The following is a 135,161-nucleotide window of genomic DNA, read 5'->3' as shown; positions in this document are numbered from 1 at the left end:
CGAACAACTTTACGGCAGTGTCTCGAGCAAACAGTACTTCACCTCCATTGATTGCAAAGAGAAGAGCTCGCCATTGCAAATTTATTGTCTTTGAACAAATGCCAACATATTTTACATATTTTGATAATCCTTAGGATACTGAAACTAATTAATGGAGCTCTCAAGTCTCAAATCATGCCTCGTGTAGTTGTCTGTAATTAAAGAAATCGTAGATATCTGAAGAGATCCTTCTTTTTTTCATTTTGGAAAAGATTGGAGGGAGGCACGGAGCATTAGCACTTCGTGCAGGTTGTCCAACAGCCATTGTCTTTGCCTACTAGTCAAATAGTGCAGTGAAAGTGTTATCACCAAAGTTCAAAGAATCTTAGGCGAAAGCATGCCGTTCACATAATCACATATTTACAGTTTGGCAACTGATATTGCTAATGCCAAATTACTTGTTGAATTCCTTGATTTGATGGAGTTCAGGGACTCGGCTTTTCATGATTTGAATTCAACAAACGATGTAATGGAAGGTATGGAGACTTGGAGAGTGACTCGAGTCCTGCGGTCTTGCATGACCTAGGTGTCTAGAGCCTACAAGGCCACCGTTGAGCTCTGGATGTTGCAGAGGGCACCGCGGGCTGTGAGAGGCCGTCGGTGCAAGCAGGCGGGCGGCGCGTGCGGCCGGCCGAGCGGACGGGCGAAGCGGGCCGGCGGCGGTGAGTGTGGGCGGTAGCGCGTGCTGCCGGCGGGGCGAGCTGGTGGCGGTTTCACGCAGGCATTTGGAAGCGTGGGACGTGCGGCCGGAGGGCGGCGCCACCGTACGAGCCGCGCGCGGCATCGAAACCAGAGGCGCCGAACACCGACCTGCCATTGGGGATCCGGAAACCCTGTGCTCCGCGCAAGCTGGGGCTGCTCCGAGATAGGAGGGGGAAGAAGAGGTGCTCCAAGGGAGCCTCTTCGGCGCGTGGCGGCGCTCCGGCGAGTCGCGGCGGAGAGCTGGATGGCGGTCGGGAATTTTTGGAAAGACCGATCGCGACTATTGATCGCGATTCGATTATTTGCAAACTGACCCCTTAATATTTTTATATAGCTCCCTAATTTGGATTGCGACTATTAATCGCGATCCGATTATTTTCAAAATACCCCCTATCATTTTCACATAGCCCCCTGGGTTCAGATCGGGTCCTCCTCCCTCGCGTCCGGCGCCGCCTGCAGCCGCAGCCGCCGTCCTCCGCCCAAGCTGGAAGTGCACAGCCCTACCTATATGACCTACGAATCCCCCCGATCAAAGAGATCCGCACCCATGTGCTCCCGCATGCCGCAGCGATATCTGAACGCGCGCACGCCAGAGGTGGGCGCCATTCCCCGCGCGACCGAGCTCGATCGTTCCGGCTGGGCACGCATGGCGGGCTCCAGCAGTGGCAGAACTGAGAGGTTCACACCCGATTGGCCTCCGACGGGGGTGCCTCCGAGAACCACGGAGGATGCCGCCGCATGCGGAAGCTGCTCGGTGAAATGCTGCGCCGGCACCGGCAGCAAGAAATCGAGGCCAAAGTCCAAGCCCAGATGCTGAATGGACGAATCCAGCTACGAATCAACCTGATTGATCACTTTCTGGGCACTGATTGCAAGAGAAGAGCTCACCAAAATTCACGCAGGCATTTGGAAGTGAGGAACGTGCGGCCGGAGGGCGGCGCCGCCCCGGCCAGCCGCGCGCGGCATCAAAGCCAGAGGCGGCGTTTTCCGTCGGCCCGAACACTCCTGGGGGCTGGGGCCTCCGTTGAAGACGGCGAACTTGTGGCTCGGCTTGTGCCGGACCCGGCCGACATCGGACTGCCACCGCTCCGGCCGGAACTCGTGGCAGTCGCTGCCCCATATCTCCTCCATCCCGCCCATGGCGTAGAAGCAGAAGATGATCCTGGTGCCCTTGGCCACCTTCGTGCCGTCCGGCAGCACGTCATCCCCGACCGCCGCCTTCTCCTCGAACGGCGCCGGCGGGAACAGACGCAGCGTCTCGAGGACCGCGGCGTGGAGGTAGGACGCGGGTTGGAGCGCGTCGGCGTCGAACACGGCGTGCTCGCCGCGGACGGTGGTGGTGCGGCGCTGGGACTTGAACTCGTCGAGGATCCTGGCCTCGACGTGCGGGTGCGTGCAGAGGATGTAGAAGAGCCAGGTGAGCGCGGCGAAGATGAGGTCCTTGGCCGCGAACATGTACCCGACGGCGGAGTCCCGGGGAGAAATGGTCCCGCTGCTGGTCGGTCACGCAGGGGTCCCTTGGCCACGCCAATCGCCATGTACAGGGACAGGAGGTCGGCGTAGAACGCGGAGGCGTAGGACACGTCGAGCGCGTAGCGCATGAATACGTCCTCGATCTGTCGACGCCGCCCGGCGAGGCGGCGGCGTGGTCGAGGAACGGCACCAGCAGGCGCGCCGTCTGCCGCGCCATGGTGGGTAGCACGAAGGACCGGAACGCGGGGTTGCCGAAGACGGCGGCGGCGACGTGCCTCTGGCGCGCCCACGACGCGGAGTCCGCGATCAGCAGACCGTCACCGACGACGTCGAACATCTTCGCGAAGTCCCGGCCCTTGTCGTAGCCGCCCGCCGTGGTTGGACGCCAACCGGCCACTGGGGATCCGGAAACCCTTTGCGCCGTGCAAGCTGGGGCTGCTGCGAGATAGGCAGGGGGAAGACGAGGTGCTCCAAGGGAGGTCCCGGCGTGAGGCGGCGCTCCGGCGAGTCGCGGTGGAGGGCCGGGTCGCGACCGGAAACTTTGCAAAAGCCCTCTGGATCACGATCCGATTATTTGCAAGATGCCCCCCGTTTATTTTCATATAGACCCCTAATTTGGATCGTAACTATTAATCGCGATCCGATTATTTTCAAAATGCCCCTATCATTTTTCACATAGCTCCCTGGGTTCAGATCGGGTCCTTCTCCCTCGCATCCGGCGCTGCCTGCAGTAGCCGCCGCCGTCCTCCGACCAAGCTGGAAGTGCACAGACCCACGCACCTGACCTACACATCCCCCTGCTAAAAAAGATCCGCACCCATCTGCTCCAGCCGGCCGCAGTGCTATATGCTAGAGGCGGCCGCCATTCGCCGCGCGACTGAGCTCGATCGCACCGGCTAGGCATGCATGGCGATGTTCACAGCCGATTGGCCACGGAGAACCGCGGAGGATGCCTCCGCCTGCGAAAGCTGCTCGGTGAAATGCTGAGCCGGCACAGGGATCCTGCGAGGCTGCAACAGCACCGGCAGAAGACTTCCTGGGGCTTAAGATCCACTGATTGCAAGAGAAGAGCTTGCCATTGTAAATTCATCGTCTCATCCCCATCAGTTTAGGCGGAGGAAGAGTTAATTGAACTAATTGAAGTTCATGTCCTTCCGCTCTCATTATTCTTTTTAGTCGTAAAAATATATATACTTCTTCCAACATATTTCGAATTTGATAATGGGAATTAGGATACAGAAACTAATTGATGGAGATCTCAAATGTCTCTGTGTAATTAAAATTGGCATAGACATCATTTTGGATTTTGGAAACCATTGGATGGAGAGTGAGCACTTCATGCATGTTGTCCAACGTGGCTAGTAGTCCTTGCCTGCTAGCTAGTCAAACTGATGCAACGAAAGGTTAACGACAAAGTTCGAAAATCTTAGGCAGGTTTTGAAAGCATGGCATTTTCACATATTTCCAGTTTGGCAACTGACATTGCTAATGTCAAATTACTTGTTGGATTCTTTGATTTGTTGGAGTTCAGGGTGCGATTTGGCAACTAATGAAAAGTGGCATGGGAATTAATGGTGGGAGTTAGAGGAGGGAATTTACTTGTGAATATTTTTAGTGAGATTCCCTTATTTGTCTTTCAGAGAGAATTAAGTGTGGGAATTTAAGTGAGACTTCATATCCCTTGTTTGGTATAAGGGTTTAGAGGGAGAAAATTATATCTTAAGTCATGATTAACGGTGTAGATGCTTCCATCTTGCACTTAAAATAAACTCCCATCCAATTCCCACCCCTCCCTTGGAAAGTGATTAGTGGGAGTTGCTCCTCTAAACTCTCGTTCCTCGTTCCATTAAAATTTCCATACCCATCAAAAATTTTAATGTCGCATACTAAACTCCCTTACCCTCCCATCAATTACCTCCAACAAAACGAGGCCCTTCGCCCCTTCTTGAGTAGAATTTCTAGAGATATTCTTCCAGAAAACTCATCTTGATTACTACTTCGCCCAAAGAGGTGACTGACCGACTCATGAACAAGCAATAAAATACCGTATGAATCCCAAGGAATAAAGGCAGAACAAGTGCATCTCTACACCTGCAGGCTGCAGGATCTGTGATCATCAGGTGCGGTCCTCAATTTTTTTTCTTTCTTTTCTCATTCAATTACTTCCTCAAATAAATGTCTGCAGCTATCCCTTAGAATTCAGCAAAGATTTTCTTTTTAGCTCAAGAGCTCTGGATTACAGGGCAGTCAGCTCAGCTCTGCTGCTCTTCCTTCCTCTTTTCAGCTTCCACCGGGTACTGTCGTCTCTTCTTGATATATATCAACATCCTCCTCTGATGCTGATCCATCCTATTCCCATGGAGGTAGGGCTGCGAGGCGTCCATCCTCCTGGACAACGGCCAGCGCAACCTTCTACCCAACGTGGGGCTCCAGCAGGAGGACAACGACGTCTTCAAGCTCCCGCCGCCCATCGCCACCGTCGACGAGCTCCTCTCCGCCTTCAACGCCTCCCGGCGCGCTCACCGTCGGCAAGGCGCCCTGCAGCGCCTTCGGCGCCATCAATGGCCCCGCCAACGACGACATCACGAGCCACGAGGTGCATCACCAAGACGTGCTCGGCGGTCGGCAGCAGCGAGCTGGGGTTGCTGCGAGATAGACAGTGGAAAGAAGAGGTGCTCCAACTCCAAGGGAGGCCCCAGCATGAGGCGGCGCTCCGGCGAATCGCGGCGGAGGGCCGAATCGCGATCGGGAACTTTGCTAAAACCCCCCTGGATTGGATCGCAACTATTGATCGCGATCCGATTATTTTCAAAATGCCCCCTATCATTTTCATATAGCCCCCTGGGTTCAGATCGGGTCCTTCTCCCTCGCGTCCGGCGCCGCCTGCAGCCGCCGCCGCCGCCGCCGCCGTCCTCCTCCGCCCAAGCCGGAAGTGCACAGCCCCACCCATCTGACCTACGAATGCCTCCTGGTCAAAAAGATCCGCACCCATGTGCTCCGCGCTCCGGGAGGCCGCAGTGATATACGCCAGAGGCGGCCGCCATTCCCATTAGCCGCGCGACCGAGCTCGATCGCACCGGATGGGCACGCACGGCAACATTCACAGCCGATTGGCCTCAGACCCATGTGCTCCACGCTGCCTCGGAGAACCGCGGATGATGCCGCCGCCTGAGGAAGCTAAATGCTGCGCCCGCACAGGAATCCTGCGGCGGCACCGGCAGCAAGAAATCGAGTGGTAAAGACCAAGTCCAGATGCTGGATGGACGAATGTAGCAACGAATCGACCTGATCGACCACTTCCTGGGGGCTACGATCCACTGATTGCAACTTGCAAGAGATGAGCTCCCTATTGCAAATTCATCGTCTCCGATTATCTCCCCATCAGTTTAGGCCAAACTCGTGCTTTCCAAAGTCCAAACTACCAACATATCCAGATCGAGCGCATACCTGTGGCCACAAGCAGGAAGTGTGTATCCTAGTAGTTGACAATCCCATTAGCTGAACTAATTGAAGTTCATGTCCTTCCGTTCTCCTTGTTCTTTCGAGTCCTAAAGAAATGTATTTCATATTTGATATTCGAATTAGGATACAGGAACTAATTGATGGAGATCTCAAATCGTGTCTCCGTGTGTAATTAAAATTGGCATAGACATCATCAGCAGAGAATCTCTTTCTTTCATTCATTTTGGAAACCATTAATGGATGGAGCATGAGGACTTGATGCATGTTGTCCAGCGTCGCTAGTAGCCCTTGCCTGCTTAGCTAGTCAAACTGATGCAACGAAAGTGTTAACAACAAAGTTCGAAAATCTTGGGCAGGTTTTGAAAGCATGGCAATTTCACATATTTCCAGTTTCTCAACTGACATTGCTATTTGCTAATGTCAATACTCAAATTACTTGTAGAATTCTTTGAATTGTTGGAGTTCAGGGACTTGGCCCTTCATGAGCTTTTCAGTCTTTCAGATATATTCCTACCTGCACATCAGCCCAGCCCGCTTCCGCTTCCGTCTCAGTCTCTCAGAGGCTCTCAGCTCGTGGAAGGCGAGAAAAGGAACGGGACGACCGAACCTTGCCGCCGACGAATCGGAGCGGTTAAGCCTAGCATCTGCGTGTGCATCACGCGATTTTCGTCATTGTGGTAGGCGATCAATGCAACGACAATTCTGTTGATGTATCATGCATGCGAGGCGTTGGAATTGTCTAGAGCTAGAATTTGTTGTCGAGTTTGGCTGTCGTTTCAGACTGTCTGCGGCCTGCGGTGGTAAGCTTTTTTGAACCTACTTCTGCTGTAAAACTGGTAATGACCCAACGTCATTCGTCCTTTTGTTCCAAATTACAAAATGATATTTCTAAGAAATATATTATACCGAGAGATAAATCAATGAATCAAGAAATCCCAAAATAATTTATAATTTGTTATGCTTTCTAATAAAGCGGGGCTAAGCCTTTGGTGGGGAAAAAATTCAATGCAGCCAGCTGCGACTGCAATTGCGCATCGCAAAAAAAAAAAAAAAAACCCTACCGGTACGGTGGCGACACCAACGTCTACTACACAATGCACCATGGTACCAAACAAAACTATTCTACAAACACCTTTGCTTTAAGTTCAAAGACATTCCAAGGGTTTTAAATTCAGGGGTTAAAACACGTCCAAATCTTTCACCCCTGTACAAAGGCTACAAATATAGTAGGAGACGCATGTGCGTCTTCTCCACCACCACAGCACAAGAGCGCAACCACCACCGACCACGCCGGAGCCGTGCATTGCGCCGACCCCTCCTCCCTCCCTTGGCCTTCCCCCCTCATGCGCGCCACCACCACCGCCCGCATTTATTAGCCACCTCCTCCTCTCCTCCCCCACTCTCGCTTTCTCTCTCTTTCTCTCATCCATCGACGCCACCCGCTCCCGCGCCGCGCGTCGCATACGGTACGGACCGCCACCTCCCTCTCTGCCTCCCCCCCTTCTCCGATCGACGCCGGCAGGCTGAGTCGCCTGAGGTGAGCCGCGTGGCCTTCTCCGCCTCGTGGTTGCGGGAGCCTCGCCGCCCAGCCTCCTGCATTGCGATTGCGTGCTGGGTGTTCGCTTGTTTGTCCGGCCCAGATCGGTTCTGACTGAAGGCGAGAATGGCAGAAAATGGTGCCATCGCCTCTCTTCCGGATCACAGCTTCCGCTGTCCTTTGTTTCGGTTTCCATGCATTGTTGCCTCCCTCGGTTCTAGATTGGGTGGGAACCGAAGAATTTCAACTTGTGATCTAATTTGCGTGGCAAGAGATTTAGTAGCTGAATCGAGCTTGCTCTGAGAAAAATTGGCCTGTTGACTCCCTGATGTGCCAAGGAAAAACATATCATACTCAACAGATCAAATTCTGACCCTCTGCTTGCGGAAGGACAGTGTCCTCTGCAAGTGAGATCTAGGTGCACGTTTTGCTGATTTCCATGTTTTGTCTGTATTGTGTTAGGGGATTTCATAAGTGCAAATCTTATCCCATTTTTTATGCAGAAATGTGCTACCTAGTCCTGTTTTGGCTTTGGATGATTAAGATTTATAGTGGCAACAGATTAGTTAGTGGTACATTCAACTTTATGCAGCGTTCCTTCTCTGTAAATTGCAAGGAAGTGCTTGGAATATACTGCTGCTATGCTGATCTGAGTTTTCAGTTTTATTTTTACACATAGGGTGGCATTTTTCAACAGAATTCCAGTTTTTGTGCTTTAATTGGTTAACATGATATATTTTTTCATGCATATATGTACATATAAATTATTTATGGATGGGCAACAATTGCACACACTGGGACACTGAATTATTGTCATGTTGCTTATGAAAATCGAACTTTCGTGTTCCTGATTACATTGTTTATTTCTTCTTCTCTCTCTGTTTTTTTTTTTTTTTGCAATCCTAATTCAACATCTTGTGTATAGAGTTTTTTTATGTGATCTGGAGTTAATTTGTGTTCTCCAATTTTTGAACGCAAAATCAGCCATGGTAAATATTATATTTCAATGCAATTCGTGTAATGTTCCCCCTATTTGAATGCTATGACAATTAAGAAATCATTGTGAACTGTGAGAATTAATTTAGCTTCTCCTGTTTGAATGCAATTTGTATCTGCAGCTTCGTTTGATTTATCATCATGTTATCAATTCTGATCCTATTTAGTTACTTTGTTATTACGCAGGATTTCAAAAGTAATCATACAGGGGATATGGCTACGGCATATAAACCTAAGAACATTCTTATTACGGGAGCTGCTGGCTTTATCGCCTCCCATGTCGCAATCCGTATTACCAAGAAGTACCCCGATTACAAGATCGTCGTCCTTGACAAGCTTGACTACTGCTCTAATCTGAAGAACCTGCTCCCTGTGAGCTCTTCACCAAACTTCAAGTTTGTCAAGGGCGACATTGCAAGCGCTGATCTTGTCAACTTCCTTCTTGTCACGGAGAACATTGATACCATAATGCACTTTGCAGCCCAGACTCATGTCGACAATTCATTTGGGAATTCCTTCGAATTTACCAAGAACAACATTTATGGTACCCATGTTCTTCTTGAGGCCTGCAAGATCACCGGACAGATCAAGAGGTTCATCCATGTCAGCACTGATGAGGTCTACGGGGAGACAGATGAGGATGCAGTTGTTGGCAACAAGGAGGCATCACAGCTGCTCCCCACTAACCCATATGCAGCCACCAAAGCTGGAGCAGAGATGCTTGTAATGGCATACGGGAGATCCTATGGCCTGCCGGTTATAACTACTCGAGGAAATAATGTCTATGGCCCTAATCAGTTTCCTGAGAAGCTTATCCCAAAGTTCATTCTCTTGGCCATGAGAGGGGAGCCCCTCCCAATCCATGGTGATGGAACCAATGTCCGTAGCTACCTCTATTGTGAGGATGTTGCAGAGGCATTTGAGGTAATTCTTCATCATGGAGAAGTTGGGCATGTTTATAATATTGGAACAAAGAGAGAGAGGACGGTCATTGATGTGGCAAAAGATGTTTGCAAGCTTTTCAATTTGGAAGCTGACAAAGTCATCATGTTTGTCGAGAACAGACCTTTCAACGATCAAAGGTATTTCTTGGATGATGAGAAGCTCAAGAGCCTTGGATGGGCTGAGCGCACCCCATGGGAGGAAGGCTTGAAGAAGACAATGGAATGGTATGTAGCAAATTCTGATTATTGGGGAGATGTTTCTGGTGCATTGCTGCCTCATCCGAGGACGCTAATGATGCCTGGGTATGAGGGCTCTGAGGAGATTAAAGGAATACTCAGTCAGTTCAATAACATTCAGACAAAGGTGGCTTCAACATCAGATAGTGCTCCAGAAACGCATGCCTTCAAGTTCTTGATATATGGTAGGACAGGATGGATCGGTGGACTTCTTGGAAAAATATGTGAGAAGCAAGGAATTCCATATGAATATGGAAAAGGTCGCTTGCAAGAGCGTTCTTCGCTCATCCTGGATATCCAAACTATTAAACCAACACATGTCTTCAATGCTGCTGGTGTTACTGGCAGACCCAATGTTGATTGGTGTGAATCACACAAGCCGGACACCATTCGTACCAATGTTGTGGGCACCCTGACTCTAGCTGATGTGTGTAGGGAGCATGGCTTATTGATGATAAATTATGCCACTGGGTGCATATTTGAATATGATGCACGTCATCCAGAAGGGTCAGGTATCGGCTTCAAAGAGGAGGATACACCAAATTTTACTGGTTCGTTCTACTCGAAGACTAAGGCAATGGTAAGTTGGTAAATGCTTGCTACACTTGTAATGGTTGGTTTTGCTATCTCCAATATTTGTAACATTGTTTTTGCCTTAACTCATAAGTTGGCATTTTGATGTTTCAAATAGTTAATAAGCATGTGGTTGTTCTCTCTGGAAAATGCAGGTTGAGGAGTTATTGAAGGAGTACGAGAATGTCTGCACCCTACGAGTCCGGATGCCAATATCTTCTGACCTCAGCAACCCTCGAAACTTTGTGACAAAGATCAGCCGTTACAACAAGGTGGTGAACATCCCTAACAGCATGACAATATTGGACGAGCTCTTGCCTATCTCAGTGGAGATGGCGAAGAGGAACCTGCGGGGCATTTATAATTTCACCAACCCCGGCGTCGTCAGCCACAACGAGATCCTGGAGATGTACAAGCAGTACATCGACCCCAGCTTCAAGTGGACAAACTTCAACCTTGAGGAGCAGGCCAAGGTTATCATCGCACCCCGGAGCAACAATGAAATGGATGCAAGCAAGCTGAAGAAGGAGTTCCCCGAGCTGCTGTCGATCAAGGACTCATTGATCAAGTATGTCTTCGAGCCTAATCGGAAGCTGCCCATAAACTGAAGAGACAGCGCAGTCGATACTATAGAAAATACAGCAACCATTATAAGCAAGCATGTAGGAGCCATTCATTGCAAACAATTCGTTAGAATGTTTATTCATCATACTTAGCAGCATATCTCCACTATAGGTTGATCCACAGCTGAATAGAGGATATATATACATGGCAGTCTGTTGATGGCAGCATGGTGAGTGCCCAATTTGTTGTAGAGGCCTATCACTTGAGGAGTTGAAATGTTTGGTCCAGTGTGTACCACCACTTTTGTTCTGTCAGGAATGATTCTCCACTCTTTAATCTGCTGGCTCCTATCAATTTAAAGCTCCTTCCAGTTGTTTATCTGAAGAATTCATCCTTAGTAAAAGGGGAAAACCCCAAGATTTTAATGTGTAACTTGTACACTGAGAGCACTTGGCTGTCCCTTCCCTTCTGTTCCCTTTATTTTATTCTCCCACCCAGCAGCTTATGTAAAATGATTATGCTGCCACTTCCTGTGCTGTGTTGCCTAATGACATGATGACAGAGTCCACAGATTCTGCCGATCCATGTTCATGTTTCAGAAGAGAAGGTTGCTAAAGGCGCAGAAGATACTTGGAGTGCAGGCAACAACTTGTTCTGTTCGATCTAGGCCTGTGCCGGTTACTGATAGCAACCCTCATGTGGAGACGGCCTGCATGTCGACAGATCTTGCAAGACACTCAATCTCTTGAATATGTTATCTCGGGGGCTCCAGATGTATGTATGATAAAGTAGGATATAGCGTGATTGCACGAGCACTTGTTGGTTGTACAAGTTGAAAGTTGGGAAGGTGATTGCTGGCTCCTTTGATGTTAAGTAATATAAGGCGGTCACCAGTGTTTTTTCTTTCACTCGTGAAACCGAGCTATATGCAGATAAACTGTGGTGGCTGCAAAATGGAGCCTTTCATCTACCCTGATCTCACAAGCGCCAACCTGATCGATTTTTCGGACAGATCAAATGCATTCACTTCAGAAAAAGGACAGTACGGACAAAGTTTGTACGTTCTTCGCATGTAATAGATAACACATACAAGTGCCTGAACGTTACACATCCAAGTGCCCTGAACACCAAACATCTTTGGACATAAATGCTGGTTCAAAAATCAAGATTATGGCAGTCTTCACATCATTCCATTCTATACCCGTCTCTTGAGTCATTTTCTTCCAAATACTAGCCTTTCTTCAATTTCGAAAATTATCATGCAGATTACAGTTCTGAATTTATGCCCAGATACTAATGCAGACAAAGAAGTCAGACAAGGAACACTTAAACCGGATACTACCCTGACTTAGAAGAACAACTTACTCTCATACATTTAAGTTTTTCTTGGGTACAAAATACAATATATGATTACGAGAACCAATCGAACTGTTCATCACATCATAATAACAAATCAAACATTAGATGGTACAACATATTTTACCTTCTGTTCCCTCATTCTGCATCTCCACTCTAGACACAGACCCGAGTACCAGAGTGGTAGGATGCCAGCTCTTACAAAGACCGGTGCTTGTCTCCATCCCAGTAAAAATTGAAGCAAAATGCTTCACTAAAGACATGGGCCAAAATGAAATATAACAGTTCTTTCTACAAGTAAAACAACGTTCTGCATCCTAGACTAAAATTATGGAGATTAACTCTTTGGCCTTAGAAGAATAATGTGGATATTCCCATAGCCAAGCACCCGAATGATACCCAAGGGCTCAATCGCTCACCTGATAAAGACAAACATGAGAAATGCTTAATTCTGATTTCTTAACAAATAAATGGACTGCACAATTCTGTGAATGAGTACCCTGAAATCATTCCACAAAAAGAATAAACATCAACCATGTGTAGTTGTGCAACCAGAAAGCAACATTTTGTGCTATAAAAAAGGTACTAACTACTGTCCTTTCCTTTCTGTATTGGTGTGGACTGTGGATGATCTTAAGTACATACCTTTGCTCATTATTTTTATTTAAAAAACATATTGGAAAAAAGACAAGTGCGCTAAGAAAATTATGGTTACAAACTTTAAAAGATACTTCACAGGATAAATCCAAAATACTTTACATGTGTCTAATTTGGTTTCAGTCAAGTCAGTAAACAGCAATAGATATTCTTAAACTAAGCCAAGACCTATCTTAATGAAATGACACGCAGCTCTCCTGCGTTGTTCGAGAGAAAAAAATAAACTAAGCCAAGACAATAAAAAAGATGCCTGGAATTTCTAGGAAAAAATGAAACAATTCAAACATATGGGTTTAGTCCAAAATAATAATAAAATTGCTCAGTAAATACTTTCAATGTGCCAGCACCATCAGCCTGACACTAGCATTTCAAACTTTGATATATTGACAAATTATCAAAGAATTGAGCGCCGGCATCATCAACAAGCTGGCAATATGTGAACATGTCAGCAACATCAGTCAAAATAGGCAACAGGCATCACATGCCAGGACAGTGATCATGCCAATGCCACACCTAAAATAAATGGCAATGCTACAGACTAATAATCATTGGTAATGCTGGGCTCAAGACATTATTCCTATGTGCTCAGAGACTCCCATCCACTGTCAGGAGGAAGACTTGGTTATTATCGACAGTATGCTACAGTGCAAGATGAAGAATATTCAATGCCTTGCTCATCTCAGGTTCCTGCAGACTGATAAAGAAGCCTTCTGAAGGGAAGATGCAGCAGTTTGCCAAAAAAGTGGCTGATCACCTGTCCAGTTGAAAGGCATCCTTGTTATCCCATCCATGGACATTCATCAGTTGGTGCTTAAGGCCATTGATAAACTAATAATGGGTTTCCTTTGGAAGGGACAGTACCAAGCCAAGGATGGTAAGTTGGTAACCATCTTGTTTATTGGACAAGGGTTTATCGGCTGATTGAGTATGGAGGGTTTGGCATCCATGATCTGCTGACCCATGGTTGGCTCTCCAATTAAAATGGTTACGGCTAAAAAAAACAGAACTATCTAGGCCTTGGGCTGGACTACAAGTGCATCAGAATGCCAAGGCATTGTTTGCTATGGCTACGGTGAATGCTGGTCACTAACAGTCTTCACAGACAGACTATATGAAATGGCACCACAGCTAGATGCATTGGTGCCTTGCTGATCTATTTAGCTGCGTACTGTGGGACAAGCGCTGACTGACAGCCACTGGGTGATGGACATCATGAGCACTTCATCAGTCGGGGCTTTGGTTGCATATCTCCATGTTCAGTATCTGATGGGACAGTCCTACAGAAAGGTGTACCTGATCAGCATGATTGGAAACTTTCAAGTTCAGGAGTTTACTCTAGCAAGTCAGCCTACAGTGCCTTCTTCATTTAATCGATCAAGTCTGTGCTGTGGATGTGAATTTGGAAATCTGGGGTACCCGTATGGTGCAGAGTTTCTGTGTGGTTCGCTACAGTGCCTTCCTCACCCAGCTTGCTGTCTTCTATGTAATGAAGCCAAGGAAACCATCCAGCACCTGTTAGTATTTTCTAAAGGTGGTGGCACCATTCGCTCAAGAGTGTTCACATAGAGCATAGAAATGATTTGGAATCGCTCTCCTCCTGCAGCTGATGTGGTGCGACACGCCTGCTACCAAGGGCCCCTGAACTGATTGGATACGAGGCTACAAACTGCTACTAGGTACCAAATCTAGCAGCAAAGCACCAAATATACGCTACTAGGGTCTAGGGGTTATGTACTTTTGTGGCAGGAAATGGTCATAAGAACAATGAAAAGAAGCTTGTATATTTTACTTTTGAGCCAGAAGCAGGGCAAGATGCATACCTATCCTGGCAGCTTTCCAAAAGAAACCACGGAATCTGTCATTAGAGATTATGTGGGTAAGTATGAATATAAGAAAATCCGATAACTATGATTAACAATGTAGACATGGTTATCCCTTCTAGGTCCTATGTTTGCTCTAAATTTGTGGGATCCAGGCCTTTCAAATCTAAGAAAAAAAATGAGAGCTAATTGTTTAAATGTACAATGGGCACTAATGGTTTCATGAAACAGGACAACAACTGGCAATATTTGATAAAATTTATGAAGGTCAAGTTCATCATCTTTGACAAAAATGAGGCTTGCTTTATTCACATGTACATATCAACTGAAGTTGGTTAAATCCTTGTGCAGAAATTGGCCTTACAAAAAATTGGGGGAAATTGTCAAAACGAAACATTTGCACAGATTTACAACATCCAACTCCTTTTGAGTCACCAAAGGTATAGTGCAAAATAGTAGAATAAATTTTAGATCCTGTGCAGTCTGCAACTGCAAATAGCCAAATACCTTAGGAGTACTATAAACATCAGACCTCTACACCTGGGTAAAAAAAAAAAAGCTTCGCAGTTCTCTCATGGTAAGGCTCAGCCTTATGAGAGGTTTCAACTAACTTGAATCAGCTCATGGTTGGGCATCTGACGGCGTTTGCAGTTTAAAACTAGAATGCATAGACCCAACCTACAGCAACCATGCGGCTATATCCTTCACACTGATTTTGACTGTCCAATTATTTACCTTAAAAAAACTACAGGTGGGCGAGCGCACAAGATGGAACCCCCCCCCCCCCCCCCCCCCCCCCCCCCCAAATTCTTTGCGATTCGGTAAGCTAGCCACGGAAGAAAGAAATTTACCCGGTGCGGTCGTTGAGGATGGCCGGGAACTGCATCTTGATGTAGGTACAGGTGCAGATCACCAGCAACACCACGGTCAGGAAGGAGTTGAAGTTGAACAGCGCCGACTTGCAAAATCAGACAAGGGAACGTGAGCTGGATTGCGGGAGACTCATGGGAAGGGACGCAGAGCTCGGGATGGATCTTTACCATGGTGCTCGCCTCCCTCTTTCCCAGTCGCTGGGGTTCTACCACCGGCGAAGCGAGACGAGGTGGCGGGGGAAGCAGAAATCTGGATCTACGGGCGTGAGGAGGAACTGTGGGAAGCGGAAACGAACGCCAGCATTGGACCGTGTCTGCCCCCAATTTTTTTTCAATAGAATAAAAATAGGTAAATATTCTAAATTAAAATATAAAAAACCTACCCATTCCAAACTATAGATCGTTTTGGCTTTTCCATATTTATAAGTTTTGTTATTCACCTAAATATATATTATGTCTAGATACATATTAAAAACTATGCATCCAGAAAATCCAAAACGATCTGCAATTTAAAACGGAGGCTATCAATCTTTTTTAACAAGTCCATTTTTTACTCTGTTCTAACCTGAACTCAATCAAAAATTGAAAAGTTTCATGTTAAACTATTAAAATGGATAACTTTAAATAGTTTCTATCTTAATTTAATGCTGAGAGCACGAGACTGATAGTGGTAAATTTATAGATAATTTGATATGCTAACTACTAGGGTTTTATACCTTTCCTACTTTTCTCTTCCTCTCCTTTGAAGGTCATGATCTATGACCCTCTGCCCTATAATCCATAGTGACCATTGTAGTTGAGAGTATTTAAATATTTAATGTAAAATCTAACATGAGTTCATGGCACGATTCATAGCTTGTGGAGACTGCCATCCTAGAGATCATCGTCGATGGACGATGTGTGATCCTAGAGACCAAAGAGCGAAACCTTATAGAGGTGTTTTGGTGAATCATCGTATAGATGGAGACGCTCCCATAATCGTGCACACACTCACCCCTATAAATATAGGGATGCAGCTCTACCTCTATGAGCACTTATGAGATACTAGCTTGACAGATCTTGAGATTGATGAAGTCACCATAAACACCTTGCTACCACGTCACCTACAATTGAATAGCGTTGTTAATTCCTTGAATAAATGAATAATGTGATTACTCGTGCTGTCAAAAATTCAAATCTGGTGGCCCAGTTTCTCCCTAAGGAAGCTTACCAATGTTTGCTAAAGACTACAGAGCTAAATCTCATAGTAGCATATTCGAAAAACCGTCACCAAAGCTTTATCTTGGGTGCCAGCTAACCACGGCTCAGACATGAAAACTTATATAGTTATGCTGCTTGAAATATTTCACATTACGTTTCATACTCAACAAATAGATTTATAATCTACTTAATATGGATGGAGTTTAGTGAAGACTTCTCAGAAATAAGTACTTAAGCGTAGATCTCTAAACAAGTTATTGGAAAACCAAGCGATTCTCATGTGAAGGTCAAAAATGATTTTTTATAGTTGGACTTTTTCAGGTTAATGATGGAGTCGAAACCTTCTTCTAGAAAGATACTTGTTTAGGGACCACACCACTACAATCACAATTTCGCTATCTTTTCTCATGTGGTGAGACGAAAAATGCAACTAGAGCAATAGAGCTAATCAAAGTTACGAGTACAACTCTTCTAAATATGTCATTCCATAGACCAATCCTTGAGGAAAAATTAAATGCATGGAACCATTTAGTAGCAAAATTGGTTCATGCACATTTGGCCAGTGAACGTGACTTCATTATTTAAATGGAAGATTATCTCCCAATTCAACGTACAAGCAAACAATATATAAAGCCATTTCGTTCCCCTAGACGTTGGGGTGGATGGTTTCACCATGAAGTGAATCTAGAAAAAGGTGTCCTCCTCACTCCACAAGCCTCCAAGCAAGTCTTGGACCTCATTATTGAGGTGGGCGGTGATGAGCCTATCATTACATGTTTGAGTCCATTAATAGGTGAGGAGCTGAGTTTGTCCATTGAGTCCATTACAACGGACAAACTATAAGTTGCTACCCCAAACATGATGAGGTTCTTCACGTTGGATACATGCACGGTTTGCAACAAACATTATTTCTTGGCTTCCTTGTTGCTTATTTCCAAATCTGCTGAACATCGAGACCTGTAAATCCAGCTGGTCGGTCATCTTCCTCATGGCGGTTTAAGCACTTCTTTGCCTGACCATGTCGTGTACATATTTCATTAAGAGGGGAAGAATTAGAGTAATGCAACTTCGAGAAAGTCCGTGAAGAACAAAGTTACAAGCCAACCGTATAAACGGTGGCGTACGATCTAGCACAACAACAACAATAAAGCAACCCACAACGCACCACCACCCAACTAAACGACTAGAGACAACTGATAGATAGTGGATACAAAGAGATACACCATGGCTACCCACTAAGAATACCAAAATGATCGAACAACAACTGGTCAACCGAGGTAGATTTCAAAGGACAAAGCAAGACGATGCCTCTAAGGAGGGAATGATACCAAGTATCCAATCATCATCCATCCGTCCACGGAGTGTATCGAGTTTTCACCGACAAAGCCAAAGCAATGGGGTGACCTCGGCAATGCCCCCAAGCAGGGTAAACTATGCCTATATATGGGAGCATCAGCACGTTCAAATGGCGAGCAAAACTTTCACTCACAATACCCGAGCCAACTTGAGAAAACGTCCCACGAGGACCAAGCAGGAGACATGCAGAAGATGGTTACCATAAGTAGTTCTCATGGATGCTTATTTGTCTAATTGTAAGAAAGGAAGAAAGTTATTTGATGGAAAATGGAGGGTGAAAGAAACTAATGGGAGAACATGCTAGACCCTGGTTGGAATGTAATAATTTCATATGATAACAACAGTGAAGCCACTCGATGCAGTTATGTGCAATTACTAACTCGTAAATCCTTAAAACATAAGGCAGGATAGTACAATGAGCTGCAGTTTATACCACCAATATCAAGACCCACATGGAAACACATATGTCGATCATAATCAATGCTCTAACAAGTTATCATAGCAAGATTATGATGTTTATTGCTAAGCATCCGAGGATTTTTCAGGTAAATGGAAAAGAAAATAGTTTGTCCAAAGATCAGCCATGTGAACATACTTCAAAATATGTCTATTATTTATTTGTTGCCCAACATGTTGCTGCACTTGCTTGCTCCGCTTACTTCTTTTCTGGATTAAAAAGATGATGGATTTTCTGCTTCAGCTGCAATAGAAGCCAACTTACGCATGAGACAATATGAGAAACTTTAGTGCCAGGAGAACATGATGTGGTTTTTGTAAGTTCTAATGATCCACAAAGTTGTAAGGAAGTACACGGCATGATGATATGGAAGGCAAATAAAAATCACTCCAACCTAGTCAAGTTTAAGCTGTTTAAAACTATACTTACTATCTATTTAAAACTAAAATTTGTTTAAATGAAACAAGTACCCAAAACTGAAAAAAATTAAATGAAACAAGTACCCGAAACTGTGATATAGACAGTGACCACTAAATGAAGTAAGATTTCAAATGAAAACAATGACTAACTATTGAAGATTTTCAGCTATCCTAACTAATGTTCTACTTTTTGCACTATAATTGTTGTCACTATTGTTGACCTGTTCTTTCTATTGTTACTCACTTGTTTGGGTGTGAAGGGGCCTGCAGCCTAGTGGTTGCAGAGACCTTAGTAGCACCCCAGGTCCTGGGTTCGAATCCCCGTGGCAGCGAATTTTAGGTTGGGTAAATAAAATAGTCACTCGGGTGAACCGATATGTGGTGGACGGGTCCTCATGTAAGGGGGTGGTCATGTGGGTTGGGCCTTAAAGCATGGGTCAAGGCTCGAACCACAGGGGGTGGCATCATTTCCGAGCACCTCATATTACTTCTAGGGCATACGATAGTTTGATTATCTGTGGATGATTTCTTTCTCGTTCAATGCCCTTTTTCAATGGTCTCGAAGATAGAAATTTTGCATTTTTATCTATGGGGTCACAACCAAGGTCGTGGTAAATCCACGAATTTCATTCAATTTATTTTTCTTACACTATAGAAATAAAGAAATAAACATTTGAATTTAGCATTATTCCATGATTCCTATTTCAAAGCCTCTCTTTTAAGAGAACAATAACCCCTCTTTTCTCATTCGCTCTCTATTGCATGGGTGGAAGAACAAAAATAGGATTCTCCTATGTATGAGGGGACCAACTTTCGTGACTTTTCTCAGCCGAACTCCGAATGAGCTCTTCTTAATGTAACACTACGGGGGCGATCTTTCCCCTACCGGTCGAGTTTTTACTCACTTGTTTGGGCTAGTGTCAAATATAGGGTTCAGAAAAAAGTAAGGGGAAACAACTAGCCGTTGCCTTATGATCCTCGTCCAAGTTTCTGATGGCAAAACTGCAATTTTACACTTATGCTAATATCTCAATTCTTCAAACCATTTTTTTAAAAGAAGACTAATGAGTATTTAGGCTCTAAAAATGCTACATGGTTCGAAACTGTATTAGGAAGTACCTCAACCATTTCTTTCAACTTGGCACATGTATCACTGAATTCAGTTCTCACAACAGTCAACGCCATGTTGCACCTGATGATGAAAAAATACTTCAGTATTTTGTTTAAAATGACTACCATTGGATACCCATGGTAAAAAAACTTGAGGCAACACACTTCACAAAATCTCATGGGCAATAATATGTCTTTGTGACAGTAATAACTTGAGGCAACACACTTCACAAGTTCTTCAGATTTCAAACTATATATTCTTCAATAAAGGTAAAATGGGACAGTAATTAAATCAATTTTCACTTATGTTTGAAAAGGAACATGGAAATGTAATGGTACAAAGTGAAGGCTTATTGTCCCCTTAAAATTTAAAAACACCAGCAACATGACCTGGGCATTTTTTTTAATCATCCTAGGTATATATGATGCCATAGAACAGTAAATTACGCTAACAATTGTATTGAATATTAGAATATGTGACCAGATACTAACCCTTCTCTATCCCTCTTTTCCGAAAAGTGACCGAGCTGCTTGGCACTATTATTTACTCTACAAGCACACATGCTACAACGAAGAAAACAAGATAATTATGAGATTGCCAGCATAACACTTTGAGGGAAAGAACATGACAGGTACCAAATCCTTGTTTTATATGTCATGTATGGTAACACACTAAGACTATTAAAACTTTTTCATCCAAAGATGAATTAGATGTTGATCAACAACACTTTGATACGGAAGTGGAGTTATGGGTGCATGACTCCACTTACAAATTAAGATTAAAATCCTAGTGCACACATTTAAAGTTTAAATGGTTTTGTGCATCCTAAATTAGTGCAAATATAGGGCATTACTCCATTATCTAAAAAATATTTAGGAAACTCTATCATTTGTAATTGAAGAACCTCTCTATAAGGCAGACATAGACATGAATGTGTAAGGGTAGCAAGCTTTGCCATTTTATCAACAAACTATGTTTATGTAATATTGTGCATTTAGGTTTAAATAAGAAGTATGCATTGGTTTAATCAAATGAAATTATGTACATTAGATTGTGAATTTCAAAGTCAGGAAAAAACTATTTCAGATTCCTTTCATATAACATGAGTAGAACCTAAAAATGCACTTTTGAATAAGTAAGCTGGATATTCGTTTATAGTGTGAAGGGGGGGAGCTTGTAGTAGTCTTCTAGTTTTGGCCCATATGGGTGGACTTAGAGCAGTGGAATTAATCGACTTTGTAGTTTAAGTATGTCACACTTCAGGATTTCTATTTTGAGTTGTGAATAGATAACATTAAATAAAGTAAATGGTTTTATTAATTTATCTAAAATTTTCCAACCTGGACGGCTAACTTTTCCTAATATGACCATATGGAAAAAAATACAAGTAAGACTAAATAAAGACTCGGCCGAGGACTGAAAGAATTTGACCACTGACAAACCAGATCGAGCTAAACTAAGATTTGATCGTATTTTTCAAAACAATTTTAGCTCTCACTTTTCAGTCAAAGACACCTATAGAAAATTGAATTTAACACTTTTATAAAATATTATTTTATTTTAATTGAACTGTTACTTATTAACTAAAGGTTGGAAATTTTGAGAAAAATGATAAGTTATTTATTTTATTTAATGTTAGATATTCACAACCCAAAATAATAATTTTGGGGTATGGCAATTCATTATAGCTTATAAATCTTTGTGATACAAAGGCAACACCTTTGAGTTAACCATTTGATATGAAGCATGGATGAAAGTTTAAGATAAATGCTATTTATAAATAGGATTTCTATATGTGGGAACTAGGTGAAAAACAGTAGACCAATAAGACAGTTGTCAATAGGTTGGGGCTATGATTGGAGAAAAAGTACTTGATAGTCATCACTCCGATACCATATAAAATACACAATTTATTCTAAGATCAAAAGAGTCAAGGGCTAGATATACATATGCACGTCTTTGTTTAAATACACATAGCAAATATATATCTAAGCCCTAAACCCTACAAATACCTAAGGTACTTGTAAGAACAAAAGAAATATTATCGACAATTGTTATGCAAGTATAGAAAAGGAAACACGATATACCTTGCACTACTCCCAGTGAGTTTATATATACATTTTTCTATCTTCTCCCAATCTATAGTTAGCTGCTTACTACAGAATAAAACATAACAATTAAATCTTACCATACAAAATAATACAAAATGTAGGGATGCACGTGATCAAACATACTTACAACAAGGTTATGAGCTCAGAAATAACTATATCACTAGTTTCACATAAGGCATTAATAAGCTCAGCGATAAAGTTTGGTGCCGTGTTGTCCTAATACTTCTCTACTTCCTTGAAATAATCATCCAAGAAACCCTAGATTGCTAGCAAACAATCAAATCTCACACAAAACATTGAATTCTAGCCCATTAGCCTATGTGACATACTAAATTTGTTTAATTGGAAAGGCATATCAAGTTGGTAGAAAGAGATATGACCGTACCTTCGAGAATAGTCCACGCCTTAGGCTATCCCATTGACTCATAAGCATGCGTGCCATGTTTGAACCTGAAAGTAGAAGGATTAGAAAATATGTAAGAGAAGAGGGAGGTGAGGGATAGAGTCAGAATACTAATCTTGAAAAGATTCTAAAATGAAGGATGAAAATGTGTACTTGCCTTTTTTTTATTCTCTACATATAAATTGGGAAATGTAATCATCAACTACTATTTTCTAGATCAACAATACAACAACATATTGTTCATTATTAAGGTTGTTAATTTTAGATGTATCCCTGTCCTCTAACCATAGGTAAATAATTTGTATTAGTCATGGATATGCAAGTGGTGGGGCTGAGCTCATTCTTCCACTCCCTCCCCTTTCTTGTCTCTCCATTGATGCATCAAGTGTAGGGGAGCGAGAGACATTCCACCTTCTCCTTCCCAAACCCGTCCCCTAGATCCGTCCCTGGTTTATATCAATCTTTTGGTTGAAATAAAACAAAACTAGACCCCCTCGTACGAAACAAGAACTTTCTTCTTCAAAGTTTCCCCTTATACATCTATTGAGCTAGAGTAAGACACTACATATATGTATAGAAAAAATGTAACAAATAAGTAAATGGATGGTTATCTATAGATATACAACAATTACGAGCAAATAAACACATAAAGTAGCTAGATCTACAATGAACAAACACTAATATACCTTAACACAACATTTATGCTACAAAAGAGTTTTATTTCATACCGTTGTTAAGGAGAAGAAAACCAAAGATGGAAATAGAAGGAAGAAGTTGGGATCCCCTACGTTGATGTTGTTACCCTATCCTACTCCAAAAGACAAACATCAGATCTATTGTTCCAAAAACTTATTTTGCAATGAAGGGATGGATGAAGCGGATGTACCTAGTGGTAAATCGTTGCCAATAAGTTGCTTGATGATGATCGATTGAAAAGGGTGACCACCAATGAAAATTCACATAGCCATCTCTTCACTCTAAGTATTCAGGACTAGGAAAGAAAGGGGAAGGGAAAAAAGAATAGCACAATGAGTCACTTGCATCCTACTAGTTTGGTATTTGTAGAGTTAGTAGGTTTGTATCCCTCTTTTCTTCCTTGGGTCAATTTCGTTGACCCAATCAAAAGTCAATATAGTTCTTTCCATCTTTAGTCAGTTGCATCTACCAGCTACACACATTGATGAGACAACACTGGGGCCATCCTTTACGCGTATCCCTTCCTTTGCATTTATTGCAAAAGGTATTTAAATATGCTTAGCCTACCCAACTTGCTTGGGACTGAAAGGCTATGTTGTTGTTGTATTTAAATATGCTTTGGTCAAAGCTTCATCAATTGAAGTAGTGATCCAGAGAGTGTGCCATGAATCATATAAGCAACCATCAGAGCATTTAATAAAAAGGAAGCGGACACAACTGCACCAATGATAAAAAATAGAAATATTGTTAAATTAACAAAAGGACTCCACTAATAAAAAAACTTACTTCTTATCATCTTGGAGGTGAAAAGTTGAAACATAGTTTCTATTTGAATATATTTATAAATTATAATAAATTTATGAGATTATAAAAGGAACCTTCATGACAAATCTTTCACTGCATCGAAAGTAGTTAGAAAAGAAGATAATGAACGAATGGCTAAAAATGAATGCAATGATAGCGTACCTCTTGGATGATGCAACGGTTGTGGCCAATGACCATGGCAACACTAGGCTGACCTCTCGAAAGATGCAATGGTCATGATCGAGGCAAGGCAACATTACTCCACCAAGATGCGGCAAGGCACATCGTTTTTTATTCCTCTTATGCACAAAAATTGAATATGTAGTCTAGTACTAACATCTAACAATCAAGTAAGCAAGATTCAAGTTGCAAGAACATATGTAATCTAGTCTAGTACTAACAATCAGTATGAATGTATTAGATCTATCCGCGAGAGAGAACTCATATAGAGTAAAGTATAAATATGCATATATATGTTGCAGTTCTGTAGCAAGAAAACAAGCAAAACATGATTCTCATTCAAATCATATTTGAATCTTCACCTATGATCTGTCCCTCGAGTATTGACTGTCATGCTAGGCCCCATATCCAATCATGATCCTATAGTTTTGCGTGAGAGCTTCCAAGACCATAACCACAAAGAGCTCTCTAAGGAAGACATCAAAGCACAAGTCTAGCTATCGTGATAAACCCGTTATGTAGTTCTAGTCACCATGATTAGAAAAGGCACACTAATAATCTACATCGATAATATGTTGGAATAAGCATGATTATGATAATATAAAATATAGAACAGGGCATATAGATCGATATTGAATCATTATACAAAGTTACATTGATATGACCAATATTCTTCACAAAATCACCACTGACGAGATATCGACTCCTAGCTAGCTCTAGAACTTAGCATGAATCTTCATGATAGGGTAACCACAGTGACTAAAATCTAGCCTAAGCTAACCTCCGAACAATCACACGGCCCTCGACTCTGTGGATTCCATTTGGGGTCGAGGATGGACCTATTTATATTTTATACCTTGGGGATGCCATGTCACAAATGGAAGGTACACCCCTGCTTGAAATGCACTGGCTCAACCCGGTCCAAGGTGGTGAGCCAACTGGCAAACCTTCCTTTGGGGCACTGTACTATATGACATGCACTAATATAGTCAAAAAGTTCAGCACTTAGTTGTTTGCATTTGATTCTGCACCTTATGCCATGGTGGCACAGAACGAGAACCTTTAAACAGCAGAGGATCTGAAAATTGTTTTGCAACATAAATCTTTAATTTCTGAACTTGTCATAGATAAGATCATTTGGAAAAAAAATAATAGTCATGCTTGATTGATGCGTGAAAATGGATATGCAGCATTGAGATTTTATAACAGTTGTAATGCTGATCAATATGCGAGAGATATTTAGAAAAAACTGAGTATCAACTAAGTAAAAACTTACATATGCCATTAGATGCTAAATATGGTAAAAATTACTACCTCCGCCCCAAATTATAGGTCGCTTTGGACTTTCTATATTCATAGATATTATTATGCATCTAGACATAGGGTATATCTAAGTGCATGATAAAATCTATGAATCTAAAAAAGCTAAAACGATCATTAATTTAGAACGGAGGAAGTAATTGTTACCATCATCTTGATATAGAACCATTATTTTTATCCACGAAGAAAATATATTCAAGGACTAGCAAGATGTATAGAGTGACATGGAGGGCGAATTGAGCGTAGCTTAGCTGGTAAGATTCCTTTTGGTGAAACTTGCCCTACGTTTGTATTGTGCGATTCGCAAAAAATAGAGTGGCATGGAGGGTATTTAGGTGGAAATTCCAGAAACATGTCACAGCTCACAATAATTTGAGAGCATATAATATATAATTCAGAGATGTTGTAATTCGTTAAGTACAAATATTATCTAATATCTAGTATACAACCGTTTCAGGTTACCGATGTCAAAATCACATGGGTGAAAAAAGGTTTGTGAGCTCGAGTGGCCGAAGCACTAGCTACTAATTACAAGAGGACAGGCTCTGAGCTCGCCAACTACGCCTCCCCGTACGCACTTGCTCGCCTCTCCTCGTCTCCTGCGGCGCCAAAACTTCTTCCAGCCTCACTCTCGCTAACCTCTCCATTGCCACAGCCGCCGCGGCGCCTGACCCGGCCGATGGAGTTCGACTTCGACTCCCCCGACGGCGGCGACGCCTGGCTGCTCGACGCCATGGCCACGTCGCTCCACTTCTCGGCCGCGTCCCCGCCGCTGCCGCCGCCGTGGCCCTGCGGCGACCCGCACCACCCCTCCGTGCCGCTGGACACGGCCGCCCTGCAGGACGACGCCCCGGGCGCGCGCGCCGGTGAGGTTTCTCTCCGCCATTGATTTCGCCGCCGTCCCTTTCTTCTTCACTGCGCCGTGCGGACGGTACGGGGCGATCCGGCCGATGGCGCCCTGTGTGATCGCCACCGCGATTCGATTGCTCGTACGATACGCCGGCGATTAGCGCAAGAATCTCGCGACAGCGACGGCATCTTGTATTGTTTCGGCTTTGATTACCAATTCGCGCTCGCTGGTTGGTGCCAAGAAGGCAGCTTTTGTCATTGACTTTTGGCGTGGTGCGGTGTGCTCTGGTTGGCGTTCGGAGTTTTCTATGCGCTTGTGGTCAAAATGGTTGGTTGCTAACTGGATTCCACTACGAGGCGCCTGGGTCCAGCACTTGTTTTAGAATGCCTTCTTGGCCATTAGCTGTTGGTAGATTTGCATGGTGGGTTCTGACGGCTTGTCCTTGTCTGCACTAGAATCGGCCTATCTGGGGCAGTCATCAACCCGGCATCGCCTGGGCGCATGAACTTGATTGTCTTTCATGGTAGGGTCCAGTGCTAGATTTTCAGTATATTGAACATGAAAGCAATTTGATGAACTTGTGCTGCTAAAGAAAAATTGTGATGATATTTCCATTGCATGGTTGTGTTTGCTTGACTTAGTAATAATTGGTAAAATGGTATTTGAAGTCATTTGCATCTTACTATTACTAATTGGAGGCTCCTTTTGAAACCTCAAGGTGAAGCCACCTAGGCTTTCTAGGTGGACACTCTAAAAAAAGAGAGAAATTCTAGAAATTCTTAAAAAAAAGCAAAACATCGACCATCAAACGATAGATTCAAATCATCATAGTCATGGGATCTATTATATTTTCTAAAAAATTACCCACTTGTACCATTATAAAAATAGCCTAAAGTAACCCCTGAATCTATATATAAATTACCCACCTCTGCCATTATATAAAATAAACTAAAGTAACCCCTCATCTTCATCAAAATTACCCACTTATGCCATTATAAACAATATTTAAAATAACCCCTTAATTTGCAACTGAATTGCGCACCACTATTACTTAAAAAACTTAAAGTAACCTGTTAAATTTGCATCTATGTTACCCACACGTGCCATTATTAAAAATAACATGATAACCCTACGTTTGAATCAAATAACCTTAATTAAAAATATACAACAATATATAATTCTAAATCGTCTATATCTTGCACTATTGGTATACGATATAATAATTAAGGTCTATACGCATGATGTGTATCACCATTTATAAAGATATAAAGGAAGTGATGAGAATATAGATTTTCATGTTAAAATTATATCTCAAACTTAGGGTTCATTAAACAAATTCAAGCGCATACCTGCAATTCAAAGTGAAAAGTTAAAGATTATAAATGTGGATGAAAATATTGTAGAGTAATTACTAACTAAAATCTATCACAATTGGATGAAGATAATAAGTATATATCTATGTAAGTATTGTATTCGAATATTTAACAAACGAGAGGTAGCTTATGGTAATAGTTTTGTAGCAATGTAGTCTCATTTTTTTCTATTGGAGACTCCGCATTAGTTCCCATGAGACAAGCTAGGAAAAAGAGATAAATTCTCATAAAAATCAAAAACATCAAAAACCAATCCGGTAAACTCTAATAATCATAGCCATAGATCTATTATATTTTCTAAAAAGTTACCTACAACTATTATTGTGAAAATATTCAAAAATGAGCTCTAAACCTATATCTGAGCTCAGCTATTATAAAAAATAATCTAAAGTAACCTCATAATAGTCATCCAATTTACTAATACATATCATTATAAAGTATAACTTAAAATATTATGCTAAAATTTAATTTATGTTACCCACGTATGTTGTTATTAAAAATAACCTAAAGTAAACACCTAAATCTTAATCTAATTATCTTCATGTGCATCATATAGAAATATCAAAAAGTAAACTAATATATGATTGTAAATTACCTATTTATGTCATTATTAATATAAAAATACTAAGTTAAAGTATATACACATAATGAGTGTCACCATTTATACTATTTATACATGTATGTGAGGAATCGATGAAAAATATTAATTTGTATGCTAAACATAATGTATGGAGGATTGGAGGTGCGATACAAAATGGAAAAAGTATGAATATGGATGAAAAAGTGCATAAAGTAATTATTAATTAAAAATCAATCACAACTGGACAAAGATAGGTACATATTTATATAAGTATTATGTTGAAGTATTGAAAAAATAAGAGAGTAGTAGATAATCAATTTTGATTATTAGCTTGGAGTTTAATTTCTAAATAATTTTCAAATACAATAGCTTCTAAAAACATTAGCCCATGCAGGAGCACGGGTTGATGGACTAGTTTATGTAACTGGGAGCAGCTATTGCTCTTGCACAATTTTTATTATTTAATATTGACAATATTTAATTGTCTTCTTACATGTAGGGAAATCTGAAATAACCAAGAAAGGCGAACCTATCAATGGTAAATGCCAGGTCCATCTTTCCATGGTTGATGATTATTCTCATAGCTCTTATTTCTTGAAGGAAAAGCTCACATTAGCTCTGAGGTACTTCAAGGACTCTACCAATCAGCATTTGTTGGTTCAGGTTTGGGTGCCTATCAGGAAAGGGGATCGCTACATGCTAAGTACTTCAGGGCAGCCCTTTGTGCTTGATCAACGGAGTATCGGACTTCTTCAGTATAGGGCTGTGTCCATTATGTATATGTTCTCTGTGGATGGGAACAGTGTCAAAGACTTGGGACTACCTGGGCGCGTATACAAGCAGGGAGTACCTGAATGGACACCCAATGTGCAGTACTACAGCATTACCGAATATGCACGGCTTAACCATGCAATAAGTTACAATGTTCATGGTACTGTTGCCTTACCTGTGTTTGATCCTTCCACGAAGTCATGCATTGCTGTTGTTGAACTTATAATGACATCAAAGAAAGTAAACTATGCAAATGAGGTTGGTAAAGTCTGCAAAGCTCTTGAGGTTAGCTCACTTTTCCTTCTACGACTACAAACTTTCAGCTTGTAAGCATTCAGATAAAATCGATATTGCTGAAATATGCTGCATCTGAGTAATAAATTTCCCATTATCTGCAGGCCGTGAGTCTTAAAAGCACTGAAGTTGTGGAACATCCATATGTTCAGGTAATAATAGTTCAACAACTCCAATTTAACTAATCATTTTTCTTGTTGTATTTTGAATGCTAAACTTCTATCTTTTCTTCTACTCAGATATGTAATGAAGGTCATCATGCTGCTCTTGTAGAGATGTTGGAAGTCCTGACAGTAATTGGTGAAGAGCTCAAACTGCCCTTAGCTCAGACTTGGGTGCCTTGCAAATACCAAAATTCACTGGTACCTTGTGGTGGTGTGAAGAAGAGTTGCTTCAATATTCATGGAAGTTGTGCCCAAGAATTATGCATATCAACTAGTGATGTTGCGTTTCAGGTTATTGATGCTCATATGTGGGGATTCCGAGATGCATGTGTAGAGCACCACCTGCAGAAAGGACAAGGAGTTTCCGGAAAGGCATTCATCCTACGTAGGCCTTGCTTTTGCAAAGACGTGACTAGATTCTCTAAAATGGAATATCCCCTTGTGCATTATGCTCGTATGTTTGGATTAGCTGGGTGTTTTTCAGTATGCCTGCAAAGTGCTTATACTGGAAATGATGATTATGTACTAGAGTTTTTCCTGCCACCTGATTGCAGAAAAGATGATGAGCAAAAGGTTCTTTTGGAGTCCATCTTAGCTCTGCTGACACAGCATCTTCATAGTTTACATTTAGCCACTGATGAAGGCTCTAGTGAAGAACTTCAAGTCAGTGCTATCACTCTAATCAATAACGATGTACAACATCTGAACTTTGAAGGTGGCATTCATGCATCGCATGAGAGCAAAACGAATGGAATCCTTGGGCCTGACAGCCAGAAAAGAATAGTTTCAACAGAATATGAAATGTGGCTATCACCTGAAAATGACACCAAATGCAATGGCAAATTATTTGTTGGACCAAAAGGTGGCTGTACCTCAGATTCTTTGTTGCCTGACAACAATAGCAAACATCAAGTAAGGAGACGAGGAAAAGCAGAAAAAACATTCAGTTTGGAAGTTATTCAACATTATTTTACTGGAAGCTTGAAGAATGCAGCAAAAAGCCTTGGAGGTATGTATAGTTTGAAGTTTTGTAATCTTTCGAGAGATATTGACTGCCACATTCACTACATGCCTGCATGGAAAATTATAATTTTACATATTGTTTATACACTCTGCAGCTCATTCATTGAAATTGTGAAATCTCCATATTTTTGTTCACGTGTAAGTCTTTGGGGAGGTTTTAGCGTAGTTTGCATGCAAGTACAGTAGATGCAGACGTGCTTTTAATTATGACAACGAAATAGAGAGCTGGTATATATTGTATATTCTCTTTTGCTCATGATTATAAACTAGTCTGTGTCTATTTTGTGTAAACCTTATCTTCCATCACTTATTCTTTCATCTATCCGATGTTAGTTCCTCTGCATGCCATGATAACAAACAACAATGTAAACTCTTAAACATTGTTATTTGTTTATTTTCTTTTTGACAGTATGTCCTACAACTATGAAGCGCATCTGCAGGCAACATGGTATTTCTCGCTGGCCATCTCGGCAAATCAGCAAGGTTAACCGTTCTATTTCAAAATTAAAGAAGGTGATTGAATCTGTTGAAGGATCGGAGAGTGGATTTACTCTCACATCTATCACGGGTCCTCTTCCAGTTCCTTTCAGTCCATCCAATCCTATCAATATAAAGAACGGACAGCAAACCGAGGTTATTGACCTTTCCATCCCTTCTGTTCAAGAAAACAGAGGTTCGTCCTTGCAAAGTAAGTTATTAGAGAATGATGATCGCCTAGGCATGGCCATTCCTCAGCAAAGCTTTCTGGCTAATCTCAGCAGACAGATTGAACGGGAGAAAGCTTCAAACTTGAGAAGTTCTTCTGGAGAACCTAGCACGCATTCAGGGACGTCAGAAGAATCCTGCCTTGGTAGCCCTGCAAACAAGACGTTTGTTTCAACAATCATGGAACCACAACAAAACATGTGCAAACCAGATAGCTTCACACAAGAGTTATTTCAAACACAGGACCTGCTGCTTCCAGGACTGTTTGTTAACGGTTCACGAAGCTCTGAAAATTGCAAGAACCACATCACAGATGCAGTTAACGAACCTTCTGTAGTCCCTCTTGGCAGTCTTATGTCTGCAGATAATTCAGGGATAGTAACAGCAAAGGCACGCTACAAGGAAGACCTTTTAAGGTTTCGGTTCCCATGTTCTGCAAGTATTATTGATTTGAAAGATGAGGTGGCCAAACGGATACAGGCAGATGTTGGTGTCTTTGATATCAAGTATCTTGATGATGATCATGAATGGGTGAAGCTGACATGTGATGCTGACTTAGAAGAGTGCATGGAGATCTCCCGGCTATCTGGTAGCAACGTTTTGAGGCTGTTGGTCACTGACATTGCTCCGATCCTTGGTAGTTCTTGTGGGAGCACTGGATGATTTTTGAAGGTTTATGAATTAGCATAATATAATGCAGTGGCCTAATTCAGTTATATTTAGGCTAGCTGCTTCAGTTCTTGGATAAATCACTATTTTCCCTCCTTTTGCAGGTATTTCTCATTTTGTGTAGGGAAATCAAGGATATAAATCATTTGAGGTAGTATGTACAAAGATAAGGTTGATGTAGCATATATCTAATTGATGTTTAGACCTTTCCTGGGTGCTTATATGGTATACGGTTGGTACCAAACAAAATCATGAAAATATTATTGCTGGAATGTTTAAATAACATTGAAATAGTTGTGTTGCATCTTGAAAGACTTATTTTTGTACTCATTAAGTTTGTTTTAGATTGTAACTAGCTCATTGTTCAGCTTTTAAGTCGTTCTGTTCACCTTGGAACTGGAAGGAATGGCAAATACTATAGAAGTTTCGCTTTGGAGTGCTACAAGAGATGCATAGACGCCTCCTTCAGTGACGAGGGAGAAACCTTTTCGGGGTTACGTTTGTTTGCCCAAAAGAAAACCAGTAGCTCGTTAGTCCCTTTCGTTCCAACAGCCTAGACACAACTGCAGAAGAAATCACAGGAGAATTCGTTTGTATCACCACCAATGCCAACAAAACTGCAGGTCCTAAACATTTTCTCACGTTGCCCAACTGTCATGGTACCAAGACGTTGACATGGGAGCGAGGTAGTATCTGCAGCATGGGCAGCACAAGGCACAAGTTAAGGCAAAGTCGCTTACCGGCAAAACCTGCTCCCCAGATCGTAGGTTTCCTGCTCTTTTCCTGCCTTCCACGCAGCTGAACCACCAGAACTACTGGAAGCAACCGGTGCAGCTATTTAACGTCGCCACACAAAACTTCGTGGGGGTTCCCCTTATTAGCAGTAACTGTCAGTCACTACTCTGGTAAACACCAGGTAGCATACTCGGAGAAGGGCTGCGAGATGGTGAAGCTGCACCGGCTCATCTCCATCGTGCTCCGGCTAGCCGCAGCGGGAGCCGCGGCGGCGGCGGCGATAATCATGGTGATCAGCCATGAGACCGCCACCTTCTTCGGCATAGAGATGGAAGCCAAGTACTCCTACACTCCATCATTTGTGTAAGTAATCGAGCTCTTCTTGCTCTGGACTTGATGACTGAACATCTCTTGGCAGTTAGTTTCTAGTGCTGTTGAAGTGATTGAGTTAATGTTCATGATAGCGTGTTTGATCACATTCAGCTTCTTCGTGGTGGCATTCGCTGTGGCTTCCGCCTACAGCCTGCTCGTCCTCCTCGTGCGGCCAGGGAGCACCGTCTCCAGACTAGTGCTCCTGACCGACGTGGTAAGCAGTTACAATTTACAAACCATGTAGTGTAGTCTTGATGTGGCTCCGGTGGTTGTCCATGAACTGAATGCATGGAACGCATGGTGCAGATCGTGGGGATGCTTCTCACCGGCGCGGTGGCGGCCACCGGGGCGATATCGGACGTGGGGAAGAACGGCAACGCGCACGCCGGGTGGCTGCCCATCTGCGCGCAGGTGCAGGCCTACTGCGGCCACGTGGCGGGGGCGCTCATCTCCGGCTTCGTCTCGCTCGTCGTCTACTTCCTCATCATCATGTACTCCCTCCACGCCGTGGCGGAGCCCATGTGCTCCTGCCATTAGAAGAGCCACCCCATCCTTGGTGGTGCCCAAGATATACGTTGTCCGTTTATAAGCCCTAGTAATTTTGTTTAGGCATTGTTTTGAGATATGTTTAATTTCGTCATCTTCATTTCGTATGTGATCGCTCGTTCCCCGTTTCAGAGTATTCAGGCATTCAGCTAGCTGTGCCAAAGTTCTTCTCTTTTGTCATGTGTTTCATTGGAAATTTGAAGAGAAAATGTTCTAAGATGTTTCAGGGGACTTATCTGATCCGCTGTCGCTGTGATGCTTTCACCGTTGGGATTTTGAAAAAGTTAGCATTTTGTCTGTGGTTGTTTGATGGTTGCCGACATGCCGTGTTAGTGTTGAGTCAAGGATTTGGTAATCAGTATCTGCTAACTCAAAGTACGTGTTCAGTGGAGTCAGGGATTGTTTGGTACTACAAGTCTACAACACACTGAGGCAGTTTGGTGAGCTAATTCATATCTACTTTCACCTAAAAATATCTCTTAATATACTTTGGGTTAAACTTTTGCTCGGAAATATTTTTTTTCATGATCAACTAGTAATGATTGCTTACTCATACGTCACCAGCTGAAGCGGAATGTAGTTCATCAGAGTCCAGTCAAAAGTCTGCATTCTACAAGACTACAATGACCATGCCTGGAGTAATTTTCGAGTTTTGATAACACCATCTAACCAAATACTCACTCCGCTTAAAATAGTATAAGGTGTATTTTGTTTCACTAAGAGCTCGCTTGTCCTCATCTCGTCTTGGGGTCGGGAAGATGGCCCTGTCCGTAACTTGCTTGACGCTGGCCTTGCTCACTCGTTCGGCAATCGGCATAGGTCTTGTTCACTCGTTCGGCGCCGCCGGTCTTGGTGGCGGAGCTCGATCAGCGATTTAGCGGCCGCCGGTGGCAGTGGATCCACCCGCCATGGCCGGAGCAGGACTGCAGGAGACGCGTGGCGTGACCGTAGAGAAGGAGAGGCTTCTGCTCCGGAGCCCGGAGCGCGTGGCCGCCGCGCTCCGCTGCCGTGGCGCAGGCCCGACGACGCCCGGCGCGCGCGTTCATCCGACGCGTCCGTGCGACGGTGCTGTCCCCGATCAAGGACGGGTCGATCAAGTACCGGCCCCCGCGACTTCCTGCTGTCCCCGAAGGGCTGCACGGGCCCCGCGTTCTACGCCGTCGTCATCCCCGCCGCCAGCCGCCGCTCTCAGCAGCAGCGCAACAACGACTCCGGCGGCGTGAAGGCGATCACGACCACCGTGCCCATGAAGCACTCGTTCTTCGCGGGCGTCAAGAGCGTCGACTACCTCCCGAACGCGCTGGCGGCGGTGGAGGCGGAGGAGCGGGGCGCGCACGCGTCGGTGTGGGTGGACGAGGACGGGTGCGTCGCGGAGGGGCCCACGATGAACGTCGCGTTCGTCACGGCGGCCGGGGACCTGCTGGTGCCGGCGTTCGACAAGGTGCTCGGCGGGTGCTCGCGCTGGCGCCGAGGCTGGTCGAGGCAGGGCTTATCAGGAGCGCCGGGGAGCGCGAGGATTCCCGCCGGCGAGGCCAGGCGGTGCGCCGAGATGATGCTCGTCGGGAGCGGCCTGCCGGTGCTGCCGGTCGTCGAGTGGGATGGGCAGCCGGTTGGGGATGGTAACTTTGCAGCTTAGAATTACAGTACTATCTGCTGGAATGAAATTTCTTACAGTTTGACGTTGGTAGATTAATGGTGCGTTAGAGATCCAATCCACTGATCGATGGTTTCATGGTGCAGGTCGAGTTGGGAGAGTAAGCCTTGCCCTGTCTCAAATGCTCCGGGAGGACATGAAGTCTGGTCCAGATAGGATTCCCGTTCCCTAAAGTTAAGGAGAGACAATGATTGCTCTGGATCAAAGAAGAATGAGCATCAGGGATTTGGTCCCTGATTTCTTGAAGGACAAAATGCACTTTGTATGTTTTTTTTTCATTTTGTAACTGAGTAATAAGGTTAAGCACTTGAGCAGAGTAGTGTTGTTTTATCGCTCCCTGCCTCTGATTTACAGTACTGCCTGCCCAATTTCTGACATTTAGCCAAACTTGTTCTGCAAAACAGCAGTTTAGACACAAGTGGCTCGCTGTTTCTTGTTCCTGATCACACAAACTACACTGGAGATTGATATGTCCAAGGGGATCGATGAGAGTTGCGCTGCGTAGGACAAGTAGGGGCGCCTCGAGGACGCTGGCACTGCTACCTTGGCGCTGAAGCAACACACTGATAGAGTACGAGCTGGTTAATGCGGCCGAGCAATTGGTCACCGATTCGCTTGCTTCCTGAAGATATCCAAATTTCAGAGGATTCGTAGATGCCTTTTTTGTTTTATCTGCGTGCGTTTGGTGGCTGCAGCTAGCACACCTGCGCACTGTAGCCACGGATGGTAATTTGGCGGGGAACATGCATTTTCCGAGGCTGGCATGCATTAGCATTACTCAAGCTGCTCCTGCTGGTGTGTCATCCCTTGCACGCTACGGTCTGTACATCTCAGTAACCAAGGAACGTCTTCGACTGTGCGAATCTTACATTTTTTTGTATTCAATTATTCTTTCACCCATGTTACTTAGAACCTGCTGCAAATTATACCAGGGTTTGTTGCTCATGCTGGGCCCACCTGTAATCGCAGGCACACTTTGCCATCCCACTCCGGACAAAGCTTCGGTCTCGGGGGCCTGTACAGGTACAGCGGCCGCTCTCGTGAGAGATGATTGCCGCACTCCTTGGCCGACGCGGACACGGGCGCGCGGCTGGAGCTGTCCTGGACCACCACCACCATTCCATTTCCGCAACCGCGGGCGCCATGGCACGCGAGCCCCCGCCCGCCCGGCGCCTCTTCCTTCCTTTCACCCAATCACGGGCGCGCCGCGCCAGGTAAAAGGTGGCTGGAAGCATCCAAGCGCGTGGCCTCTGCCGGACGCTACGGCCAAGCGCTCGTTGCCATGGTCGCCAGCATGCCGTCCGTCCTGACTCGATAGTCGTCGCATGTACATCTGCTCGCTCGGATACACAGTATATAGGCCCGCTAGTCTGTAAAGGTCGCAGGAGCCTTGGTCATGATCCGGGTGTCGTTTGCCGCGGCAAAATTCTTTCAATCTTCAGAGAAATCGGAGAAATGTTCTTGCATTATTGGCAGGTCGGGAAATTAGAGGGGCTGCTTCACCATCGCATTGCAGATGAAATTTTGATACAAGTAGGAAATTCAGAACCGACTCGGATCCATCCATTGCAGTCACCTGGCTGTAGTGGATCAGACCGATCAGTCCACCGGCAGCGCAAGCATGGTCGCGTGTCGACTGAACGAAGCGCCGGTCGCCGTCCGACAACGACACCCTCCACCGACGCACTAATCTTCAGGCATCATCGCTGCAGCTCACTGCTCGGCTCATTCTTATAAGCGCGCGACGCCGGGAAGCTGCAGAGCACCACGGAGTCGAGCCATTCCTCCCCGTGCGTCGCGTTGTTGCATGCCCTGCCCGCCCGGCAGCCTAGCGGCTAGGAGGAGCCTAGGACAAAATAAAGGCCAATGGGTTGCCGCGGCGGCACTAGGCTGCCGCTCGTGAGGCGGCTCTGCTTCGTCGTCGTCCTCCTGTGCGCCTCGTGCCTCTGCTCCATCCTCCCATATGCCAATGCCAAGAGGACGCCGCCGCCGCCGCCCTCGGTGAAGCCAAAGGCACCGCCGTCGCCGTCGCCGTCGCAGGTCGTCCCGGCCCCGGTCCCGCCGTACCCTGCGCTCCCCGTGCGGGCGGTGTGCCTCGGCGGGTGGCTCGTCACCGAGGGCTGGATCCTGCCGCCCCTCTTCGACGGCATCCCCAACAAGGACCTCCTGGTACGTGAGTGCGCGCGCGGGTTCAACTGATCGATGCGCTACTGTGCTCTGCTTCGTCACTTGTTCCAACCAACCACTGCGTGCAGGACGGGACGCAGGTGCAGTTCAAGTCGGCGCTGCGCAAGACGTACATCACCGCCGACCAGGGCGGCGGCGGCGCCGTGCTGGCCAACCGGACGCAGGCCTCCGACTGGGAGACGTTCAAGGTCAGTCGTCGATTGAATTTTGTTGCTGGTTGTGCCATCACCGATTAACTTGACGCACGAATGAAAATGAATGCTGCAGCTGTGGAGGATCAACGAGACGACGTTCAACTTCCGTACGTCCGGCGGCCAGTTCGTGGGCATCGGCGCCAGCGACGGCATCATCGTCGCCACCGCCACCGCGCCGGCGCTGCCGGAGACCTTCCAGATCGTGCGCTGCCCCTTCGACAAGAACAGGGTCCGGATTAAGGCCGCGAACGGATACTTCGTCCAGGTAACAAACCAAACTCATGTCACATATGGAGTATGTCACACACACAGAAAAAGAAAGAGATGCTGTAAGGGTGAACGCACTGCCGTAGTGCCTTCCATTTACGCAGGTAGTGGTAGTGGTCGCATGCCGATTACCCAATACGTAGCACACTAGTGGCAAATCTAGTGAACACGTAGTAAAGAAGAAGAGAAGTGATGAAGGGCACTACTGTATTTTGGTTTGTCATCGCAGGGGATAGCAACCGGCGAGGTGATAGCGGACTACGGCGAGCCGACGCGGTGGTCCGACTGGGACGCGTCGGTGTTCCTCATGACCAAGGTCGGGCAGCAGCTGCAAGGGGAGTACCAGCTCTGCAACGGCTACGGCACCGACAAGGCCGCACCCGTGCTCAGGGTAAGCTGCATAGGTACAGTGTATGTACATCTTGCTTCCCTTTTTTTTCATGCCCCACCTGTCAGGACGAGCTCTGGCTGGCAGGTGGGGCCCACTCGCCGTTATGCTTATAATGAACAACCTTGCACTACCGATTGAAAAGTTCCGTGTCTTTGGGACGAGCGAGCGTGCATCGATCTCTTGTTTCGTTCCATCTCGTGTCTGTGAGTCTGTTGTCTCAATCGGGAGATGGAACAGAAAGATTTCGGCAAGTGTGTCGCACTGAATAGTCAGTTTGGCTTTGGGGTTTGTAAGCAAGCGACGTCCAACATGTGACCCTGTGTGAGGCACTGAGGCCAGCGATCACATGTGACCCTGTGTTTGGAGTAGCTCTCTGCCTTTGGGTGCATCGTTAGGCGTTGTAGACCGTAAAGCAGCAGAGGAAGAAACAGGACAGTTGGCTATCTCGTAAATTTTCCATCTCTGACATGTTTAAGAACTTTTTTTAAAAAAAGAGAGACAAATATAGGTAAGTTATATAGCTGTGACTACTGACTAGTTCCTTAAAATTTCACTATTGGATCTCATGGCTTGGAAAGCTGCGGATGATCCTAATGGTACTTGTGGTTCAGATTTTGAATCTAGATGTGTTTGGCAGGACCATTGGAGCACCTACATAGTTGAGGACGATTTCAAGTTCATCGCATCAAGCGGGCTGACAGCAGTGAGGATTCCGGTAGGGTGGTGGATCGCTAGTGACCCGAACCCTCCGGCTCCGTATGTTGGAGGTTCCCTGCAAGCCCTGGACAACGCCTTCAAATGGGCAGAGTAAGCAGCCTTCAGAAACCACCATGGAGAGTTCAGCTTGTGATATGCTGTTTATCCAACTGAAAAAAGAATGTTCAGTTCATGAGTTCTTCCTCTCTGCTTGCACAGGAAGTACAAGCTGGGCGTCATCATCGACCTTCACGCGGCTCCAGGATCACAGAACCCCTGGGAGCACAGCTCCTCCAGAGACGGCACGCAGGAGTGGGGAACAACGGACGCCAACATCGCTCAAACTGTGCAAGTGATCGACTTCCTCGCATCCAGGTCTCACAACACAAATTCAGTTCTTCCTTTCTGATCAATTTCACTGAACAACAAAGCCCCATCGCAACGAAACTGAAATTCTTTATTTTCCGCTGTAATTTGATCTGCAGGTACGCGACGAGCCCCAGCCTGTTCGCAGTGGAGCTGATGAACGAGCCGCTGGCGCCCCGGGCGACGCTGGACAGCCTGACCAGGTACTACCGCGACGGCTACAACGCCGTCAGGAAGCACTCGCCGACGGCGTACGTGGTCATGTCGAACCGGCTGGGGATCTCGTCGGCGAACTCGACGGAGCTCCTCCCGTTCGCCGGCGGGTTCCAGGGGGCGGTCATCGACGTGCACTACTACACCATGTTCAACAAGATGTTCGACAACTTCACCGTGCAGCAGAACATCGACTTCGTCAGGACCAACTTCTCCGGCGAGCTCGCCGCCGTCACCACCCAGAATGGGCCGCTCACCTTTGTAGGTAAGACAAGAGACAGCACCTTCAGATTCTTCTACTCTATCTGCTCTTGTTTTCCTTCTTCGTCTTCTTCTTCTTCTTTGAAACAAACTGGTAGGGGATCGAGCTGCTTTCCTATGAAATTCACTTGTTTTGTTTCGTAATAAAGGAGAGTGGGTTGCAGAGTGGAAGGTGCCAAACGCGACGAAGGAAGATTACCAGAAGTACGCGACGGCGCAGATGAACGCGTACGGTCAGGCCACGTTCGGATGGTCGTATTGGACTGTCAAGAATGCCAATAACCACTGGGATCTGGAGTGGATGATTAAGAATGGATACATAAATTTGAAAGGCTAGGACTGATGATCTAGCCTGCGTGATGACCTATAAGTAAGTGTGAAGGCGAATTAGTTGGCGTTAGATTATTGGAGTCTCTGATGACATCAGAATAGGCATCAGGGGCGTCGGAGATATTGTATGGCAAAGTTCAGTGCACATGGCTTTGTAAAATTCATCCTATATGATAAGGATCTGTCGATAATTGTGTACCCAAGCCCTCGCGGCGACATTTAACCGTCCAACACATGTCATATCAGCATGTTACGGCGCATCTTATGTTACCTCTTATTTTGATGCGTCAACTACTGAAATGGATGTTTCCAAGGAGCAAAAACATAAAAGGGTCTTAAGCCATGATGGAAACAAAAGGAACAAACAGCCTGATGATATATTTGAAGCAAGAGATCATATGGTTGCTAGAGAATCAGAGGGACAATCCACCGTTCTGAAATTGAATGGCTACAATGACCTGCTCTGTTTCGGTGAGAAAGCTACAAAGCATGGCTTCCCTCTTCACCTCAGCTTGACATCCATACCTAGTCAGTAGTCACCTATTCTTGTCGCAGCTGGATTTCCTGGTGCATCTCACTCCCGTGGCGAGCATTTAGCACACTCTGGATATATATTATGTCTAGATACATAGCAAAAATTATGTATCTCGAAAATCTAAAATGAATAGTAATTTTCACACAATCTAAAATAAAATCACCAGCCGTTCTTTTGCCTAAACTTCCATTGCCACCACTTCAACAGCTTGACAAGCAATCTGAATATCGTTCTTTCCGCCTCCTTTTGTGATAGCTTCCAAATCCGAACCAATATATTCCCCGTATCTTTTTGTGAAAAATAAAATCAAGAGTACACATGCTATTACGTAGCCTTTTTCATTCCTTTTTATTATTTGACATCTTAATTATATTTGAAAATTATTTCTGTTATGTGATTTTTACTTTTCTCTATCTACTACATGTTCATTCTATTTCCATCGACTGCAAAACATCCGTTCTCACTTCCTCGCAGGCTTAATGCGCTCTTTCGGCCCACTGAGAGGATCGTGCCTCGCGCGGGCCGGCACGGCACGGCACTATCGGGCTATCGTGCCTAAGTGGGCCATGCCGTGCAGCCCATTTTGGCCAGGTCTGCACACGCCCCAAGTCCAAACAATACCTACCGCTCGGACGGACACTCCCTCGCCGACGCTGCCTCCGCTGCCTCCACCCCGCAGCGGCAGGCGGCACCGGCCCCCAATGGCGGCGGACTGGTTGTCGGCGCGCCGGGCGTGGGAGAAGTGGGCCACGAAGCACGTCGGCCCCTCCGGTCTTCCCTCGTGCCTCTCCGCTTTGCGCTTCTTCAAGCTCCCTGTATCGCCCGATTTGATTTGTAACCGACCGCCGTGCTCTCGCAGGGAAGCAGGTCCAGGCCGCGCTGCTGCTCAACTACGACCCGTCCGGGCCGTCTAGGCTCCTTCCGGTCATGTGAGTCCTTTACCATTCCCCAGGTTATTTTTACTTTACAGTTTTCGTGGTATACCTACCAATGGTCCAGTCCAATACCTTACTGTCGTCATTTTTACCTCTGTCAGTATGTTGTTTCCAGTAAGGATTTGTTGGACATGTATAATCTATGATACTGGTGGTTAAATTAGTGGATTGGGATGTGTATTTCAGTTCTTGGATAGTTAGGTATCACTAGGTTGAACTGAATGCTTTTTAAATCTCACTAGGAGAAGTTATGGGGTATAAGAAATAGTTAGTTATCGCTAGCAATTGCACATTTTTATGGTTGTAGATACGTAATGGCCATATCTTCACATGGAAGATTTGACATAGAATTTGGATAAAATCCCCTGTAACTGAAGGCATATTTTTGTTGGACGTTGAGTTTTGCAACGAATGAATCAGATATTTGAAGGATACCTCTATGCCATGTCCTCGCTGAAAGGAAATATCCTTTTTGTTATGACCCATGAAAGATAAGTTGATGTTGTTGCTGAAAACTTCAGGCACTCTTTTTTTCTCTGTGCAGAGCAGAGCAAGAGGGAACACAACTTACAGCTATTGATATGCAACCATTCCTTGACTTTGTTAAGAGGGGTAATCTGCAGACTGAATTCTTCTCTATTAGGCCAAACCAATGTGAGTATCCACACGGCGAATTTTCGCTGCTTTTAGTGAACTTTTTAAACTTATGATGTCTTCGTTGTGGCCAGTAATTTGTGATTGATAGTTATGTTTTGTAGATTTGGTCACCTCAATCCATGATAACTGGTATTGCGCCCGTTGCGTTAACAGCACAAAGTCAGGAGGCGAAGGAGTTATAGTTATGCAGGTTGGAGCTTACTTATTAATCTGTATGTATGTACCTTCTTTCCAACTTTCGATTCGTTGAAACCGGCTGACATATTGTCTAACATATATTTGATATTAATCAGCGTTCTGCCAAAAAAAACTATGTAATTCACACTGGTATCTTAATGTATAGGTATGATGGTTCTCTTGCTTCAGCTTCACAAGCAATGGTGGCTGCTGATCAGTTTGCAATGCAGTTTAACCGGAGAACTCACTAATTTCCTCTTAGTATAGTTTGATGAGTGATGTTGGCCTGCGATTTGGTATTATTATGGATCATAGTGCTAAAATGCATTAAATGACCTTATGCAATTCCTAATGTTACCATTTCCTTGGGTCAGTAGGTACGCTAATGTAATAGTCAAAACTGGCTGTGATACTGATGTTTCTAGTGCGAAGTTGAAGAAGCCCATGTTAATAGGGGCATGTGTGGTGCAGCCTATTTCTATCTGAGCTCGTGTAAAATCATAGAAGATTTCAAATCTTGGAGGTTCATAAAACATGGGGGCTCTATGAAGATGACCCATGTGCCACACACAGACATAAAACATGAAGTTAGCCTTGGACTTGTTTTTCTTGTTGCAGTAGCTCTATGAAGATCATGCATTTATGTTCCAGGTTCTCCTTGACTGAGCCAATAAGCTGTAGCTTGTAGGCTATCTTTCACTGAGTACCATCGGGCGTTCACTTTACATTATGACTCATTATCTGGAGTCATGCGGCAGTGCAGCATCATTCGAGCCATGTTTGTTGACAACAAATCCATCTATAAAGGTTAGGCTATTAGGGGAAGTATCCAACTTGATTTCAAATGAAAATGGTTGAACAAAGCAACAGGCCCAAATTAATTTTTGCTGAAGGGGTACAGGAGTAATGCGGCAAATTGAGTAGTCAAAGGGGGTTGGTCCTTCTTCCTGCTGACCTTTGTGCAATTTAATTGTCAACTCAAAACTTCGTCTATGCTTTCTGTTAAAATTTGGCAACCTTCAACTAAGAAAAACAATGAGCACATTAGCCAAGAAAAAAAAATCAAGGTAACTGTAGAGGGACTCGTCCCACTGACATGTGGGCCCCACTGTGACATGGCCCACACGTCAATGAGAGAGAGTCCCCATGGTCTTGCACGCCGTGCGTCTTATTGCTGTTTCAGACGTTCGAGGTTACGATTAGAACTTTGGACAATCTTAGTCTTCCATGGGAATATATATTCTAGGTGTTATTGCTTAGGAACCACTTGGTTCAACTTGCAGTACGCTGAAAGAGCCAAACAGGGTTGATGGGTCTGTCCGGGGCCATGAAACTGGCAGCATCTTATCGCTGAGGAATACTAGTTTTCCCAATTGTGACAGCCATTTTCGAAGTCGTGGTGTCATGTCGAGCATGCTTCTTGCACCAGCAAATCCATCTAAAACGTTTACTAGTCTGCTAGGGAAACTATCCAACTTGATTATATTTCAGTAAGATCTAACAAAGCAACATGAGCGAATCAGTTGGTGAAGGGGCACACGAGCACTAGTGCGGCAAATCATTGACCTACGGGGAATTTTCTGTCATAGGATACACATGAATGGAAGTTTGTTACCTTTGCACTTTTTGGCATCTCTTTTTGTGCACAAAGTTATAAACCAAATAAACTAGAAAGTGGCAACATGTCAATTTGTCAGTCTGGGTCAACGCGACCATGCCTTCTCGTGCAGATATCAGTCATGTGCCTGTAGAATTTGCCTTCTGTTCCCTTTTTTTTCCCTCTATAACATCCTAACAAGCCACGCATGCGTAGCATAATACTAGAACGCAAATTTTAAGCTGCGCTTGTACATTGTTTCATGAAAATTACAACAGCAAGAACAAACCAATATTACCAAATGAACTTGACGGTGTCAACTGTCAACGGCGGATGGTTCAGTTTCAGCGAAATGCACTTGGATCCTACATCCTGGTCTGATGGTCACACCTCCAATTTCATATTATCAACTGTATGAATTTGTTATGTTATATGTTTCTCAATTATGACCATCATTCTCGAACTTCGGAGACGACCAAGCCCATCATGTTTTATTATTGCAACAAAAGAACCGTCTAAAAATATCAGGCTATTATGAGTAGTATCAAGTATCAACCCTTCTTGCATTTCAATAATAAGGTTTGACACAACAACACGGTGCAAATCAGTTCATGAAGGGGCACTGACGAAGCAGTAGTAGTGCGGCAAATCGAGCGGTGAGCAAATTTTATGCCTTGTCCCCACTGATAATTCTGCATATACATATAGTTTCATCGCAAGTAGAACAATAACAACATTCCAATGTACATTAAGAAACAACTTCATGGATGATGATGATGATGATGCGATGACTGAATTGGCGCTAGCGCAATCGCACATTTGTCTCCAACAATTAAATAATTAGCACATGATCAATCCAAGGACGTCTGACTTCATTGCTGCAACTGTTGCAACATGAACACAACAAAGTCAAACCCAGCAGCCCCAACTCTTAGTCTGTCTCATTGGCCGGATAGTCTAATATATGGTTCCTGTTGCTTGTTCAGTGACAAATCTCTCTCAATCTCCTGAATAGATTATGGCTTCGCTTCTTCCAGCACACTACGTACCTTATAAATGTTGCTTCCATTGTTGCACGAGTACAATCACTGTTTAATTTGCATCATCAACAACAGCAACACTTGGGAGGTGATCTGAAGAAGCTGACTAGCTAGAATGTTCTTCTCCGGGTTCTCGTACCAGCACCACCACCAGCCAGGCTCAGGCAGTCCTCCCGGGGACGCCGCCGCGGATCCGTACGACGACGGCGACCACAACCTCACGGTGCTCCTCACCTTCAGCATCTTCTTATCCTTCATCCTCCTCTACCTGGTCGCCGGCATCGTCTGGGCCTCCGCCGTCACGGCCTGCGCCGTCGCGCTCTCCATCTGCTACCTCAAGGTTCAGCGGCGGCGGCGCGCCGTGCTGAGGCGTGAGGCGGCACTGCGCGCAGCTGCCGGCGGCGGGCCCGGGGGTGTCGCGGCGGTCGCCGTGTCGGCGGCGATCCCGGCGTTTGCGTACAAGCGGGAGGGTGCCGGCGGCGGTGGCGGGGACGCGACGGGGTGGGCGCAGTGCGTGATATGCCTGGGGCTGGTGCAGGTCGGCGAGGTGGTCCGGCGGCTGCCGGCGTGCAAGCATCTGTTCCACGTGGAGTGCATCGACATGTGGCTGCGCTCGCACTCGACTTGCCCCATCTGCCGTGCCGCCGTCGAGCCCGCCGATGGCCAGCCGGAGCCGCCGGTTTGATCGATTAACCGTGGTCTGGGTGAGATAGCTAGCTAGCTAGCTCTGCACATATTACTTTTTATTAGGTTCTAAATTATATAGTTTGTGATCACAGTGTTTTGAGACGAAGCTTGAGATTGCATTACATGTCTGTTGTCCCGTAAATTTGCTGGGTCCTGTGTTTTCTACTTTTCTTTTATCTACTACTCCTTCTGTCCCAAAATACTATTAGTTTTGGTTTTCTAGATACATAATGTTTGTTATGTATCTGGACATAATATCAATCTAGATACATATCAAAAGCTATGCACCTACAAAAATCAAAACAAATAGTAATTTAGGACGGATGCCATATGCGTGAATGCATCTCTAGGTTGTCGTCTTTCCTTGTTTTGCAGAAAAATGTGTGCTTTGTTCTTGATGCTACTAGATCTAAAATCAAAAGAAGTAACGATCGCATGAGAAATAAGATAACGCTACTATTCTACAATCTTCATTTGACAACAAATTTAGACCAAAAAACGGTATGATAAATATGGCTTTGCTTGAACCTGACCCAAGAAATTCTATGGCCCAATTTTTTTGGGTCATAATTACAAGTAAAAAGAAAAGAAATATTTAGGCGCATAGCTACTACAGTTGACATTTATATATCTTACAGATAATACTTGTTACCATGCGTTCTTTTATTTGATAACGTTTCATCTGTGGAGCAGGTATACTACTGAAGTATACTAAAGATGATAACATCTTTTATTGGTTATATAAAGTTGCCCTCAACTACTTCACACTTAGTAGTAATATAATCCTATGTAGACGCCAGAGCGTTACCTGACTCACATGGATTGATCTGAAAACACTGATTTCTTTTTTGTGGGATATTGACTGTTCCTGCAAATAGTTGACAGCTGGCTGGTGAACCTTGAACACAATCCAAAATGATAGTAACATATTACTACAGTAATCTCTTAGAGCAAGATATTTCTATTTGGCCTATGATAGTGGCTTGTACGGACAAAATGATAGTAACATATTACTACAGTAATCTCTTAGAGCAAGATATTTCTATTTGGCCTATGATAGTGGCTTGTCCGTACAAGGTGTGACTTCTTCATAGTTTAGGATTGTCCTTGGAATCCAGATTATATGGGATTTCGTAACGATATATTCTGCAATTCCTCATTCAATTTTAATGATCTTTACACTTGCGCATACTCTAAATTAGAAACCAATGTTGTTTTATGGCCATGCTTGTGTTTTTTCCTTCCTCGATTATTTGTTTTTCATCTCAACCTTCAAAGAAAAAGAGGTCGGGTCTAAATCAAACATTACGTGAATATGTGTACAGATATCAGACGTATTCACTATATGAAAATGGTATATACTATCTTCCATACAATAAACAAAAACATTATCGGATGCAAACAAAGCTTCAGTAACCTATCGCAAGACATACCGTCATTTACTAGTTTCCTGCCGGCAGGCCTAATTCATCTCGTAGTATAAACATGTGGGTAGTGAACAACGTATTACGATGTTTAGTAGCATTGTAGTAAACATAGCTACAGGATTGAAGGCTGTTGTACCGATCTGAAAAAGACTTCAAAATTCTCTAATGGCGTATTCAGTCTGTTTGATTGGAGACCTTGTCTGCTCCTCGGGCAAGAGACCTCCGTGAGGCTATCAATGCAGCAGCGGTAGCTCGTCTGTCTGCTGGACTCATTGAGCTGAACAGTTGACGCGGGAGATCGCGCTGGCCACCAGATGGCTCCGAATTGAATATCAGTTTAGCTACGGGGCTACTGCCAATGCGTAAGTACCCAACATAGGCCTACAATTCGCCCAGGTCTCGATTCATCATTCAAAGTTGCTAATCGTAGATGTTCTCATGCAACAAGTGTAATTAAGCAACCACACAATAAACAATCATAGTTTGATGCCATGAACTTTTTTATTATAGGGTGGAAAGGATAATAATTCGTTTGTTCAAAAGCAATTGTTGCTCTGAGTTTAAATGTTATTACTCTTTATTTGTTGAACTCCATGATTACTGTGGTACACACATTACTCAGAAAATAGGGAGGGGCCATCTAACGCCAAAACAATCTTAACATAAGAGGTCGGTGTTTGGTTGCCTATGATCGATACATGAGACGCCATAAGTGAACATTGGCCTGACATTGAAGACAACACACTGGTTTCTACAAAAGAGATGCAAGAAGGAAAGGAAGAAACTCATGTGACGTGACATAACTCCTGCGCACCAAGATTGCTAAACTTGCCGTGTACTATGAAGTGGATATACACTCAAGACAGCTAACTGGTTGTGGTTGGTGAATCACTAAATCAGGAGTCTGGGATGATCGATCCGCGCACATGTAAACGTGGCTATAACCTTCAATAAAAATGGAGTGCCTTCTGGTTTTGCAGGAGATCCAAGCAACCACAGAACCAAAAACCTAAAGCTTACATTGCTTTCGTATAGACATGCGAGGCAGCAAGTAGAACTGCCGAGGGAGGGTGATGAGCGCGATACAGCAAGCGTATAGCAATGATTCCATGATTGGTTGTTACAGGAAAGATCATGCTGGGGATGAGATGTGTCTGGAATGAAGAAAGCTCAAGATGTATTATGAAATCGTGTTGCACAGTGAAGAATTGTCGAGGTCCGCAACTACAACAGTTTCGTTGGATGAAAAAGACAAGGGGATCCTATTCTTTTGGCAGCCAGGCTGACGACTCGTTTCAAGCAAGGTTTAACAATCACTTTTAATGACAACAAATATTCTATCACTACCAGGAACACCGTACCTTGATTACAGATAAAAGTAAGTAGGCAGGAACTAATTATATTTCTCACTAGTATATTACTCTCAAAAACTTATTTTTATATTTACTGATGTGAACCACATCTTAGGCTGTCTAACTACATATATGACCTCGTGCCATAACTGAACATCTAAAGTTCATGTCTATATGTCCAACCATGATTTCACAATCCTATACGCCACATGCGCTGCCTAGTAACTGTTTCACCTAGATTTGACTCGTTGCAATTGCAACTAATCAGAACAAAGATACCTTAACAGAAACAGGTTATATCAGAACATGAATGGTAACATTGTTCTCACTGAATCTTGCTTGCACCGGTAATGGACTGTCCATAGTACAGAAAAATCTCCTTGGAATAAAAAAAAACTGATGCACTAATTCTTAAGGTTACACGAAGGGAAAACAGAGCAAGGGTAAACGGAAAGGAAAATGGCATGCCTCTGAGCATTGTTCAAATTTGCAATCACAACCAGGCTCTGTGTACCTCAACAACAAACTGGTAAAAGAATCAAATGTGCTAAAAGATAGCAAGATTTTTCCGTCTTGCAAGTTCCGTCCATTCATTCACCGAGAGAATACAGGTCCATCTAAACTGACCACATTCACATCGGCCAACACCTTATGCGCTCTTTATTTGCTGCATTTAATTCAACAATAATATAAAAGCATGATTAACTTGCAGTAGCGTATGAAACATCCAAGATGCATAATAACAGTTCGAACAGGTATAAACCCATAAGCAGTTTGATACGGTTTTGTTCTACCAACAATTTGATTAGGATCTAGTAACTTTTGCATATTGTTACTAAATTGAAATGTTTCCACCAGTTATATTTTTCTGCCTTAGATTGGACACAAAATTATGAAATAGATAAGACCAAAGTAAATGGATATCTTAGTGACAATCCAAAGAAGGGTGATGAGATAATCACACATAAGGAAAAAGGCTTGGTGAAGTTCACCCATATCAATTGAGACTATATATGTACATTTTGTCTCACTAGCTGATGAGCAACAAAAATGATGATTGAGCTGAGCCAGCCAGTGGGGTTCAATATATTAAGGCTTGGACATAGCGACTGCACAAGTACATAAATACTGAGCTTCTCCTGTGTTGCAGAACTTGAAAAAAAAACACACACACGACACAGGTTTCAGCATAAAGGAACTATTGTTATCCAGGTTTTATCCACCCTTCGCCTAAAAGGATTTAGGTTGTTAGGCCCTAAATAGGTTTAACAAAATATATTTTTGAAAAAAAACTATAGATCAAAATAACCCCTAAGAGAGAAGAAAGGTCTATTTTGGAGAAAATTTTCCAATCTGTTAGTCAATGGAACACCTAGTAGTAAATTATAACAAACATACCCTTTTCTCTTCCTCTATCTTAGCCTTCATAAATGAGTAGAGGGCAACACCAGCAATAGCGATGGAAGTGCCAATTCCAGTTTGTGTGGTGATCCTGTTGCCTGCTCAACATTAAGCTCACCGAGTGTTATGTGAAAACACTAGTTGCACAATGGCATAACAATTATGAGGATGTAGGTATTGAACAATCAATCATGAGGAAACATTAAAATTAATTTAATTACCAAAAACGATGATGGAAAAGCCAATGACGAAGACACGTTTCAACACATTGCCAATGGCGTGTGAGAGAGGGGCCACCCGCTCCAATGTGTTTGTAGCAACCTGGATGGGCATGTTTTTTTAGTCAACATAGGATAGATGAATGAAAGGATGCAAAATTATCGTAAAAAATAACACAAGTACACAGAATATTCGGAAATACATGATCTGCTTCCATAGTCTTAAAAAACTACCCCAGCAGGACAGGCCATGCATGCATACAGATTGGTTTGCACTTTCTCCCTTGCTTTTTCCTCAAGAACGATTAATTTATTGTTGTTACGCTTTCCTTTTGCAACAGACAATACATGGAAGCATAGTCATTTGCATTTCAGATATCGAATTAACCCATCACCAATACTACTAAATTTGCGTAACATTGTCCAACACCACTTGGCCAATATTATTCACAGTCCTTGATATTTTATAACCATTGTCCATGTGCTCATGCGTTGCAATGGATCTCCAATAAAACAAAATTTAAGTATGAGTTGATAGAGCCACCGCCTACAAATTTTCATTTTTTTAACTAATCATTAAGATTTATAGAAAACATAGGAGTACAACTGTCTGCAGAGGATATACTCCATTCAGTGCATAGAAATTCCCCCAGGTGTAGGACTAACCGCCATCACCACCAACACACTCTTTAAAATGGTACGGCAATGTTGATATTATATTTTAACACTTCTACATTTTTTAAAGAGTCATTGTACATGTTAATACTGCAAGAGGATAAATACAATTCATATGACATGAAGTTATATACCTGGTTATAAAGGTGATAGAACAAGCCCACCACGAAAAAGTTAGAAATCAACTTTGTTAATCCAACTTTGGCAATTGCATCTTTAAATCCATGCTGCATTAATTGAGGTCCTTCAATCTGCAAGTTGTGAATATAAGAAACAAACATGAAATGTTTAGTTTTCTTGCACAAGAGATTTTAAAAGTAGCTAATGAACTGGAAGATTGTATGCAAGAATCTCACAAACAATGACTGCCTGGACGCCTGCTAACTAACAAATAGCCTGTCGCTATGTGCAAACACATACCAAAATTAATTTGTTACACTAGTAGCCAGTGTTGTAAACCATACTAATGAAATGAATATTCATCTCTAAGGAACAACCCTGATACTGCAAATAATTTGGGTGGTGAGGATCAGAGGATGCCAGTTGTTCAAATTAGGACAATTCAACGAATGTTCTTGTTCCCTCATCATTTTCTCAACTGTTCTTATTCATGTTTTGTTTTCTCTTTCCTTGTATTTTCCTGATTAAATGTGCTACTACAACATTGTCAAAATTAATTGAAGGTCTCATGCTGTGCTTGTGACTAAATAAAAGTTTAATAACTGAAAATTAGGCATTCTAAGGAATAACAAGTATTGTAGAAAAAAATATAAGAGACAAACTGCAGAGATATATAATTTAAAATCTAATGTACTAAAAGTAGACTTACAATAATTGCAGGGGGGATGCAGACAAAGAGAGCAATTATTGATATGTACGCATACAAGTTTGTGCTATCCATGTCAGTCTGAAAAAGGATAACAATAGGAAAGAAGTTAGCGAATAGGACCTGCTAAGCATGTTGAGGGACAAATGAGTGTAAAATGCTATGCCCAAGAGATAAACCATAGCCTTCTTAGAGTAGATGCTCCGGTAGGTGAAGGAAATATTTGAGATCATGGCATTAATGAAGCCAGTCCAATTGAATGAGAGTTCGGTGAGGGATGCTACCGAGACACCTGATAATTTTAAAACAGAATTACAGAAAATAAGTACAAGAGCATAGGAGCTATGAGATATCTTAACTAAACAGATCAGTTCAAAATAGTTATATCTTCTAATCCAAATCTTATAACTACTGGAATCATGAGTCTTCAGGTATGATCCTAATTCCTATTATTTATGATGTGTCCCCAATCGTGTCAAGACAGCATTGTAGAACAATAGAAGCATCCTAACTTGTATACAACTCCATCAAAATAAATAACACTCCAGCTGGTGTCTTAAAACCTACGACCAGAACTCTTACACCCCCTAAAAAGAACTCAACAGCACTGGCACATCAACTGTGCAAAATCTACATCGCAGCCCCTTGAACCAGAGGGCTACCAAAAAAAATGCCAAGCTGAACCTTGTCTTGAATACTACAAGAAGTGAGGGTTTAATAGCAGTAAAATGGAGCTGGATGTCCAAGGACAAACTGAGATGAGACTTACCAGTAAAATGGAACTGGTTGTCCAAGGACAAATTGAGTTGCAACATATTACAAGTGCGGGTTTATACAGCTAGCACAAGAAGTGATAAAAGCTGGGATGAGACTTACCGACAACGACTGGAACAAGGGACAGCCAGAGCGTCAATGGAACTGGTTGTCCAAGGACAAACTGAGAAGCAGCCGCACTGAAGAATGGCTCCAGAGCTGTGTTCCAATTTGCAAAACTGAAAATATATTAGAACAAAAAACAGGTGGTAGGGAGGATAATAGCAGTAAAATCAGCATATCATAGACGCACCTTTAATAGTGTGGGCAAATGATACAGCTACAGCAGCAAAGGACACAGTGCTAGTTACATGGCCGATGGCATGGCAAACAGCAACTGGAACAAGCTGCTTCAGAAGCGTTGAGTTGACCGGCTGTAGAAGTACAATTTATATTGGTTTATCAGTTCCTTTCAGAAAAAGATGCCACTGACATAAAAGAATAGCTATGGATATGAAACAATTGGTGATTAATAGACACAGAACATTTTGAAAACACTTGATAATATACGGTCTGGATAATTTATCTTAAGTTAATAATTCTTAAGACATTCACATCAGAGCTACTTAATAACTGACAGGCACAACATCAGATTCAAGCACATCATGTATAAGAACAGGTTCACTGATCCAAATATAATGCATCTGATAGTTCCCTGTGTCATATGTTTGAGTCAATTGACCTGTCTAGGGTTCAGTATAAACGTCAAATCAGAAGGATCATATATGCACCTGACAATAAGTAATATGATCCAACATTAAATAAAAGAAGTTATGTTTATATGCACGCCCTGCTCAAAAATGTCATTGAAAACCGTGAACTGTGAATGCGCACCGTGCTTGTAAATGTCATTGAAAATACTAAACAGCGAGCTAGAGAGGTAGTTATCTAATAAGAAAAAGAAAAAAGGCAGGAAGATGGGGACAGTACCGCACGCTTTGGGAAACCGAAGCTCCAGCCAATAAGGCAGTATAGGACTCCAATAAAAAGATGGCTCACCGACACAAAGCTACAACAATAGGTATAAGTTTTATGCATTATTATGGCAACTGCTGCCAGCAGGAAAGACACAATGTGCCCTTATACGTACTATGGATAGGGGAAGTAATCAAAGATCTTCTTGTTGAGGATGTTAAATATTACATTCAGGAAATACCTGCAAAGTTTGACCACAAAGTGACAATTAAAACTACTACTGAAAGTAACTTTTTCATGATGTTTCAAGTAGTGAGATTGGCGATTCAGGTAAGTGAACATACCACAAGAAGAAGAAGAAACCTGTGACAAGAGTTGGGTATCTCTCTGCAAATCCCTGGGGCTTTGCTTCTCTGTAATAGAAAATTCCTATTACTAACAACAATAACATGATTTTTCTTAACCGCACTGCTGCGCGCTCCAGGTATCAACAAAGGTTGAAACTTCACAACAAAAATATAGATCATTCATTCTTTTTACATGGGATCTTAATATTGGCTCAGAAGTCCTGCCTATAGTGCATACACGCTACAGATAACATGCAAGTTAAACATTTTTCCTCAGTGAAACTTCTACCATTAGGAAACTTCCACATTATCAGTATTTTTATTGTTGGAACATGAGGAAGTAGTTTACATTTTGTAAGCATTTCTATTTTTAGGGAACTATACATTAGAGAATAGAGATGTAGTGCAATAAACAATCATGAGTACTACTTAATCTATGTGATTGCCCAAATTTTGAGACCTGCTTTGAATACTCAAAGGGCTTCCTTGTAATCACACAAAACTTTGGAGGTGCAATGGCTGAATGGCACACCCTTGCCCCCAGTGTAGCTCCTCCCTCCACCACTGAAATAAATAGTACGCAGCACTGCAGCCATTTCCAAGCGAACTGCACTCGATGGGTTCTTACAAAATTTCTGCATTTTAGGCTCATCCTCTGCTTTAATACAAGCCTACAAGATTTAAAGTGGGCTACCGCATAATAATGGTCAATGGAGCAATATGCACTGTACAAATATTACAGCTCCGTCAGCTACTGAAGGCGCTAAGTGGTCAGGAGCTAACACTCAACTTCTGGAAGCTTCCACGAACACAGATCAACCAAAACTCTGCAGCAAACCCCACAGAGTGCTGCTTGGACAAATCACAAATGCAAGGTACGGCGCGCGGACACAGCTGGCAGGCCACTCACCCGGCGGAACCCGAGGAGGCGGCAGGCGGCGCCGCGCGGAGGAACTGCCGCCTCGCTGGACCGGAGAGGGTTACGGAGGAAGAGGTGAGCACCGGAGCCGGACGGAGCTGCCTTCCGCAGGCGAGGCGAGCGCCATCGGGGGCGTAGGCGGCCGCGAGAGAAGAGAAAACGCCGCGGCGCCGGCGCTGGGGCACAGAAGCGGCGGCGCCGCCGCCGGGGAGCGTTCCGAGCGCCGCCATTTGGGTTTGCGGGGAAGTGCGGCGCGGCGGAGGGGGAGACGACGAGGGAGGGAGGGAGGGTTCGGGGCAGTGCGGGATGCGAGCGCGCGGGGGACAATAAGAGTGAGAGTGGGGGCCCAAGAAGCTGCCGGCCTACAAACAAGAGACAGACCGTCGCTTTCCGAGTTGGGCCAGGTGCGCGTACCTACAAACACAAAGTGGGCCATCGATGTTTGTCAGCTTTTTGACATAGGGTACATTGGTTTGGACTGGACTTTTGAAAAGAAAGTGGCCGGTGGACATTTTGTTCGTATTCGGTTGGACAGGGCGTAGCATCGGCTGCCTTCTGCTCTACCGCCGGCGCCCCTGCTGACCCAAGGAAGCTCACCGGCATGCCGCGTCCACCGTCCCCAAGCCACCTCCTCAGTCCTCCCCCGCTGATCCTCTCTACACACATGGCACACCCATCCTCTTCTTCCCCGCAGCTCCCTCTCCTCCGAAGTCCGAACCCAACCATGGCTGAACCTCGCCTGCATCCATGGCCGCCCGTAGTCCTCCCCCTTCCATGCCCTAATCCTCGTTGAGAACTCTCAAAACGGATTCCCCATCGTCTCCTCACTCTCCCAGTGCTCCTCCTGTCCCGGTTGGTGGCCGGAATCCTCGCGCCGGTGAAGCTCCAGCGGCGCCGGCGGCGCCCCTGCTTTGCCCAGAAGTTGACGCTGAGGATAAGGCAAAGGGCAAAACGGGCTTGGAAAACGAAAAAAAAAAAGGAAAGTGACAAAGGGGGAGGAAATCATCTGAATCAAAAGAGGTTATGAACAGTGAGGCGTGCGAATTTAATGTCAAATATCGAAATTCCTTGCTAATTGGTGTGCTTGTTTTCTTTTGCTGTTGTTCGACGTCTCGTGGCAGTGAAATCTGATCACTGCACTGTCCTTTTCTAATATTTTATTGCTCGTAATAAAAAGGAACGTGAACAAATAATATTCAAATAATGCCAAAATATAATAGGTTACATTTTCAATATCCTTTTAGCACTAATTTGATTTTTTTATTTGAAATGAAATAGTTACGAATTTTAATTAATCATAAAAAATTAATTTTGTAAAAAATGCAAAACCGCTCTTGAAACCACCCAAAGAGTTAAAATTGTCCGGTTTTAACAATTGGATGGTCCTTACCGCGCTGCTATAGTTGGAAGGTGAAAATAGAATTTTTTCTTTTTCCTTTTGCATAACAGGACTCCGGATGTAATGTTGGCTTAATTTTTCTAATAACATACTCCCCTCCCAAATTACATGCTATGTATATGATTTTTCTTAGATACGTTACGTTTAAATATATTATAAAAATTTTATATTTATAAAAATTAAAATAACTTACAATTTAAATGGGGGAGTATCTTTTGACATTGGCTTAATTTTTCTAATGCTGGGAACCGGTTAAGGCCAAATTACACTGGGAGTGCAATATTATTTCCAGAAAAAAAAAAGCAGCCCAACAAGCACTGGAGAGAAAGTAGATCCAGTTGCGGGAGTCGCCATCCTCCCGAAACATCCTGCAAATCATTCATCGTCGCCCCGAGCGCCTCCTCGCTCGACTTTTTTTTCCTTCTCCCGTTGACCTCCCGTGCCCTTCCTATCTCGTGGCCTTTCTTTCCTGCCGACGACGACTCGCCGACGCCGAGCGGCGCAGCCCTTCGCCAGATCTTCATCCAGCCCTTCTCGCCCGCGACGAGCATCCAACAGGTACGCTCGCCCCTTCCCTTCCCTTGCCTTCTTGCTGTGCAAAACCGAGCACCCCAAATGTAAGCTATCTGTATTCGGATCTGATCCATTTACAAAGTGCATACATGTATTGTACCAACTAGGTTCGTTATTTTGCAAAGAGAATGGCCCCCTGTTACCCTGAGCATGACTGCACGAGCGACTAGTCTGGAATTCCTGGTTGGATTTTTCACATTTGTAGTTAGCAACTTCGCTTCTTAGTTCGAGACTTCGAGTTTAGGCATCTATTGCTGTCATTTTACTGATTTTTTTCCGTAGCTAGGGACAAGTTGACCAAACTATAACAGAACTAGGATTTAAGGGCTCTATCAAAGAATTAATGTGGAAGAGAATCGTGCATGTCAGACACTCAGACCTCTAAAAAAACGTGTAGTTTCTCATAGATTGCTAGCCAAAATCTATATTTTTTTTATATAAGGCACCTTATATACGTAGTTCTGCAATAGTTTGATTTATCCATCTGAAGTCTGCTTGAGATGTACTATGGCTAATTCAGTCCATATCTAGTCTTTCTTTATGGAATGAGCACCAGAATTGAACTATCCAGTCCATTCCAATGTGGTCCCAAACCTAAATTCAAATGGATTCATGTGCCGCAGTTCACACTGCCGTAGCCATGATGTAAGATGTCGAAACATTTATTGTGTTCAAACTTCCATTAGTTCAGAAATAAACAAAGTTCTTGAGGGAGTGAGCATATTGCTTGTTCAACCTTTAATTGGATTGAATCCAATTGGCCCCAAATCTGCCCAAGAGGGATGGAGGAGAGTCCCACCTGTTGCTTGGAATTTTTGTGGTCCAGTATACTTTCTTTTAAGTTGTTTTATTTACTCTGTTTCATCATACGGTAGATGGAATCACGCTCTGTAGGATTTAAACCTATGCCATTGGGTTTTGGAGACCCTCATTCTATCTGAACTGAGAGCTTTTTCAAAACAAAAGTAGAATGCTTTTCTACTCCTAATGTGTCCCGTGTACATATAGTATCCACAAATTCAAGTTATACCCACATTATCATTTGTGTTGTAGGTGGTTGATAACCTGCATTCCTTGTGGCAAGGAAAAGGAATTGGAAATGCATTCTTTCAGCATTACTTTTGTTTTCAAATTGTTGGGTTAGCCAACCAATGCAGGAATTGTTATGGTTGTCTTGTTCCTTTTACCTGACTAATAGCACTTTTGAGCAGGCAATGCTCTGATGAAGACAGAGATCGAGGAGGTAAGCATTGGAGGGTTCTGGAGTGAGGAAGACAAAGCCCTCTGTGCTTCTGTTCTGGGCTCGGATGCCTACACGTATCTTACAAAATGTGGTGGTGCCATATCTGAAGGTCTTGTAGCAGCATCTGTGTTGGCAGATCTGCAAAATAAACTTCAGAACCTGGTTGAGGCTGATGGTCAGAGCCTTCATTGGAACTATGCCATCTTCTGGCAACTTGCACGCACAAAGTCTGGTGCCGTTGTTCTTGGCTGGGGTGATGGATCCTGCCGTGAACCCCATGATGGTGAGATTGGTTTTGCTACTTCTGTTGGTGCTGGTGATGCATCTTCAGTGACTAGACAGAAGATACGGAAGCGGGTGCTGCAGAGGCTGCACACAGCATTTGCTGGGGCTGATGAGGAGGATTATGCTCCTGGAATTGACCAGGTCACTGACACAGAGATATTCTTTCTAGCATCTATGTATTTTTCATTTCCACGTCATGTTGGTGGTCCTGGGAAAGTGTTTGCTGCAGGCAGACCCCTTTGGATTCCAAACAATGAGCTCAAGGTTTCCCCAGCAAATTATTGTTACCGGGGTTTCCTTGCAAATGCAGCAGGGCTTAAGACTATTGTGCTTGTGCCATTCAAAGCCGGTGTACTCGAGGTAGGCTCAACCCAGAATGTACCTGAGAGTGCTGAAGCTCTGCAAACTATAAGGTCCTTGTTTCTTGGGACGTACAGTACCAGGGCAGCCATTGAGAAGCATGAGGAGAATACTTCTGTCCAAATGTCACCAGGTTCAACAAAGATTTTTGGGAAGGATTTGAATATCAGCCAACCTTCAGCCACCGAAGGAGCTGACCCATCAAAGGTGGATGGAGGCTCAAGGGATGAACAGAAGAGCAGTGGTGGTGACAACATGTTGCTACCCAATCTCCGGAAAGGTCTGCAGAATTTCACATGGAGTCAGGCTCGAGGCCTAAATTCTCATCAGCAGAAGTTTGGCAATGGTATCTTAGTTGTGACAAGTGAGGCTGCACATCGCAGCAATGGATCTACTCCTGTCACTGGAGTGAGCCCATTTCAGCTTCAGAAGCCAGAGCAGATCTTGACCCAACCACCACCTCAGCCCCGGGGACCAATGCAAATAGATTTTCGTGTAGGGTCCAGTTCCAAGTTTGGTGTTTTGATTTCACAAAAAGCAATGTTGGATGGGGAAAATGGTGGTATTGACGGCCTTTTTAAGGAGGAAAGAGAGGACCGACAGCCAAGGAAAAGGGAAAGGAAGCCAACGAACAGGAGGGAGGAGCAACCACTTAGCCATGTTGAGGCTGAGCGCCAAAGGAGGGAAAAGCTCAACAAGCGGTTCTGTGCACTGAGAGCCATTGTGCCCAACATCTCAAAAATGGACAAAGCATCCATTCTGGAAGATGCTGTAACACATATAACTGATCTCAAGAAGAAGCTGGAGAAGATGGAAGCAGAGCGTGAGAAGCTCTTGGAGTGTGGCAAGGTAGATGCCAGTGAGCAAACAACTAGGCCTGAAGTAGACATCCAGGTGGTGCATGGTGAGATTCTTGTTCAAGTAGTGTCACCGATTGATAACCATCCAATAAAGAAGGTCCTTCAAGCATTTGAAGAGGCAGAAGTCAAAGTAGGTGAATCAAAGGTCACAGCCAACAATGGTACAGTTGTGCATTCCTTTGTTATCAAGTCCCCTGGCTCTGAACAGCATACACGAAACAAATTGGTGGCCTCTATTTCTAATGTAACTAGATCCGTGTAGAATTAAATGACAACTTGATATTTTAGACAGATCATTTTTGCTGGCTGTGAATTGGTAACTACTATGACACCTATTGGTATCTGATGATCGGTATAGGTGGTATATCAACATATAGAGCTCAGATCCTTACATATAAAGACAAATCTGTAAGTACAACTCACCATTGTAAAATGTGTAACTGTTTGTTCACGTGATTCATCAATTGTTTGTCTTATGGGAGACTGATCGGAGTGCTGTTGAAATGGGGAAGAATGCTCTTACTTTTGAAAGAGAAAACATTTTGACAGTACTGACATATGTATCATTCAATTCGACCAACTTGATCATATTATTATATGATGTTTGGATGGAGACCTTTGTTGTCAACACTATCGTATGCCATATTTTGATGTGCTTTGTGTTGGCACCTATTTTTGTGTAACGAAACCACTGTCTTTGAATCCTTTCTCATCAGTCACCAGGAAGCTTTTGATACTACTATGGCTCACTAGTCCTTGCTGTTAATGAACTCTGCATCATGCTTCAACAAGCTCACTCCGACAACACGTATCACCGTTCAAACAGACCAACCATCAACCCAATTCTTGTTTTTGTTGTTTGTGGTAAGGCTGATCATTACTCAAGTGAACTATACTAGAAATATCATGAATGCATATTTCTGGACCGAGTCTTCTATTCTTTTCCGGAAGAAGGTTACTCATTCCATTAAATACCAGATTAAAGCTGTCTTCTCGGTCCGAGAATTCGACGCTCCCTCAAACCATTTAGGCCATCCTTTGCTCATTATCCAACGAGACATGCCCCAGTTTATGTCACGAAGACAAGTGACCGTGAACCATTAGCTGCTGCACAGCCAGGCAGTGACCAGGAGCGGCACAAGCACAACACCGGGACGGGTAGGAGCAAAGGCTCAGCACGAGAGAGGACACAACGCCAAAGGGTCATGTGGCCAGCCATGGAGAACCACAAGCAAAAGCCAAATGCAAAAGACATGGCGATTGGAATCGGCAGGAGGAATAGAGCAGCTTGACACAGACATATTTGATGAGCCGGACGTGGGTAATGTCGGTGACGAATATACTTTCCTATATCGAGTAAAAGCAACATAAACGGTTGGCCAATAAGTTCGAATATTTTAATAATTTATTTTGTTTTATTTAGGTTTTGAAATTTTAAAATCTTTTGAATTTCCTAAAAATATCTTATTAAAGTTATTTTTCCCTTTGTACCTTTTGGATTTTATTAGAATATTTTAAGAGAATTTTTATAATGGTTGTAAAAAAAATTTGACATTGAAAAAGTTTTCACGCCTTATTGCCTTATATGCCATCCCAGACCCATATGGAGGTATGAAATCATTTATTGATCATATTTAAGATTTTTAACTTTTACCGTTCAATTGCTACTCGAATACCAAATGAAAACGAACTGAGCTTAGCTTAACCAGTAATATTTCTTTGTAGTAGATTATGTCCATTCGAATTCAGCCCTCGATTTAGCATGGATACTTGTATTTTTTTTTTAACCACGCTATTTTTTCAATGTTAGGTGATGTATTTATCAATAGAAAGAGGCTTATGGTAATTTCGTCCATGTCGGGATTTGCCGATTGCCCGACTCAGACCCTTTAAGATGATCGTAGGAATAGAATTGCATACATATATTCATAAGAATGAGCGTGTGCATACGTATGTGTGAGCTTCCGTGTCTATATTTTGAAAAAAAAAATACCAAACAAAATAAGGTAACATTTTCAACCTTGCAAGCTAGCAGCGGGAGGGAGGGAGAGAAAAAAAAATGCTACTGCCGAAACGACGTGGTGTCCTCAGTGCTAGAGCGGTAGAGCCTAGAGGTATCCCGTACCCTCTTCCTCTCCTTTCCCCAAACTATCCCTGCCTTTCTCTCTCTCAGTATTGCGCTTTTTCTCTCTCGATCCGATCCATAGTGGCTAAGTCTCAGTTCATCGCCGGCGACTGCGGCGCTCGGCGAGCGGCGGCGACTTCATCTGCGCTTCGCCGGCGAAGATCACCCACTAGGTACGCCTTCCCTTCCCTTGCTGCTGTGCTGAACCGAGCATCCTAATTCGGATCTGACCCAGTTATTAGTATATACACATGTATCATACCCACTAACTTCGATTTTTGGCAAAAAATTATTGGGCGTACACGACCGTGCCCTGTGCTGGGCCAGCCAGGGCTTTATTTTTTCGTCTTTGCCGTTGTTGTTTAAAGTTATCGTGTTGATTTGAGCAATACATCGTTTCTGCGGCTCAATGTGCAGGAGGCACGACGAGAATCATGGATACGGTGATCTACAGAGACGACAGCGATTTCCAAGAAAGCGCCCCGCCGTATGGAGATGCAATGAACTCTGAAGCAAGCAATGTAGAGATTCTCACTAGAGTTGAGCTTGACCTTGCATTCGCCTCTGAGAAATTGCTAAATTTGGAGATGCTGGTCATGGAAATAGCTCGTCGAGCCACCGACTTTGAGCCTCCTACATTCGAAGATGAATCTATTTCGTCCGAGACTGCGGAGAGTGCTTTTGAATTGGACATCTTGTATGGCATTCTTGATGCAGAAGTCAAGGAGTTAGTCAACTTGATTAGTTCTCTTCAAGCTGATATTAGAGGTATAGAGCATAGGGTTTATGAAGAAGAGTCTGGAGGCAAGGTCAAAGCTAAACTGGATGCTGCTACGATGACCTTGAAGCAGATGCAAGAGCTAATTGCTGATATTAGGAACGAGTCTGCAAAGTTTGAGAAAGCCATACAGTTTATTCATGAGACGGAAGGTAAATACTCACTTCTCCATCGGTTGTATAAGAATCAAATTTATCCTCCTCTAACTGCATGTGTACAGGGGTTGAAGGTGTTGGAAGTGAAAATGGCCATCTGCCATATCAAACTGGCATGCAGACAGAAGATCAACACAGAAACGTTTTGCATATGTTAGAACAATCCATAGCAAGTGAGCTAGATCTTGAAAAGAAGCTTTCCGATTCAAAATCTGTCATAGAAGATCTCAAGCTGAAGCTCCATCACCAGGAAAAGGAAATATATTTCCTGGAGGAATCAACTGAAACAGTTTCAGGTAGAATGTTTGAAGCAGAAAATGCTTCTGAGCTACTGTTTGGAACTTCAAAGGAACTTGCAAATAGGCTTAATACCATGCAGTTCCATATAAGCGCGCAAAAATGTAGGGAAGATGATCTAAAGTCAAAATTAGAACAAAGTTTGACAAAACTATCTTTTCTGGAAAATAGCCCAGAGAAGGTGGAAGAAGATAGCAACAAAGCTGGAGCTGAAGTAATATCGCTGCAGTATAGACTCCAGGAATTAGAAAAACAGTTGAACGAATCCAATTCCCAACTGCAATCCGCAATGGAATCAGAAGAAACAAGCCAGGAGGAGAAAAATGCATTGCACTCCGAGTTGAGCACATTGGAAAATACAATTAAGAATCTCAAAGGTGATGTCTCTCGAGCAGAATGCAGAGCACAGAATGCTGAAATAAGGTGTATGCAGCTAACTCAAGCTAATATAGAGCTTAATGAGGAGCTAAGTGCTCTGAAAAGTGAAAAGTCAGATAAAGCAAACCTTTTGGAGAAGAAACTTAAAGAGTCAAATACCCAATTGGAGCATGCAAAGGCAGCAGTTGATGCCATTGTTGAACAGCAGGGTATGCTGAAATCAACGATGTCTGATATGGAAAATATGATCGAAGATCTGAAGGGCAAAGTTTCAAAGGCTGAATCTAGAGCTGGGAGTGCTGAATCGAAGTGCACACTGTTGACAGACACAAATTTAGAACTTAGTGAAGAGCTAGCATTTGTAAGAGGTCGAGTAGAAAATCTAGAGAACTTGCTACACGAAGCCAATCATGCAAAGGTGTCCACTGCCAAGGACATTGGTATCAGAACTAAAATCATTACTGATTTGGTCAGAAAACTGGCACTGGAAAGAGAACGACTTCATCTTCAGGTATATGCACGCATATATTTCCAGAAAAAAATTGCAAGTATCAGATTCATTGTTGTTTCTGTATAAAATCTATACATCATGGTAATGTAGACATGTAATTTAGTACCATATTTCCAGAAGAAAATTGCAAGTATCATATTCATTGTTGTTTCTGTATAAACATCTGTACATCGTGTAGTGTAGTTTAGTATCCATATAATGCATACTTGATTCAGAAGAATTCTTGTTTTGGAGCGTTTGAGTTCTGCGCCCTAGACACTGTATGGATTTGTCTTTTGGATTCCAAATTTAGAGGTTAGTAGTATGGATGCAGAAACCATATAGTCACTAGCAAGGCAAGCATTTTGCTTAGAACTGCATTTTGTATGCTATGCAGAAACCATATTTGGACAGAACTGTATATATATCTTTAGGAGTGTTTGATTCTCTTGTTAGCAGATGCCTATATGGGGTTGAAGACAATATTATGGATTGCACTCATGTGACTTAGAGATTGGTTGATACATGTTGACCAAGCTGCTGCATATTTGGATCAACAAGACATGATACCCAAATTATCAATTTGATATCACTTTGTTTGCTTTGTGTTGTAGAATCTTGAGATATAAAGCTGGCTCACTATTGTATACCTTATTTTCTGTGAGTACTGAAGTATTGATAAATACCTTGGTTCGTTCCAAGGATATTTTCAACTCGATTTTCTCAGTTTATGGTTAATATTAGTTTACTTTGGTACATACAGTGGATAAGTTTCACAAGGTGAGGGAAAAAAGAAACAAAAAGAGGGAGACTCACACACAAACAAAAGTTACGTATGTGCCAGGAAAAATAAGGACACACGACCTAGTACCTAAACAACTCGATCAAAGCAGCAAAGCCCTCAGCCCTTTTGCTCCTACAGTGCACCATAGGCTAGCCTTGTCTATTCACGCATGACAAGTTGCACACTTGGGGAGGCTCCATTAGAGAGGCAGTCATTAAGTGTTACAAATCCAAAAAGATCTAGGATCACTAGTGAATTGAAAACTTTCGATCTCAAGTTTGTCCAGGGCCCTTTCTGCCTCTTGCCACCAGACTTTGATCTCATCATCTTGCTCAGCAAGGCCTCCAATAGTCCAGTTTTCTGCAGCCATGTGATTGTGTGAACTACACCTGTCTTGCAAATACACAGCCAGCCAGAAGGCAAGTAATCGTTTCTTCTTCTTGGTCACATAGCAGGTACAACTTGGGGTGTGGACACCTGCAGCATGCCAATCTTTCTGCCGTCCACCACCTGTTATGGATGGCGAGCCATATGAAAATTTGGACCATGGAGAAGCCCATGACTTCTGGATGTGCTCCCAGGGCTCAAACTTAACATTACCAACAAAGAACATCTTATATGCCGGCTTTATAGAAAAGTCACCAGATGCTTCAGCTAAAATACTGTGGGAATCATGTTCTACCTAGTGTCTTAACTCTTAAGGAACCAGTTTTGTTCAAGTAGTTAATTTGGTTAGTTTTAGCAATAGCTTGCCAGTTCTCTATTCGCTATTGAGTGTGTTATATACCATAGATATAGTTTGTTACGATACTAATACAGCCCATATGCCGATACTGTTTCTTAGTCATATCTATTCGAAACAGGTTTTGTGATCTAGACTATGTATTTTGAAACTATTTTGCATGATTATGAATATAGTTGGGTTAATATGCTGTTTTCTCCCTTCCTAATGGTTGCAGATTGCTACGTTAACAAAGAAGAACAAGATATTGGCCCAGAAGTACAAAGAGCGTGTTAATGTTAGCTCACAAATGAGCAAAAAGGCTACTGCCAAAGCCAAACATACTGAACTTCAGTCCACTGAAAAAGCTGAGGAAATATTTCCAGATTCTTCGTCATCACAAACTGAGGTGACTTGTTGCTATGTCTCATATCTTGCTCCAAGTAGATTTGGCAAGTTATTAGGGCCTGTTTACTTCAAGACCTAGCAAACCTGCCTGGTGCAGTGAGCGCTCCCAGGCGTCCGATTTTGGATGCCTGTGGCTGGCGTCGCTGCTGCCTGGCCGGCAAGCTGCCTGGCAGGCAGGAACTAATCAAGCCCTAATTTATTTGGTATGGCCTGGGATTGGCTTGAGTTCGAGTACAGCTGAAGCAGAGTTGGGCTTTGGACATCTAGGTTATGCTTCCTTAGTACTTGTTCTAGACGAAGTCACACTGTTATTTACAGAATACAGTCTGGAGTATTGGTTTAAATATATATATTCACCCCCTGCATCAAATGTTCTTTAACATTTATTCTGCTAAACCAATGGAGATTTGCAATCTTTTCTTTGTCTTTTATCTGTTCCATTATGCATATAATTGTAGTAGTTCAAAAAACATTTTTTCCCCTTTCAGACATATGCCATTGCTGCCAGAGTGATTAATTGTTTGTAATTTGTCCTTCAGAAGAAACCAGACATATTTAAAATGAGTTGTGTTTATATTCTTCCTACCATTAGCACCTTTGCACCATATTATACATGCATTATTACACATGCATAGTTGTTGCTTATCCATCTGATTTTCAGAGTGTAAAACATTAGTCTTAGGAAAAAGTCACATGCCATTGTGATTGTAAATGCAGCTTTGACTTGCTAACGCATGTGCATCTTGGATCCCTTTTGCCACTTCTTGCATTGTAGCTTTCTGCATTTGGTTGGCCTTCAGAGTTGCTGAAACTCTTCACCTGTGTCAGGAATATAACTTGTTTCCATGTTGTATCTAGGCGGAGAAACCAGCAGATCTTCTGTACAAGGATGAAGTTAAGGCGCACACTCCAGCAGAGGATGACTCCTCCTCAGATGATGCTCATGAGACAGTGCGAACCATAGAGCCATCACTTCTGAACCGGAAATATATTTTTGTGTCATTTCTGGTCTTGTTGGTCGCTGCTGTTGTGTTCTTGCTCCACGAAGATGGCAGCCCAGCATGATCGTCTAATTTTGTGCTGACACGATCTTTGCTCCCTTTTTGATGGTCTTTGTAGTTTGTTTCCGTTGAATTGAGCAATTTTGAGTGTTGTACATGTTGTAGAGTTTGTGCTGGCGCCTTGCATTTTTACTGCTGCTTTGTGGAGGAAAAGAATGTTAGTGACGAGGTATATTTTGTAACTAGTATTTACTACCCTGGCATTTGCTTCTTGCCTAACTGTAGATGGAAACGTATTACTCCGTTTAATCTTCTGCTTGGGGAGTAATTACTGCTAGCAAAACCGGAATGTAAACACTGGAACTATATTGTTTGGTTATCGTCTGAGGGAACTATATTCTGTTTGTCGAATACATTATCATCGTTCGACATCTTCTAATCTCAAGATGCAAGTCTCTGCAAATATTTTCCTGGATATGCTCGCTGACCAGTAGTCCCCCTTTTTCTCATAGACAAGATAAATGTGATCATGGAAACAAAGCTCACAGGCTAGGGAATTGAACTCTGTTCATAGTCATATGATTCATGAGCCAGAAAAGGCATAGCGAATACCTGCTGTACACCACGGGGTAGCCTCGAAGCTGATTCTGCAATTAAAAATGCGTTTCGAAAAAGCTTGTTGGATAAAACTCAAGTCTCGTGATGGTCCTCGAAATTTAAGTGTAATTTTTACTATATGTTTATTCTATCAATTTCCTCCGTTTCCCATCAAAATCATTCCTAGATACATTGTTCCAAATGTATTGTGATTTGTGAACCTTTGCCTCCTCTAAATGTTGAAGCGGTGGGTTGAAGAAGGAAAATAAAAAGGGAACTAGTTACAACAGGCGAAATTGGCAAAAGCTGCTGGCAACTTCAATTTGATCTTTTTTTAAAAAAATTCTACCATCTCGCTAGAATTTTGGTTGAAGGATTGAAGCCCCAGCCTGGCAGTTCGGCAATCCTTGTTGCTAGAAAAATAAAGTTAAAAGGAGCAAAAAGCAGCAACAAATAGTATTAACTGAGACCTGCCCGATTTGCGTTCAGATCAGTTCGATTGAGCAGATAGGGGATTACTGTCCTAAACACGTACGGTAAGGAGATATACTTGTGTATAAGGAATCAATCATTGAAGATAAACCAAAGCGTCAGAAAAAAATATTTGTCCCCTCTCTCTTCCTGGATGCTTAAGAGTACAACTTGCAATGCTTAAGAGTACAACTTGTAATCCTTGGCGTCAAGGATGATTTGCCGCAGGCCGCCAATGGAGGAGACGAGCGTCAGCACCACACCGATCACGATGCAGATCTGATCAATACAAAAGCACAGCAACCGGGAACAGTAATAAGAACACGAACGGATTATAAGTTTACAGTAATTCGAACGCCATGCAAATTGAGGAAGCATCAACAATCAGTGGGTCGAAACTTACAATGTTGATGAACCACGTCAGGCCGTACTTCTTCGGCTTCTTCAGTATTAGCCACATTATGCAAGGAATCTGCAGGTCATATCATGGGAGGCGAAACCGTCTTAGGTTGCTGTCATGATTCATGAAACAAGAGTGCAAGCTCTTACGAAGTATGTGGTTGGCGCGAAGCCGAAGCCGCCGAAGAATCCGAGCAGGCCGTCGAAGAAGGGGAAGGTCATGCCGATCAACATGGTGGCGGCGACGTAGGCGGAGCGGGCGATCAAGCGGAGGAAGAAACCCGGCGCGAACTTGTGCTTCTTGACGAGTAGGGTCTCGATCATGTCGAACATGGGCATGGCGAAGACCTGGTATCCGCCGACGACGTGGACGACGACCATGAGGTTCGCCGCGGCGATGAGCCACCGCGGCTTGTCGAGGGTGATGAGGACGTTGGGGTCGACGGAGCTGCCGAAGGCGTAGTACCCGGCGAAGGCGACGGAGAAGTAGCAGAGCGCGACGATGGCGTACGCCGCCACGACGCCGCGCCACATGGGCCTCTTCGACGGCGTCTCCGGCGTGGACGGGATGGTGGCCTGGATCTCCAGCACCACGTTGTGCGCCGCGTACGCGAAGGACACGGTGCCGAGCGCGCTGAGCATGCCGAACCCCTGCCCCGCCGCCGTGGTCGCCCGGAGCCCGTAGTCGGCGGCCGTGGCGGCGCCGGCGCCCTTGACCGCCGACGTGACGAAGGCGATCATGGAGTAGGCGAGCGACATGACGGCGGCGGCGCCGGAGACGGAGGAGATGGAGTTGAAGTTGGGGAGCTGGGCGAGGAGGAAGTGTGGGGACGCGAAGATCATGATCCAGTAGGTGAGGCGGATGTCGCTGCAGCGGCGGCCCAGGCAGACGAGGTCGTGGAACTTGCGGAGGCACTGGCCGCCGGTGACCATGTAGACGATGTCGGTGCCGGCCATGACGATGATCTGCAGCGGCAGGATGATCCAGAGCCCCAGCCGCGGGCCGAACGCGTGCTGCCCGAGCTCATGGTACCGGTCGAAGCGCTTGCCGGGCACCAGCTCGTGCATCTCCACCAGCTGCCACAGCGTGTACAGCGTGATCACGAACGACATCACGATCGCCGTCGCCCCCAAGCCCCTGCAGTTAGTTAACCATGGTTGCTTATTAGTATCATTAACAATGTGGCGTCCACGATTGTACTAGATGCCTAGATGTATATACATAAAGATGAGATCAGGGAGGTTATTGCATTGGTACCATCCGAGCTGCGACATGGCGAAGGGGAGGCCGAGCACGCCGGCGCCGACCATGGCGGTGACATTGTGGAAGGCGGAGTAGTACCACTTGGCCGTGCGCGAGGAGGTGATGGGGAGCCAGTCGTCCAGGTTGGCGTTCTTGAGCTTCTCCTCCTGCTTGCGTTCCTCGAGCGCCTTCACGAACTCCTCCATCTTGTTCGATCGCCGGCGTTGCTGCGGTCTGATTTGGTTTGATCTGTTGATGAGGTTGGAAGGCGGGTGGCCTACGTGCGGAGCGTATTTATAGGGCCTTCGATCCGGCGGTAGGAGAGACTGGGGTTCATACGACTCGAAGAAGAAAAAAAGGTTTCGTGGATATAACGGTTATCCCAATGTTAGGGAAATCGGGGGTTCAAAGGACAAGGATGTATCCCAATGTCAGACACTCCAGCCGTATGTGAAACAAATTCCGTAAGAAAAGAAGATTACCGTACATCTAGCCGAGTAGGCACTAGTTGTGTTGGGACTTTTGCAGACACTTTTTTGGGTACAATAAAGCCATTTGTCAAATATTTATAAACCTTTAATTTTTTATCCGTCAGTGTTCTTGAGAGTTAGGCATTCTTTCATTCTTTGCAAACTCTCAATATCGTCGGGTTTTTCTGAATCTGTTTGTTTTATGACATGAAGTATGTTTTTTAGAAGAAAAAAAACTATTTTGCTACCATCACCTATTCGCTTTATCCGCTTAACTTCCTCAACAAAATTTAGGCTAGATTTACTCCATCAACCATTTTAATTGATCCAATCTACCCCTAATGAGATTTGACTTTTGTATTTATCTATATACAGGTTAAGTTTTAAGTTCAAATTCTACAAGGTGATTTATAACATGATGTCCTACGTTAAAATACATTATGAACCTTTCACTATTATTACTTTTCATGCAGTTTTGCAACCTAGGATCAATTTCGTATTAAATGTTCCTAACATATGAAAATAACTATAAAAAATTCTTAACATATTTTCTACTTCTACTATGGACCATCATGTTCTCTATCTATTCACAAAATTTGGATTTAAAAATCAACTAGTCGCAATGAAATAAGAAAGACACATCTCATTAAGGGTAGATTGGATCATCTGGTAGTAAATCAAGCCTAATTTTTGTTGAGGGGTTAGATGGACAAAACAAATATATGAGGTAGTAAAATAGACTTTGTTTCTTTTTTAAAAAAAATCCTTTTTACTACTCTCACCTGTTAGCCTACACCCAATTGCCTCCTCACTCTTCCATATCTACCATGATATGAAACCACGAATAGCTATCGCCATGTGCGTTTTACTTGATCCATGGATCCATCACCTGCCCGTCCTCTACCCCCACTGCCTCGCTATTTTCTCAAGGTTGAGGAGAATCTTTTTTTTCTCGAATATGTAGCAGAGCTACATATCTTTTTTATTAAAGGTAAAAAAAATATGGTTTAAGCATTGTGTGTTGGTCAAACAAAAAAAAAGACCAGATGCTAGGTAAAGAATTTATGAGCATTCGAAGTACGTATTAGGCTAGTTTATCAAAGAAAAACATGTGCATGTTACATCACTGAAAGCAACATGTCTTTATTTGTTTCTTGTAATTTGAGTTAATATAAGATGTTAGCTAGAGCACATGAACGACAAAGAAATGAAGGAAAGTGATAGAAACTAGAAACGTCAGAAAAGGAGATGGTCACATGTTTTGGCTTGAGCACCATGTGTCGCGGCTTAACGTGGTCCTATCAGGCTACCACACAGATATATATCAGGTGAAGAAATCTACTCCATAAAGTTGCCAATTGAAAGAGATAGAACAGAATTAATACTTATTTCCAGAACAGAATATTTTCATGATGGATAATTTGGGTGTAATAACCGATCTGTTTCAGATTCATAGATTGCATCTGATGAAAGAGAACGAAAACGAGGTAAAACGCAGCCTCTCTCTCATCTTATTCTTTAGATCCTGGATGCTCAAGAGTAGAGCTTGAAGTTCTTGGCGTCAAGGATGATCTGCCGCATGCCTCCGATTGGGGATATGAGCGTCAGGATCACTCCTATCACGATGCACATCTGATCAAACAAAGACACAGCGTTTCAGAACTGTAAGAACACGGACAGATAAATCATCAATCAGTTGATGGAAATTGAACTTACAATGTTGATGGTCCATGAGAGACCGTACTTCTTGGGCTTGCGAAGCATGAGCCAGATGATGCAAGGGATCTGCACATCATGCAACCAGATCAGTGAACCATCTTGTAGATCATCACAAATCATCAACGAAGAAGAGTGAAAAAGGTTGTTGATGCCGTACGTAGTACGTCGTGGGAGCGAATCCGAAGCCGCCGAAGAAGCCGAGAAGGCCGTCGAAGAAGGGGAAGGTCATGCCGATGAACATCGTCGCCGCTGCATTTATACACGTATGATCAATCCAGTCACGGGTCTAGCTGTGGTGAATTAATAGATGCGTTCGTCGTCGATCTCGAATTCTCGAGCAAGAAGTAATAACGACTCACCGACGTAGGCGGATCGGGCGATCAGGCGCAGGCGGACCCCCGGCGTGAACCTGTGCTTCTTGACGAGCACGGTCTCGATCATGTCGAACACGGGCATGGCGTAGACCTGGTAGCTGCCGACGACGTGGACGACGACCATGAGGTTGGCGGCGGCGATGAGCCACCGCGGCCTCTCGAGGGAGATGAGCACGTTGGGCTCCACCGCGTTGCCGAAGGCGTAGTACCCGCCGAAGGCCACGCAGAAGTAGCAGAGCGCGACGATGGCGTACGCCACCACCACGCCGCGCCACATCGGCCTCTTGGACGGCGTCTCCGGCGTCGACGGGATCGTGGCCTGGATCTCCAGCACCACGTTGTGCCCGGCGTACGCGAACGCCACGGCGCCGAGCGCGTTGAGCACGCCGAACACCCGCCCCGTCGCCGTCGACGCCCTGAGCCCGTAGTCGACGGCGGCGGCGGTGCTGGCTCCCTTCACCGTCGACGCGAAGAAGGCGATCATGGAGTAGGTGAGCGACATGACGGCGGCGGCGGCGGAGACGGCGGAGATGGAGTTGAAGTTGGGGAACTGGGAGAGCGGGAAGTGGACGGAGCCGAAGATCATGATCCAGTAGGTGAGGCGGATGTCGGCGCAGCTGCGGCCCTGGCAGACGAGGTCGTGGAACTTGCGGAGGCACTGCCCGCCGGTGACCATGTAGACGATGTCGGTGCCGACCTCCACGATGAGCTGCTGCGGCACGATGATCCAGAGGCCCAGGCGCTTCCCGAACGCGTGCTGCCCGAGCTCGTGGTACCGATCGAAGCGCTTGCCGGGGACCATCTCGTGCATCTCCACCATCTGCCACAGGGTGTAGAGCGTGATCACGAACGACATCACGATCACCACCGTGCCCAGGCCCCTGCATCCAGTCAATCCATCGATCGTCGTCGGCGTCCATCATTTCTCAATTCTCATCGGACAGAATATATAAAGAAATTAAAACACATAATCAGGGATTCAGAGTTCGTCGTTGCGCTGTTGCCTACCATCCGAGCTGCGACATGGCGAAGGGGAGGCCGAGAACGCCGGCGCCGACCATGGCGGTGACATTGTGGAAGGCGGAGTAGTACCACTTGGCCGTGCGCGACGAGGTGATGGGCAGCCAGTCGTCGAGGTTGACGTTCTTGAGCCTCTCCTCCTGCCTCCTCTCCTTGGCCGTCTCCACGTACTGGTCCATCACGTCCGGCGACGCCGCCGCTGTCGTCATCTCCGCAATCGTCTCCGCCGCCTTGTTCGTCGTCGTCGCCGGGAGGATGCCGGGTCGCGTCGCGGCCGCGCGGCGGCGGCGCCGCCGATGCGTGCGTCGACGATGACGATCGCCGTGCTTGACTCGGCGCGTGCGACGGATCGATCTGTGTGCGAGGAGTGCGTCACAGAGAAGTGTCGGAAGCGGGTGGGCGCCGCGCGGTTTCATGGGGGCATCCGAGACCGCTCGGGCTCGTCATAGATTCCCGAGATTCCGGGTGCTCCGTAGCAGAAAGTCATCACTCAAAAACAGAAAAGGGAGGAGATAAATGCTTGATTGGCTACCGTGACTAAACTTGAGTTCACCCATTTTGGTTTTTTTTTTCTCCCCTAAAATGCCAAACAGACTAAATACATGTCACATCGGATGTTGGGATACTAATTAGGAGTATTAAATATAGTCTAATTATAAAACTAATTGCACAGATGGAGTCTAATTCGCGAGATGAATCTATTAAACCTAATTAGTCCATGATTTGACAATGTGGTGCAACAGTAACCATTTGCTAATGATGGATTAATCAGGCTTAATAGATTCGTCTCGCGAATTAGTATAGGGATTCTGCAATTAGTTTTATAATTAGCTCATGTTTAGTCCTCCTAATTAACGTCCGAACATCCAACGTACCCTCCTAAAGTTTAGCACCTCGTATCCAAACACCCCCTTAGTCCTCTCGTCCAAGAGGGGTGGACTAAAGTGGACTAAAAGGTCTTGGAGACACCCTTGCCCTTCATTTATTGCCTCCTTCCCGCCCGACCCCCTCCGCCGGCCTCCCTCCCTCCCGACCCCGCCACCCCCGCCGCCGGCCTCCCTCCTGCTGTGGGACGAGCTCTTTTGTGGGCGGATGCTGAAGCGGGGCTCAACGGCGCGTCGCCCGACAGCTACTACCTCTAGGCGCCCGGGTCGTCGCCAGCGTCCTCGCCCTCACGGCTGATGCGGAAGAGCGGGTCCACGGGCTCCATCGCGTGGTGGCGCTGCCGCATCGACCTCCACGGCAAGCTCGAGATCCCGCCGGGCTTCGGCCGCGAGGAGGCGGAGCCGAACGCGGGGAGGAGAGGAGGAGGAGGAGGTGGTGGTGGTGGTGGGTGTAGGGATGCGATAAGGAGGAACGGTGGCGTCGAGAGGGATCAGGCGGCACCCAATGCTGGCCGGAACAGGAATGGCGCGCTCACAGACCCCGAGGCGTGGAAGAAGGTGAAGGAAGCGGAGGCGAAGCGGAAGGCGGAGGAGGCTGAGGCTAGGAGGAAGGAGGAGGAGGAGGATAATATCATCTTTGTTCATCTACTTTAATGGATTTTAGTCCATGAATCCAAATAGAGTAGGGACTAAAGTTTAGTCCATGGATTAAAGGAACCAAACAGGGTTAAGGGAGATTAATGCCAGCAGATTCTGGCCAGCCCTGATAAAATCAGCGAGTAATTATTATGGTAAATTGCACCGCTTAATAACATGCCGAAATTGCAAATGAGCTGGTATTGGTAAGTAGATATGCTGAAATTCACGCAATAGTACTACACAGACTGCGTGCTGATTCTTTCATCTCGTTTTCATCGTTTCTTTTGACTGGGGGACTTGACGGTATTGTATTGTATCTTCCCCTTTCTTATCTCACGTGCAGGGCAAAGTTTCACTAGGACTTTATTTGGCGGTACACGTTTTGTTGGGTCTCGATCTACTTACGTGAGCCAAGTGTACTTACGTGAAATCGTTTTCAAGGTTTCCTTTCACTCAAAGACTTTATGCATTGTTTTTATCAGGACACAATGACTTTATGCAATTGCAATCCATATGTCCCTTTCAATTACTGCATGCGCATGACATTTTCACTAGGACTCTTGGGTGTGACCAGAACCAAGGCAAGACAAGAAGGCTGTATCATTTTCCCACTATCCCGGAATCAGTGCATCACTATTACAGTAAAGCTACCCACACAAACTGGCAGCTATAATCAGGTACTTTGGTACTACCAACTCGTATGATGCTTGGAGCGGCTAACCCTGCATTGGCCTGCTACTGTCTATGCACAAGATCCTCACGACGCATAATACGTTGCTTCCAGTTCCAGTGATCATAAAGAAATAATAAGATTACATGGACACTGTGGAGAGAAAGGAACATGAGAATCTTTAACAGCAAGGAATCTACCATCAGCATGATCTTTGCAAGAATTAAAGATGAGACCGCGACGTGGATTATGGCTGAGGCGAAACATCTGCCCGCTCTACTGGCATGATGCTGATTGATGTTGTCTACAAAGTGTACTTAATTGTTTAGCTCTTTGCTTTTTCTATACTTTTGATTGTTTATATTTATTCAGTCTGGAACTCTTTTTTTTAATATAATCGGCAGCTCTCCCACTCAGTTCGTTAGAAAAAATTGATAAGAAGACTGACGGGTTGGACGGCTAGTCTACTGTCTACACCTGTCCAGAGTCCATATTCCCGAGCGGGAAGATCGATAGCAGACTTTATGACCTGTATAAAATGGGCAAAACGGTCCATCGAAGCAGTTGACAAGCTGAGAAGAACATTAGAAATTAGAGTGGAAAAGGAGAACGAGATGCACGCATGGTGGCACAGGTCTAGAGACTTGCACTTTTGCACAACAAAAGCTCTCTGCAGACTATAGTCAGGAAACTTCTCTCAAAGATGGCATGCCTAATTTAACATTTTTCCTCTTTTTAAAGGCTCACTTACCAATTTTGGATAAACTGGCTAGTTCAACATTTTGTGTGTATATGTTGAAACAGTAAGTAAATCCAAAATGTTAGACACATATATTCAAAATATTGAGTAGTACATTCCCAACCATATTTTTTAAAAAAGTATTTTTAGAAAAAAAAATATATTCCAGCCTCCGCAAGAGTTTTGCACTCAACCAAGTCTTATTACAACATTTTTGAAGAAAAACTCAAAGGGCCATACCAAGCAAAAAAGTAATTAAGCGCTAAGCCTTGGCCACTCATGGTTGGTGAAGATTTCCACAGTCATGGTCTCGAACGTTTGGCAAGCCCACTTCAAATGTTGCATTTATTCTAACCAATAAGGCAGTTTAAAAACAATAAAAAATGGGCTCATGCTTTGATAAGAAAAAAAAGCATTTCAAGTTTTAAACTAATTAATTACCCACACATCTCTTCCGATTAAATTATTTCACAGTTATGCATATACCTGGTTGGCTTCTTTTCCATCTTATATCAAGCATCCATCTACTATAGCACTAATCTCAAATGCTATAAATCTTATAAGCCCAAATCCTATGGAAGATAATTAAGAATTCCGTAAATGCAGCAGGAGTAGCCTATAATCTTCCCAAGCGGGTCTGTGACACTGCCGCACGCCAGGCACTGTACCCTCGGAAAACCTATACATCTTCCGGAATATAACTGTGAAATTTCCACTTTAAGATTGACGCAGGAGGCAAATGAACGACTGGGATTCATGCAGTTGGGAGAGAGCAGCGGGGTGCTTGAACAGTAGGACGATAGCCTGATAGGTATCGTAATGGGGTTGGCCAACGGGATGAGTGGTTAAAATTGATTTGCAATCTTAAAACTCAATTTTTTTCTCTGAGACTGTGAGTCCATTTTCATTTCCATTTGAACCGTCGTGTTGCTTAGAATTAATGCGACAAAATGAGGTCTTATATGTCTATTTTTTATTTTTAAAATCAACACCCGTATATACTATTCAACATTTTGAATATACATGTTCAAAATTTTTATATATGGTTTCAACATTTCCACACAAAAAAAAGTTGAGCTAGTCATTGTAATTGTTGAATTAGGTTATGCAAATGTTGAATTCAATCTTTTTAGGATGTTAAATGTATAATAATTCAGAAATAAAAACTAAATATAAATACTAGATCATCACTAATAAAGTTAGGAAAGAAAAGCAAAAAAAAATCAAACCTACCAAGATCAGCACGGACTACACATCCAATTGAACTACCAATGTATCCTATACGACCAGCTTCCTTCTTCCTTTGCTTGGACCCACGTGGTGAAAAAGTGATGGCACAGCAATACGATGCCGTATTGGCTAGGATGAATGATGGCCTGTCAATATGGGCATCTGCTTGTCTTGGGCCTAGGCCTAGTCCATTGATGCATACTGCTATTCATCGGACTGGCTCCACATAAAGTATTTCTATGCAAAAAATATCTATTCTAATTTGTGGTGAGGGAATGAATTAGGTTGTTGTGCAACCACATGCATTTTGTTGTACTTGTTTATTTTTCACTCATCTAATCAAATTAAGCAAAGGAGAGACAACGAGTACACTAGATGGCTTATCGCTTTTGTTGTATTGTTCACATTTGCGTCCCTTATAAGCAACCTTTATCACGTAAATTCATGTCTTTAAGCACGTGATGCACTTATTTCTAATGCAAAATGCATGAACACTTGGCGTATTTCCTTACATTTTCTTATCTAGAAGAACCCCAACAATGATACTTCTTACTAACATTTTCTTTTAGATATGTGTTTATGCATTTACTTGTGGATTAGGACGGCTTTAGATAGAAAATAAATGGCACGTCATATACTTATCGCTTTGTTGGATTCTTCACCTTTGCATCCCTCTTCATCCTTTATCACATAAAGTTCATGTCTTCAAGGGTGCAGTGCACTTATTGCTTAAGTCAAATACACACGCAAGTCTATGTGTTTCATCTGATTTACTTATCTAATGAAGCAAACAATGGTACACGTATTGGTGACTCGATTTCATGTCATATGTGTGTCATACTTTCCACTAACTTTTATTTGGAAGATTGCTTCCATTTATGGATCAGTGTCCCTATAAATTGACAAGAATATGTGCTCCCTCCTCACAAAATTAAGGTAGTCCAACATCAAGTTCGATATTTTCCTTTTCAAACTATAGATTTTGGAGGTTTACAAGTGCAGCAAGATTATGTCTGCTTGGGGCCATAGAAGACAACCTTCTATAATTCCTGAGAATGCTGCCATTCTACAGTTTGAGGAGATCATGGTGGATGACACCATAATTGCAAGCCAGGAAAGGTCACCAAAAGAGGATACACCTTATGTGGGCAACGAAATCAAGTATCAGAGCTCTGAGGAATTGAGCACTAATAAAAAGGTGAACAACAAGAACATCTTAGGTGATGGAAAGGGAATAAATGATAAGGAGGGAGTCAAGGACTTGGCATCACAAGTGAAAACTAGTCTTACAATTAAGGACACTTAAAGAAGACAAACAAGGCCCTCTGCCTTTAGCAATAAACTAAATAAGGGCATGGTGTGGTTGTAGGTTTGTGTGCGTGTGTGCATGCATGCTGTTAGTGTATGTACATGTGCTCTTGTTTCATATATTAATCGAATAAAGTGTGCATCCTTTTAGCAATTATGTTATGTGTCGTTCTATCCATATGATATATTGCCATTCTATCATGAAGGCTTTGGAGACTTTTAAGCATTTTTATACATCATTGATATCTTTTAAGTATTGGTACTGTGGGTAGGTTACAACTTTTAAGAATAACTACACAAGTGCACATATGCAGGATATATAATACAAGTTATGGGGTTCTTTGGAGGAAGGTGTGTTGCTAAGGTTGTAGTTGTGGAAGGTTTTGGGGTTGGTGGTGCTGGGCAAGGCGATGTCTACCCTACACTTGTATTTTGCCTCTTACTCTGAACACGCCTCTCCTTTGGTGTTGCCTCTTCATGATCACGATCCAATTGAGCCTTCCGTCCTTCCCCGCCTGGTGCTTCTCCAAGACACATCTCATGTCTACCATTTTAGACTCCATCACAAGACCTCGTCACCTAAATATCTCATGAGTTAGCAGCGCTTCTATCACCTAATTATCTAATTAATCATAATGTATCACACTTATGTTGCATGGTCCTCCTAATCATGAATGTGTCATACTCCCATTTCCTTAACAATCGCCACCTTGATGCCATGCATCTCTTTCCTTATCGTCGGCCACTTTGGGCCAAAGTTGAACTTCATTGGCTGATTTTATTTGTTTTAGCTCTAGAACTCCTAAGGTGAGATTCCTTATGTTAACTTCACTATTGACAACTTTGGAGGTTGTTGAAGCCTTGCCAGAAGAACTTGGCATAACTTCCTTAAAAGGACTTAACGACTGGGATCATATCTCCAACTGTTCTGATGCACCGAGACTAGTGCTAGATTTATCCTTTTTAGTGGAACTATCCTCCAAGATTATATATTCCAACCACGTGAATGCAACTGCTGTGGATATGGGCCCAAGCAACTTGAAAAGTAGCCTGGGGTCCTCCTCTCCAAGGTTGGGACCTTAAAGGCTACAGAGGACCGAACAAAACTCAAAAGAGAATGACAGAGTTCCGTATACAAAGCTCAAATCTAGAGTTACAATAGTCGTTCTTACACAAGCTAAGGGTGGGATTAAGAGGGGGTCTGCATTCTTCTAAAATATGGCGGCCATTAGGGTGATCTTTACACGAAGCCTCTATGATGCTTCGTACTTCTTGTGAATGCCACTTGACACTACTTGAAACATGTCTTCTCACTTTGCTGCCTCCATCTGTGTGGGAAGGAATAGCCATTCCCCCAACAATGTGTATGAGTGATTAGATGTTTATGGCTCTTTTTTTCATTGTTCTTAACTTGGATTACATGAACCATATACTTTCTAAAATTCAATAGATGTTTGCCGTATTGCATCTTTTTTAGATATGAACTTCAGTGGTTCTATCAGAAATTTATGTTGGAGGTATACTTAGTTGTTGTGTTGTGATTTTGTTCATGGGATGGAATCTTATTCATTCGATGAAAGGGCACACATGTTAAAAAAATATTTTAGTGTCAAGAAGCCATCTAAAAACTATGATCCACTAACTGTAAATTAAATTGAAACGATCCTCTCGCTGCAAATGTAATTGAAAATAAGTGGAAGTAAGTTATTATAGCTTGCCAGCTAAATGAAAGTCATTGCACTATAACCTACTTCTGCCTTGTTGTTTCTTCTCATTAGCTCCATTTATACTAGAAATTTTACAAAGTAGGTGATTGCTATTGTAAATATGTTCTATCTATATTAAAATTTTATAAGATTAGACCTTTGCCTTTCTTAAGGGCGCCTCCCTCCAACAATTGGTTTAGAGCTACCTGTAATTTTTTACTCGCTGAGTAGTGAAAAAGTTTATAAAACTAGTGCAAAGTGAAGAGCTCTTTCTCGCTTTTTGATGCAGCTCTATCACAATTCACACAATAACATCTTCAAAGTTGCCCTAGGATCCACATAAACTTTGTGCTATCAACACCTTTTTTGAATGCATTAGAATTACTCCGATCCACCTTTGCATTAGTACTAACTAATCCTGTAGCTTGTATTGTGAGTCAATACCTTTGCGCATGTAACCTAGACAACTAATCACACATTATCTCCGATCCACTTGCGTTCCCCTTTCCATTCCAGGCGGAGACGCGTCGTCCCGCGGTGTCCACGCCAACCCAAACAAACGGCGTGAGGTGAGGCGAGAGCGGCAGAGCGCAGCGCCCTCCCCCCGCGGCCCCGCGGCCACCGCACCGCGTCGTCGACGTCGTCCCCCAGCCAAACCAACCCAGCGCAACCTCCAAAACGAATCCAACCCCACCCCAACCCGCGGCGCGGCGCGGCGCCCCCCCTGAATCCCGGCGCCGGTGCGCGCACGGCACCGCAGGGCGCGGCCATGGACATGGACAGCGTCGAGTGCCTCTCCCTCCCGGACGCCGCCTTGGACGTGGACGACGTCGATAGCCACCCGCACCACGCCCACCACGGCCACCTCGGCCTCCCGCTCCACCCCGCCCACCTGCCCTCCGCGGGGGGCGGCGGCGGCCGCGCGTTCCCCAAGGTGAATGCCGGGTCCGGGGCGGGCGCGGCGGGGGCAGCGGGCGCGGCAGGAGCGGCCGGGGGCCCGCCGGCGACCAGCGTGCACGAGCTGCTCGAGTGCCCCGTCTGCACCAACTCCATGTTCCCGCCCATCCATCAGGTGGGTGCCTCGCTCCGCCTTCTTCAATTTCGGGTGGGGTTGCGTCCGGATTTGGGGATCTCGGTGGTAGGGAAAGCCCGGGATCTCTACGGAGGCGTCGAACCAAATTGGCCCATTATTTCCGGATTTGCCGCGTCGAATTGGGGATTTTTGCTCCCTGTAAGACTGGGTCATTTAGCTTCGAATTAATTGCGATTAAGAGGTGTGATTGGGCGCGTTTGGATTAGTCAACTGTAAAACCATCTGCGGATTGGGTCTTTCCTTGTCGGACGATTTGGTCAATTCCGTTAGATTTGGAATGAATCATGTGTTCCATTTTGGATCTGGGTTGGAACTTTACGGTAAGCGGAGTCTCTCCATGCCAAACGGGTGTATTTGGATTTTTTTCGAGGATACAAACATTGCATTTGTTGTTTCCCTAGCTGCAAATGCTTCGGAATGGTGGGAAACGAAATGTTGAGATGCTTATCTGTTGCTTCTCGGCCTCATCTTGTCCTGTTCTTGTTAGTAATAGACAACGTTCCTAAAATATACTGAGATGCTGGTGTTTATCTAGTCTACCATGGAATTCTGATACTACTACTACTGAACTCAGATAATCTCAATTATGACCTTTGAATTGTTGAGAACATCATTTTGATGGAGCAGGAGATGAACTGGAAGAGAACATCAGTATACTTCTATCTGAGAACCCAAATGTCATGATACTCCATTTACCATGCTTGATTTGCTCGATACGGTCTGGGATGACCTTACCTTTGAGCTTGATGGGCTTAGCCCCAATTTTATTTGCTGTTAGTGATCGATTAGCCGATCTTCTATTATTTTGGATGAACTGGCTGTTGTAAGTTAGTAGCTCCTTTTCCATTCTTTATAGTTTGTCCCCATTGACTTAAGTGATGAAGAAATAACAGCTGAGCTAAGTGTGAGGGAGAGAAGTTGCTTTGTTGTGTATATTTTCAGAGACATTCTTTTCATTGTCAATAAGTTGTGCACTGGTTTGTCTTCTTATGTGAGACAGTGTACTGAAAAGATTTGTTGAAGGCAGCTAAGGCTAACATGTTTCCGTTTAGCTCTATTCACTCTGTACTCTCTATGCCAACTTTGAGGAAACACATGAAGATCTGCAGCCCCTGTATCCCATATGGTGGCGTAACTATCTAGGGTCCACTGAAAAAACATGTCAAACAAGCAGTAGGATACAATAGGTGTCGCCCATGTTGTACACATTTTCCCCTCTGTTATTTTGCTAAATTTAATTTTATATGAACATCAGTACATATGTTTCAACCTCTACTGCTGCCTTGCGTCTGATCCTAGACTGTATAACTACTGTTTTTGTATGTGTAGCACTAGCATGAAAATTCAGACAAGGGATAGGTAATTCCTCCTCTTTTAGACAATAAATAGATTGGTTATTTGATGTTTCTGGTTGTGTTGAGGAGCCTGCGTTACTGTTGCTGTATGTGTTTGAGCACACATAACCTGGTGTTTGCTTTTGGGTTAGATCATTGGATTTATTACCTAACTGGAGCATACGCATGAGCTCTGTGTGGACATGAGCTGACTTGTGGGGATGTATATGTATTTCTGAATATTAGGTTGACACTCTTTTTGGACGTTTGTTTAGAAGAACAGCAGTATAGGCAAGTGTTCACATCTATTGATAGTATCTTAGATATTTTCTCATGCCATTTTGCTAGGTAGACTGACTGGTCAAGGAAAGTAAAGTATAATTCGTTGTTGTAGTCTATTTTTGACACTCTTTGTGATACGAAACTGTTGGCCCAAAATGATCTCTTTCCATTAACCACACATAGATAGCAGTTTGGGAGGGGTACATATAGAGATAAGGCAGGGGTAGGTAGCAGGGGTAATTTAGGAATAAGTAGCTACTACATAGATATATAAGGTGCACATGCACCACCAACTACACCCAACACACACATGACTGATGCTATGAGAAACAAGAAAATAGAAACTTTTCAGCTTCATAGGACAGAAATAGGAAGCAGTGGGGATGAACAGATATGCATCTGGAATGAGAGTTAGGTGAAGTGTGAAGTTACTCTTGCTGTCAGGTTTTCTTATGGTGAAGAAAGCAGTGGGATTGCCTCCTTTCAGGCCAAACGAAAAATCTTGATGAAGTGAATAGGAATGGTCAAATGGATGTGTCCATTCTAACCTCCTCTAATGTGGTATGACTGCATGAACATTTCCTTGACCCGCAGTTTAAAACATGATTCAGTGACCCACACAAAATACACATATCAGATTTTAGGATACAATGGACTAAAGAGGAGAACTTATCTAAAACTTCATGCTCCCTTGCTCCAAGACTTGAAATGCCACATGCTCCAAGTCTTGAAACAAAATTCTTATATCCAGCTTGGATGTAATGCCTACCTCTATGCTCTAGTTAATATGCCCTTTTGTGTCATATGAATGCATCTACATGGCAGTTTTAGAGCATAATTCTGTGAGTGATGGATGTGAATATATCCTTAATCAGAAGAAACATGGAGCATGAATATATTATGCAAAAGGATTTTAGCCCATACTTATACAGGTCTAGGCCACCACTGAAGGCATAAACAGACATGGATTTTGTGCAAGTTGCACATGCACCATTTGTCTACACCATTTAGTGCACTCGGATGTGTGTTACACAAGTTCTTTATTCAAAAATTTAATTTTGAATGCTGTAACAATTAACATACATCACAGTGCAATAGTACATCATGAATGGTGTGGCATAAGGGGTGGATGTGGCACATTTGTGTTCGCAGCCACTAAGCAGATTGAACTTTGCATTGGGCTGTTAATTGTGTGGTCAACCACAGTCAAGTAGGGGACTTGGGAGGCAGAAATGTTCTTATAGACACGAATCAAGCATTTGCTTATCTAGTTTGGATTTAGTGATTGCCGGCAAGTAATCATGGTGGGACATAGTCAGATAATTGAATTGATACTTATAGTTCAGAAACATCAAACGTTTCTTCTGCATCTGTCAACACAATTTACTTGTATTCTGGCTTGCATATAGTGGCAGCCTAGGTGAGACCTTTACTTCTGTAAACTGGCTGCATACATTCTAGTTTCAAGGAGCCTGAAAATGAAACTCTGTACGGTTTGGCACGCTATGTCAATTGTTAAGATTTACAATGTCTTTGTTATGAATAGTTGTCTAGCTATGTCAGTTGTCAGCCTAGGTAAATACTATTAGATTTAGGAGTAGCTGTCTGACTATGTCAGTTTCATTTGGATGGAATTATATAAGCCTGCTGACAGGCATTGCACCCTCAGTTTTAGATAGGATATTTTAGTACTTGAATGCTTAGTTAGATAGTTGCCTCTACAGATAAGTTTGGTTTGGAAGGTCTCGATTATCTTTCCCTAGGATGTTTGCCTTGTCTCTATAAAAGACAAGGTAAATTGCTTTGAGAAGCAGGAAGGAAGTTATATTTCTACCGTATTTGTTTCCTCCCCTCCTTTTGCACCTCCTCCCAGCTTATTCCTGCACAGTGCACACACCACCACCTTCCACCAGGGCACCACTGCAGGGGAGACCCTACAGTATCCACACTTCTTAGCTCTGTTTCAGATCCAATAAAGTCGGAGCTGGCCGTTGCTGTTTTTCCTTTTTGAATCTTCAGGGTTTTATTTTGTAAAAATTAGGTCTGTGGAAACCAGTTGCCTGTATGCTTTGTAGTGAATACATTGACAAGTATTGAGTACAGAAAAGAATTACTCTTGTGCAGGGTGATTTCCAATAAGCTAGGCAAGCAGGGAGTGATCTTTAACTGCTGCATGGGTGTACTGGTTGGCAAATAAGTTCTCCGTTTGCACCTTTTTGAACAGTGTTCTAGTTACTTTAACCTGTGCTGTTTATGTTAGGACTATCCACACTTTTTCTATGGTGAATGTTGGTTATCCATTGAACTGTGGAAGCACTACAATTTTCAGAAGAAATATTCCAGTTATTTGCTGATACCAGATGCATATATAATACAGTAATAGACTAGATCTATTTTTGTGGCACTAAAAAATTTCATTCATCAAATGCACCCTTTCAGTAGAGTAATTTGATAATTAATATGTATTTGATTTTTTACAGTGCCAAAATGGACATACTTTGTGTTCAACGTGCAAGGCCAGGGTGCACAACCGGTGTCCTACATGCAGACAAGAGCTTGGTGATATCAGATGCTTGGCACTGGAAAAAGTAGCGGAGTCACTAGAGCTTCCTTGTAAGTACTGCTCTTTAGGTTGCCCCGAGATCTTCCCATACTACAGCAAGATAAAGCATGAAGCGCAGTGCAGCTTCAGGCCATATAATTGCCCTTATGCTGGCTCTGAATGTGCTGTGGCTGGTGATATTCCATTCCTTGTTGCACATTTGAGGGATGATCACAAAGTCGACATGCACAGCGGCTGCACATTCAACCATAGATACGTCAAATCCAACCCACGAGAGGTTGAAAACGCCACCTGGATGCTAACAGTAAGTATTAAACTAGCGAGCTATTCCTTCTATGATATCTATTTTCGTGCTGTCCTTTTGTTAAGGAGTATGGAGCAGAATATATTCTAAATTAATCCGACGTGTCCAATGTTTCTTTTTGGGTCAGGTATTCCATTGTTTTGGGCAGTACTTTTGCCTGCACTTTGAAGCCTACCAGCTCGCAATGGCTCCAGTTTATATGGCTTTCCTCCGATTTATGGGGGATGAGAATGAAGCAAGGAACTATACATATAGCCTTGAGGTCGGTGGCAACGGTAGGAAAATGGTATGGGAAGGCACTCCAAGGAGCATCCGCGACAGCCACCGCAAGGTTCGGGACAGCCATGATGGCCTTATCATCCAGAGGAACATGGCCCTGTTCTTCTCGGGTGGTGACAGGAAGGAGCTGAAGCTGAGGGTGACTGGACGGATATGGAAAGAGCAGACCAACCCGGATGGAGCCTGCATTCCGAACCTTTGCAGCTGAGCAAAGGAGACGTTGAAAGAAGAGAGAAAGATTGTGCTATTTGGCTGGCTTGTTATTTCAAAATTGCCATGTTGTTGTGTTTTCATTATAGTATGTGGCCGTTGCAATGTTGTACCTTAAGAAAAATTTTAGGATGTAAAATGTTCTTGTAAAGTAATTGTGTATAACAAATCCAAGAAATCTTACAAGTTGGCCCGTAAATGTCTACCTTGCAGTCTTCTGTCGTTCTGACTTCTGAGCCGTGTTTCATTTCTTGCATTTTTCATAGGAAGGTACAGGGCACAGTTTTGCAAGAATAGCACCAGATTCATGTTCATCTGATAGTCTACGGGTGTGAAGGCGAAGAAAAATGATGATAATGGTTTGTGGCAGCAACTTTGTTTCCAGTCAAATAGTAATGTGGAAACACGCTCCCCTTTAGTCACAATTGATGGTAATGGTTTGTGGCAACACTCTATACAGTCTACCAAGCATAGCTTTGACCACTATTTCTTCTGATAGCGATATTATTCAAGAATTTCAAATGCAACTCTACATATAAGATATCTGGAATGTCACGCAGCAGCAGGAAAACAGAAAAGGCAACACAATGCATCAAATTGGGTTCTGTATGCTGCTACTAGTTTTAACTGTGATCACTGGTCAGTACCATTTCTGTACCTCGCAGCACATCATGCCAACACACAGGATCTTCCTGCTGGTACTAGATCCGCTGCTGTCTGCTGACGTGTGAGATATTCTGATGCAGTGGTAATACATTGCACAGCACCTGCATTTGGCGAGAGACCGGCAGACTTGTGCGGGAGAGGAGGTGCTGGTGCAGCTTCGTTTGTCAGTGGCCGGTGTGAGTGGCAGACATGTACACTTGGGGGCCTTTGTTGTTTTGCCCCTCAGGGAATCAATCCTGCCTACGACCAGTTGGCTGTCACAGGATACAAATGAGCTTTAGACTTATTATTGCACATGATCTTCTGTACCCTGGTACCCAGGCTTGTTTGTTTCATTACCTTTGTTTGCTTACATAGCTTCTGCACGATCATCATAACATGATAGTAGCATTTTACATGATAACATGGTAGTATTTTACATGTTCATACTTACATGATAGTAGCATCAAGATGCTGGAAAATTGGATGGGAGAAAGAAAAGAAAATTTTGTTATATGCAAGCTTCGCAAAGAAAAAAAGAAGATGGATGATCATGTTTTGTTAGATGAACCTGTGGTATAATCTTTGCATGTATTTGACACTTGAACTTAACCGAGATGACAACTGGCTCGGTAAAAAAAACACAGAGAGAGATATGACAAATGGCGTGGGCCAACTTTTGCTTCGTTTCACGATTTCACGTGGTGGGTACAGTAGGCCCATGGGGCCCCATCAATAATTTGTCACTAGAAAACACCAAACGACATGTGCTTTTGTGTGATCAGATCACTGATCGAGCTAACATTTTCAGGCTTTTGATGTCAGGTTCTGAATTCATGGTGTTCATGATGAATGAAGAACTAAAAATAGACAGTCCTTGTTTAGAAGTAGAGGTTTATTTTGTTCCGTCCCACCAACAAATTGCGTTTCTATTCGCTGCATTTTGGCTTAAGTACCGCGGAAAATGTTACCAGGCAACGAGAATTGTCTGAAAATGCCATTGATTCACGGAAGAGGTTCGGTGTGACTGTGCTCCACTCCGGGCACAGTTTTATCGTAGATTCATTTGATATTTGATAATACTACCTCCGCTCTCCTTTATTTGACGCTGGCTAGCTTAAATTTGAGCTAATGAACGTCAAGTAAAAGAGAACAGAGGGAGTAACTTTTTTTAGATGTAATAGTTTTATTTTAGCAGCATGCAGAAAGTACCTGAAATCTGGCTGCTATACAGCATGGGAAGTCTGCCGTGCGAACATGGTAGGTTCATGAGGCCAATGTGTCAGTGTCAGGCAGTTTCTTTTTCCGTTCTTTTAACTGGATTTTTTTTATTTTGAGAACTTCAGGCATGCAGGTTACAACCAGTCAACCACGACCGGGAGAAACCAGAAACGTCGGCAGCACATGCTTCGCGGTTCACACTGAGTAGAGTAACCACTGCCGTCCTGATCCGCTAACCATCATGATAATCTAACCACTATGCTCACCAAACACTGGAAATTACAACAGCTACCCCGATGGATCATCCACTGATGGATCATCCACTGGTACCTGTCCACCAATCATGCGTCGTACAACAGCAACTTGAGTTGGTGAATTGCAGAATATGCTCCCTTTAGTCGCCAGCAAGACAAGATAGCATCAACAACTCGCATTTTGCTAGGACATCAAACTGCAGTTTGCAAGAGGCATCTCAACTTGCACATCAAAGCGCATCAAAACTGCATTTTGCAGTAGCATTTCAACTTGCAAGATGCCAACATTCGCAATGACATTTTAATTTGCAGTTGCAGAGTTGTAGCTAGAATTGCTGCCAGAATGAACAAGATTTCTCAGATTTAGACAGAAGCTAGTTCCAATCAACAGGAAACATGGTGAAATGCATACCACCACTGACATTGCCTGACCATGTTTATACTTGACACAAGGGACCAATTGTGAATGAATTGTCTACTTGGAACATCCATCTCAAGAACCAAATCTTTGTTTGGTCTGGACTCTGAGCATCCACCTAACAATCTATCAGTAATAATCTACAACAGCAAGAACACGCCACCAATCTAGTAAACATGGTAAACTCCAAGAACTACAAATCTTGAGAACCAAAGGGATTAATCTAATTTACAAATCGGCCAACCTTATCTTACAATTTCACTGACTAAATCGAACCCAAAGAAACTAATAATTTGATCATGAGAGTAGAGTGCTACCAACCAACCAGAACCAGGCTGATGAGGTTGTCAGATCTTGGCCGGCCGCCGAGCAGTGGTGTCAGCATCTGAAGCCGAGCACGCGGCCGTCGGCCGGCGAGACGCCGATGCGGCAGACCTTGGCGGCCTCGACGTGGTGTGTGAAGACCTTGAGCACGGTGACCTTGCCCTTCACCACTAGCAGCGAGTCGACCTCCATCACCGGCGGCTGCTGCTGCTGCTCCACCACCAGCGCGGCCGTGACGTGCGGGGACGGCCCGGACGCGGGGACGGAGATGGTGGCCGGCTGCGCGGCGGAGGCGGGGCCCGCGACGGCGAAAGCGGGGACGGTGAAGCTGGTGGCCATGTACTGCGTGCGTCCTCCATCGATCTGGCCGGCGGGGATGTACATGGAGCCGACCTCGCCGCCGCCGTAGGCGACGTGGAGGGAGCTGTCGTAGTGCGCGAGCGGGGAGCGGTTGGGGTTGCGCACGGAGGCCAGCTGCTGGAAGGTGAAGGCGACGGTGCCGTTGGCCACGGCGAAGGACGGGAGCTGCACGGCGGTCACGGCGATGGCCGGCGCGCGCGGGCGGTAGAGAATGAACAGCGCCGCCGCGCCGCCGCCGGCGGCCAGGAGGAGGAAGAGGAGGGCCACGATGCAGGACGCCGCGGGCGAGGAGGAGGGGCGGTGGCCGGAGCGCGCGGCCGCGTAGTAGTGCGGCGGCAGCTCCGGCGCCGATCTGGCCATGGCGGCCGGAATCTTGCGGGGGTTCTTGGTGGGTTGGGTAGCCGAGGAGGGGAGCAGGGGGTGTGTCCCGTCGGAGGCTGGTCACTTTACTAGCTAGACGCACGCACACGCACACGCACACGCACACGGGCACACGAACGGGCTCGAAAGCAACGGGAGCGGAGAGCGTCAGTGGTCGGTGAGTTTACACGGAGGAAGACCAGTCCAGCAGCCAGCGTCAGCTTTTACCACCGCCGGATCCGGTCAATCCATTCCGGCCACCAGAGGGGCTGAAGCATCCCGACTGCAAGAGACAACGATGCACCAACCACCTTCCCATGTACTACGTTGAAATTCATTTTTGTATCCTGAAATATTCAGTTTGTCGATAGTCGGCCTGTTCGCTTCAGCTTATTCAGCTGGCTTATCAGCCACCAAACAGTGTTTTCCTCTCATAACAAATCAGCCGTTTCAGCTTTTCAGCCGACTTATAAGCTGAAGCGAACAGGCCTAGTGTCGTTCACGGAGCGCTTCTTGCCGCGCTCGTGTCGACACCGCGGCCGCTCCCCCACCCCTCCCTGGCCCCCTCCACCTCGCTGCCGCCGGAGCGCCCCGCGCGGAAGCCCATGCGGGCGCGAGGACGACGGTGGCAGGGCCTCCTCCATCGGATTTCCTCCCCCCACGGGACCTCATCTCCCTATCCATGGCAGAAACCATGGCCGGCGCATCCTCCGACGAGTGCTGCCGGCTCTACAGGCCGCCGGTGTCTAGATCCACTACATGTGACATCGTCTGTTAAGGTCCCTATATTGCCGGCAGTGTACCCATGCCTGTTCTGTGGCTTCTCCCTCCTCCTCTTCGTGGATAAGGTCGGCATTGGATGTTGGCTACTATCGTGATTTGGGAGTATTCTCCTTCGGCACCTCTGTTTCGTCAACATTCTACTGGGTGGTGGTGCCAGCAAATCAATTACCGGCTGGTGTTTCCATCCCCTCCGCTATTCCCTTCCAAAGATTCCTCCCCTTGTATGGCGTTGGACGGTGGAACGTGGAGCTCGAATGTGCTGTCGGTGTCGCCATCAGCTTCAAGGAAGATTGCTGTTTTCGGTGCACTTTGGTTTGTGCATCCTTCACCACCCTTAGTCCCCACTCCGTTGTGAGAGCAGCAGCGGGGCAGCGTAGCCACGATGGATGGTGCAGGGTGCAACAGCAATTGTGTTACCGGCAAGTATGTTGCTCGGTGGTGGTGCTAATCGGCGATCGGTGGATGTTTTTCGTCTACACCGTGCTTTGTCTTTGAATTGTTTGTAGGCTGCTATTTTCTCTTTCGCTTGACCGGTCAGCGGTTGATTGTTTGTAAGGTGCTTCGCACCAAATCCTTTGCCGGCTAGTCCGGCTTCCCCCTTGCTGTACTCTCAGATGCACCACGCTGACGTTGTAAGAACCGCATGTACTTTTGCTCTTTTAATTGAGTTCAGTGGGCGATCTCCGCCCCCGTTGACGAAAAAAAAGATTCAGTTTAACCCATTATACAAAATTTCAATTTAGTTAGCCTCCCAGCTATTCAAATTTTACCAAATCTACGAGCTCAACGATGCTCACTCTCTCTCCCTCCCCCATGTCCGTTTTTTTGAATGAAAAAGTTCAGGTGGGCTGCTTGCCCCCATTGTTTCCTAAATTTTTTTTTGGCCAAATCACCCTCTAATAAAAACACTAAGCTTTTAGGGTCTGTTTGGCAACAAGGTGTTAAAGTTTAACACCCGTCACATCGGATGTTTGGATGTTAATTAAGAGTATTAAACATAGACTAATTACAAAACTAATTGCACAGATGGAGTATAATTCGCGAGACGAATCTATTAAGCCTAATTAGTCCATGATTTGACAATGTGGTGCTACAATAACCATTTGTTAATAATGAATTAATTAGGCTTAATAGATTCGTCTCACGAATTAGCACAGGGTTCTGCAATTAGTTTTATAATTAGCTCATGTTCCGAACATCCGATGTAACACTGTTAAAGTTTAACACCTCGTATCCAAACACCCCCTTAGTACATCAGCTTCTAATGAATGTCTGTCCAGGGGCAGTAGTCCGTCGTGCTTTAGCTAGAACTCTGAATCTGAACTGTTAAGAAGAAGCAATGTCCTTATCTAACAGTTCTTAGAAGTAAAATGCTGACACTATTGTACAATGAACTTGCCCCATTTGAAGTGACAAGATAGAAGCATGGATGGTTTAGGTCAAATCTTGTTGTTCTAAAGGTTTCGTCGAAACTTTCTAGTACCAAAATTTCAGCTCAGCACGAGCATTCTCATTGATTCCGCACTTGGGCTTGGGCTGGCCTGGGGTAGGCAAGAGATTTCTGTGCGAGAAATGCGGGGGAAGACTGGAAGAGGACCCGCCTCACCTTGCGCAGTGACAGCCGGTCCCACCTTGTCAGCTCAAGCGCATGCTCTGGTCGGTGTGGGTCTCCTCGCGCTCCGCCCCTCCCCGCGCGGGTACGGCGGTGGCCAGTGGGCGCCCGGATCTGAAGAGGTGAAGAGCAGCGACTCTGGAACGGCGGCGGTGCAGTGCAACGCGGGCGCGCGTGCCATTGCTGAAGAGAACAAGGACCTCGGGGAGTGAGCGCCGCCCGCGACCGTATCAAGCGCCCCAGCAGGCAGCAGATACCATAACAGGCTGACGGACGCCGGCAGCAATTTCGTCGGCCACCACATGCCGCTGCCGCCGCAGCACAGCAGGAGGCGGCGGCCACCAATTTTTTTTTCTCGAAACATTGGCAGGAGCACTGCCTTTCATTTAAGTAGAAGAAGTTTAAAGAAGTAGCTTACAACGGGGCCACCAATTTTCCTCGTCTTCTTCTATGGTAAGAACATTTTTACAGAACAATAGACCCAATATACTGACTCATCAGCATAGTGTGTGTCACACCCAATTTTAAGGACAAAACCAAGTGCTACCTATATGTATGCCAGGATCAAGTTTCATACATATAGTGACATCATAAGTGAGTAACAGCAACAGTATCAGGTAAAAAGATACAAATAAAGACTTACGAAACCATCAGAGATATACAGCTTAAATACTGGAAACGGAGGCTCCAAACTTCACAGGCAATCGACTGGGGGTTGCGTACACCTAGAACTCAGCATCATCTTCGGAATACTTCACACACCTTCTTCTTCTGAGCAGCAGTAAGCAAGGGTGAGTACACTTATGGTTGGTACTCAGCAAGGCCACAAGAAATAACCAGATTAGTCCATCTTCAAGTTTAATTAATCATGTGAGGGTCCAGGCCGCTCTTGACCGTGAGCATGGCTGATCGATCAGTTTTACACTCTGCAGAGGTGGCACATCTTTACCCACAAGTCGCGTAAAAGTTCAAAAGAACTTTGGACCCAACCATGCGGTGTTTGCAAGGCACCATACCACACTTCCGAGGTGTGATTGCATAGGGACGCTACGAGGCCTTTACAAAGATTCGCTAGCAATGTGGTAAGCCGCTAAGGTTTCAGGTCGAAGTAGAACATAGCAGTCCCCTAGTGGGTATAGTGTCTTAGCCAAGCCCACTTCCCCCGAGAGCGAGTGCTATATCCCATCAACGCCTCCCCTCTTGCCCTTTCGGTAAGATTACCCCAGACTAGAGTTTCTAATTATTCAGCCAAGACCAGAGCCATTTAGTCTTGTGGTAGCACTGTTTTCCTGGGTGGTTCTCCATGTTCCGATTAAACATTATCATATTATTATTAACAAAGCATAGGTAGAGGGATGGTTAGGGACACTTGCCTTTCTCCAATGAAAAGTTACTCTTACTGCTCTTCGGCTCTTGCTCTCTTGAAACTCTTAATCTTCAAAGCTTTCGAACAGCAATCCTTCTACTCGAAGCAATCACTGGCACAATCATACAAGCAAACAAACAAATACAACTAAGAGCAGTACACCAATCATCAAAGAAGAATAGTAAAGCACTTTAAATTATTCTACGCGTTGCTACGATCACGTGAGGACAAGAATTGCTGAAATCATAATTGAATTGAATAAGATCTGGGCTTTAAGAAGAAAAGGATAGCTATTTGAACATGGCGTAAGGATGATGTCACCACGAAGCAATAATCGAGAAAAGAATTAAATAAATAGATGAGCACAACTATGATGATGGGAAAAAAGATGATGACATCGGGGAAAATTGCATCTAGTGAAACAAATTATTATCCGAGGGATCAGGAATGATGAATACCACAAGAGATTTCAGATGTTTAATTATGCACGAAATATACAACACACATCATTTTGTTATAGGAAAAGTCATAATTATATTATTGCGTAGCTATGACGTGAACAAGTATTTAGCTTGTACGCATGTACACATGCATTGAACCTTGCTTGCCTGCATGCACATAGGTACGCATGGCACTGCTTGCTTGCACGAGATGGCACATGCAGCTCTCGGGAGCAGGTAGCACGGACTAGCTAGAGAGAAAAGAAAGAGACGGACATGAGAGGTCCTCACCAGCTGTGGGCATGATGAGTTCAGCCAGACATGCGCGAGACGGACGGCGACGAGGAGAGCATCCGCTTGCACGGCTCGTGGCAAGCAGGGCACGGCGGGTCCGTGGAGGTGACGCACATGACTGAGCCATCGAGGAGGGGTCGAACATCGGCAAGGTTGCTGCATCTGCACGATCGGGTCTGCTGGTCTCCACCTGCAGAGTGCATATGGGGAAGCTAGCAGGCGGCGGTCGTCCTTGCTCGGAATACTGCGATCGACGGCCTTAATAATGACGACGGCAAAAACTGATCGAAGTCCATACGCGGAGACGAGGGACACGGCTGGGCGAACCTTGGCATCAGGCCATCGCAACTGATCGAACTCGACAGCTCCATAACTGCGGCTTGGAGTTTGGGCGTCAGCCGTCAGGGTGCGGAGGATTTGGGTGGCGGTAGCGGCAACAGGTTGGTGGCGACGGAGCTGCTCGTGCGGATGAGATTGAAGGTGCCTGCAGCTTGATCTTCTGGGCGGCGCAGAGCGGCAAGACGGCGAGGCGGATGGAGATGGCCGGAACTTGACCGGCGGCGGCGGTGCTCCCGTCGCGGCAGCCATATTCGCATCTCTCTCCCACCGGAGTTCCTGAACCTCCTGTTGAAGCTCCTGGATGTGGTTGTTTGCTTCATTCAATGCGGTGAGAGCTGCCGACGTGTACTTGCGGAGGAAGTCTGTAGCCATGTCAACCCCATCGTTAGTAGCGACGAAGGTTCTTGCTTCCCCACTAGCTCGGTATCGAAGGAACCGATGGTAAGTGTGCTGCAGTCGCGGCCGTTCCTTGTGGGAGACGACCTCAAGTGCCCTCCTGGCTGCCTCGGCAATGCCGGACTCCATGGTCCTCCTTATGGTCACATCATGGTGAATAGCCTTCACCTCCCATCCTCCTTCGTGCTCCTCACGAAGGACAACCTTCACCTCCCAAAAAGTGGGATAGCGAGGGTGGGTGAACCGGGAGCACTTGTAGAGTGGCCTCATGCCGTACCCCAAGCGGTGACAAGTCCACCTGAGTATGTCGGCCATGTGCACTCCTTGACCATAATCTTCCTTCACCCATTTGATCCATGTCTCGGGCTCGGGATCTGCTTCGGGCTCATCATCCGTCAAGTCGACGACCGGTACGGGCGTCGGGGCTGGTGCAGGAGCGGGCGCCGGTGCTGGCGACGGTGCTGGTGACGGCGTGGTCTCCTGCTCCACGGTCACGGCGTCCTCGTCAGAGTCATCCCCCGGATGCTGGAAGATCTCTTCCTCTTCCTCCTCGTCCCAAGGCTCCATGGGGGCGTGCGACGGCGCGATGCCATGACGCGGCGGACGGGTGCTCTTGCGTGCGGTCAACCGGGTGCGAGCCATCTAGCAGAAAGAAAGAAGAAAATTTTTTTAGAATAAAATTTTGAACGAAGTAAGATAATAAAATAAAAGATAGCAATAAGGATGAGACAAATCAAGTTTAAGAATAATTAAGTAGATTTAAATTAAGAAAGGTAGGAATGGCTACTAGATTATTATAATCCTTAAATACGACCATTTTCTAACTAGGCTAACGTCCTACAGTCAACACGGCTCTGGTACCACTTTTGTCACACCCGATTTTAAGGACAAAATCGAGTGCATTAAATACATGTGCGCCAGGATCAAGTTACACACATGTACGACAATAGTGAATAGCAAAGACAGTGCTAAATCGAATAAAGAGAGTATTAACCATTATTACATGACCGAATGTCTCAAATAAACCACAAAGTCTAATTATTACGCAGCGGAACTCCAAAGATGACGACGAATCCACAGGCAGCTGACTGAAGAAACGTACGCCTAGAACTCCTCGAAGTCATGGAAGTACTCCTCTTCCCAATTAACTTGGTCTGAACAGCGGTTTTGCAAGGGTGAGTACACTTATGGTTGGTACTCAACAAGTCGTGGGAAGTAGTGTAGTGTAAGGCTAATTCAAGGTATGGCTAAGGCATAAATAGCATTCGCTTTTAATTAAGTTGGTCAAGTTTTATTAGCAATTAACTACGTATAAGTTCATACCACCCGAAATTAAACATGATCATAAATAAAGCAACAAATGCATGAAATGATAACAAGTTAAGTCCATCTTCCGATAATATTATCATGTGAGGGTCCAGGCCGCTCTTAACCGTGAGCACGGCTGATCGATCAGTTTAACACTCTGCAGAGGTGGCACATCTTTACCCACAAGTCGCGTAAAAGTTCAAAAGAACTTTGGACCCAACCATGCGGTGTTTGCAAGGCACCATACCACACTTCCGAGGTGTGATTGCATAGGGACGCTACGAGGCCTTTACAAAGATTTGCTAGCAATGTGGTAACCCGCTAAGGTTTCAGGTCGAAGCGAAACATAGCAGTTCCCTAGAGGGTATAGTGTCTTAGCCAAGCCCACTTCCCAAGAGAGCGAGTGCTATATCCCATCAACGCCTCCCCTCTTGCCCTTTCGGTAAGATTACCCCAAACTAGAGTTTCTAATTAATCAGCCAAGACCAGAGCCATTTAGTCTTGTGGTAGCACTGTTTTCCTGGGTGGTTCTCCATGTTCCGATTAACAAATAATGATCTTGTCTTAATGAAAGGTATAACAGAAGTAAAGCAAGATTAAGCATTGTGTTTAGTTAAACCACCATATACCAAGTAAGCACTAAGCATGAGCTACCCAACATAAAGTAAACCGGTTGGTCAAGGCAAAGGTAAATCAATCTAGGCGAACCTTAATTGGGACCCATCAATTTAATCTTAATATGTGCATAGCATAAATGTTGAGTACGAGAAAGTAAAGGTGTATAGGACAACAAGGTAGTGATCAAGGACACGACTTGCCTTCTTGGCCTTGCTCCTGCTGTTCGTACTCCTCGAAGGCTTGATCGGCAACTCCCTCGAACTGCGGGGCGTCTACACGCGTCACACGAGCACATACAAGCAAACATGGGCAAAAAGTAAGAAAACAGTACACCAAACATAGTTAAACAGAGAAAATAAGCTTGAAAAGATGATCTACGCTTTAAAACGAACACGTGGATATAAAGAACGTGAAAAACGGAGTTAAGATGCAAAAGATAGGATTAAAACAAGATCCAGGGACTTTTCTGTGAGAAAAACAAAACTTTCAGGGCCTATCCGCGAAAACCGAGGGCTTATACGTAATTATGCGTATAAACCGAGGGTCTGACGCGTAAAAACATCAAACCCGGACGGCGGGTTGATTTCTTGAAAACTCAAGGGTCAAACCGAAAAGTGCGAGGGCAGATATGGAATTATGTTCAACGCGATCTGGACCGCGGGTTGATTTGCGGAAAAGGCGGGGGCTTAAGTGCAAAAGCGGCGCGGCGCGGCGAAGTTGACCGGTACGCGGTCTGATTTGACTGGCCGTGAGCCGTCGGATCAAGATCCGACGGTTGCGGTCGTCGATGACATAGCGGCGGCGGCGGAAAACAGACGGCGGCGGCGGCGAGCGGCGGCGCGCGACGGCGAGCGGCGGCGGGTCGCCGGAGTTGGGCGAAATAGCGCCACGGGGCACGGTTTAACGCGCGAGTTGCACCAAAAGAGAGAGGAGAACACGGCGATCCCGTTTTGGGGGTCCTCGTCGACCGGAGCTCACCGACGGCGGCGGAAGACGGCGGGGAAGAGGCGGCGGCGCTGGAGCTCGTGGCGGCTAGGGTTTTGGGGCGCGGGCGCTGGTGGAGGAGACCGGGAGGGGGCGGCGGCTTTTATAGGCGCTAGAGATAGAGGCGGCGCGGATTTAAACTCCCCGAAGGAGTCGGAGCGGAGGCGGGCGGCTGCAGATCCGGCGCGCGGCGGTTGCGGAGTCCCGGCCGGACTCGGCCGGAGGAGGGGGATGACGGGTGGGGTCCACCCGTCAGCGGCGCGGGCGGCAGGCAGGCCGGAGCGGCGTCGCGGGCCGGCGCGCGCTCGTGGGCCGCGAGGCGGGGAGCGCGAGCGGGCGAGCGGAGCTGGGCCCGCGAGGAGAGGAAACGGAGGCGCGGGCCGAGCGAGAGAAGGTGGAGCGGGGTGCTGGGCCGCGGGAAAGGAAGCGACGGGCCGACGAGGTAAAACGGAGGCGCGGGAGATGCTGGGCCGCAAGAAGAAAAAAGAAAGGAAGGGAAAAGAGGTTTCGGCCCAGAGGGAAATAGAAGAAAAAGAAAAAGAAAGAGAAAAGAAAAAGGTTTGGAATTTGAATTTAAATTTGGAAATTCAAAATTTAAATTAAACTCAAGCAACCAAAATAAATGCACCAGCATGAATGCACAAATAATTCCTATGATGAATTAATTAAATTAAAGAAAATGAATTTAAATGCCTAGAATTTAAATGACACCTTAATTTGGGCAAATTTTAATGAATTTAAATTATTCAAAATTTTGGGTGTTACAGTGTGTCCTGTTTCTAGCATCTGTCAGCAGAGGTTTTAGGACCAACACCTGTTATAGAAATTCATCGAACTGAAATATCTGTCGGAAGAAAAAAAACTGAAATTTCTGATAGAATTCGGGACTTCATACATTGTCCACTGTGCTGGTCTGGTAACATATTAGCCATCACCAACCCCAGAGGAGAATTGCCGGCTTCAAACAAGTTTGAGGAACAACAAAAGCAACCTTTTCGCAATTGTGAGAGTACACGGCAGCTATTCAGATAAGGAGGAACGCCTACATCCATGGCGGCAGTAGTTTTGCTACCGATATCATGATGATTATTACATCCAAGTTCTAGTACATGTTATACCTTGAACTGACAAACCAAAAACACTCTGTACAGATAAAAGCAAAAAAAAGAAGTGATAGTCTAAGAATTATACACAACTTATTATCAGCCTGATGAGCTGATAGCAGGAGTGGAAGTGTAAATTCCAGAGTTGGTCTATTCCTTCTATCTCCCACCAAGCAGGAAATATTAATCGATGCTGTACATGGCCTATAGTCCGTTCAGCCATTCAATCATCAGCTGACAGGAGGGTCTGCACTATATATTCCATAGTTGGTCTTCTGTTTCTGTCTTCCTCCAAGCAGGACACTGCCAATTTGATTAGTGTTCTTGCTTGCACAGGGTTGAATGGCGGATTCAGTTTTGCATCCACAAACCCATCAATCCACGACTGTTCCTTCCCTTCCAGTTTATCAGAAAGCATCCTGACAAGCTTCCTAAGCATATCATGCACCTCATCTGAACCTTCAACCAACTCTGAAATTCTGGTGCCTGATAAAAGCTCAAGGAGCACAACTCCATAGCTGTATACATCAACTTTTACTGTGATGGGGAGACCCGATACCCACTCAGGAGCAATGTAACCTAATGTTCCTCTTATATGGGAAACATTCTGGTTGGACCCACCTCTGTTTAGTAACTTTGCCAACCCAAAGTCAGTGATCTTAGGCTCAAAATTTTCATCTAACAGTATGTTCTCAGGTTTCACATCGCAATGGATGACCCATTCTAAGCACTCATGGTGAAGATATGCTAACCCTTTTGCAACACCTAACGCGATATCAAACCTTCCCTTCCAGTCCAACAAGATATTGTTTTTGTCATTGAACAAAATGTTAGCCAGTGACCCATTCTCAACATATTCAGAAACCAACAACCTATGTGATCCTTCTGAACAAAAGCCCCATATCCTCACAAGATTCATGTGATTGATCCTCCCAATTATGCTTAGCTCAGCTTGAAACTCTTCCTTGCCTTGCCTTACATTTTCCAGCTTCTTCACAGCCACTTGCCTATCATCTTCAAGGACACCTTTGTACACAGTCCCTGAGCCTCCCTTTCCTAGCTCAACTTTAAACTTTCTAGTTGCCTTGACAAGTTCTCTGTAACTATACCTTCGAAAATTACTAGTCATTACTTTGTAACCTTCCTCAGCTGCCCATAATTTTGATGGCCTAAGCTCTCTTCTCAAAACAAAGAACCATGCAAATGAAATAAAGGAAACTTCAACAACAAAAAATGCAGCTATGAACCCATAGAAGTAAAACCACTTTGATTCTCCTCCACCAGTCTTGTGCACATCTGGAAATGGTTTTCTGATGCTTTTGTTCATCTGATCACAGTCAAGCTGACGTGGCACAGAATCAAACACATTGGAATGGGGAATAACGACACCTAAAACACTCACCTTTATTGGAACCTTGAGATATATAGTCCTTACATCCTTTGTCGGGTAAGTTCTTCCACTGAAAAGATAAGCTTTTGGATAGCATGATCCTGTACCCTCCTGATATTGAAAGCCTTTACAGGTGCAGTCACTGATACAAATATTCCTACAAGTCTGAAAAGAAACTGACGGACGATGTTGCTGATCTGACCCCCAAAAATCTGTATTGGGAAGTTTCACAAACTTCATAGATTTTTTGTCATAATGATCACATGTTATGTTAACGATAGCCATACAACCTTCAGTCCAGTTACCTGGGTTTCTCATCACATAACCTGGTGGGCATGAACATGTAGGTTTAGGTGAGTAATGGCAGATTCCACTAGGACCACATAAACCATGAATATTGCAAGGTTGGGACATTGCTACCATTGAAACTGACCATGACCCATCTGAGTCATTCAAGCTATACAGACGGAGATTTCCATCAGGGTCAAGAGTTAGTCTTCTATTAATGTTTGACCCTGCATCCAAGGCCACAAGTGGTTGGCCATCAGCAAAATCGCTTGATGCAAGGATCCCACTATTACCAAGGGTTCCCAACCTCGTACTGTTATACTGGTTTCGGCCATCCTGGTAGAGAGTTTGATCAGGGTCTGGCCAGTATATATCCGAAACTTCAGGCACATCATATATAAGTGATAGTACTGAAAGGTCACTGAAACGGAAGATATAGTTACCAGGACTATGCGATTGAGTTGTAGGGACTAACTTTGTGGTAGCAGTGATGTGTTGTGTTGGCAGGAAAGTGTCTGTTGGTGAATCAAAACTTTGCCAGACGGTGTTACCTCTTGAATCCTCGATGATGAGATTCCCAGTGTTCAAAAGATGAGCATGACGAACATTTGTGAAGTTGCCATCAGCTTGCCACATGACTGTGCCATCATAATCCATAAGGACCATGTTTCCATCCTTCCGCAAGGTTACAGCAGACCTCCTGGCATGTACAGGACGGTCAGGGTTTGCGCTCCAGACAATGGTCTTGTTGGCTGCCTTGGAGTACCATATTGAGAACGTGAAGGCATTGGTATAGACTTCGTAGAAGCCAGAGGAGAAAGTTCCATCTGATGATTGTAAGATGTTGGTTTGGTAGGATTCAACTCTGAGGGACGAACCCAGTGAGAGAATGTCACGGGACGCAGCTCTTGGAATTAGAGCAAAGAAAGAGAGGATGGAAGCAGTAGCAAGGACAGTTGCAAGAGAAAAAGCCATTGTTGCAGAGTATGCTTTTGGACAATGAATGCACAACTACTTATATCCTGTGTTATGCCTAATTTTTGTCTCAATCCTGAAAGCAAAACATCATTCCTGGTCAAATTCAGAGTGCTATGGGGACATGGGGTTCAAATTGTTTCAGTTTTCTTTCTGCACATTAATGGTGAAGTATACAGCAGTCTCTAGCAGCCAGTTCTAGTCAACCTTTGCTGCTATCAGAGCTCAAGAAAAGTCCATATGGACAGTGACGCTGCTTTAATAGTTCAATCAAGATAATGTACCGGGCTTAAAGGTGGGTCCCCCTATAACTTTACAGTTAGGATATGATGCTTCACGGTGGCTGCTCTGCACTTGAACATTCAGATGAATTGACCATGGTTTGCGTCGTGGACTTGGGTAGTGAGAAACTGAGGATAAGGTCAAAATGATGGCTTTCAGGCAGCGATGCCAACATTTTGGTGTGTAGCTAACCAGAGAGAACAAATTGCAGAGTGCAGTTATGGAGACAGTTGAATAATATGCTGTGGATTTTGAAGGAGTGACTAAGTCCTGATACTATGACAAATACATCATTGGGTTTTTCTGTGTCTTGTACGCAATAGGTAAGTATAGAAGGCAAAAAGACATACTTGATGTTGACACGGGTATTCTTTGGTGTTTCAGCAAAGGACCAGTTGGTGAAAACGTGCTCTTGCCAAGTGGCTGCCTGGATTGCCAGCATCTATGGAAGCAGCATATCAGTGATCCATTAAATTTATGCAAAATTTATTTTGTTCTGGTAGAACTGCACTAGCTTATACTATATGGAACTGGAAGTGCTGTCAGCTGGAAATAGCAGTTGATAGAAGACCAATACTAGAGCTTTGTCTGTACTTCTTATTGACCAATTGAGTCAGACGATATTGAGATGACCAAATTTTTTTTATCATTGGCAGCATGCCAGTATGTCCGGCACCACATTATGATCCCATGATGGTATCTGCTAATCTGAATATCATTGTGAATCAGCATTGACACAGTGAGTTTCTGCTAACCTGATGGGGAGATCATCAGTGGTTTCTTGCTGCCGGAGCCGGCGCGGCGTAGGGTCTGGAACTGACCGTCGAAGGCCAAGCGTGTGTGGTCGTGTGGAAAAACACGTCTCGGGTCTGCCACTGCTGGAGCTTGCTATGCATGCCGCCATGCCCAGCCGGTGCGAGCTCCGTCCCGCGGCGAATGGCGTTGGCGTGCGGCCGGCCGGTCAGATACCGCTGCGGCCTGCGGGAGCAAATTAAATGGGTGCGAATCTTTTAAGAGGGGGATTGGTGGGTCAGATGGGTGGGGCTATGCACCTCCGGCGGCGGCGGAGGTCGGCGGCGTACGGGAGGGAGGACCCGATCTGAACCCAGCCACCCAGGGGCCATATGAGAATGTCAGGTGGCATTTTGCCAATAATTGGATCGCGATCGATAGTTGCGATCCAATACAGGGGGTATTTCGCAACGTTCCCGATCGCGATCCGGCCCTCCGCCGCGACTCGCCGGAGCGCCGCCTCTGGCTTTGATGCCGCGCGCGGCTCGCCGGGGCTGCGCGTACGGCGGAGCCGCCCTCCGGCCGCGCGTCCAACGCTTCCAAATGCCTGCGTGAAATCGCCACCGGCTCGCCCCGCCGGCCGCCGGCAGCACGAGCTACCGCCCACACTCGCCGCCGCCGGCACGCTTCGCCCGTCCTCTCCGTCGACACCGCTTGGATGTCAGCATGGAGAGAGCTGTAAGCGTGGGAACTTGGGCCAATCAGGCCACCGGCGTCAGCTCTGCCCGCCTCGCCTGCTAGCACCGACGGCCTCTCACAGCCCGCGGTGCCCTCTGAAACAACCAGAGCTCAACGGTGGAGTCGAGTCACTCTCCAAGTCTCCATACCTTCCATCAGATCTTTTGTTGAATAATTCAATTCAAGTCATGAAAAGACAAGTTCCTGAACTCCATCAATTCAAGGAATTCAACAAGTAATTTGGCATTATCAATATCAGTTGCCAAACTGTAAATATGTGATTATGTGAACGGCATGCTTTCGCCTAAGATTCTTGAACTTTGGTGATAACACTTTCACTGCACTATTTGACTAGTAGGCAACGACAATGGCTGTTGGAAACCTGCACGAAGTGCTCATGCCCCATGCCTCCATCCAATCTTTTCCAAAATGAAAAAAAGAAAAGGATCCCTTCATATATCTACAATTTCTTTACAAGCGTGTGTGTCCCTTCCCTCGCTTTTCTTGCTGCCGGTGCCGGCGCGGCGTAGGATCTGGTGGAACTGACCATCGAAGGCCAAGCGCGTGTGGCCTATCCACAAACACGCCTTGGGTCCGCCACTGCTGGAGCTCGCCGGTGCGAGCTTGGTCGCGCGGCGAATGGCGCCCGCCTCTGGCCGTCTGGCGTGCGCGCGGTCGGATATCGCTGCGGCTTGCGGGAGCAAATGGGTGCGGATCTTCTCGACCAGGGGGATTCGTAGGTCAGATGGGTGGGGCTGCGCACCTCCTCTACGCCTTCAACGCGGGGGTCTGGAGGCCCCGATCTGAATCCAGGAGGTATTTTGAAAATAATCGGATCGCGATTATTAGTCGCGATCCAAATTAGGGGGCTATGTGAAAATATATGGGGGCATTTTGAAAATAATCGGTAAGGAGGTTTTCGCAAAGTTCCCGATCGCGACTTGCCGGAGCGCCGCTTCACGCGGGGGCCTCCCTTGGAGTACCTCTTCTTTCCCCTGCCTATATCGGAGCAGCCCCAGCTCGCCGCTGCCGACCGCCGAGCACGTCTCGGTGATGCACCTGGTGATGTCGGCGATGGCGCCGAAGGCGCTGCAGCGCGCCTTGCCGACGGTGTGCGCTCCGGAGAGCGAGACGAGCAAGGTCGCCCGGGTAGGAGAGGCTCGCTGCGTTGAAGGCGTAGAGGAGCTCGTCGACGGTGGCGGTGGGCGGCGGGAGCTTGAAGACGTCGAACGTCGTTGTCGGAGGCGGGCGCCAGGCTATCGAGGCGGCCCAGGGGCACGTAGAAGGCGGGGCCGCCGGCCAGGTTGACGGCGTCGCGGGTGGAGCACGGTGATGTCGGCGCAGGAGACGGTGGCGCCGACTGGCCGTGCACATTAGCGTGGATGTCCTCGATGAGCTGCAGCACCTCCTGCTGGAGCCCCACGTTGGGTGGAAAGGTTGCGCTCGCCGTTGTCCAGGAGGATGGACGCGTACCTGAAGCTGGAAAGAGGAAGGAAGAGGAGCAGAGCTGAGCTGACTGCCATGTAATCTAGAGCTCTTGAGCTCAAAATAAAATCTTTTGCAGAGTTCTAAGAGATAGCTACAAATATTGGGCAAGTAAAATAGAATGAGGAAAGTGAAAAAAAAAGTGGGGATTGTACCTGCAGGCTTAGAGAAGCACTTGCTCTGCCTTTCTTCTTTGGGATTCATACGGCATGTTGTTTCTGATGTTCAACGGTAGTGACGAGTGACGACATGGATCAATCGTCAGCTCACCATTCTCGGCGCTGGTGCGTCTTATACTTGCAACAGCACTGACATTAGCCGCGAAGACGAGAATGTTCAGCAACCTTTTATGTTTGGAATTCCAGAAGAGACGTGCTTACCTTTTGCTGGTACATGATTGTTGACACCATTGATATTATCACAAGCTATATCATTCATTTATTTCCCAAATGCAAGCAGCAACCATATCTTGGGCTCGAGTTACCTGTACAGAAGAATCTGTGTAGTGCCCCAATTTATGACTTACAAAAATTATAAAAAAGTCTTATGTAGCATATATAGTAGCAAGCCAAGGTTGTACACTTCTTCTGTTGGCAAACCACATTCTGCTGTTGTGATATGAATGTACATGCATTGTTTGGCGATGACAGTGGATGTCGATGGGTCGTTGAGGCGTGTTCGACTAAGACCAAAACGGACCTCCCATGGCCCAACAAGACATTCGGGACTATGTTTGTGGAGCTTAAGCTAAACAAACGGTGTTGATTGAACCCTTAAATAGTTAAATACCAGCTTGAATTGAGCCTAGCTCAACTGATTAGGGTGGGAGGTGTGGTCGTGCACCTAACCACTCATGTTCGAGTCACCTCTAATTCGAATTTAGGTGCCTATTTTCTTCTTCTTAATAAAAAACTGTCTAGTTCCTCCTAAGTTGGTTCTAATTCGCAGAACGTTTGCGGCCAGCGAATACAAATGGCAATCGACGGTGGTAAGTATGGACTATGGAACGCAAAGACCATGCTATCAAAGTACAAGTCTTTCTTTTATTGTAAACATGGCTCTCGTTCCAATTGCTAACCAAAAGACTCATGCTCTAAAACTCGAGTTAAACCATGGTCTAAATTAAACCAGGAGCATCAACAACCCACACAGTAGAAAATAGCTTCACTTTGTCGTAGAGATCGAGTAACAATTGGTTATATAAACGTGCGGAGTAGAATACAAGTCACACAGCCCTAAGGCCATCGACCCTGGGATAACATCACCAGCGTATATGCGGCCGACACCTCGCACTTGGTTAACCCAAACATGTAGGTCGCCTTCTTGGCACCGCCGGCGCCGTCGTCTGGCGGTGATGGTGCTTGCGCTGCATCCTCGCCGCCCTGCGCACCGGGCTCCTTGTCCACCGCCTTCGCCGCGCCACCGGTGCCCGACGCCGACGATTGTCCGGCGGCCGCCTCCGTCATTCCCGCACTGGCCTCTTTCTCCGCCGTCTTCGTGCCATCCGCCTCGCCCGGCGCACCACCAGTCTCCACCTTTGCCGCGCCACTGGCCACCGGCGATAACTGTGCGGCCGTCTCCTCCGGTGCACCGCCGGCCTCGTCCTCCTCCATCTTCGTGCCATCAGCGTCCGGCGACGACAAAGGTCCGGCCTGCTCCTCGCCCGCCGCTGCCTTTGCGCCACCGTCAGGCTCCTCCGACGGGGACGGCGCGGACGCTGCCTCGCTCTTCACGCCACCGCCGCCGTCTTCCCCCTTCCCGTTCGCACCATCAGCAATATCCTCCTCCATAGCTGCGTCGTTGCCACTGCCACCCGCGCCCCCGTCTGGCTCCAGCGGCGAAGAAGCCTCCGCCTCCGCCTCCGCCGCCATGGAATCATCATTGCCTCGGCGGCTCGCCCTCCGGTCCTCTTCTTCGCCCAAGGCGGCGTCGGCGTGCGCGGCGTCGCCCTTGAAATAGTGCAGAATGACCATCCCGACCTCCCCTCCCGGCGGCCGGAACAGCCACAGGTCGAGCATGACGTGCTTCGGCCCCGGCCCGGCCTTGCTGCCGCCGCCCTTGACGACCACGAGCCCGTTATCCTTCAGGAAGTGGCCCCACTTGTTGGTGAGCCGGTAGCTCCTGTTGCTCTCCAGGTACCTGATGGTGATCTCGTACTTCTCGCCGCGGCGGTCGTAGGCCTCCACCTTCAGGCCCTCGCCGTGCGCCTTCTTCTTCTCCGCCTCCGTCAGGAACGCGCAGAGCGGGTACTCGCCGGGGTCGGCGCGCCAGCTCTTGCACGACATCTGCAGGCGCGACTGGTGGATGTTCCGGTCGCAGCTCGACAGCAGCCTGCCGTAGACGCGCTCGGGGGCGGCGGCGGCGGCGGCGTCGACGCCGAGGCTCGCGAGGGTGGCGCGGAGCATGTCGCTGACGACGGCGCCCATCTTGAAGAAGGAGTGGTCCGCGTCGGAGCCGGCTGCCGACGTGGACTGGCCGTCCCGCCCCATGCCGTACCAGAACGGGGTGCCGCAGTCCTTGCGCTTCTTCGACTTCGGCCTGCGCGGCGGCTCGTTCTTGGTGCCCCCGTGGGAGCGGATGGCGTCGCCCAGGAGCTTGCCGCCTCCGGGTCCGGAAGGCCGGCGCGCGACCGAGGCGTCGTCGTCGTAGGCGCTCATCCGAGGCGGGCTCGCCGGCATCTTCCCCTTGCGGATCCGCTCCTTCTCGGCCCAATCGGCGGGTCGCTCCCTACTGCTGCTCGCCGACGCCACCGCGCCATCCGTCGCCCGTGACGGCGCCGGTGGCGCGCCGCCGCCATTCTTGGCGTCCTCCGCGCGAAGCGGCCGGTGACGCTTCTCAGGCCGGCGTACGTGCTCGTCGGCGCCGCCTCGGTCGGACCACGGCCGTTTCTTATCGCACGCCGCCGACGGCGCCACGGCAGGCCCCTTGTCGCCCCGGGACAGCGGCCCCGGTGGTGGTGGCGCGCTTGAGCCGCCACGGCCAGGAGCAGCATTGCCCCCGAGCTCCTCCTCCTCCTTGGGCGGCCGCGAGGCGCTCCTCCGCCGCCGCGGAACGTTCCTGAACGGCGCCTCCGGCGTCGCATCCTCGCCGGCCACCGCCATGCCTCGCGTGGTGCGTGTCCGTGTCGATCAAGAGAAGTGGGGGAATCGTCGTGCTCCGGAGGCGCGACAGACATGCAATATATGTGGAAGGGGATCGGTCGGAGTCTCGGTGTTGGATGCGGAGAGGGTGCTGACGGTCGGAGTCGGGCCGGTGCTGGACTTTCCTTTCCGGGGCTTAACTGTACCGAGAGCGATACGGACTCCTCGGGGCCTTCCTTTTCTGTCTGCCCGGAATAGTCGCTAGCTCTGTTCACCGTCTGCCCCAAGGCAAAAACCACTCGAGCGTATCTGCATTGGTCGGATGCAAAGCAATTTCCATTGCACGCGAATACACGATAATCCAAGTTTCTACTCCCTCCATCCTAAATTATACGTCTTTTTGATTTTTCTAGGTGCACAATTTTTTTTCTATGCACCTAAATACTCCATCCGTTGCAAATTTCATGTCGTTTTGATTTTTCTAGGTTTATAGATATTATTATGCATATAGATTTATTTTAGCTCTTCTATGTTTAGATATATACAAACGTCTATAAATCTAGAAAAGTTAAAACGATCTATAATTTAAAATGGAGGAAGTACCATGCTACCATCACCTGCTATGGCATTCTGTCGGACGCCTACATGACCATCTCCACTGCTCCAACTTCTCAAGCCAGGGGCTGCCTCTGATCCTCAAAGCTGTTAAAATCAAGATCCCGGATCGGAACTCTAATGGTAGGCTCACAAATCGTGAGATCATAACTATGAGGATAGTAAAATTGTGTCGATTCTACTGAATGGGAGATTCTACTGAACGGGATCGCGGGATCAACACGATAAAACTAATATCATAATGTCGTAAAATCACACGATAGAATCACGATTTTGACAACTCTAACATGTTACCTGCCCGCTATTTCTCTATGCTTTTTGTTAAAATTTATTGCAAACGTAGTAAAACTATCAGCCACGAAAGCTTGTAATATATTTCCTTGTTTTGTGATCGGAGTTCATAAAGTTTCACCGAACGAATCGCTAAGTATCGTCTGTTTGAGAACAAAGGGAGTATATATAACTAATGCACACATCAAGACTAATATAGCTTGGAGAGAGGTCAAGGTGTGTTTTGGGGCCTCTGATGAGTACGAGACTAGGAAGAACAGTCAGAGAGGTGGCTAGAGAAGTAATGCTAGCAGTTTATAGGTCGTTTTGGAATGCATACAAATACCTATAAACTAGAAAAGCTAAAATGACCTCTAACTTAGAATGGAGGGAGTATTTCATTTCATTTTATTTGCAGGCAAGAAAGACAGCTACCAATATACACCACAGTAGTTTCTCTGTGCAACACTTCTGAGAATACGTCCTTCTGTGGCAAGTCGTACAACAGGTAGCCCTACGCCCGGGTGTCCAAGATGAAATCACTTGGAAGCTTACTGCAGATGGTAACAACTCCGCAAAATCCGCTTACGACGCACAGTTCATTGGTTCGGCATCCACCAACTTTAACGGCTTGATTTGGAAAATATGGGCTCCTAGAAGCTGCAAAACCTTCTCCTGGCTCGCAATCCAAAATCGCCTTTGGACTGCTGACAGACTTCAGAAAAGGGGATGGCCAAATCAAGCTACCTGCCCACTATGTCGGAGATCACAAGAATCGGCGCTACACCTCTTCGCCGAATGCCGGGTTACAACAAGAATCTGGGCCATGGTGGCGGACTAGTTGTCGGCGCCAGCAATCCACCCGAGAGCTTGGCAACAGGCCGATACGCTGCACCACTGGTGGTTGATGAGAGCAGGAACAAATTCCTGCTCTAAGAGAGGCATGCGAACTTTGGTTATGCTAGTTACATGGACAATCTGGAGGGAAAGGAATATGAGAATATTTAACAGCAAGGAGTCTTTTGTCAATATGATTTTCGAGAGGATCAAAGACGAGGCCACCGTGTGGATTACGGCGGGAGCGAAACATCTCTCCGCTCTAATGGTGCGATGCTGATTGCATCTGAGTTCATAGTGTTGATTTATTTTATTTTATTCTTCTGGCTTAATTTTGCCTCATTTCATTTCATTTTTTATCCATTGTGTTTATCCAGTCTGGATTCCTTCTTTTTAATATAATCGGCAGCTCTCCTGCCAGGTTCGTTTCAAAAAAAGAAAGAAAGACAGCTACACTTCACTGTGGTCAACATTTCATCGCTCTAGACGTCCAGGCCCTTGCTTACACGTGTCCCTAATACATCATCGATCCGCCCTCTGCGTGTCATTGCGATCACCCTCTCCATGTATATACTTCAGGCTGACGAGCCATAGTGCAATCAACATCTCTAGCGGAGTAAGCCGCAGTTCCTGTGACGACCGCGGCGCCGCGACGCCACCTGGCTCACCGCCGGCCATGCCAACCTCGATAGTTGGCACGTTGCCGGCACAATCCGCAGCGGCAGCCTCGCGTGCACCTATGCCCTCATCCTATCTCGCCGCGCCGCCATGGCCATTCTGCTGTGGTTGCTTGGTGGCTTCATCGGGTGCAACCCCCTTCATCTTCCCTGGTCCCGTGCCACCGGCAACGCCTCACGTAGCCTCGCCATCGCAGTGGTGCAGTAGCAGCACCCCGAGCGCGCCATGCTGGTGGTCTGGATAGAAACCGTCCTCCCGAGCGGCAGCTTCAGCGAGCGGAACGCCCAGACCTCGATGTGGACACGGTTGGCATCCTGCTCCGGGTGGTTCTCGCCGTTCGGCTCCTCGCCGCATGCTTCGTCTGGCGCTTAAGGCTGCGCGAAGGTGGCACAACAGGTACAGCTTCTTCATCTTGCTTCCGAGTTGTGTCACCATCGCCGACTAGGAGGATGTTGGTTTACAGGAAAACTTTCCATTCTTTGCCTATTGTAAGGAATCGGTGCTCGTAATCTAAGAGGGGGAGGGTGTAGAGGGAGAGGGGTGAATTAGGCAACTTAAAATTCTTAGCCTATGGCTTCCATTATTTTCATGTAAGTAAACTAGACCATTTTATCCAGTCGTGCAATCTATGGTTGATCTAGTGTGAAACTCTCATCCCAAAATAAGTTTTGCAATCTATAGCCAATCCTATCTAGATACTACTCTAGGAAAGTAAAGTCACACAAGTTGCAAGTATGAAATGCGAAAACGTAAAGAAAAATGCGGAAACGTAAAGAGGGGGCACACAAGTTGCAGGTATGAAATGCGAAAACGTAAAGAAAAATGCGGAAACGTAAAGAGGGGATGAGAGGAAGCAAACTCTTGACACAAAGATTTATCCCGTGGTATCAGTAGTCACTAAGCCACCACTAGTCCACTTTGTTGAAACACTCACACAAGAGTATTGCTTCCCGGTCACCAAGTCTCTCCCAAGGTGTTTCTTGACTTTCCACAAAGGCTCGACCATAAAGGCTCACACCAAGTCTCTCGGTCACCTTGATGTCGTCTTCACTAAGGAGCTTCTCCATGAAGTAAAGGGGTCTCCGCGTCCCTCGCACAAGGTCATCAACACCGCTCCACACCAAGCCGGAGGGTCAAAGATTTGTCGGCGAGCCACAAAGGCTCCAAGGTACTAGCACACCTCTTGTACAGCTGTGGTTCACTTTAGAACCTGATCACTTCTCTCCAGGCCTATCCTAGTACTAATCACTCTCCTAAGCTTGTGCTAACCCTTTGATGGATCACTTAAGCACTTTTGGTGGCATGGATGTGTTCTTGATGAGTCTTGGTTTTCAATGCATCCCTGGACACTCCAGCTTCTCCAAATGAGCGAGTGGTGGGGTATAAATAGCCCCAAAGGCTGAAAGAGCCGTTACTCCAACAGCTAGTGAAAAAGTATACCATCAGATGTTCCAATGGTCTATTTTTGGCCTGCATCGGAACATCCGGTGCAATTAGCCGTTGGACTCCCCGAGCCCAAATTCCTCAGAAATTCATCCAACGCTTTATCCAATGCCCCATCGGATCATCCGGTGCCACTATTTACATCACATACCTGTTGGATCCCCTGACGTCGTTGCTCCGATACATTCTCCGATGGTGTAGTCGGATCATCCGGTGTTGATGGATTTCTTGCCAAAACCTTATGTCTGATTTCAAAGTAAATATACTTTGTCCGACGCTCTTCTTGCGCATACCATTGGATTATCCGATGCTATTGAGTTTTCTCTATCTTTCAAGCCTGTCTCTCAGAATTCGTCCGACGCTACTAGAAAAGTGACCATCGGAACATCCGATGGTTGACTTTGTCTAGTTTTCTCTATAGCGTACTAATTACTCCGACGCTTTTCAGGCGGGGTATCAGAACATCCGATGGTGCATTTTTCATTCCAATTCGTCCAACGCAAGCATTAAAGATACCGTCACTTGGATCTATCATTTGGATGCTTCAATACCATAGAATAATTTTAGATATCATGGCTTGGTCACTTGAATACCATAGCTTGAATACTCGAATACCATGACTTGGATGTCAAGAATACCATCATTTGGACCTTGCCATGATTTGATTTGAATTCTTGGGATTTAGAAAATCTACAAAGTACATGCTAGATAAAACATTAGTCCCAATAACTGTGTTGTCATTCAATCACCAAAATCACAAACTATGGCTTAATAAGATCATGTTCGCTACACGTATGATCTTGTAGCCACGGTTACTCGACAGATAGGATGGCGTACACCCGGTCGTTGCGGTCGTACGCCTACACGGAAAGCCCTGGCTCCGTGTTCTTCTTCTCCTCCTGCTCATCATTCTCACCCATGTCCGACTCCTTGTTGCCATCGCTGCCCTTCTTCCTCTTCTTGCCCTTGTCCTCCCTGGCACCGCCCTTCTTGCTCTTGCTGTTGCTACCGTGCTTCTCACGCTGCTGTGTCATCATCTTCTCCAGCTCCCTGCGATTCACCAACGACCAGTCCTTGTCCGTGAACATGCCGGCGAAAGGAATCTTCTCACCATGACTGTGGGTCATCTTCTTCTTGCATGAAATGAGCAGGCGGTTTGGGCTGCCGCGCATGTCGGATCCGGGCATGGCTTTCTTGTGGATGCACTTGAGGTTTGAGGCATCGAGGCTGGCAAGGGTGGCATAGAGCACGTCGGTGACGAAGGCGTTCCTCGGGAAGAACGCCACGGTCTCCTTTGACTCGGAGACCCCTGCTACAGATGACTTACCACCGCCGTTCCGATTATTCTTCTCCATGGCTGCCCCCACCTCATCAACGAAACACGCCGAGGCGCGCGCGTTGCCGACGCGGATGGTGTCGGCCATGAGCTGTCCACCGCGACCTGCTCTCTAGTGTCCGTTCCAATCAATTCCGAGGCTGTGGCACATGCGCTGACGAGCGCCGCGTCCCCAGGAGGCCAGCGCGCGGCACCCTCACCGTCGTCCTCTCTCAGTGCTGGCTTGCTTCGGTCCATGGTCACTGTCTTCCTTGAGCGCGTCTGTTTCATTGGCACCCAGTCGAGCACGAAGGCGTCGACGTCGGCGGTCAGCGCGCCCACGCGACGACAACTATCCTGCGGCCCTGCGGGTTCCGTACATCTCGCTGGTGCCGCCGCGACTCCATCATCGCTTCCCCAGTGCTGCGCGGAGACGTAGGAGCCGTCATCGCGGCTGGAGAGGGTCTCAAAGACCGTCTCCGACGCCATCGCTGCCAGCATATTGATAGATCTTTGCACCGCCACGGCTGCCGCCTTCCCGCCGTGTTCTCGTGGATGACGAGCAAGAGGCAAGGCAATTTAAGATGCAACAATGCAATCGATAGAGGTCGGAAATACAAGGCCACAACGGTTGCGAAAAGAGGCAGGCGTGTGCGTGTCCGCATCAAACTGTGCCATGGACGGACCCATCGGACTCGATATCTTTTTTTTAGTTGAAGTTTAGCAGGTAATTTTTGTTAAAAAAAATTGAACTTGCAAATACAAGGACAGATACAAATACAAATAGCATACATCATGGTTTTAGGTGTTCGATTTCGCACTGCATGAAGGGAGAAAAAATAGAAGATATTTATCTACGGCATTCTTGCAAAAATGATTCTTATATTGTTTATTATGGGATATTTAACTATTTACCATCCTTACGGATATCGCTCCTTCAAAATCCTTCCTTAGAATGTAACCTACATATTTGCCATTACTGAATCAACAAAGCAACAGAATTACCATTTTATCATACGTCACGGGGCCATGTCATCGTGCCAGCATGGATTGGGCACGTAAAATGACCATACTACCCCTGCTTCTTTTACTCCCAGACCCAATTCTCCCTTCCTCTATCTCTATGACTGGTGGGACCCACCCATCTTCTTCCACCTCCAACTTCTCTCTTTTCGTCCTTGGCTCCTCCTAAACCGAAAGTGCTATGGCTATGCAAGCTCAATCCATCAAAAAAAACTGGTGCTTTACTTGCCATCGAGTACAACAATCAGATTGGGAAGACGATCGGTTAATCGAGTCAAGCAAGCAAGTGAATCACATCAAATTCACATCAAATATTGTACACCACAGACAAATTATGTTATGCCAAGGATTAATTCAATCGTCATGAACACACAAAAAATATTTAAGGAAAAAAGAAAAAAATATAGTTTGATGAATAGTTCAATCATAACGGAAGATATAAGTATCTACAAGAAAAAAAGAAAAATAATACAAAAGGAGAAAAAAGAAAAATTATTATAAAGTTGAGATAAGATAGCTCGAGAAACACACAAAAATAATGAAGAAATTGTGTAATAAAAAAATACACATGGTCAAATACAAGGAAGAAAAAAAAAGAAAGGAAAAGAGAACACGAAAAAAGGAGAAGGGATGAAAATAAATAAATAAATAAATAAAAGAGAAGAAAGATAAAAATAATAGAGAAATAAAAATAAAACAAAGAGACAAGAAACGGAAAATGAAAACAAAGAAAATAAAGGAAAATGAAAAGGGAGAAAAGGGAAGAAGGAAAGTAAGTATTAAAAAGGTCCGCAGTTCAAATAACTCACAAAGCATTGAGTAGTGTAGTTGTAGCTCATAATTATTCCATAATGTGCGTCGCAAGTTTGAATCTTGTCACTGCACTATGTTTTGTCGAATTTAGCTTCGTGTTGGGCCGTGGAGGAAAAAAAGGCTAAATTAGTTGGGCTAGGGAAAAAATACGACGGGTCGAGCGGGAAGAAGTCCGGACGAAAAAAAAAGATCGAAATCAGTCGGGTCGGATGAAAATGGGCCTAATCAATCGGCCCGCACATGAACGCGGACGCTATCGGATCGCAGAACATGACACACGAGGTATAATCGTGACGCATCGGCTGCGACTTGTTATTTGAAGCATCAAATCTGTTGGAGTATAAGTGAATTGCTCACCTTTTTCGCTATCAGTATAAGATTTTGGGTTGAAATGGTTGGTGCATGCAATTCAATATGGTATCAGAGCTAGAGGTCTCGATTCAATATGGTATCAGAGCTAGAGGTCTCGAGTTCGAATCCTAACAGGCGTAATTAAATAAAATAATTGCAGCCCACTCCAATTTTCACGTATGTGACCTGAGGGAGTCTGCACGTGAGAGAGAGTGTTGGAATACAAGTGAATTGTTTAATTTTCCCTATCAGTTTAAGCTTTTCGGTTGAAATGGTTGGTGCATGCAATTCAATAGAATCGATTTTGATTATGCACACTAAAAAAATAAGGTCAGTTATCACGTGATGGCGAGACAGGCAGACACACTGCACACACGCTAGAGTATGACCATGCACGACGATCAGAGAAAGATCCTGCACGCGGGGGTCAAATGGTCAATGGTTCGCCTCCATCTCCATGACTCCGTTAGCTCCGGCGGCTTGCTACTGCAGAAGGGCCCCAGTTCCCGCGGCGGCACGTGGCAGAAACCACGTGCGTGCGTGGCGAGTGACATGGTCTGGCAGTCTGCCTCGCCGCCTTGAGCCCCAGTCCCCGTTTCGCAGCGCGCTTCGCTTGGAGGCCCCAAATTCAAATCTCCGGCCTCCTCTGCTTCCTCCTCCTCGTCTTCCAACAGCCGCCTGCTCCGTTCCCCTCCTCCGCCGCCGCGCGCCACCTCCGGAATCCCTAGACCTCCGAGGAGGAGGACCAGCCAGCTAATCAGCGGTTGGCCATGGCGGAGAACCCCGTCGCGGGGGGCGCCGACAGGGTGGCGGCGGCGGCGGCGGCGCAGGTCGAGGGGCGCGTCGCGCTCGGGGACCTCAGCAACGTCGTCGCCGGCGGCTACAGGCTTGGCGGACCAGATTCGGTGCTTAAGGTACGCCTCTTGCATTGCGGGATCCATTGCAGGCTTGGTACGCGCCGCATTTGTTGAGATATTTCTGGTCCATCAGCAACATATAGTACGATGTTGGATTTGTTCTGTTCCTGCGCGTGCCACTGTTTCCAGATGCTCTGAGTTGGTTGAAGCTGCGCGACATTCTTCAGTTACTGCAACGGGAGCTCATCCCCTGGTTCCCCCATTTTGACTTCTCAAGCCCAGGACGACCCGAACCCCCCCCCCCCCCCCCCCCCCCCCCCCCCCCCCCCCCGCGACTGTATTGGCTAGGTTCAGGTTAATTACAAAATCAACTTTTGATTAGGTGCTAGTTTCCTAAAAGCTGCTGGAATAGAGTAGATCCTTTCTTGTCTCTCTGTGTTCTGATTTCCAGGTAGCTAGTGTTTACTCTGTATTCAACGAGCACCAGTTACCTTTTGTTAGTTTTCTTTTTCATTTCCACTCAACACAAATTGGTGATGCAATCAATGCTCATAAAAGGGATACAGTCGTACATATGTGGCAGCTTGCGCACCAGGTTCAAAATCTAAATATTTGATTGTTGATAATAAGAAAAGCATCCAAACATCAACCAAAATGACAACTAGAGCAGAAACAGACCTTTTTTTTATACCAAAATGACAACATAGTTGTCTTGAAAAGAAAAAGTCCCAGCGTGCAAGTGCCAAACACCATCAACCATCGTACCCTTTTACCATGCAATTCATTTTGTTATATGATGCTGTATCAATATGTGACACTGAGAATGGTTCTCTGACTACTTACACTTACCCTCCGTTGTCCGTTTACTTCAAATTTATGTAGTTTTCCAGATTTATTAACACTTTTTACCCATATGATTATTCATATCTATAGGAAAAGGAAGTGGGTGAAGCTAGAAAGTTAAAATCTTGCTACAAAAATGTAGAGGGGTTAAAAGAAAAGCTATTAAAGGAGCAGGGGCACAGGGAAAGAGCAGAGATGGAACTACCAAAACTGAAGACAATTGAAGCTAAAGCAGATAAGCTAGAGCTTGAATTTGGATCATGTGAAGTGCTTCTCAGCGACAAACCAGATGTCCCTCCTTATGGCTATGTGCCTCAAAAGTTTGTATACGTTATCATTATTCTGATCCTATTTTCAACACTATAAATAGTATTATTAAATTGTGTTATGATTATAGACACAAAACTGGTACAATTCACAACTTGCAAATGAACTGTAAAATTGTTGGCTTCTTTTACTGAAAACTTGCACAAAATATTGATAATTTAGTCAAACTTAATTCTCCAGTTGCCTTTTATTCAGTTAAATTTCATGTAGTCATCTGAACTGTTGACAGGCAAGCATTGACAAATTTGAATGAAGTCGGTGAAGCTACCCATGCTAAGGATGGTGCTGAAAGTGCTACTGGGGAGGTCAACTGGCTTGCACATCCGGTATTATGATGCTGTCACCTGCCATACCTAGAACTTTCATCTGTTTCCAGTTTTCATCCACTATGCAATGTTGAGCCAAAAGTTTGCTTGTCTCCCATGCATAGCACTTGTCTTCTTCTGCCTAAGTTGTCTAAAGATGAATTCATGTTATACTAACTCATCCTTAGTAGAATTCATATCTATGTTGAAATCTATCTTTTCTTGAGCCAAGGATACATTTTTTTTGACTATGGTCTATGTTGTTTGTTTCTTTCTGGACAGCTTGCTGCAGTCAGCGAAGAAAGAGATAAACAAATGAAAGACCAATCTATGCTGACTAAACAAGAAACAATAAATGATGATGACACATCGTTAAAGGTTGGCCAATCCGTATACATTCATTATGTTGGTGGCTTTTGTTCCTATCTCCTCTCTGAAGAAGATTTTTCCTGATGCAATACTGCAGGATATGTTGTCAGGTCTACATGGAATGGACAAAATATTTATAGCGCTGGATAGAACTATGGACGAACTGAGTAGTCGTCAGAAAGGTGAACGTGTTCTCGATGAAAGATTGAGCATCGAAAGAAGCAAAGTGCAATCTTTAGAGCAAGTGATAGATCAGCTACGTTCGCAGGTGGCCCTACTGCAGTCAAAGGTAAGGATGTCTGTTGGAACATTTTGAATCGGTCCTAATCGTGCCATCTCTTTTATCCGGAGCAGTTTCAGAAATAAGGCAGACTAACATATGCACACCATAATTCTCAAATTTTGATTAATATTTACATGTACATGTCATCCGAAACCTTTACATCCACCTTTTTTTAAGATGAAACAAATAGTGTAGATATCTGAAGAGTATATAGAGAAGGTTTATATGCATGAAATGGAGAAAGAGAATGACACTCCTGCATGTTCGGGTAAGGGAGAAAGAGAGTAGAGGTCCCAATCGAGCTGAATGAGGGCAATTTAGTTAATAGGCAGGGGCCAATAAAAACAAGTTGCTTGTCTTTCACCCTATGGACATTTAGGACACATATTTATCTGTGCCTGCCATATTGTTGTAGATTTATCGACTTCAGTGTAGATCATACCAGTGAAAGCATGTCCTCATGTCTTCTCCTGATATCATGGGGCCACAAGGTATGACATATGGGAGCTTCTGCTCTCATTGTCCTGCCTATGTGCTGAAGCATGATGGTTATGAAATGTTATAATTAGTCCGGCAGTTGAGCTTCATATGAATAACTGATGAATTGTTTTGCTCTGAAGGTGTCATTATGTCAATATGTGAAGTATAAGTTGTGATATCTGGTTTCAACTCATCAGATAAATAGGCACAACATCTTCCCTTCAACAATAAAATTAATTGAGTGTGCGAGTATTGATGACCATGCTTTAATATGTAGTATTATTTTCTGTGTTGTGTCCTTCTAGCAGTTTGAAAAATCTTTTCATATTTGGCAGTTACATCATGGTGATAACTCTTCCTCAAGCACGAAAGTACCGTGTGCAATAGATAGTCTTGTAGTGGATACTGAAGCAAAGCCCAATCTAAATGAAACAGAAGATTTGTTGTGGGCAGTTGAAGAATTAAAAGGACAAACTGGTAAGTAGTCTTATTACTTATACTAATCATAATCCACACACCTTTTGGATGTTTAAATTTCCTGTAATATCAGGTGGTGCAAAGAAACAGCCTGTTTTCATTGAAATATGTGATGATGAGGACACATGCATGTGGTGTGATGATGATGGTGAGAAGCCTTCTCTCATATCAAATGACTCTGGCAGTGGAGAACCAGGTATAAGTTCATATCTTTAGCAAGTATAGGAAAGGTTTTGACATTGGTATTTATATCTTACATGAGAATAATTCTAGAAGGTTCTTGAGTAATAAAAACATTGAATTGAATATTTGATACTCTAAGTGATGTATTCAGCAGGCAATTTCAGTGGTAGTGGTGTTCCACATATATTTGACTGGTTCTGTAGCATATTTGCAGCAGAGTATTTTTGCTCTATTTATAAAATAATTAACCAAAGTATGCCATTTGATGCATTGCCTAATACAATATCAGACATATTGGTTGGTTCTATGGTGCATGTATTGCAGAAATGTTGTTTATGACCATCTTTGTGTGTGGCAGGGAGTGAATCGTGGCAATTTACAGGGAATTATGAATGGTTTTTCCGTGGAAATAAACTAATGCTCTCTTCTGGAATGAAGAAACACCTGAGAGAACTCTGTGGTTGTGTCCCGCCAGAGATCCCATTTTATATATACCAAATGAATAAATCGAACTTGAAGAGAAGGGGAAAGATGGTTAGTTGAACTTCTCTGATGATTTGCTTCCTATGCAATGAAAACTATAATTTATCATTAACTGTTTGCATTTTTTTTTTGCCGCAGCGGCTTTCTGCAAGGTACATCTCTAAGCCATTGCTTTCTTGCCTGGACAAAGGGGTGGGCTATGCTCATTTTGAAGTTGACGGGGAAGATCGCGGTACTGTTAGAGTGCAGCTTAATGCAGATGGCCGTGCGAGTCTCACATCAGGCTGGGAAAATGTGGTTGAAGCTAAGGATATTAAAGTTGGTGACATATGCGCCCTTCACTTCAAGGTTTCAGATGGTGTTCTTAAGCTGTCCGTCTATGTTTTCCATGCGGTACGCCACTTGGTTTGCGTGAGATAACACTGCCAGCCAAGTTCTTTTGGCCGTGTAGCGGCAGTAACATTGCTAGAATTTTTTAGCAATGCCCGCGGAATGGAAGGGCAGGGAACATTGCTAGGACTGTGTAACGCATAAGCTGTGCTTCTCCAGTTAAAATGTTGCGTTTAACTGGATCAGCATTAAGTACCAAAGTAGCAGTAATCTCATCTGCTTAGTGTTTATCTGAGGTACAACTTTTTCCTGTAAATGTAATTTTAATGGTGGGTACATTACATCGTGCTGCAAGCCATGTGGTACGCACTTCACTGTATGTCAGCATTCAATACATTGCTGTTGACAACGTGGCTAAATGATAGAACTTAGTTTGCAGTCAAATGGTACATGAAAGTGTTGTATTACAAGATCAATGCACGATCTAGATATCACAAGTTAAAAGTTTAGAACCCCTTGATCAATCAGGATAATCTAACCTTGTACAGTGAGTCGTAAGAATATGCATTTCGACAGTGCAGGTCCTAGAAGTACTCAAAATCCGTATAAGAGTCGCCAGAGTTGGGCTTTGCGACAGGACCAGCCGGTGGCGCCGCCTCCACAGCCGCTGTCTCTGCCGCCTTCGTCTTCTCCTTGGTGGACCCGTACTGCCGGAAGTCCACCGGCTCCGGCACTGACGGCGGCGTCATGCTCCTGACGAGCGCCCAGTTGACGCCCTCGAAGAAGGGGTGCTGCTTGATCTCCGTGGCGCCCCTGGTGAATGCGATCCTCTTCTGTGGCTCCTTGACGAGCAGGCCGCGGATGAGGTCCTTGGCAACGGAGCTGGCGGCGGGGCCGCCGCCGACGGCGTCGGAGGGGAAGCGCAGCGGCTGCTCGATGACGTTGCAGAGCGTGGCGCGGTTGCCGGAGCCCTTGAAGGGCGTGCAGCCGTGGATCAGCTCGTAGAGGAAGATCCCCAGCGTCCACCAGTCCACGGCGCTGCCGTGTCCCTCGCCGCGGATGATCTCCGGCGCCAGGTACTCGTGCGTGCCCACGAACGACATGGACCTCGCGTCCGTCGGCTCCGCGTTGAACTCCACCGCCGGCGGCCCGCTGCCGAGCCCCAGCTCGCTCTTGGACGGCTTCCGGCTGCGCCGTGGCTGCAGGATGCGCGGGAAGAAGGACGACGGCTGGATGCATCCGCCCTGGTTCGCGGTGATCACGTCACCGTCGGCCGCGGCGTCTTTGCTCACGCCGCCGCCGGTCCCGGAGGAGGTGGAGTGCACCGACGAGGACTTAACCAGCGTCGGGCACACGGTGCACCGCAGCGAGAGGTCGAAGTCGGAGAGCATGATGTGGCCGTCCTCCCTGACCAGCACGTTCTCCGGCTTGAGGTCCCTGTACACGATGCCCAGCATGTGGAGGTACTCCATGGCGAGGAGCACCTCAGCGACGTAGAACCTGGCGGCGGGCTCGGAGAAGTGCTTGCCGGGCTGTTTCTGGCGGAGGGAGTGGAGGTTGCCGCCGCTGCAGTACTCCATGACGAGGCAGTAGAACTTGTCGGTCTCGAAGTGGGTGTAGAGCGTTGGGAGGAAGGGGTGGTCGAGGAGGCCCAGGATCTCGCGCTCCGTCTGCGCGCGGGCCATCTTGTTGCGGCTGATGATGGACGCCTTGTCCATCACCTTCATCGCGAAGAAGGCCGACTGGCCGCCGCGGAGCTCCACCAGGTACACGCTGCCGATGTCGCCGTACCCCAGCCGCTTCAGCAGCCGGAAGTTGCATAGGGTCAGCGGCGCCTCCAGGGACGACGACGCCAGCTGGATTGCGTCCCACCGGCTGTCGCCGCCGGTGTGCCGCCGGACGTGCGCCGACGCGGTGGTGGTGCTGCTGCCGCCGCCGCTGCTCTCCATGCTGTTGCTCCACGGGCCGCTGCCGCCGCTGTCCAGGCTGCTGCCATTATTGCCGGCGGCTTCGGTGGCAGCGTTACTGCCTGCGGTCGCCGTCGCCGCGGCGATCGCGTTACCTGTCGGTTCCGAGCTGTGCGGCGGCGGCACCGTCGCCGTCGCGTGGGTTGCGCCGCCATGGCTTGGATTGTTATTCGCCGCGCCGGCAGGGTGGCTCGTCTTGTGATCTAATTGATGATCTGCTGCCTTGTTCTTGGGCTTTGGTTTGGAGGCGGTGGATTCAGCTCTGAACTCATCGTAGTCGTCGTGTTCGAAGCTTCTGTGGCCATGTTCAGCTCCCTTCTTTTTTTGAGGGCTGAAGTCCATGCCGTGCTCAATCTATCTGAAACTACACGCATGGCAGAGTATCAACAGCCTTGTGTGACAGAAATTCTTTTTCTGTTCATCCCTTTGTAGCAAAGAAGCTGAATCTTTTTTGAAACGAGGAGAAGCTGAATCTTTCATAGGTAGGCAATCATGTCATGGCAGATGAGAATCAACAAAGTCGGCCAGGGCTTAATTTTTGAAAATAAGGATTTGGTACCCGATGCGTTGATCAATCCCAGCTCCAAGCAAACATAAATTAATGGATCGATCATACATGAATAGTTTGCAACAAGATAATGGTGATCAAGCAAAACACAAACCTGACAAGTCCAATCCTGATATGATGGGTGTTTGAGTCGAGTAATTCTGCTTCATAGGATACTCCTGGAAATTAAAGGTCACAAAGCGGCTGATCAAAGAAATCGACAACAGAAGGTCCTATGCGCATTGGCATTTCTCTGAACGAAACCAACGACATGATCCAAGGAATGAAAAATGCGGTATGCAGCAATTAGTCTGCACCAAAACGGGAGGATCGCTTTGGTGAAGAATGCTTTGCAAACATGGCCTTGGATTCGTGGGGTTGTGAGAGGAATCCGTGGGATGGAGGGCAGCTAGACGACCAAGAAGCCAGAGCTAAATTTAGCAAGAGGGGTTATGCTCACGTGATGACTACGGTCGGTCTCCCTCTCTTCCTAAGAGCCTTCTCTTTAAATTCTTGTGTTCTTGACTAGCTACGTCCAAATGGTCGTTTTCAGCAACTCTCCTGTTTGTCAATATTGTTAACGTTCATTGCTAATAAGAGTAAAATGCATCAACCTAAACCTTGCTAAATTTACTACTCACAAGTCCAAACATTGGCAGTTTTATGAGACCTAAATGTCACTACAAGTTTGCAAAAACATTTTACACTTTTTTTTCTATTACTATGTTTTTCTTCCATTCATGCATCCCCAAAGACTCTGAAAAAACTCATTAATATAATTAACAGTAAAAAGGCCAATATTAATGCATAACTTTTAAAAGATTTGTAAATCAGCAATAGTAACCTGATCAGTTTCTTTCTACAGATTCCGTTGGCAAGAAAATGATTCGCACTCCACTATTTGCTGACCTGAATATAATGGTACATTTGTCAGATTCCAGAACAGAATGTTCAGAATAACCGAAGATAACAATGACCAATGAGTCCACTTTATCTTCAGCCAGACTATATATCTTTGCTATGAGTAAGGTCCAGAACCATATGGTACAAGTTCATAAACGTACAATATGCATACAACTCTACAGAGTGGGTAAAGAAGGCAACATCAGCTAAGTATTTAGACAATGCCAGAAGAAAGCACAACGCTGCCACAGGAAAGTGAACATAGCCGCACCGGTCCCATCTACAGTTTATGTACATCTATCAATCAGCTAAACACAAGGCCACGTGCATTCCTTGCATGAACAGCAATCTGTACGGATCAGTCTCACACTAACTGGTAATCTCAGCTTCTAACTGGTTGCATCCTGGAAGAACTCAGTGGGGATTGATGGAGGGCAGTACTTCTTTGCAACAAATTTGTACTGAGAGCAGATAGAGGATAGGACATTTAGCATCAGAGTAGGAAATTAAATAAAGAAAATAATTCTCATCAGCAATCACCCTTATGTTGGAAACACTCACCTTATGCTGACTGTACTTTTCTCTGATTGCAGGAAGATCTCTTCCAGGGCCAAAACAGAAGAGCCGGTGTAGTACCCTTACACAACAACGCAACTCAGATGGTGTGTATTGTGTGTAGTAAGAAAGCGAGGAATTCTGCTTTTGATGAAACATGGATGCAAATATTAGCTAATGCAAACCACTGAAGATTCGTAAAAAGATATAGAAGGTTGGCAGCGCATACCCATGGGTTCTTTGCTGGCTTAAGGATAAACCTCGCCAAGAAAACAGAAGAGGCAGCTACCAGCGAAGGTAGATAGCAAAGCAAACTATACTCCAGAAGCGACAGCTCACAGATGTAGTTGGCTAAGAACTCAAGATGCATAGTTGGGTCCTGCAGAAAGAAAAAAGTTTCAACCAGTTGGGACAGCACATAGAATTGGCAGGAACTGCAAACCAATGAAGAAATTCAAGTACCTTGTCAAACACTTGAGCAGCATCTACAAATCTCCTTTAGTAAAAATGAACAAAAGACGTAGCATCAGTAAGTATAGGCGTGATAATCATTACAAAAAAAGGATATTACCTTAAAAAACATTTTGGTGTAGGTACCATCATCTCAAACTTCAAGTAATTCAGGATAGAAGCTTCCATTTCCAAAACCTGTTTAACTATGTGTTAGAAGATGAAACTAAGAAAATATACAAAAAAAAAGGAGTGCACAGAGCCATGGACCTCTTCCTTAGTGTATGAATCGTCAGTAACATAGCAGAGCTCTTCTACTTGAGGTGGGCATATTTCTTCATACTTCCTGAAGTTTCACCATATTAACAGTACACTATGAGAGCAGAGCAGAGAAAAAAATAGAAATAGGCTAAAATAAACTCTTTGGATCTTACGCAGCTATAAGTAAGCAGGCAACACCAAGTAATTGCAGTCTGTTCCGACTGATCTCTTTGACAGAAAGATAGCGGTCAATGTAATTGACTGTGAGGTATAAGGTTTCAGGAACAAGACGATATTCTTCTGTGACCTGAATTGGTTAAAGGCAAGAATGTAACAAAAAACAAAAGGGTCATTATTGGTTCATTTAACTCTGAAAACATGTTTTTCTTTTTAAGTGGAAATGCTTACTTCTACAAGCCAGTCTATTAACACCGCCCTCATGGTTGTGCTCATATCTGTCTGAGTGGTTTCCACAAAATTTGTTGAGGGCATTTTACTAGTCTGCAAGAAATAAAAAATCACATCACAACAGAGTAAATGTGGGAAGCAATGCCTCCATGAAGGAAGCTAGTAAATGGGCAGCTAGGAGCAACCAAATTCAAGCTTCATCAAAGTGTGATATTATGTACAAACACTGTAATGTCCTGCAACACAGCAACACAATTTTTTACATAAAAAACTGTTAAATGGAATGTGGAGTTACACAAACTATAATGATTAGTCAATCCAGAAATTTTATAGAGATGTGAGTAAACCAAAAGTTATCCACCTAGAACTTAATACTTTCTAGAACACTAAGAATTGTATGTTTCTCGTTCAGAAACAATGAGCATGAAAAATGCGACCATTTGAATTCTTTCCATGCTTTCATTCCAACTAGTATAACAACTTGAGCACAAAAAAATTACATTCAGCTTTCAGGAATTACTTGATATTCACAGTCCAGTTTGGGGCTCAGCATATACATATACATATCATAAGAAGAGCATGCGCAAGAATGTATCACCTCAGCCTCTCGCAAGTTCTCGTAAATTTCATAGGCAAGTGTTGCACAAAGTTGTGGACCCTCATAGTTGTTGTCAAGGTCAGAGATACTCTCAGCTTTCATAGGGCTAGGACTATGTTTCCTCCAGTTGAATGCTGCAGCAATAAACAGACTACGCTAGTTAAAATGTTGATCACAATGCACAAAAAAGCCTGACCAGAACTGCCCCAATATTGCAAGTGAACAAACCTGCAACTTCCATACTATCTGAGATATGAAGTTTATCATTGGTCCAACAATGCAAAGAAGCCGCCATTGATGAGTCCATGTCATCAAGGAACTCAAGATCGGGGCTTTCTATTGAGTTGCATGTTGACATAGCGTCCTCCATGGAGACTGAATCTTCGGACAGGCCAGGTGAGCTAGGCACAGAAGGGAAAGAGGCATTCTCCTTCTGAAGGACACTGTCATGGTGTGATAATGCCCAATCAAATTGGTCAGAGGTTGGTTTTCTGACAGGAATCCGTTCCGTTTTCACATCGCGCAGGATTGCAAAGGATCCCTTATTCTTCACATCAACTGTTTTGGTTGAACTCAATTTCTGCAGTAGTCAGAGGAAACATAAATGTATGTTGAACAAGTTCGTTTGAAACAATCAAAATGGTGAAACAGAGATTACATAAGCATATAAACTTCAGTAAAGGACCACATTACCAATGAACGAACTGAAACTGAGCACGCAACAATGAAAAAACATGGCCTATCAGGGTGATTTAATTGCCTAATTGGTTTTGAGACCCCCCACCAGCTAAAAACTTTTGAAAACTTAACACTGCACGTTGCTACTGAATTCCAGAAGCAGCAAAATATCTCTGGTGACACCACAAAATCCCAATATTGCATTAGGACTAGTGGAACAGGACCAAGTAGTTAGTTCATCGAAGAAGGCAGTGGGAAAAAAAAGAGGAAAAATCAATCTCTCTCGAGAAGTCAGCAGATGTTGTTTAATTGATCGTGTAAGCACGGAATTAACATGAGCCATTAGGTATTCAGTAATCAGGCAGCCGTATTGTTTCGGTGGAGAAGAGGACGAGAACGGCAGAAACCCTAGAAATGCCGAACCAAATTGCTCGAACCAACTAACTATCTCAATTACAAACGCGGCGTGCACCAAAACCGGTGGCAAATTCGCACGCGCCACCCCCTCTGCAGCTCTACTCTAACAATCGAGAACCCAAGCTCCGTCCGCTCCCGAAACGAGAACCGATCAGGGGGAACGCGCCGCGCCCGATCGATAGAGCGCGAGAGGAAGAGCCGTACCACCTCGGGCGCGGAGCTCGCCGCGCCGGACGACCTCCCGCGGCCGCGGAAGACGTTGGTGATGTCCCCGAGGGCGACGCGCTTCCCGGCCCGCGCCGCCACCGGCTTGTTGTTGGCGCCCCCCGCGCCGGCGTTCTCCGCCGACGAGCGGCGGCCTGCGGCCCAGCACGACATCGCGGCGGTGTGGGCGCGCGGAGTCGGTGCTACTACTGGAAAATGGATGGCGGTTGCGGCGGCACCTGGTGGGCCCTGCACCCAAGTCCGACCTCCGTACCCCAAATACTCATCACAGTCTAGCCCATCAGCTTGTACAAAACGGCTGATTAGTCGGACTAGACGGTTGTGACTAGTGCTTAGTAGTAATATTTGACGTCCTTCACACCTCGCTTACATATTTGCCATCCCTCTATAAACGAAGTAATACATTTACCATTTTCGCTGATGTAGCGCGCCAATTCACCCGTGCCAGAATGGATCGGGACGGAAAAAGATCAAAACACCCCTACCTTATCCATATTAGCTATCCCTTTCCTCTCTCTCCACCACTGACGTGTGAGACCCACGTCTTGGGTCATCTTCAACCTTCGGACACTCTTGCGATCATGAGCTGCTGCCCCCCAATGGTGCTCATCGGGGTCGGCCGGCGGCTAGCCGAGGCTGGCTGCCGCCGCTTATCCCTGTGGCCGGCACCCAAATCCCCTGCGGGGGCCGGCGGGAGGGAGGGTAGGCGGATGGGGGCGGGGTCGGTAGGGGATTTGGGCCTGGGCGCCGGTGGCAGGCGCAGCTCACCGCTCGCGGGGCGGTGAGCGGTGCGACGGCGCGGAGCACTGGAGGCACGGCGCTCGGTGGTGGTGGCGACGCACAGGGCGGCAACGTGGAGGACGCGGGGCCGGACGAGCAGGAGCTCGGCCATGGCCGGCCATGGAGTGCGCAGGAACAGGAGAGAGGCAGGGGCATTTTTGTCTTTTCTCATCCCGATCCACGCGCAGGAATAGGAATAGGAGAGAGAAACAGGAGAGAGTTGGCGCGCCACTTCATCGAAAATAGCATATATGTTGCTTCGTTTGCATAGCTAATATGTAAAACGATTCGTAATGATGGCAAATGGAGAGGGAGAGGTGCTATCCGTAATGATGGCAAATAGTTAAATATTCCTTAAAAAAACTCGTGGCAAATAAAATTCTAGCATCTTGTACTCTTTTCGTTCCAAATTGTAAATCAAAATGATCTATAATTTAAAATAAAAGGAAAATCGACAATTTAAAATCGAGGGAGTATCTTTTATCCAAATCTTAAGTCTCAACCACAATGCCGTACAGCGTCCGCTTTATGCAATACGTTTCATTTAAACTCAATACCTACTAAAACATAGAACAACATATGCTAGAAAAATTTGCACAGTACAAAATAGGATATATTTGTGACACTGTTCACCAACAGCTCGTATATGATGTAGAAAAACCATATTGCTCATAAGCAATGTTTGGTTCCAATTTAACTTGATCCAGAAAGAGCAGACATGTAATGTAAAACCAAATATCTGTATTCAATAGGAATTAAGCTGCTTCTAATTGTTTCCACGAAAGGCCACACGGTCAAAATTACACAGGTACACTACAGATGATAATCATCACACCTCACTAAACCTAGAAGCAAGAAACTAATTATACAGCTTCGGAAGCTAATTATACAGTTTTTGGAGATCATGCGCACCACTGAGAGAGCACGTCAGAGATGGAGATGGTACAACAATGCCAGAGCATGGCACAGGGAGCTCATTACTATTGGTTAACCACATCAACTGACCCGGGTTAGCGGCATGGTTCCAGGCTGTTGCTAATCAATAACGTAGTTCGGGTTAACTGCCAATATTCTGCTCTCCGATGTTCTTCGCGCACCAGCACCGTCTTCGGCCGCGGCTGCTGCGCCGTCATCTATGACTATAAGGTGGCCTTCCCGCTGTATAAGCCTCTGCATATGCACATAGATCAGAAGATTCAGTAACATGCTAGGACAGTCAAGCCCTGCTGCTCTGGGATTGTTTTGTTCCCATGCAGTCAGGTTTGGAAATTAACAAACCATGTTCCATACAGAGCACTGCAGGACTCACCTCTATAATGGCCTTGATGCACTTCACTTCTTCCTTTACCTCTGCAGTAGAACTGTACGCACCTTTGGCATTCTGCTGCTCAACGTACCAAATGATAAGATCCCCTTGCTTCATGCCAGCCAGACCATCTCCTGCATCACCGTGGTTGAATAAGCAACATGAAAACATGGCATATAACTTGTATGACACATGACAAAGATGTCGATGCAAGAATTAAGAAAATCTAAAAGGTTGTGTTCTGTACTTGCAAATAGCATTGAATCATTCTAGTGCTACATGTCATGTCATCGAATCATTCTAGTTCCGAAGAAATGGATCATAATCAATGAAGAAATTCTGTCCAAGTTGCAAAACACTCGTTTAATTGACCTTGGGCCCACCAGAGACTGTAAGTTTGCTCAAACTACTTTTCCACATATTGCCATTCAAGCAACAAAGCATGTCTTCCAAATGCAAGAATAATAAAGGAAGATGCCTCGTCTCTGTTGCTGGGTCATTAGTTTGTCACAATTGTTACTTTAAGAAACTAAGGATAAGTTTAGAGCAGGACATCTGTTGCTAGAATAAAGATGCATGAGCAGTGCTGCGTCAAACTAAAAGCTTAACACAAGTAATCCAAAAGGAATTACCATCTTTCATGATGGACTCTTCATGCTGCCGTAGTCTCATAACCAAGGCTTGAGTAACTCTCTGGAAGTGTTCTTCAGTTATTACCAATTTCTTCTTACCGTTATCTGCTGCTTGGTCATTTTCTACATTTTTGACATAAAGAAATAACAAAAGGTTAGAAACAAACTAATACAAAAGACAGTCATCTTAAGCTTTTAACAATTGGAACCCACCTGCACCCTGTTGTTGAGGAGCAGCATCTGCTTCAGCTGGCTGTCCAGCACCATTATCAGAAGGTACATTTGTTCCGTCTTCAGCATCTTGGAAGTCAGAGAGATCAACTTCACTTGATTCAACACTACACAAAATCAATAAGCTTCAGCACTAGCAACATCACTATGCACATATCCATTTCATATAAAAAGGACAACAGCTCAACAAACTCACCTGATGATAGATGTCTTGAGCAATTTAACTGCCAGTCGGACATGAGCTGGGAGAACCTAAAAGATTTCAACACCAAATGAAGTTAGTCACACAATCATCACAAAAGACCACTATAAGGAGCATGAAGACCAAATAAAGTTGACCATACTGTCCATGATAGTGCAAATGACTACAGTTTATTCCATCAGAGCAAATAGAGCAGTGGTAAAAGAAAGCATGACCCAGACAGTGCAAGTGAATCAGTATACTTACAGTTCTTTCTAAGTGGCTTCGAGCAATAGCTTCTGACAGCCTAATCAATGCTTCCAATTGCCTAACTGTCATTCTGTAAGCAACCCTGGTTCCAGGAGTACTGTCACCTCTGCGAAGGGTAACATACGACTCCACCAAAACCTTCTTTGCTTCTGAACTCAGCTGCAATGAAATAAAGAGATAATATAAGCTGGCAAGAAGCTAAAGTTCATTTTCCAAGAGCACTAAAGAGGCAAACCTGAGGTTTCAAAGACTTCGCGAACGCAATATAACGCTTCAGTTCTGCAGTGCTAAATGCAGGGGCCAGTGCTTCTTCACGTTTCTGATGGACTCTTACAATGTGATGAGCAATGTGGTAGTCAGTGTTTTCATCAGGTTCATCAATCATGATGTACACCAGATCAAATCTTGAAAGAATAGCTGGGGGCAATGCCACATTGTACTGTAAGAGATTGCAACAAATGAAAAGAATAAGATTTTAACAATTTCTTTAGTTTTCACATCATAACATATTATGCTCAGATATAAACATAAAAAAAATTGAAAGAGCATGGGATGGAATATAATTCATGCTCTTGATGTACCTTAAGTGGTTTAGACTTGTCATAACGCCCTCCTGTCGGATTTGCTGCAGCTAAAATTGAAGTTCGTGCATTCAAAGTGGCCTGTATTCCTGCTTTTGTTATGCTAATGGTTTGCTGTTCCATTGCTTCATGTATAGCGACCTAAATGGATGTATGGAACAGGTACTGCTTAAGCTTTCACATCAGCAAGGAAAAGAAAGGGAAAGGCAAAAGCATGTATTGGTAAACCTACCTGATCCTTAATGTCCATCTTATCAAATTCATCTATGCAGCAAATTCCATTATCAGCTAACATCAGAGCACCTGCCTGCAAGAAATAACACAGGGAGCGTCAAACAAAACACGTCAGAATCAGCAAGGGCATAAACAATAAAATTCCAAGATATAATGTAAAATACACATTTACCTCATAGGAGAAAAAAGTGCCCAATTAAGCATTTCTTACACAAAGTTCATTGTTCAGATGTTTAAACAGAAACTGATTCTCTTAAGTAGAAATGTTGCCATGAAAGGCTAATGAGCATACATTTTAACTTTTTAATTGTTTCCATTGGTTATTAACTCAATCATTACCATCCTCACTAGAATTAGGCAAACTAGCATATGCAGACTTCTCAACAGCCTTTGTGCATTGACCAATATTTGTACTGACAAAAAATGGATTATGTTGCTTAAATTTGGTAGTACCTCAATACAAAATTCACCAGTTTCTGGTTCTTTAGCAACAGTTGCTGTCAGACCAGCAGCAGATGATGACTTCCCTGACGTGTAAACAGATCTTGGAACAATACCAGCGGTATATCTGAGCATTGGATTGAAAAACGTTATGATTGATGAAGGAATGAACTGAACTAAATAATCAAATAGGTCTAGTTCCATTAAAAAATTGACAACTGGAACACAGGATACTGAAGATTTAAACATAAATATTGCATATTATTTAGCGGGACATGTTCAAGGACTCAAGAACCAACATATATTCATTAGCACATAGAAATGTATTGAAAAGTAACATGTTTTGCTACTCCTTGTTACCACAAATCCATGCTTATCATTTATGCAAAATGTGTTACCTTGAAGCGGAAGCACTAGGTTATATGTATAAAAAGTTCATCAAAGATTCAGAAAACACCGTTTAAAGAAAATGGCAACAACAGCACAGGATAGCAATGCTTACTTTAGGAACTGAGACTTTGCACAGCTTGGGTCGCCAACAATGCAGACATTGATGTCACCTCTAAGGTTGATCCCTTCATGCGTTACCTTGTGAACACCACCCAAAAGCATAAGAAGGACTGCCCTCTTAATTTCTTGATGACCAAAGACGGTAGGACATATGCTATCAACTATCTTATTGAAGAAGTCAGGAGTATTCCTCATCCTAACAACCTCATCTTCCTCTTCTTCCTGTCAAAGAGAGATGGTTTAAAACATTAGTATAAAAACTAACATGTTAGAAGCTAAAAGGAAATGTTTAGAATACAGCCATGAGAAAGTAAAACAGATAAGAACTTGCGCTGAAGTAATAATTCATATAAAACACAAAATAAGCAGAGGGCACACAACAGGTCACGGGTTGAAAAGATCCGAAGGACCTTAGTTTGCACACATGTCACAAGTGAAATACAAACAATGCAGTTATGATTAAACCAACTATTACAACTAGCTATGACATGGCAGAATAAATAGTTTCAAAAGCACGGGATAAGTATTTTTGCAATTTCCGTTTTCAGGAAGGACAACCTTCCTATTTCTTCTATGGAAGAGAGCAGTAGTTTTTAGATTGCAAATTTAACTTACTGTGAATTTCTGTCTTTCACTGTCATCACCATCTGTGTCCCGATCCCTGATGTCCACTTCTCTCCTGCCATCTGCCACCTAATAACATTTAAGATAAAATATAATATTATGACAAAAAATATGAAAATTACACTAATCAGATGGAACTCTTTGTTCAAAAGAGTTCATACCTGCACTGAATTTGCCACAAAAGCAAGGCGATAAGAGAGATCCCTAACTCCAAGGGACTTCAAGCCCTTTACACCTTCTTGAACACCTCCACTTTTTCGTTGAGGAGCTTCCCGGCGACACTCTGCTCTCTCACCAGGTGAAGTTAGTGCCATTACATCTGGAACTGCGACAACAGTTCCGGTAAATACAACCCTGACGATGCCCAAAACAGAAAAATTCAATTAAACAAAGTCATTCCAAGGAGCAGGAATAAAGTAACACAACAGAAAGAAGCTTCCTTACGTGTCCCCGGCCCTAGCCTTCTCAACAATCTCATGCCGCAAAATGACATCCAGGGAGCGAGGAAGCGAACCAGCAGGTATCTCTTTTGATGTCTCCTGCATTCTCACCCTCTGCCAATCTGTGAATTTGCTCTCCTGGCGGAGAAGGGCCCATTTTGATCGGTTCTGGCATGTCGCATTGACACATATTATCGGCTATAAACAAACAAGAACCCATCATTAGACACACCTCATTAAAGAAAGGACAAAGGGGGATATGGTGTTCAGAGGTACAACCTCAGTGTACTTGAACTGCTGCTCCACATTCTTCACAACATTCCCACAGTCAAGGCATTTGAAGGTGCCTTGCAATAGTTCAGGCCGCACCTCACTCGTCCGTGTCACAACACCCATTACTGATGTAAGTTTACCAATTTCCGCTGTCCCAAGCTCTCTCAGCCTGCAATAACAGTAAATTCAATCAAGCTCCGGCCGACTAACTTACAATTTAGCACACACATATTCTATGAGTATTGCAGAAGGTCTTAAGATGTACATCAACAGAAGCAGATTACAGTACAAGTGATTGCTACCCCTGATCTGACCCTTTCATTCACTTGTGTAACATATAACAGTGGCACTTATAAATATTTAGTGAGCAAACACATGTCATTAGCCGTATTGAACCACAAGACAATAGCATGCTTTTGTTTTCATTTTAAAAAGAAATAAATATAATGCTTGGAAATGGCTCAATGGATAAAACATCTCATGGGGCTGCAGGCATTACTTTTTTAGCATTGGGATGTTGTAGAAGGCAACGTTAATATCCTTGTTGGGACTATCATCTGAGATGATTGGAGCTCGGTTCTCGCCAGCCCGGTGCTCCAACACAAACCTCTTGCATGCATTCCTCAAGTATGGTTCAAACCTGATACAATAGAAGAGGCCATTAGAGCAAAGTTTAACAGGTTACAAGCAGCACAGGCTAGGGTGTACTAGACTTAGCATAAATTCTAACACATTGGTGTACCGGAATGACACCTAGAGAACTAAACAATTCATATGAGATACACGAAAGGTTGCTGAAAGCTAACAATAACTAATTACCTATTCCTCCCAAAATCCAATCAAAATATGCTGACTGTCCTGACTTTAATCTAACTGAGAAATTGAAAAAGGCTCATCGAATCTCACCCCTCCCCTCCAGCTTGAGACCATTCAAAACATAAATCCGGACCAATTTCACACCCAAATTCGAGTAACCGACCCAAAGCTGTCGCCTTTACTTTCCCAGATCCCAAATCTACCAGGCCACACCAAAATTGGAAAGGAACTCGAATCCCACCTGAGGTACTCCTCGGCGATGGCCTTCTGGAGGATGTCGTTGAAGTGCATGACATGAGCGAAGTCAACGTACATGGTGGTGGATTCCCGCGACCGCATCGCCTCCATCTCCGTCTCGTAGAACGGCTCCGGCGCGCCATCCGACTCCTTGAACCTGCAGATCCAGGAATACCCATCCCGACGCGTCAGTCGGACGCCCCCTAAGAGAAGAAGCCCTAGAAATGGCTGCGGCGGCGGCGAGCGACTCACCGCTTGAGGAACTCCAGGAAGATATTCTCCACCCGCGTCGCCTTCTCGTCCACGAAGAATCCGCCGAACGCCTCCATCGCCGACGGCGGTGCCTTTGCTAAGAGTCTAGATCCGGACTAGGACTTCCGGTCGGGGATTTCGTCTCGGCGTGTGGGCGCGCTGGTGAGGGTTTTGGGGTTGGGGAAGAAGAAGGGGCAGGCGGCCAGGCGGGTTGGGGTGGTCTTGGCGGGAAGGAGGCGGCGGCTTGGCGCCAAAAGGAGCTCGGAGCGGCGGGTGGGTCGCGTGCACCGGGTCCGTGGACCGAGGACGGTTGTTGCGGGCACTGGCACGTGGGACCGCGGAGATGACAAGCACGGAGGAGAGAAACAGCGTTCCTGGGCTGAAGAACCCGCTGTGGGGCAGTTGTGTGTGGGCTGGTACATACA

The 135,161-nt window shown here is 45.2% G+C and overlaps 20 protein-coding genes and 1 pseudogene across 31 annotated transcripts; 11 read left to right on the top strand and 10 right to left on the bottom strand.

The window, feature by feature from the left end:
* Positions 1-992: 992 nt before the first annotated feature.
* On the bottom strand, positions 993-2,342 carry LOC117848259 (noroxomaritidine synthase-like; annotated as a pseudogene).
* A 4,546-nt stretch (positions 2,343-6,888) lies between these two features.
* LOC117848468 (trifunctional UDP-glucose 4,6-dehydratase/UDP-4-keto-6-deoxy-D-glucose 3,5-epimerase/UDP-4-keto-L-rhamnose-reductase RHM1) lies at positions 6,889-10,959 on the top strand. The gene is made up of 3 exons (XM_034729891.2): positions 6,889-7,142; positions 8,396-9,970; positions 10,119-10,959. The coding sequence occupies exons 2-3, from the start codon at positions 8,423-8,425 to the stop codon at positions 10,569-10,571; spliced, it is 2,001 nt and encodes a 666-aa protein (XP_034585782.1). The 5' UTR covers positions 6,889-7,142; positions 8,396-8,422; the 3' UTR covers positions 10,572-10,959.
* Positions 10,960-11,875: 916 nt separating this feature from the next.
* LOC117848469 (uncharacterized) lies at positions 11,876-15,562 on the bottom strand. 2 transcript variants are annotated; one of them, XM_072292594.1, is made up of 4 exons: positions 15,401-15,562; positions 15,212-15,318; positions 14,361-14,395; positions 11,876-12,302 (listed from the first exon to the last, which is right to left on the bottom strand). In XM_072292594.1, exons 1-4 carry the CDS (start codon positions 15,401-15,403, stop codon positions 12,235-12,237), a joined length of 213 nt encoding a protein of 70 aa, XP_072148695.1. In that variant the 5' UTR covers positions 15,404-15,562; the 3' UTR covers positions 11,876-12,234. The 2 variants fall into 2 exon arrangements, with proteins under 2 accessions (XP_072148695.1, XP_072148696.1); XM_072292595.1 differs by lacking the exon at positions 11,876-12,302 and adding an exon at positions 12,309-13,817.
* A 10,287-nt stretch (positions 15,563-25,849) lies between these two features.
* LOC117850969 (protein NLP3) lies at positions 25,850-32,009 on the top strand. Of its 3 annotated transcripts, XM_034732859.2 has the most exons (6): positions 25,850-26,155; positions 28,592-29,148; positions 29,262-29,309; positions 29,397-29,519; positions 29,613-30,330; positions 30,754-32,009. In XM_034732859.2, exons 1-6 carry the CDS (start codon positions 25,969-25,971, stop codon positions 31,710-31,712), a joined length of 2,592 nt encoding a protein of 863 aa, XP_034588750.1. In that variant the 5' UTR covers positions 25,850-25,968; the 3' UTR covers positions 31,713-32,009. The 3 variants fall into 3 exon arrangements, with proteins under 3 accessions (XP_034588750.1, XP_034588749.1, XP_034588752.1); XM_034732858.2 differs by having other exon boundaries at positions 25,851-26,155; positions 29,397-30,330; XM_034732861.2 differs by lacking the exon at positions 25,850-26,155 and having other exon boundaries at positions 28,592-28,630; positions 28,693-29,148; positions 29,397-30,330.
* A 339-nt stretch (positions 32,010-32,348) lies between these two features.
* Positions 32,349-33,606, top strand: LOC117850970 (CASP-like protein 1C1). Its single transcript, XM_034732862.2, has 3 exons — positions 32,349-32,816; positions 32,937-33,039; positions 33,132-33,606. Exons 1-3 carry the CDS (start codon positions 32,662-32,664, stop codon positions 33,360-33,362), a joined length of 489 nt encoding a protein of 162 aa, XP_034588753.1. The 5' UTR covers positions 32,349-32,661; the 3' UTR covers positions 33,363-33,606.
* Positions 33,607-34,279: 673 nt separating this feature from the next.
* Positions 34,280-35,355, top strand: LOC117848257 (D-amino-acid transaminase, chloroplastic-like). The gene is made up of 3 exons (XM_072292293.1): positions 34,280-34,428; positions 34,470-34,990; positions 35,112-35,355. The coding sequence occupies exons 1-3, from the start codon at positions 34,280-34,282 to the stop codon at positions 35,195-35,197; spliced, it is 756 nt and encodes a 251-aa protein (XP_072148394.1). The 3' UTR covers positions 35,198-35,355.
* A 1,269-nt stretch (positions 35,356-36,624) lies between these two features.
* LOC117850824 (probable glucan 1,3-beta-glucosidase A) lies at positions 36,625-40,207 on the top strand. Of its 2 annotated transcripts, none has more exons than XM_034732701.2 (8): positions 36,625-37,194; positions 37,281-37,400; positions 37,480-37,671; positions 37,903-38,064; positions 38,702-38,871; positions 38,980-39,135; positions 39,246-39,604; positions 39,765-40,207. In XM_034732701.2, the coding sequence occupies exons 1-8, from the start codon at positions 36,892-36,894 to the stop codon at positions 39,935-39,937; spliced, it is 1,635 nt and encodes a 544-aa protein (XP_034588592.1). In that variant the 5' UTR covers positions 36,625-36,891; the 3' UTR covers positions 39,938-40,207. The 2 variants fall into 2 exon arrangements, with proteins under 2 accessions (XP_034588592.1, XP_034588591.1); XM_034732700.2 differs by having other exon boundaries at positions 36,629-37,194; positions 39,750-40,207.
* Positions 40,208-41,078: 871 nt separating this feature from the next.
* Positions 41,079-42,715, top strand: LOC117847491 (uncharacterized). 2 transcript variants are annotated; one of them, XM_034728703.2, is made up of 5 exons: positions 41,079-41,236; positions 41,325-41,394; positions 41,945-42,054; positions 42,159-42,269; positions 42,401-42,715. In XM_034728703.2, the coding sequence occupies exons 1-5, from the start codon at positions 41,167-41,169 to the stop codon at positions 42,499-42,501; spliced, it is 462 nt and encodes a 153-aa protein (XP_034584594.1). In that variant the 5' UTR covers positions 41,079-41,166; the 3' UTR covers positions 42,502-42,715. The 2 variants fall into 2 exon arrangements, with proteins under 2 accessions (XP_034584594.1, XP_034584595.1); XM_034728704.2 differs by having other exon boundaries at positions 42,159-42,273.
* A 2,053-nt stretch (positions 42,716-44,768) lies between these two features.
* Positions 44,769-45,680, top strand: LOC117848256 (uncharacterized). Its single transcript, XM_034729594.2, has one exon. It carries the CDS (start codon positions 44,987-44,989, stop codon positions 45,554-45,556), a length of 570 nt encoding a protein of 189 aa, XP_034585485.1. The 5' UTR covers positions 44,769-44,986; the 3' UTR covers positions 45,557-45,680.
* A 2,964-nt stretch (positions 45,681-48,644) lies between these two features.
* On the bottom strand, positions 48,645-54,749 carry LOC117846985 (triose phosphate/phosphate translocator, chloroplastic). Its single transcript, XM_034728115.2, has 12 exons — positions 54,443-54,749; positions 53,530-53,598; positions 53,361-53,426; positions 53,201-53,279; positions 52,524-52,644; positions 52,334-52,429; positions 51,637-51,749; positions 51,461-51,538; positions 50,766-50,882; positions 49,960-50,059; positions 49,736-49,836; positions 48,645-49,004 (listed from the first exon to the last, which is right to left on the bottom strand). The coding sequence occupies exons 1-12, from the start codon at positions 54,679-54,681 to the stop codon at positions 48,987-48,989; spliced, it is 1,197 nt and encodes a 398-aa protein (XP_034584006.1). The 5' UTR covers positions 54,682-54,749; the 3' UTR covers positions 48,645-48,986.
* A 1,453-nt stretch (positions 54,750-56,202) lies between these two features.
* Positions 56,203-59,647, top strand: LOC117850161 (transcription factor MTB1). The gene is made up of 2 exons (XM_034731963.2): positions 56,203-56,408; positions 57,635-59,647. The coding sequence occupies exon 2, from the start codon at positions 57,646-57,648 to the stop codon at positions 59,431-59,433; it is 1,788 nt and encodes a 595-aa protein (XP_034587854.1). The 5' UTR covers positions 56,203-56,408; positions 57,635-57,645; the 3' UTR covers positions 59,434-59,647.
* Positions 59,648-61,260: 1,613 nt separating this feature from the next.
* LOC117848971 (WPP domain-interacting tail-anchored protein 1) lies at positions 61,261-66,739 on the top strand. 4 transcript variants are annotated; one of them, XM_034730582.2, is made up of 5 exons: positions 61,265-61,469; positions 61,714-62,226; positions 62,304-63,415; positions 65,138-65,308; positions 66,166-66,739. In XM_034730582.2, exons 2-5 carry the CDS (start codon positions 61,731-61,733, stop codon positions 66,370-66,372), a joined length of 1,986 nt encoding a protein of 661 aa, XP_034586473.1. In that variant the 5' UTR covers positions 61,265-61,469; positions 61,714-61,730; the 3' UTR covers positions 66,373-66,739. The 4 variants fall into 4 exon arrangements, with proteins under 4 accessions (XP_034586476.1, XP_034586474.1, XP_034586473.1 ...); XM_034730581.2 differs by having other exon boundaries at positions 61,267-61,469; positions 62,295-63,415; XM_034730585.2 differs by lacking the exons at positions 65,138-65,308; positions 66,166-66,739 and adding an exon at positions 64,634-65,130 and having other exon boundaries at positions 61,261-61,469; positions 62,295-63,415.
* Positions 66,740-67,346: 607 nt separating this feature from the next.
* LOC117848972 (lysine histidine transporter-like 2) lies at positions 67,347-69,510 on the bottom strand. Its single transcript, XM_034730586.2, has 4 exons — positions 69,034-69,510; positions 67,926-68,913; positions 67,780-67,848; positions 67,347-67,655 (listed from the first exon to the last, which is right to left on the bottom strand). Exons 1-4 carry the CDS (start codon positions 69,222-69,224, stop codon positions 67,557-67,559), a joined length of 1,347 nt encoding a protein of 448 aa, XP_034586477.1. The 5' UTR covers positions 69,225-69,510; the 3' UTR covers positions 67,347-67,556.
* A 1,329-nt stretch (positions 69,511-70,839) lies between these two features.
* Positions 70,840-73,571, bottom strand: LOC117847849 (lysine histidine transporter 2). Its single transcript, XM_034729136.2, has 5 exons — positions 72,590-73,571; positions 71,567-72,462; positions 71,365-71,456; positions 71,205-71,273; positions 70,840-71,120 (listed from the first exon to the last, which is right to left on the bottom strand). Exons 1-5 carry the CDS (start codon positions 73,015-73,017, stop codon positions 71,022-71,024), a joined length of 1,584 nt encoding a protein of 527 aa, XP_034585027.1. The 5' UTR covers positions 73,018-73,571; the 3' UTR covers positions 70,840-71,021.
* A 6,756-nt stretch (positions 73,572-80,327) lies between these two features.
* On the top strand, positions 80,328-86,047 carry LOC117849576 (E3 ubiquitin-protein ligase SINAT5). The gene is made up of 3 exons (XM_034731164.2): positions 80,328-80,849; positions 84,967-85,353; positions 85,481-86,047. Exons 1-3 carry the CDS (start codon positions 80,547-80,549, stop codon positions 85,838-85,840), a joined length of 1,050 nt encoding a protein of 349 aa, XP_034587055.1. The 5' UTR covers positions 80,328-80,546; the 3' UTR covers positions 85,841-86,047.
* A 2,290-nt stretch (positions 86,048-88,337) lies between these two features.
* Positions 88,338-89,750, bottom strand: LOC117847407 (uncharacterized). Its single transcript, XM_034728613.2, has one exon. The coding sequence runs from the start codon at positions 89,422-89,424 to the stop codon at positions 88,759-88,761; it is 666 nt and encodes a 221-aa protein (XP_034584504.1). The 5' UTR covers positions 89,425-89,750; the 3' UTR covers positions 88,338-88,758.
* Positions 89,751-98,533: 8,783 nt separating this feature from the next.
* On the bottom strand, positions 98,534-101,539 carry LOC117850967 (putative receptor protein kinase ZmPK1). The gene has a single exon (XM_034732856.2). The coding sequence runs from the start codon at positions 101,318-101,320 to the stop codon at positions 98,891-98,893; it is 2,430 nt and encodes an 809-aa protein (XP_034588747.1). The 5' UTR covers positions 101,321-101,539; the 3' UTR covers positions 98,534-98,890.
* A 14,016-nt stretch (positions 101,540-115,555) lies between these two features.
* Positions 115,556-120,363, top strand: LOC117850260 (mitotic spindle checkpoint protein MAD1). Its single transcript, XM_034732074.2, has 9 exons — positions 115,556-115,896; positions 116,773-117,002; positions 117,239-117,335; positions 117,597-117,692; positions 117,781-117,972; positions 118,782-118,923; positions 118,997-119,119; positions 119,465-119,640; positions 119,728-120,363. The coding sequence occupies exons 1-9, from the start codon at positions 115,753-115,755 to the stop codon at positions 120,007-120,009; spliced, it is 1,482 nt and encodes a 493-aa protein (XP_034587965.1). The 5' UTR covers positions 115,556-115,752; the 3' UTR covers positions 120,010-120,363.
* A 78-nt stretch (positions 120,364-120,441) lies between these two features.
* On the bottom strand, positions 120,442-121,706 carry LOC117848255 (serine/threonine-protein kinase AGC1-7). Its single transcript, XM_034729593.2, has one exon. The coding sequence runs from the start codon at positions 121,644-121,646 to the stop codon at positions 120,504-120,506; it is 1,143 nt and encodes a 380-aa protein (XP_034585484.2). The 5' UTR covers positions 121,647-121,706; the 3' UTR covers positions 120,442-120,503.
* Positions 121,707-123,381: 1,675 nt separating this feature from the next.
* On the bottom strand, positions 123,382-127,212 carry LOC117850261 (cyclin-A1-4). Of its 4 annotated transcripts, none has more exons than XM_072292593.1 (11): positions 126,908-127,212; positions 125,837-126,188; positions 125,609-125,742; positions 125,011-125,103; positions 124,776-124,909; positions 124,612-124,687; positions 124,463-124,539; positions 124,354-124,384; positions 124,121-124,270; positions 123,898-124,035; positions 123,382-123,797 (listed from the first exon to the last, which is right to left on the bottom strand). In XM_072292593.1, the coding sequence occupies exons 1-11, from the start codon at positions 127,079-127,081 to the stop codon at positions 123,726-123,728; spliced, it is 1,431 nt and encodes a 476-aa protein (XP_072148694.1). In that variant the 5' UTR covers positions 127,082-127,212; the 3' UTR covers positions 123,382-123,725. The 4 variants fall into 4 exon arrangements, with proteins under 4 accessions (XP_072148694.1, XP_034587969.1, XP_072148693.1 ...); XM_034732078.2 differs by having other exon boundaries at positions 123,898-123,973; positions 124,354-124,387; positions 126,908-127,210; XM_072292592.1 differs by having other exon boundaries at positions 124,354-124,387; positions 126,908-127,208.
* A 1,217-nt stretch (positions 127,213-128,429) lies between these two features.
* LOC117850493 (DNA replication licensing factor MCM6) lies at positions 128,430-134,951 on the bottom strand. Its single transcript, XM_034732320.2, has 18 exons — positions 134,737-134,951; positions 134,489-134,641; positions 133,931-134,071; positions 133,438-133,600; positions 133,163-133,356; positions 132,880-133,072; positions 132,710-132,787; positions 132,087-132,316; positions 131,597-131,711; positions 131,142-131,216; positions 130,910-131,050; positions 130,564-130,767; positions 130,326-130,487; positions 130,074-130,129; positions 129,860-129,984; positions 129,647-129,769; positions 129,018-129,148; positions 128,430-128,878 (listed from the first exon to the last, which is right to left on the bottom strand). Exons 1-18 carry the CDS (start codon positions 134,811-134,813, stop codon positions 128,744-128,746), a joined length of 2,496 nt encoding a protein of 831 aa, XP_034588211.1. The 5' UTR covers positions 134,814-134,951; the 3' UTR covers positions 128,430-128,743.
* Between the last annotated feature and the right edge of the window lie 210 nt (positions 134,952-135,161).

Source organism: Setaria viridis, chromosome 3 (genome assembly GCF_005286985.2).
Source record: "Setaria viridis chromosome 3, Setaria_viridis_v4.0, whole genome shotgun sequence".
Taxonomy (NCBI): Eukaryota; Viridiplantae; Streptophyta; class Magnoliopsida; order Poales; family Poaceae; genus Setaria; species Setaria viridis.
This window is presented reverse-complemented; position numbering and strand designations above follow the sequence as displayed.

Excerpts from the sequence above, each read along its gene's own strand:
- LOC117848468 (XM_034729891.2), top strand. The coding sequence starts at position 8,423 with ATGGCTACGGCATATAAACCTAAGAACATTCTTATTACGGGAGCTGCT. Across the intron at positions 9,971-10,118 it reads ACTCGAAGACTAAGGCAATG|GTTGAGGAGTTATTGAAGGA; the intron begins GTAAGTTGGTAA and ends TGGAAAATGCAG.
- LOC117848469 (XM_072292594.1), bottom strand. Across the intron at positions 14,396-15,211 it reads ATCCTCAACGACCGCACCGG|ATTCCGTGGTTTCTTTTGGA; the intron begins GTAAATTTCTTT and ends CTCTAATGACAG. Across the intron at positions 12,303-14,360 it reads TTGGAAAGCTGCCAGGATAG|GTGAGCGATTGAGCCCTTGG; the intron begins GTATGCATCTTG and ends TGTCTTTATCAG.
- LOC117850969 (XM_034732858.2), top strand. The coding sequence starts at position 25,969 with ATGGAGTTCGACTTCGACTCCCCCGACGGCGGCGACGCCTGGCTGCTC. Across the intron at positions 26,156-28,591 it reads CGCCCCGGGCGCGCGCGCCG|GGAAATCTGAAATAACCAAG; the intron begins GTGAGGTTTCTC and ends TCTTACATGTAG. Across the intron at positions 29,149-29,261 it reads AAGTCTGCAAAGCTCTTGAG|GCCGTGAGTCTTAAAAGCAC; the intron begins GTTAGCTCACTT and ends CATTATCTGCAG.
- LOC117850970 (XM_034732862.2), top strand. The coding sequence starts at position 32,662 with ATGGTGAAGCTGCACCGGCTCATCTCCATCGTGCTCCGGCTAGCCGCA. Across the intron at positions 32,817-32,936 it reads TCCTACACTCCATCATTTGT|CTTCTTCGTGGTGGCATTCG; the intron begins GTAAGTAATCGA and ends GATCACATTCAG. Across the intron at positions 33,040-33,131 it reads TAGTGCTCCTGACCGACGTG|ATCGTGGGGATGCTTCTCAC; the intron begins GTAAGCAGTTAC and ends CGCATGGTGCAG.
- LOC117848257 (XM_072292293.1), top strand. The coding sequence starts at position 34,280 with ATGGCCGGAGCAGGACTGCAGGAGACGCGTGGCGTGACCGTAGAGAAG. Across the intron at positions 34,429-34,469 it reads CGCGTTCATCCGACGCGTCC|TACCGGCCCCCGCGACTTCC; the intron begins GTGCGACGGTGC and ends GGGTCGATCAAG. Across the intron at positions 34,991-35,111 it reads TGGGCAGCCGGTTGGGGATG|GTCGAGTTGGGAGAGTAAGC; the intron begins GTAACTTTGCAG and ends TTCATGGTGCAG.
- LOC117850824 (XM_034732700.2), top strand. The coding sequence starts at position 36,892 with ATGGGTTGCCGCGGCGGCACTAGGCTGCCGCTCGTGAGGCGGCTCTGC. Across the intron at positions 38,065-38,701 it reads AGGCCGCACCCGTGCTCAGG|GACCATTGGAGCACCTACAT; the intron begins GTAAGCTGCATA and ends TGTGTTTGGCAG. Across the intron at positions 39,605-39,749 it reads TGGGCCGCTCACCTTTGTAG|GAGAGTGGGTTGCAGAGTGG; the intron begins GTAAGACAAGAG and ends TTCGTAATAAAG.
- LOC117847491 (XM_034728703.2), top strand. The coding sequence starts at position 41,167 with ATGGCGGCGGACTGGTTGTCGGCGCGCCGGGCGTGGGAGAAGTGGGCC. Across the intron at positions 41,237-41,324 it reads GAAGCACGTCGGCCCCTCCG|GGAAGCAGGTCCAGGCCGCG; the intron begins GTCTTCCCTCGT and ends GTGCTCTCGCAG. Across the intron at positions 42,270-42,400 it reads TGGAGCTTACTTATTAATCT|GTATGATGGTTCTCTTGCTT; the intron begins GTATGTATGTAC and ends CTTAATGTATAG.
- LOC117848256 (XM_034729594.2), top strand. The coding sequence starts at position 44,987 with ATGTTCTTCTCCGGGTTCTCGTACCAGCACCACCACCAGCCAGGCTCA.
- LOC117846985 (XM_034728115.2), bottom strand. The coding sequence starts at position 54,681 with ATGGCGGCGCTCGGAACGCTCCCCGGCGGCGGCGCCGCCGCTTCTGTG. Across the intron at positions 53,599-54,442 it reads GCCTCCTCGGGTTCCGCCGG|AGAAGCAAAGCCCCAGGGAT; the intron begins GTGAGTGGCCTG and ends TTTCTATTACAG. Across the intron at positions 53,427-53,529 it reads GGTTTCTTCTTCTTCTTGTG|GTATTTCCTGAATGTAATAT; the intron begins GTATGTTCACTT and ends CAAACTTTGCAG.
- LOC117850161 (XM_034731963.2), top strand. The coding sequence starts at position 57,646 with ATGAAGACAGAGATCGAGGAGGTAAGCATTGGAGGGTTCTGGAGTGAG.
- LOC117848971 (XM_034730581.2), top strand. The coding sequence starts at position 61,731 with ATGGATACGGTGATCTACAGAGACGACAGCGATTTCCAAGAAAGCGCC. Across the intron at positions 63,416-65,137 it reads GAGAACGACTTCATCTTCAG|ATTGCTACGTTAACAAAGAA; the intron begins GTATATGCACGC and ends TAATGGTTGCAG. Across the intron at positions 65,309-66,165 it reads CTTCGTCATCACAAACTGAG|GCGGAGAAACCAGCAGATCT; the intron begins GTGACTTGTTGC and ends TGTTGTATCTAG.
- LOC117848972 (XM_034730586.2), bottom strand. The coding sequence starts at position 69,224 with ATGGAGGAGTTCGTGAAGGCGCTCGAGGAACGCAAGCAGGAGGAGAAG. Across the intron at positions 67,849-67,925 it reads TCGCGCCAACCACATACTTC|ATTCCTTGCATAATGTGGCT; the intron begins GTAAGAGCTTGC and ends TATGACCTGCAG. Across the intron at positions 67,656-67,779 it reads TGACGTGGTTCATCAACATT|ATCTGCATCGTGATCGGTGT; the intron begins GTAAGTTTCGAC and ends TGTATTGATCAG.
- LOC117847849 (XM_034729136.2), bottom strand. The coding sequence starts at position 73,017 with ATGAAACCGCGCGGCGCCCACCCGCTTCCGACACTTCTCTGTGACGCA. Across the intron at positions 72,463-72,589 it reads GCCATGTCGCAGCTCGGATG|GGGCCTGGGCACGGTGGTGA; the intron begins GTAGGCAACAGC and ends GACTGGATGCAG. Across the intron at positions 71,274-71,364 it reads TCGCTCCCACGACGTACTAC|ATCCCTTGCATCATCTGGCT; the intron begins GTACGGCATCAA and ends CATGATGTGCAG.
- LOC117849576 (XM_034731164.2), top strand. The coding sequence starts at position 80,547 with ATGGACATGGACAGCGTCGAGTGCCTCTCCCTCCCGGACGCCGCCTTG. Across the intron at positions 80,850-84,966 it reads TGTTCCCGCCCATCCATCAG|TGCCAAAATGGACATACTTT; the intron begins GTGGGTGCCTCG and ends GATTTTTTACAG. Across the intron at positions 85,354-85,480 it reads ACGCCACCTGGATGCTAACA|GTATTCCATTGTTTTGGGCA; the intron begins GTAAGTATTAAA and ends TTTTTGGGTCAG.
- LOC117847407 (XM_034728613.2), bottom strand. The coding sequence starts at position 89,424 with ATGGCCAGATCGGCGCCGGAGCTGCCGCCGCACTACTACGCGGCCGCG.
- LOC117850967 (XM_034732856.2), bottom strand. The coding sequence starts at position 101,320 with ATGGCTTTTTCTCTTGCAACTGTCCTTGCTACTGCTTCCATCCTCTCT.
- LOC117850260 (XM_034732074.2), top strand. The coding sequence starts at position 115,753 with ATGGCGGAGAACCCCGTCGCGGGGGGCGCCGACAGGGTGGCGGCGGCG. Across the intron at positions 117,336-117,596 it reads TCAACTGGCTTGCACATCCG|CTTGCTGCAGTCAGCGAAGA; the intron begins GTATTATGATGC and ends CTTTCTGGACAG. Across the intron at positions 117,693-117,780 it reads ATGATGACACATCGTTAAAG|GATATGTTGTCAGGTCTACA; the intron begins GTTGGCCAATCC and ends GCAATACTGCAG.
- LOC117848255 (XM_034729593.2), bottom strand. The coding sequence starts at position 121,646 with ATGAAGGTGATGGACAAGGCGTCCATCATCAGCCGCAACAAGATGGCC.
- LOC117850261 (XM_072292592.1), bottom strand. The coding sequence starts at position 127,081 with ATGTCGTGCTGGGCCGCAGGCCGCCGCTCGTCGGCGGAGAACGCCGGC. Across the intron at positions 124,271-124,353 it reads CTGCTCAAGTGTTTGACAAG|GACCCAACTATGCATCTTGA; the intron begins GTACTTGAATTT and ends TTCTTTCTGCAG. Across the intron at positions 123,798-123,897 it reads AAAAGTACAGTCAGCATAAG|TACAAATTTGTTGCAAAGAA; the intron begins GTGAGTGTTTCC and ends ATCTGCTCTCAG.
- LOC117850493 (XM_034732320.2), bottom strand. The coding sequence starts at position 134,813 with ATGGAGGCGTTCGGCGGATTCTTCGTGGACGAGAAGGCGACGCGGGTG. Across the intron at positions 129,770-129,859 it reads TCCTCAACAACAGGGTGCAG|AAAATGACCAAGCAGCAGAT; the intron begins GTGGGTTCCAAT and ends TCAAAAATGTAG. Across the intron at positions 129,149-129,646 it reads AGAGTCCATCATGAAAGATG|GAGATGGTCTGGCTGGCATG; the intron begins GTAATTCCTTTT and ends ACGGTGATGCAG.